The sequence below is a fragment of the Capra hircus genome, chromosome 18 (assembly GCF_001704415.2).
Source record: "Capra hircus breed San Clemente chromosome 18, ASM170441v1, whole genome shotgun sequence".
NCBI classification, from domain to species: Eukaryota; Metazoa; Chordata; class Mammalia; order Artiodactyla; family Bovidae; genus Capra; species Capra hircus.
The window spans coordinates 3,490,676-3,602,508 of NC_030825.1; the positions used below are offsets into that span (position 1 = coordinate 3,490,676).

At 44.5% G+C, this 111,833-nt stretch overlaps 1 protein-coding gene across 1 annotated transcript; it reads right to left on the reverse strand.

Annotated features, from left to right (window-relative positions):
• On the reverse strand, nt 7,167-90,691 carry WDR59 (WD repeat domain 59). Its single transcript, XM_018063144.1, has 28 exons — nt 90,528-90,691; nt 75,735-75,784; nt 70,212-70,347; nt 67,133-67,218; nt 65,998-66,078; nt 63,768-63,805; nt 59,243-59,331; nt 54,405-54,520; nt 51,298-51,394; nt 51,160-51,237; nt 48,575-48,731; nt 44,967-45,046; nt 43,916-44,048; nt 43,658-43,782; nt 41,602-41,766; nt 38,759-38,854; nt 38,447-38,603; nt 37,717-37,786; nt 31,112-31,265; nt 27,520-27,576; nt 22,142-22,275; nt 20,815-20,896; nt 17,573-17,685; nt 15,908-16,058; nt 15,740-15,812; nt 14,447-14,573; nt 13,921-14,063; nt 7,167-7,960 (listed from the first exon to the last, which is right to left on the reverse strand). Exons 1-28 carry the CDS (start codon nt 90,579-90,581, stop codon nt 7,725-7,727), a joined length of 3,078 nt encoding a protein of 1,025 aa, XP_017918633.1. The 5' UTR covers nt 90,582-90,691; the 3' UTR covers nt 7,167-7,724.

Below are 111,833 nucleotides of genomic sequence, written 5' to 3' on the forward strand. Positions count from 1 at the left end.
TTATGATTATACAGTGGAAGTGAGAAATAGATTTAAGGGACTAGTTCTAATAGACAGAGTGCCTGATGAACTATGGGCAGAGGTTCGTGACGTTGTACAGGAGACAGGGATCAAGACCATCCCCCCAAAAAAAGAGATGCAAAAAAGCAAAATGGCTGTCTGGGGAGGCCTTACAAGTAGCTGTGAAAAGAAGAGAAGCAAAAAGCAAAGGAGGAAAGGAAAGATATACCCATTTTTCCAGTGGTGGCATAACATTACACTGTATGAACACATCACAATTTAATCAGTCCCCTATTGATGAGTATTTAGGTTGTCTAATTCCTTTCCACTATAATAAAAAATGTGAAAATAAATATTCTCATATAAGCATTTTCGTGCATTTATGTAACTGTATCTGTGGAATAAATTTCTAAAAATGACATTGAGTCTAAGGGTTGGAGAGTGAACAGTTTGAAAGCTACTGACGAATTGTTTTCTAATAAGGTTGCACCAATTACCACTCCCATTCATGTTATATAATGCTTCATGCTCTCTCACATGCTAGCCAACATTGGTTTTTTTTCCAACTTTTTTATCTTTGCCAGTCTGATAGGTTGAAAAATATTGTGTGTGTGTGTGTATGCCAGTCCACCATGAGTGCGTGGTTCTGCCATTTCTGAACACAGTGACTCAATTAAATAAAATCGAGGTAGTAATAGGGATGGATGCTATTTCAAAAATTTATCCTTATTTCTAAGAGTGATTAATTGGCTTTGCAGCCTACCCTGGAAAGATTAATTATTAATATATACTGAGACTATACATTAAACAGTGCTTGGGAGTTCCTTCCGGACTACTCTTTTATTTTTCAATGTGTTTATTTTTTATTTTACTTTTTGGCCATGCCACATAGCTTGCAGGATATCAGTTCCCCAACCAGGGATTGAACCCGCCCCCTCAGCAAGGAGTCCTAACTACTGGGCCATTTATCTTCTGATGACTCTTTGATCTTAAAATGTCAAACTAAGAATTGAGGGAACTATCAAGGTTACTTAAGAAATTAATTCAATTACTTAGCAATGTCAGCACATGTCATTTGAAATCACGATAATGATGACAATGCGGATTGTATGTGCACGTAAAACAGGCAGTCTTAAGAGGCTGGTAGAAAACGGAGTACGGTACATCTTCCAACTGTGTCTTACGTCTTATGAGTAGTTTTGGAGGAAAGTTATTACTCCTGCTGAGAGAAATTTAAAGTTCCTTACTGAAATCATTTAAACAACTTTTATTTTAGATCATAATAATTTTTTTTTCTTTTTTGTGGCTGCAAAGCACATGGGATCTTACTTCCCTGACTAGGGATTGAACCCATATCTCCCGCACTGGAACTGTGGAGTCTTAACCAGTGGATGACCAGGGAAGTCCCTAATGACCTCTCTATTGTAGAGGAGACTTGGAGAAAACCTGCAGAGTCACTACGGATGGCTCCCATACAGCCCCACAGCTCCCCTGCTTGTTAGCGCCGCACAGTAACATGGTACTTTGTCACTTACGTATTGATTGACACATTAACTAAAACTCATACTTTACTCAGATCGTCATAGTTTTTCCCCAATGTCCTTTTTCTGTTTCAGGCTGATACCCAGAATCCCAAGGTACAGTTATATTTAGTCATCATACCTCCCCGGGCTTCTCTGGGCTGTGACAGGTTTTCAGTTTCCTTGTTTTTGATGACCTTGACAATTTTGAGGAGTCCAGGCCAGGTATTTCATAGGATGTTCCTGAGCTGGCATCTGTCCGACGTTTTTCTCATAAATAAGACCGGGGTTGTGGATTAGGGACAGGATGGCCATACAGGTAAAATTCCTCACATTATCATGTCACACTGTCAACATGACTCGTCACTGTCACTGTTGACCTTGATCATCTGAGTGAAAATACATTTATTACCTTTCTGTGTTGGCATAAACAAGGCTACAGAATATAACGAATTGAGTCCTGAGGGTTTCAAAGTAAAGTGTGGCGGGGAGGCTGATTATCAGGGAGCCAGGGATTCCCTGGTGGCTCAGACAGTAATGAATCCGCCTGCAACGTGAGAGACCTGGGTTCGATCCCTGGGTTGGAAGATCCCCTGGAGGAGGGAATGGCTACGCACTCCAGTATTCTCGCCTGTAGAATCCCCAAGGACAGAGAAGCCCGGTGGGTTCCCAACAGTCGGACACAACCGAGTGACTAGGCACACAGCACAGGAGACCCTGCCAGGGGAGCAGAAAGAGCTCTGTGCCAGAATGTGATGAATTCTGAAGCAATACTGGAAATTTAGAAACACGTTGTTCAAAGTAATCCCACTGCGCTAAGTACTGCTACTCATGCTTCACGAGGAAGAAGCCGAGGCACAGTGCGAAGGATACAGGCAAGCTGAGATGCAGTCCACGCAGTCTGGCCACAGCGCCCAGGCTGTTACCACTGTGTATCGTCTCACCAAATCCGTTTTGACTTGGATTTCCCAGATTACAAGTGAGACACTAAGGCATCTTTCCCTTGGTATATGGCTACTGGACCCCAGGACCTCACTGGGGACAGGTGATACAAAGAAGAAGCCATGAGGAACAGATTCCAGGTGAGACCTCAGAGTCAGAGCTGGTAGAGATCTGGAAGGATGGCATCCCAAGCCCAGAGCGGGGGGCCCGCTGGAGCCAGCACCTGGGATCATCTCAGGGTGTAATTTAAGCGTGACCCTAGGCAAGGATCACCAGCTTCAGCAAACAAAAATATAAGATCCCCACTTAAATTTGAACCTCAGATGAACAACCTGTATGTTCCAAGTGAAGTTCAAATTCACCTGGGCATCTGTATTTTAACACTCCCCCTGGCTGCACGGCCCCCAAGCCCAATTTCCAGCCCTCTTAGATTCACTGATCACTTCCAGTTGTGGTAGAGTCAGCTGTGACTGAATCAAAACCCTTTACACTGTGACTCTACTGACATAGCAAGATAAACGGAAGCTCTCGGAGGCGGAGGGGTTCAAGAAAACATAATTGAGAGAGGAGACGATTCTTTGTGTAAGGGAACAGCCCAATGTGCTTCATGTGCAAAATGTCTTTCTAGAGAATTTCACTGCAATTGTCTTCATAAAGCAAATCATAACACTCGTTTGCTTCACGTATTTCCGTTACGAGCCTCTTCTGTTAAGGAGCGGGTGGGATGAGTCGAGAGAGTAGCATTGAAACATGCGAAATTAGATAGCCAGTGGAAATGTGCTGTTTGACGCAGGGAGCTCAAATAAGGTGCTCTGTGACAGTCTAGAGGGGTGGGATGAGGTGGGAAGGAGGGAAGGGAAGGGAAGGGGCATGGGTATACTTATGGCTGATTCATGCTGATGTGTGGCAGAAACCAACATAATATTGTAAAGCAATTATTCTCCAATTAAAAATAAATAATTTTTTTTAAAGCTGCAGTGGGAACACAGGTCTTGAGAGTCACAGCTGCCATTCCCACCACTCCAAATTTCCAACCCAGGAAACCCTCATTACAATAAGCATAGTGCACACTACATGTTAAGATCATGAAGCAGAAGGAATCACGTCTCATGAACAAGCGTGCTTCTACAGAAAGTAGCACGGTGTCTGAAACCGAACAGATACTCGTGAAGTGGATGGATGGAAAAACAGAATCAGTCCTGCAAAAAAACTTGTCATTTAAATATTAACGTATTGAGACGTAGTAAACGTTTGCCAACCCAAAGTTGATCTTTGAGTGAAAGGACATAATGAGGCAGGTAGAGAGAGAGCCATGATGTGTGAGAAACGTTCATAGTCGAGGAGGTGATGGGCAGGACTTCAAATAGCTGTTCTTTTCCAAAGGCGTAAGTCTGTTCAGTTCCTGGGTCGATGAATCTAGATGAATGGAGCAGATCTTTCTTTCACAACTGGAGAAACGGCAGCTCAGAGGGTAAAGAAAGCGTCTGCCTGCAATGCAGGAGACCTGGGTTCGATCCCTGGGCCAGGAAGATCCCCTGGAGAAGGAAATGGCAATCTACTCCAGTACTCTTGCCTGGAAAATCCCATGGACAGAGAAGCCTAGCAGACTACAGTCCATGGGATCGCAAAGAGTCAGACCCGACTGAGCGACTTCACTTTACTTGGTTTAACCTTTATCCACAAACTCATGGAAGTCTTAGGAAGCTATCAGATTCACCAAATATGTGCCTCTGCTGCCACCTAGTGTTAATTTCTCAGCTTTTAAAAGGTAAAAACAGGAAGCTCTGTAACTCAAAAAATTTCAGGATTTCCAACTCTATCAAAGCCTTTTGTGGGTAAAAAAAGAGACAGTATATCCTCTATTTGTATTGCAAAAATATTTAAACTCTGTTGCAACTAATGTGTCCAAACTGTTTACAGAAGGAAAACCATTTGATAATGATACAGATTGGCCCAAGCCTCTTAAAGCCAGCAATCTTTTGCTGGGGACTGTTTTTTGGATACCAATGTTAGATCCCTTTTCTCCCTTTCTTTCATTTCTGAACTCTATTAGGAAAAGAAAAAGGAAAAAAAAAAAAACTGAGACAGTTTTGGGGTGCTCCCATCAACGATTCTCTCTAAATTAAGATAGCGGCAGAAGACAGTGACATCTGGCCCCAGGCCTTTAAACTGGGGTTCGTCTCAGTTTGGACACAGAAGTATTTAGCAGGGAGGGTGAGCTGGTGGCAGCCAAACTTTCAGTCTTCTGAAAGCACAGAGTGTGTGCGCTTTCCTGCGCGGGAATCCACAGCCAAGAGACCAAAGAGCTGCGCTCAGTGAGGGAAGAGACAGCATTTCTGTCTAGTTGTCTTCTCATCCTTTATACTGCATCTGGGCAGCCAAATAAGGGGAGCACCGAGAGGCTGTCACGTAGGACTCCTCTGGTGGTCCAGTGGCTAAGACCTCACGCTCCTGTGTAAGGGACTGGGATTTCATCTCCGGTCAGGGAACTAGATCCCACATGTTGCAACTAAGCCCCAGTACAGCCAAACAAATGAATACGTCTTTTTAAAAAATAATTAAAAAGGGAGAGATTGTTAAAAGTTATATTAAGTTAGTGTTAGAAGCTCAGTCGTGTCTGACTCTCTGCGACCCCGTGGACTATAGCCTGTCAGGTTCCTGGATCGACAGGAATACTGGAATGGGTTGCCATTTCCTTCTCCCAGGATGTTACTCTAAGAACACACCAGGCACAGCAGCACACCAGGCTTCGCTGCTGCCTATCACCAACTCCCGGAGCTCACTCAAACTCACGCTCAATGAGTCGGGGATGCCATCCGACCATCTCATCCTCTGTCGTCCCCTGCTCCTCCTGCCTTCAATCCTGTAGGATGGGCTGGCTGGATCTCCTTGCAGTCCAAGGGACTCTCAAGAATCTTCTCCAACACCACAGTTCAAAAGCATGAATTCTTCAGCGCTCAGCTTTCTTTATAGTCCAACTCACATCCATACATGACTACTGCAAAAACCATAGCCTTAAAGAGACGGACCCTTGTTGGCAAAGTAATGTCTCTGCTTTTTAATATGCTGTCTAGGTTGGTCATAACTTTCCTTCCAAAGAGCAAGTGTCTTTAGTTGTATTTCAAAGTGATGGTCGACTTCACATCCATCATCTATTCTTGAAAGTTTTAAGTGCTTTTCAATCACAAGTCTTATTGGAAAACACTGATAACCACCACAAGGGAAAGAGTCAAAGGACTAAAGCTGGAATGAGAACTATATTCTGACATTAGTTTGAGAAGAGGGGCGACAGGAAAAGACTGTTCTCTGCAAATGACATGATTCCATTGAGGAACATGATAGAACTTGATAAAACTTTTATCTTAATACAAATTAGCCAAATTACTGCAAATCCCATGGTACCATTACAGCAGCATTGATACAAACAAGTACCAGTGAACAGAAGAGAGTGAACAGGTTCGGATCTTCTCAGCCTCCTCATCAGCCTCCATGTACCTACTGCACCTAGTTATCCAGCCCACTCTGCAGAGTGGCTGACATCTTACCTCGACTCCGAGCCCAGGGTTAAACCTCTGCTTTCACTGCACAGGATCCAGGCTCTGCTTACGTCATGGTCTTTCATATCCAGTAACAGAGGAATGACCTTTACATAAGCCTCATCTAAAAGTGTTCTGAAAATGGTTTGAACAAAACCCTCAGTAAGAAATGAATTTATACTGTGATCATTTATACACATGTGCAAATGTGTATGTATACACTTGTAACCAAGTTACACAAAACAATGTTTACCCTAACTGGTACTTTCTGATGTCTCTTCTACTTTCATTTTTTTAAAACTGTGGTTTTTATCCACTACATTGATTTCACAATCTATTAATCTATTATTAATCTACAGTCCTGACCTGTAGTTACAGTGATGTACAAGACTGTCATATTTTGAGACATGGAGTTATATTTCTTAAGGTAATCATCTGGAACTGTAAAATGCTAAGAAATAAATATAAATTTCAGTAGCAGTATCGAAAAGCATTTCTCTTTCCTGAAGTGAAAGTCACTTAGTCGTGTCCGACTCTTTGCTACCCCATGGACTATACAGCTAATGGAATTCTCCAGGCCAGAAGGAGTGGGTAGCCTTTCCCTTCGCTAGGGGATCTTCCCAACCCAGGGATCGAACCCAGGTCTCCCACACTGCAGGAGGATTCTTTACCAGCTGAGACGCAAGGGAAGCCCAAGAATACCAGAGTGGGTAGCCTATCCCTTCTCCAGTGGATCTTCCCCACCCAGGAATCGAACCGGGGTCTCTTTCACTGCAGGCAGTTTCTTTACCAACTGAGCTATCAGCACTGAGAACGTTCTGAAGAACTGGTGGATGCAGATAAACACGGGTGGAAGCCTGTGAAGCAGCCCAAAAGGAGAATGAAGGCATTTATGGAAACTCGGCCAACCTGCACAATAGCAACAGGAACCTCTTACAGCAATGCTGCCATGTAATCTGAGGTTCCTCTTGCTAGAAGAAATGATTTTTAAAAACCAAACTCTTCAAGTTGGGAAGAACCTTAAATGTCAAGTTCTCTTTTCTCCTCCTGGACGACAAAAGCAAGTCAGCGTTCCTTTGAAAATCTGAGCATTGACTTTGGTCCTATCCCAAAGAGTTAATTTCAATTAGAAGTAGAATTAAAAAAAGATTCACTAAAATATCACCTCTTTTTTTTCCCCAGATGATTACTAGAATTTTATTAGCCAAGGGAAAGCAGCTGGAAGAGAAATAGCAAACAAAAAAAAATACATCTTAAGGATCCTTAAGTACATATTTATAATTTAAGTATCGTATTTTAAAAGGCCATAGTCCATCAGTTCATTAAATGCACCAACTTATGTAACAGGTCCATTTGTCAACTGAAGTAATGTCCACTGTCCGTTGGCTCAACAGACTGTCCTTTACATCCGACCTTGATCTCTGTGATAGTCATCAGAAAGGATGCTGTCGGTGGTTTGAGGTCAACATCTGAGAGGTAAACACAGCTCTGGAGGCAGGTGTTTCCACCTGCCCGAGTCCTCTTCCACCGACATCCATGCCAGCAACAAGCAGCCAAGAGCTAAGAAGGCAAAGGCTCAGGAACAGCCCACACCATGTCAGTCTTTGAGGGGAATGCACCGCAGTCCAGCTGGAGGTGGGCTCTGGAGCATCGCTTCTGGCAGACAGCCTATCAGCCAGCACTGATGGGCCCTCTAGGACTTCCCACAACGCCCGAGGGCTGTGAGTCAGAAAGTGCTTTCAAGCAGGCAGTGGCACCCACAGCCGGTGGGACACACCTCCTGGGTCCGAAACCACTCCATCATGTGGCTGGTATGCCCCCCGTGTCCACAGGCCAGGCAGAAGTTGGATGACCCTCGCACAGCCACGTGGCAGATGGCACACTGGAACGTGAAGCCTTTGCAGATGGCACACTGCGTGCCCCGGACCTCACTCCGGCAGTGGCTGCAGTACACGCCAAACTCTGGAGAAGGGTGGAGGTGGCCAAAAAAGAGACACGGTGAGTTTAGCTCTGCACACGAGAACTGGGCATTGTGAGCAATAAGATGTATTCATTTGGCGGGCTCTGTAGGATCTTATTAAGCCACTGCTGTTCAGTTTTTTTACATGGCAGAACCCCTGATGGCCTCTCTTATTTCCCTTCCCTAAGGAAATAGAAGCCTTTCACTGGGGCTCCTTTCATCTCAACACCCACAGATATTCGTATCTCCCTCTTCTTTCACCCCTTACAGTAGAGGAAGGGTCCTGGGTTCTTCCTTCTATCAGAACCAGCTCTTCTGCTTCAAAACAACAGGCAGTCATAAAAATGGACCAATAGATAGACACTACGTACACAGTAATTAAGGGAAATATCTCATGGTAGTTCCCAGTTGAGGTAAATCCTGAGATAAACCGGTTTGAAAATCTTGATTAAAAATAGCTATGTTTTCCTAAGCATAACTTAAAAAAAAATTTTATTGTAGTTGTTTTACATGTTGTTAGTTTCAGGTGTACAGCAAAGTGATTCAGTTACACATATATCCATACTTTTCCTGACTTTTCTCAGATGGGTTATCAGAATATTGAGTAGAGTTCCCTGTGCCATACAGTAGGTCATATTTGTTATCTACCTTATATATAGTAGTGTGTGTATATTAATCTCAAGCTCCTGATTTATCCCTCATCCCCATGCTTCCCCTTTGATAACCATAAGTTTGTTTCAATAACTGTAAGTTTGTTTCTGCTTGGTAAATAAGTTCATTTGCATCATTTTTAAAAAATCATGTTCTACATATGAGTGATCTTATATGACATTTGTCTTTCTCTTGTCTGACTTACTTCATTTAGTATGATAATCTCTAGGTCCATGCATGATGATACAAAGGTATTATTTCATTCTTTTTATGGCTGAGTAATATTCCCGTGCACACACACACACACACACACACACACACACACACACACAACCCATCTTCTTTACCCATTCATCTGTCGATGGACACTTAGGTTGCTTCCATGTCCTGGTTACTGTAAACAGCACTGCTAAGAACGCTGGGGTGTTTGTATCTTTTCAAATTAGGATTTTCTCCAGATATATGCCCAGGAATGGGACTGTTGAATCATATACTAGTTCTATTTTTAGTCTTTTAAGAAACCTCCATATTGTTCCCCACAGCAGCTGCATCAATTTACTTTCTCACCAGCCGTGTAAGAGGGTTCCCTTTTCTCTACACCCTCTCCAACATTTATCATTTTCATGATGGCCGTTCTGACTGATGCGAGGTGATACCTCATTGTGGTTTTGATTTGCATTTCTCTAATAATCAGCAATGTTGAGCATCTTTTCATGTGCTTTCTGGCAAATCTGTATGTCTCCTTTGGAGAAGTATCTATTCAGATCCTCTGTCCATTATTTGATTGGGTTATTAGTTTTTAAAATATTGAGCTACAGGAACTCTTTGTAGATTTTGGAGGTTAATCCTTTGTTGGTTGCTTTGTCTGCAAATATTTTCTCCCATTCTGTGGGCTACTTTTTCATTTTATTTACAGTTTCCTGCGCTGTACAAAAGCTTTTAAGTTTAATTAGGTCCTATTTGCTTATTTTTGTTTTCATTACTCTAGGATGTGGATCCAAAAAGATATTGCTACAGTCTATGTCCAGAGTGTTATGCCTATGTTTTCCTCTAAAGACTTTTATGGCATCCAGTCTCACATTTAGGTTAAAATCCACTTGAGTTTATTTTTGTGTATGCTGTTACAGAATGTTTTAACTTCGTTCTTTTACAGGTAGCTGTCCAGTTTACCCAGCACTACTTATTGAAGAGGCTGTCTTTTCTCCACTGTATATTCTTGCCTTCTTTGCCGTAGATTAATTGGCCATGGGCACATGGGTTTATTGCTGAGTTTTCTAATCTATTACATTGATCTATATTTCTATTTTTGCACCAGAATAAAATACCTAGGAATAAACCTACCCAAGAAGACAAAAGACCTGTTCTCTGAAAACTATAAGACACTCATGAAAGAAATCAAAGATCACACAGATGGAAAGATAGAGCGTATTCTTGGATTGGAAGAATCAATATTGTCAAAATGACAATACTACCCAAGGCAATCTACACTTTCAATGCAATCCCGATCAAATTACCAATGACATTTTTCACAGAACTAGAACAAAAAATTGTTTAATTTATATGCAAACACAAAAGACCCTAAATAGCCAAAGCAATCCTGAGAAAGAAAAAACAGAACTGGAGGGATCAGACACCCTGATTTGTAATCAAAGGAGTATGGATTAGAGACTTCCTGAACCACTTGAACCCCAAACCAGACTTTAAAGTCCTTCGTCCAGCCCAAGGAACCCAGCACAACCTTTCGAACAGGAGATGTCAAAAGGTCTAGCTGATTGATGGGCTGGCACATCAGCCACACATCCCTGTGATTTATTTATTTACCTGAAAACTAACTTAAAAGACAAATTGCAGGAGGCCATCACTGATCTTTCCCTGATATACCTGCATGCCTGTAGATGCTCTGAAAAATATTATAGATGACCCAAACAGCATTTTGTGTCTGTACTTCTTTATGTACATGTACCAAGATAATCCATATTAAAATAATCCTTTTATTCAACATTTAAATCTATGTATTATTTTGGTTTGCCTTTATTTAACTGAAACTATATTCACACAACTTAAAGAATCAAATTATTCTATACATTGTATTATCAAAACCAGCATTCCCTTCCACTCCCACACCCATCACTCCCTAGAGGAAATTCTTCCAACCCATGTAACTATTTCTTCGGTTTTTATCTCCCTATCTCTACACATGTTTATAAAATTATTTCTTTTTAAAAAAATTTATTTATTTTCAATTGAAGGATAATTGCTTTACAATATTGTGTTGGTTTCTGCCATACATCAACAGGAATCAGCCACAGGTATACATATGTCCCTTCCCCAGTTATTTCTTAATTGTCATATTTAAGCACTGTCTATTGACCTTCCCCCAGTGGAAGTTCTTTCACTCCCCAATTTCCCCAACCAGACTCACGGACACCTTGTTCCTCTTCTTCCCCACGCAGCTCTATTATGATTTGGTTGGATGAATATTGCTTTTACATTATTCCTCTAGGCAAGTATTCATCAAGCCAAGCCACATACCATGATGACTCCCTTTCTTTCCTGCACATCTTGGTTTTCCTAGAGTTAGTCTTGTTTTTTCATTTGCTTATTGACAATTTATCTGCAAACACTGGAGTCTTTTAGAAATACACTGACTACGGAAATACGCTAGGTGTTTTCCTCAGGGACAGCACTCTGAAGCTCCAGCCTGGACTGGCGCGTCTCCAGGTCTGTCAGGCACATCTCCCTTCATCACTGTCCTGACACCCTGGTTTCCTGGCTTCGCACCTATTCCTCCGCCTTAGACAGGCTGAAGGTTTGCTCTGACCCTTAAAGGGCGAGCTGGGTACAGAACTCTAGGTTAGGTGCTAAGGGATTCTACGAGGATCGTTTTTCGAGCCCAGGGAAGGCACTGCTGCAGTTGTTGTGCAGCCCCAGGATCTTCAGCGGCTTCACTGCTCCCAAGAAGTGTGATGCTATTCGTATCCCTATCCTTTGCAGGCGACTCATCTTCTCTCTCTGGAAACTTCTAGGATCTTCTCTAGATCCCCGGGTCCTTCTTCATTCATATACTAGCTACGTAGCAGCCCCTTTATCGGGAAATATGTCCACCTTTTCTAGACAGTGAACTTCCAGTTTTCTGCTGAGGGAGGGGAAGGGTGAAAACTGCTGTGCAAAATAGGAGTGGAGATCTGGGGACCCTATAAAGGCCATCATACAAGGCTCCTATTTCTGACCTCACCTTCCTGCTACTTGCAGAAGTTCTGGGTACTTGAATTCCTGAAACATCTGGGGGTTCTGCCATGTGTGTTGGGCTTCCCTGGTGGCTCAGACGGTAGGGAACCTGCCGGCAATGCAGGAGACCTGAATTTGATCCTTAGGTCAGGAAGATCCCCTGGAGAAGGAAATGGCAACCTATTCCAGTATTCTTGCCTGGAGAATTCCATGGACAGAGGAGCCTGACAAGCTACAGTCCATGGGATTAGTTACATGGGGTTATTGATGTGTGTTTCTGTTTTTCTGCCTGCCAGTTCAGCATTCAGCTCCCTCTCTGTAAAATCAGCTACCACTAACTATCTGTAACCCAGGTCCCAAATTTTATTGCCAATATTACTTTTCCTTGCACAGCTGTGTCTTTTCATAAAAGCTCTATGTAGACACTTCAGCAGGGTCTGGGGGCCAAAGGAAATCAAACTGTGTTCAGTCTATTCTTTATATCTCTCTTTTGTATCACTCTTTAGAAAATATCTCTTAACTTCTTTCATATCATAGTCTTGCTTTTCCTCAAAACACACTGGTATCTCATTCAAAGTCTGTTTCTGGTTCTTTCTCCAAGACTCAAGCTCCAACTACTGGTTTCTCTCAAGGCCCAGAATCAGTGGGCTCTCTTATTTGAGAGCCCATTCCACCCCACAGTTCCCAGGTAAATGCACTCAGTGCTCACAGCATGAATACCATCAACGTGCTAAATATTCCCACATTCCTAGTTTTAGCCCTAAACTCTCCTTTAAGTTCCAGACTCATATCCAACTGTCTACATGATTTCTACAGTTTGAACTTCACCATTTCCTACTATTTCAAACTGAGTTTTCAATTTTCTTCCAATCTTTTCTAATCTTAGAATATGGCATCGCCACTTCCAGTTCAAGCTGGAAACTTGGGATCATTTAAGCTTTGTCTCTTCCTCAAGCCCACATCCAACTTGTTAGTAAGACATACTGATATTGAGTCTACCCCTGAAATGCATTTTTACTTCATCCATCTCTCTCCACCTCCACTGATAACACCTGAGACCAGGCCGTCCTTCTTGCTCTGACCACCTGAACAGTCTTCAAATGCCCTGTCCGCCTCTACTTCCGCCCTCCTCCCATCCTTTCTTCCTATAATAGCCAAAGAAACCCTCTTGCAGTGGAAACTGGAGCTTACCACTTCTTCCAGCTGTCCGCTGCTGGGTGGAGCTATGCTCCCTCCCTGTTAGTCTGGCCTCACTTCTCCTTTTTTTTGGCCGCACCACACAGCTTGCAAGATTTTAGTTCCCTGACCAGGGATTGAACCCAGACCCACAACAGTGAAAGCAGAGTCCTGACCATGGGACTGTTAGAGAGTCGTATCACTTACTTCTTAATGTCCTTTGAAACTCATCACTGGGCTTATAATATAGTCCAAGTTCTTTACCATGACTTTCAAGCCCCTGACTCTCCTGTGGTCGTTTCACAGCACTCTCCTCACTCACTGTGCTCCAGCACACTGGTCTTCCTTCGCTTGTTCAAAATAACAGCTATTTCCACTGTGGGGCTGCTCCTGGGTGGGGTGCCCTTCGCGAGACTCTCCTGCTGCACAGGCGGCTCCGTCCTGTCCTGCAGACCTCGGCTCCTCAGAGAGCCTTCCCAAGGCAGCTCAAAATGTCTGCTAAAATTCTCCCTCCCTGCTCCCCTGACCCAACACCCTTTTTGCTTGCTCATAAATACTGATCACAGCTTGTAATTATTTTTCTCCCTTACTGGCCTAGGAGTTGCCACAAAGGACAAGTGTGCTAGCACCGCGACTGAGAGGAGTCTGATACACGTTAGCTGAATAACTGAATAAATGTCCCTACTGCCAATCTACATCTGAGGATTGGACAACTTCTTCCTTTACAGTGAAAATGTAATTGTCTCATGAAACGCCAGGGTTTTCAATAACTTAAAATAGACTCAAAGTACTTCAGAAATTTCCACTTATAAATGAGACACTGGAACTTCCAAGGATTATGTTATGGACATGTTAAATGACAGAACCTTTCAGAGAGTGATGAGAACAGAAAGAATTTCATATCTACCAATGCCTTTGTGAGGATCAGGAGGACAGGAGACAAACTTCAGCACTTCAGCTCGTTTCTCCCTCAGACCCCAACGGTAGAGGATTTCTCCATAGCATTTCTTAAAGTCATCGAATTGCTGGGTATTAGCGGGGTCCAGAAGCCTGGATCAAATTCAGAACACCTCTGTCAGTTCCTTTACGAGAAACAAGTTCGATGCCAAATGGCACTTAATATTCCTCTCTTAGGGTTTCCCTGGTGGCTCAGACGGTAAAGAATCCGCCTGCAGTGCGGGAGACCTGGGTTCGATCCCTGGGTTGGGATTATTCCCTGGAGAAGGGCATGGCAACCCACTCCAGTATTCTTGCCTTCCTGGAAAATCCCCACGGACAGAGCAGTCTGGTGGGCTACAGTCCGCGGGGTCGCAGAGCGTCGGGCACGACTGAGTGACTAAGCACAGCATAGACCTTTCCTAAAAGCAAGAGTCCCGGTGTGGGAAGAGTCTAAGCATCACAGAGCTACAGCTCCTGGCTGGGAAGGTCATTACCTTTTATTTTTATCATGCTGATCACGCTCTCGCTCACGAGGATCACTATAGGTCAGACTCCCAAAGCGGATTTCTTCTGGTGAGGACTCTCCCCAAGGTGAAGATATGTGTTCTGTTTCTCTTCCCACTGAAGAAAATCAAATGGGAAGGGAAGATGGAAATCAGAGAAGGCATGGGAAATAACCTGAAAACTCTCATGACGCACATGTGTCCCACTTACTTCCTGGAAGGAAAATAAGCTAAGCTGAAGATTCTCAGAAGTCCTAGAACTAAACAGAACGCTTTCCTATCCTTACCTTTCTGTCTAGGTATTTACTATTAACGTTAACTTGATAATTAGGCACACACACAATGATTAAGCAAATTATAAGAGTGATATAGATTATTAGGCAGGCATTACTTATTTTAAAAAACTCTTTAAATGGCATGAGAAAATGCTCATGAGAAAATAAAAAATAGAACATAAAATCACAAATATAGAAAGATCTGCCCCCCTCCCCCGCCCCCCCAACACACACACACACACACACACACATACAGACTGGAAGGAAATGTCCTGGAATGTTAACAGATCTTATTTATTTCTAGGTGGGGAAATCAACCATTAGTATTTTCTCCACCAACATCTGTTTTCTTCACTGGGCAAACAGTACTGTAATCAACAAAATTAAAATCATTTTTAAAAAGAAATTTTAAAAATCCAGAAAACACATATACATCTACTGGTTAAATAGACCTTTACGTCCAGGTGGGACTGGGCTCAGCGTCACTTCTCCATCCTGAAGGAGGTTCGTGGATAGGGCGGTAACAGGAAGTGGCAGGCGATGGGGAAGGGGCTTATGCAGCACAAAGGATAAGGGTTGGGGCTGGCGATGGACGATAGGAAGGCCCACTGCCAGTTTCTCAAGGTCATAGGATGGGAAGTAACCAAGCAAGGCAGAGAGACAGCAGAAAACAGCATGCTCAGACACAAAAGCCCATGTCTCAGCCCTTGCTGACTGTGGTATCTCCACCATACTCAATTTAAAGGTCAATGAGGGGCCTTCCCTGGCAGTCCAGGGGTTAGACTTGGCACTTTCACTGCTAGGGCCTGGGTTCAATCCCTGGTTGGGAGACTGAGACCCTGTAAGGTGCACAGTACAGCCAAAAATTAAAAAGTAAATAAATACATAAAGGCAATGAGAAACAAGGGAAAACATGAAGAATATTCATCAGCTAAAGATCACATATTAAATCACACACCACATTGAAAGTATAAAACCTCAGCATGGGCTAAGGCAGTTCCGTACTGACCTATGTTCCAGCCACCAGTGTTGAACCCCGGGTCGGACAAGCTCGAGCAGGATCCTGAGGATGTAAAGCTGGGCTGCAATGAAAGCGGGAGCAGCGTGAGAGCGCTGCTTCCCAAAACGGCTCACCTTTGCAAAAAGCCAGATTCAGACCAGGAAACCCCCAGCTTACGTAGCGACTGTGGGACACCACAAGGTTAGCTGAGCGGCTGGGAAAAGGTCCGAAAGGGTTTGGTATCCCCTGCGGTCGAGACTGGGCTTCGAACACGCTGCAGAGCATGGCCAACGTCTGCACGTCCCGGAGCCGGCAGTAATGAGCCAGTCTGGAGAGAAAGGGGCACAACAGAAGTCGTAAGAAGGCACGGGGGAATGATGCCTGTCGCAACTGCGGCAGGTTGTTCCCATCGGGGAAGGAAGGGAGAGCTGTTTTAAAAACTAACTTTATTGAAGTGTAGCTGATTTACGACATTGTGTTAATTTCTACTATACTGAAAAGTGCTTCAGTTATACATACATATACATTCTTTTTCATATGCTTTTCCATTATAGTTTATATAAATGGATAAACAACAAGGTCCTTACTGTATAGCACGGTGAACTATATTCAGTATCCTATGATAAACCATAAAAGAAGAGAGAATTCTTGATTCTGCCTCAAAAGCCCCATCAGGAACAAGAGTTTTCTACAGATTCAGCAGCTTGATCGACTTGTTTTGGAATAACACATATCAGAGTATCACACATGACCTAGATAACCCATCTGAAAGCACCTGGTAGGCATCCAGGCCTGGGCTCAGACTTGAATGAAGTTTCTCCAAGAATCAGGGAGACTCAATGCACATCTGAGTGAGGCCTCCCCAACTCCAAGGAGGCATCACACTGCTCTCTGGGGGTTTCCTAGTCTTCCATTCATATAACATAAGGCTACATGAAAGTGCTCAGAGAACTGGGGAGCAGGTCAGACTCCAGAGGTGGCATTATGAGTCTGAGCTATTAAATAAGAACAACAGGGAACAATTTAATTACCTCTTAGGTCCTCACTTCCCCTTTGCTCCTTTCAGGACCCAGAAGGTAAGACAGAGATCCCAGGAACTTGGCCTTTGCAATGGAATAGTACTGATACTTTCCTAACAAGCAAAGTCTAATAGTTTTAAGGTGTTTTCACACTTTCTCATGAGCCTCCTAGGAAGTGGGTAGAAAAACATCATTATCCTGTGTTACCACGAGGCACCTGAAGAGTGAGCAAGCATCCCAGATCTCGCCTCAAGTAGGTAAAGCGAACCTCCACCTGAAGGAAGGAGCGCTTCTCCATCTCTCTTCAGGACCTGGGCCTCCCTGTCGTGGAGGCTCCAGTGATTTTTCCTGGCTGTAAATAATTTTGCACGTTGTATTTCCTGTTAGTCATACGTTAGTGCAATAAATCAAACTCAGTATTTTCATAAACTGTCTAGTAAGGTGAACACATCGAGGCCTTTGGAAAACACAAAGCCGACAAGCAGTTCTCTAACCTGCTCTCAGGGGTGAGGTTCTGCAGCACCTCGACAAACTTTCTACCTCAGGAGCTCTGTGTTCAGACAGATACAACTTCTGGGACAAAGCATGACTCTCTCAAGGATATCTGAGTCTAAAATCCTCGTTATAAATGACAAATATTGTATAGTTCCTCCTGTTCTAAGAAATCAGTTCTGCACAGAAGTTACTGCAACTTTAAAAGGAAAGGTCTCGCTTCCTCTTCTCATGCCTCAGGGCTTTGTACTTTAGACCGTAACACTGAGAACGTTTACAGACCTAAAAGGGACACCATTCATTTTCCTCACTTTTAGCTCTCAAAACCTACAGGGACTCCAGCAGTTGTCGCCCAAATGGATGTCGAGCCCAGGGTGTTTCCAAATCTGGGTCAGACTTCGGGCCAAGGCAAAGATCCGTAGCTACTGCGGCCAGCGACCAAACCTGGACAGATCAAAGAGAAACAGCCACACTCAGACTGGGGCGCAGAGGGCCAGGAACCAGGAAAGAACCGCCCCCCTACCACCACCTCCATACACAGCCTAAAGCCTCGCTACTCTGGGGGCGGCCAAAGCTGGGAGCTTATTGAAATGCAGAGTTTGAGGCTATGCTCCAGACCTACTGAATCAGAATTTGCATTTCTGCAAGATTCTCAGGGGACTTGTATCCCCATTCGAAAAAGCTAGCCTTAAAAACTTTTATGAAGCAGACTTCAGAGAAAGACACTATACGGTAACTTCCATGGGTTGCCTGTTTAACCAATGACTCGTGTCTTTTTCTGCTGCTTCATTAGTGAATTGGCAGGGGAAAAAAAAATGCATTCAATATCACACTGAAGATCTGTCCTTTCTCCAAATAATGAAAAACTTTTCATTATGAAAGTTTCAGTATACTCTCTGAAGCTACAGAAAAATAGGCCAAGACCCAGCTTTCTTTTTGTTGACATCAAATGTGAGGAATATCTCCAAATTTGAAATCTCACAGGGCTTGGACTCATCAAGCAGAAACTAAAATCCATAAGGTGTCTATTAAATCTAAGCTTTAGCACACCCTAAATACAAATACATTACACCATCAACAGAGCCCCCATCCCCTCCATGCCTATAAAAATGGAATATATTTTTGGAAAAATTTTCTTAGTATTATATGCCCACTAACTGGAAAACACTATTAGACTCTGATAGAAACTTGAAAGGAAAAAGATACAGACTTTCAATCAGGAGTTTAAAACAGAAGAAAAAAAAATAAGCAAATAAAAACACTGAAAAACAGGAACAGAAACACATCAGATATGTAAAAAAAAAAAAAATCAACTAAATTGTGTGGCTCCAATAACACCCATGAGTACTGGTTCAAATGAAAAGCATTCATTTTTACGATCAATGGCCCAGCTGGATGGTTGCTGGAAGAAGTTCAGAGGTTTCTGGAATAAGAAAGGACTTTTACTATTCTGGCTGACAACTTGGGCCCATTATTTCCTCATTTATAATACATGTTTCCTAAGTGCCTTCAACGGATATAGTGGATACTCAGGGTTATTTCTGCAAATCTTTCTTGCAAAGCAGGTGACACACCATCTTCAACACGTGAATAAAGAATGAAAAAAGCTCTCCAAGCATCAGCACCGATGTCGTTCCCAGCCCATGAAGCAAGACCACACCACAGTGATGACTGAAACTGCAAGAGCAGCAGCAGTCATTTGCCGCTTATTGGACATTTGCATCTATGAGGTGCAGGTATGGAAACTGTACATGAATTACCTTATTGAGTTCTCATAAGGACCTCAGAAGCAGAAGTATTGTTCCTATTTTACAGTTGAGGAAATGAAGTTCAAAATGATTAGGCAGCTGCCTAGGATCACGCAACATGAAAGGGAAAGAGCCCAGATGTGAATCCAGGTGTGTCTGAGCCCCGGGAAAGAGTCTTTTCACTTCACTCCCCTTGGACTAGCCTGACCTTCCAAATCAACTCTGCCATAAAAGTACTGAAAATTTAAAAGAAAAAGAGAAAAAAAAACAAAACACTGTAGGAAGTAATTTCTCCTCAGAGAATGTCTTTCTAGAATGTAGACCAATCGTCTCATCAACCCTATGAGGTAATTATTCTTGTGGGTCTCATTTTACAAATACACACAGTGGCTTAGAGAATCTGAAATACTTTGCCCAGGGTTACACCCCGAGGGAGCAGAGCTGGGCTGACACTTCCTGTTAGAAATTCCCCGCTAGTTCCAGTACTTTGTTTTGCCTTCTCAATGTTTGTAGAATTTTAGGTGGCTCAGTTCTTAAAGAAAAACATTAAATTCATGACTGTAAGTTTTACTTAAAAGGGTCTGAAGCAGAGACTTGATGGTGTTTAGTAGGAGATAAGGAAATCTTAAGAGATTTTTCAATCAGATAAAAATCAAGGGAAAGGGTCTTCCATGGCAGTTTGGTGGTTAAGACTCTGCCTTTCAATGCAGGGGGTGCTGATTCCATCCTGGTTGTGGAGCTAAGACCCCACATGCCTTGGGGCCAAAAAGCAAAACATAAAACAGAAACAATATTGTAACAAATCCAATGAAGATTTTAAAAATGGTCCACATTGAAAAAAAAAGTACTGAAAGGAAAAAAAAACTTAAAAAAAAAATCAAGGGAAGGCCTTAGTCCTGGGTCATTTGGAAGGCTATAAGGGAAAAACTAAGCAGAGAGGACAACAGCTGGCAGTGTCCACTGCTCAATCTAGTCTGCACACTGGAGAATAAAGGGTGGAACAGAACGCGAACTAGTGGCTGGAAAGGGCTGGATGGAGGAGTGAGCCTTCACAGCGTAATGGAAACGTTCCGAAACTGCTCGTGGTGATGACTGCGAAAAGCTGTGAACAGACTGAGGCCACTGAATGGTGCATCTTAAATGAGGGAGCTGCAGGGTCTCTAGACTACAGTCTCAATAAAACTATTTAAAAAAATAACGACACTGAGAATTCCCTTGCGGTCCAGCGGTTAGGACTCCGTACTTTCTGTGCTGAGGGCCTGGGTTCGATCCCTGGCGGGAAACTAAGATCACAAGTTGTGCAACGTGGCCAAAAAAAGAAAGGAAAACCAACAACAACAAAAAAGCCCACCAACATAGATGCAACATGCTTAATGCACTAATGTGTTCCTGCAGAAATGAAGCAAATTTAAAGTTTATAATATAACCTCATATTTTGGGACTGAACATATCTCCATCTTAAGGACTGCCTTTGTAAACCTTGTATGAAATGATGCACTTTTAAAAGTAAAAACGAAACAGAACTGAGGGTGCAAATGGCAAAGATTAAGATATCCAAATTTATTAACTATCACTATGCACTAAAAAAGAGTTGTTATAAAAATACTTAGTAAATGCTTTAAAACTTTCTCAACTAAGCACTAGTAAGAGAAATATCCAAGGAATTTAGAAAGTTGCAATAGCCCTAGAGTTTGGCAAAGAAAATGGGAAAAAATTTACAAAATAAGAGGCACACCTTAAAATGTCACTAAACCACAACCATAAAGTGAATAGAAACTGCTCCAAAAGAAAAATCCAGAATTCCAACAAAAGGGATGGGAAATACCTGGACAAGATCCTTCCTTCCAACAAGCAAGGCAGAAGCAGCATTCTTCTGACACGTTTCTTGAATATCATTCACATTCAGTCTGAAATTTAAAAGGAATTAAAAAGCCGCTTTCTAACTGACTTCTAAATCAACTATTGCCGGCTTAACAAATAAACTAAAAACTGTCTCTTTAGGTTGTCACTCAAAATGTTTTATTTGTATTGGCCTTAAGCTCCTTTTCTACATAATATGCAGTAAAAGCTTACCTTACCCAACATCACAGCTGATTTTACACTGAGAGTTCAGGCCTGGAGAAGGTGAAATCGCTCACCTCTCTGAAGTCAGGGAAAGAGGCCAGACTCAAAGACCAATTTGCCAGCCAGCTTTCCTGGGGAGTTCCCTAGGCTTAAGGGTTGAATAAAACTTGATTTAAATGTGTGTAATAACAACTGTAGTTTATAACACAAGGGGTAATGTGCTCTGTACAAACAACAAAAGAAATATTTTTTGTTATGCATTCAAGTTCTGGAAGAAGGGGAACCACAGCCAGCAGCCTCTGTGTGCTTGTCACTCACCTCCCACCTCCCTTCAACCAAAGTGGCTCTGCTATTAAATGTTTTACATACTGAGTGCAGGAGGCAGAATTCTAAGACTGTACCCAAGATTGCTGTCTGTGCCTTGTATAAAGCAGATCTCTCATCTCTTTAAATAGGGGTGAGACCAGTAAATACTGATGGGATATCACTCCCATAACTGTTAAAAGGGAGATTCTCCTGGATGGGCCTGACCTAAACAATCGAGACCTTAGAAGGAAGCTGAAGCATCAGTGAGACACTCTTGCTAGTCTCTGAGAAGATGAAATTCCCTGAATTCTTTGGCTGCAAGGAACTGAATTCTGCTAACAACCTCCATGGGTTTGGAAGAGGACCCTGAGCACTGGCTAAAACTGCCACCCGGCAACTTTGTGACTTTAGTCTGGGGAGATCAGAGAAAAGACCGAGGTAAGCCAAGCCCAGACTCCTGGCCCAGGGGAACTGTGAGATAATGCATGTTACTTAAATACTAGGTCTGTGGTAATTTTGCTATCCAGCAGAAGAAAGCTAATGCACTGGACTTCTCCTAAAACTGCTCTTGAAGAAAAGATTCCAATACCTCAAAAAATTAATAGGGAGCTCCCTGGCAGCCTAAGGTTAGGATTCTGGGCTTTCACTGCAGTGGCCTAGGTTCAATCCCTGGTCAGAGAACGGAGATCCCACAAGCCACAGAGCAGCCAAAAACTAAAACGAACAACTCTGATACTCATGTCTAAGTGAGCAGTACTGCACAGTTGAAATTCTGAACTTACATGTACAGTTCTCCCAATGACTTGTGAACTGGAAGAAGGCAAGCAATATCCTGAATGATCACTTTCCCAGCAGCCTTGATTGGTCGGTTGCCAGAGTCCGATCCTTCACGCTTACTTTTCCATCTCCTTGATTTCTGGGGGAGATGACAAGATATAACTAATGGGGACTTTGATGAATGGAAATCTACACTTGCAGAGCACATCATTGCTGGGTCATTGGCAATTTGCAGAAACTTTGCATTACATCATGCCCACAATTAAATGAATCAGCATCTGTAGGAAATAAAAAGGATGACAAAGGGCATTGAGCTCATGGTCCAAAATCCTAACAGTAAAATAAGCACCTACTGCAATGCTATATACATTCTGCAGGTGCTCAAAAATAAATACCTTGAAGCCAAAATTTAAAAAAGAAAGAAAGAACAGCAGGTAAATACATTAGTATAAGACCACAAAAATGTGGGAGAAGAGCAACTTTTAAGGTTGGGTGCAGTCCTAGGTTCAAAATTCTTGCTTTAAATTAATCAAAGTGTATTTTTTTTCCCCTTTTCAGATAGCTTTAATCAAGCTTGTTGAAATTTTAATTCAGACACAGTAATGTAGGATTTGCAAACCTGCGTCTATGGGAGGTAGACACAGAAACTTAGCGGTTCAAGGAGAACTGCCCTGTTTTTCCTAGCAGATCTGAGTTATTTCTAAAAGCGATCATTTAGAATGTCAAAAATACCTGAGCAGAGGGACCTGGGTAATGAACATGGAAGATCAGGAGCAATTATCCTATTTCCCCAGAGCCTTCCCTACAAAGGCCTGCAGAGAAGTCTGTGTGTGGGAAACGAGAGACGTCTTAGAGAATGAGAATTATGAGAGTGTAGCCCCATCTGGTATCTTCAAAATGACGACCAGCCAAGGGAACAATATTCTATTTTCTTTTATTTCCAGAAGTTAGAAAGGGGGTCAACTAAGTGATTCAACTCAGGAGGGAAGTGACATATTTATTAACGAAGGAGGCAAAAGGAGCTCATGAAAGGGCCTGGTTATATCACCAGGGCAAGGCTTACTGGTCTTATTGCCACATGACCCCACGCGTTTCTGTTTTGCGGTAAATGCAGGCTCTGGTCACTCTCTCTTCGCTCACTTGGTAACTTTGGCCTCAGGACAAGCTCTGGGGTTCCAATCTCACAAGTTTAATCAACAGACAATGAAAAGGTGAGAGTGCAAAGTGTCACCTGGAAAGGTGCAATTTAAAAATCTCTAATTTTTCTAAATGTCCAAAAACTCTCAGGCACGTAGGTTAGATAATTACTTAGATGACTCACAGATAAATTCCTTTTCCACCAGTGACTTTGATACAATCACTCTCCCATAAATCAGTCATGGTCTATGCTCAGGCATTTCTAACCACTGATGTCCCATCTAACCCCTAAAGTTGCCCAATGCATGTAATTTTCTACAGGATCAGTAAGTGGCATGGAACCGGCTAAATCTAGGAAACCTGGAGTCAGTGCATGACAGGTAAAAGCAGACGTTTGGCTGAAGTATCTGAACTCCTCACAGTACTTTGTAAACATATATGCTATCAGTTTGGATACATATATATAAACATATATGCTATCAGCCTCAAACCATTTGGTTTTGGAGCAGTGCAGTTATTAATGCTACGTATCCATGCACAAGTCACTATTCTGCAATACAAGAAGCTACAACGATTATTAGCAGGTAGCCCTTCAATTCTTTGCTGGCCCAGCTTGTTTTCTAAAGAATCCTGATGTGGGTGCAAATCAGGGGCGACTGTGCTAATGACCAAAGAGCTTGTCAGGATGGGCTGGAGCCAGGGAGCATTCACTGACTCGAGAGCATGCAGCCGCGAGTGCCCTGAGCACTAGGGCTGGTTTTCGGGAGGGATGCTCGATGTCCACCAACCCAGCAGTGACAGGACAAAACAACACGGTTAACTAGAACGGGTAGGGCGTAAGTCCACAAACTCACGTCACTGTGACTTTTATCCAGGTTTCTGGGAGTTTAAAAATCCCAAGAAATGACACACTCGCAAGATCCCACATAATCAGTTATCTCCAGTGAGATTTAGGGTACTGGATTTTAAGGAAGAAAAAAAACAAAAAATATTTACACTCAACAGTTTCATCTGGAGCCAAATAGGATCCATCTACTTGGGTCTTCTGGGTTGGTCGAAAGGCTTCTAACACTGCTTTCCAAGCACTGACTCTGGCTCCTTATTACAAAGAGCAAACAAGAAGCCCTTCAACAACTGAGAATTCCATGCCAGCTCCATTTAACTGAATAGTGGAAGTCAATGGAGGATTCATGAGGGATGGGGTCTGCAGCGTTCAGACCACACTGAAACAGCCACAATTTCTTGACTTTTTAAGCAAACCTAATGAAAGCATAAAAATAATTAAGGTCCATGTGCCCAGAGTGATTCATTTGCAAATAGACTAGTTCATGTAAGAATGTTTTCTTGGCAAAAAATCAATTTCAGAATGTCAAAATATTTGAGCAGAGGGACCTGAGTCATGGACATGGAAGACCACAAGCAACTGTCCTGTTTCCCCAGAGCCTTCCCTACAACGGACACACAGGACCTGGTACCTGGGAAATGAGAGAGTCCCGGACTTGACCAATGAGGACCTGAGCTTACTCAAGGCTGCACTCCTAGAGCTGAGATTTGAACACAGGTGTCAGGCTGCTAAGCCCATACTTGTTAACTACTTCTAAAACTATGATTTTAAAATGGGGGGAATTAAGTCCTAAGCTACCTGTTAATACATACAGTTTTGGTCCATATAAAAATAGATCCATTTCTGCATATAAGGAGATCAATAACTGATTCTAGTGAGGCCTGTTCAACATACCGTCTTCTAATTATGCACGAGTAAAGACACTTCTCTGCCACGCACTGGGTTGAGCTCTGCAGAGTCAGAGCAGTTTGCTAGAGACGGGCAGAGGCAAACTGCTCCTGAGGCTATCAGGCTTCACACACCGGGCTCAGACAAAGTTGCTGTGTTCCAGGCTGGGCTCACAAGCCTGTACCTCAAACTGTTTAATTTCCTTTTGGGATTTGTTAGGATTGGACACATCCAGAGAGAAGAAAACTCAGAGATGCTTCAGGGCTCTTCTCCCCTTTGCAGTCTTGGATAAAATAGGTAGAAACAGGTCTATGTGAGTCATCAATTAGTCTTTGATGAAAATGCAGAGACAGTGGTCTGGGCAACTTTCTGCAACTACCCATAACTGAATTACAGAAATCACAGTCTGTATTTCCTGGGACTTCCTTACCAATTTCTTGAGAGGCTTCCAGGTGCTTCTCTGTTTGATCTATACTAATGCACAGGGAATGCTTTACATAAGGTGCCTTTGAGCCTATAATAGAAGGAGAGTCCCCAACACAGGATCACCCTAATGACAGCTGCCACCGAGAATCAAACTGCAGAGACAATAAAGGGACAGCTCTTTTTGTTCATTTAATCCAGCAAAAATAACCAGAAAACATTATTGAAAAATCTTTGAAGGGGAGGTGTCACAAACTTTTTTTGTTTTAATTTTGGGTGGGGTTGATGGTTTTTAGATATGAGCTATCTCCCATCAAGGCTATGAGGCCACTCAGTAATCCTGTCTTGGGCCAGTTATTCTAGGGATTCAAATCCAACAAGGCTGCTTAAATGAAGATGCAGCAGATCTCAACTCAGGTGTCAGGGCCTAGGTCCCTGTTGCTCCCTACCAAGCATGGACAGTGTTTCAGGGTGTTCCCTCCAGCGCTTTGGCAACAAAAGTGGTTCATATCTTATCCACGCCTCCCCATGACTTCTTTGCCCTAGTATCTTGCTGGTGAGTTTAGGATAATCTATCTGGTCTGAGACCCCATCAGGTGATGGCAACCACGATACACTGGGATGAGGTGTGGCTGACCTTTCCAGGTGAGATAAGGGTACTGGGCTCCAAAGCCCCCTAAACCTCCTGCATTGCTCCAGTCCCACTCTGATGGGCTTAAATGTACTTTTCTGTGCAGTAAAATCGGTACCTCTGGGAGGCAAAGGACTCTACACTTCTCTTCGGTCATCTCAATGCCCCATCAATAGAAAACACCCCTTCCCCACAGATTTCATGAGCAGGAATCAAGGGAGGAGAGACAAAGCAAGACAGACAAGTTATCACACAATGAGACCGGGACGCTCCTCTGAACAGACCAAGAAGGTGTTCATGGAATTGGAGGAAAGAGGACAGCGAGGACTGGGGCGGGGAGAGGGGCGAGGGGGGAGGCACTGGTGCAGGGAGCACTGAATGACAACCAATAGCCAGCTTGCGACTGAGCCACCAGTGTTACTGCTACAATCGGAGGCAACATTGACGCCAGTAAATGGGTTAGATGTGAAACAGCCCAAGAATAAGCCGCCAACTGCTTCGCAGCAACCCCATCAACAGCGCATAATAATCAGCAGAGTGGGAAGTGAGTCAAAACGAATTCCTATTTAAATAGCGGGAGCAGGGACTCCTGGAAAATCAGTGGAAACACAGCAGTTGGGATAGTAGGACAGGCTCTCTGAGGAAAGGTGGCCAGAGAGGCGGCTCCACCTCCAAGGTACTGGGCAGGGTACTGGGCACTTGCTAATCAGGGTTCCTGATTTCAACTGGCTTTTATATGAAAAGGCTACAATCCCCCTATAAGGAAATTTACACAAAAGCCTCAAGACTGCTGCCCTGCACAGCCTGAGGTCACTATGGCACAACTGAAACATGAAGCGGGTGGGAGAGGAAGACAGAAGAGGAGAGAGTCAGCGAGAGAAAAGGAAAAGAAGACGTCCATTGCAGAAGTGCTACTGTCAATGCAAAATGCTGATGGCAAGGAAAAAAATTTGTTCCAGGAAATTCCTGAAGGATTAAAATCTAGCTTCAGCGTCACGTCAAGGAAGCAGGTGGGCACTTCCCTCTTTGAACTCGATAAGCAAGATGATAAAAACAGAGACAGAATGGCAGAAGCCTCTCACATCTTCCTCTGCTGCCCCGCCATGCCAAACGTGGGCTTTTGAAAGCTCTATGGAATTATACAAATACTCCAAGTGAAATCAGGCGAACTAAAGGCTCATCATCAGGGTTCTTTCCAAGAAATCTAGCATTTAGCTTTATTTTCAAAGAAGTCTATTCACAATCTTTAGTGATATCAGTATTCAACTATTTGAAACTGATAGAACCAGGAGCAGTCCCTGGGGCCTGACTCCTAAGAGTGAGTAATTGATTGTGCTGGTCCTAAAGACCAGCCAGCCTGTCATTTCAGGTTCCTCAAAGCCAGGCAGGTGGCATTTTATTCTTGGGCCTTTGGGCAGAGACAAGATTAGTGAAGAAGAGCATTTGACAGCGCACAGTACCGGGAAGTCGTTAATTGCTTGTATGGACCAACGTCGCCGGGCAGAGCGAGGAGACATCTGTGCGTGAAAACGTTACACCCAGGAGGAGGGAAGAAAAACACCGAGAAGATTAAAAGGGAAAAAATATAGAGTAAAATGAAAGCTTCCCACACATCTGATGGATTCAAAGGTACCATAATATGCTGCAAATTCCGGCTGGGAACAACTGAAAAACCTGAACCTTAGCACAGCAGTACTTGAAGCCTTCAACCACCCCCCAACCCGTCACACTCCACACACAGCTTCAATGTCATTGTCCTTTAGTCCGAAACATGTTTCAAGATATCAGGAGGCTGATGTCCACACACCTCTGACAGAGGAACTACAATGGAGACCTGTGGTTCTCCTAAAAGAATTAAGATCGTAAGAAACAGGTGGAGAACTCTGCTTCCCCTTCAAGAGCACATGTATGCGCGAGAAGATTCTCATTCCTAAACAGGAAGAAGTTCCTCAACAGACTCAACACTGAACTGGTTTTGGTGTGGCTGGGGCCCGCCGGGGAGACTGGAGTTTCAGTCTTGGGACTCCAGGACCATCCTCAGAGGGGTGCCACGAGGAAGCGAGAGCCTGTGGGAAAGGAAGGCTCTTGCTAACAACTCAAGCATCAGGGAGAAACTGGGAGCACACAACACTGTTTCAGGAAATCAGAAATTATTCTATTAACCAGGACCTCCTCAGTTGTTTACCTTAAAGCTATTTTAGTGACATCAACTGAAGCAAATGAAGGAGGCTGCAAATTTTTTTGAATGTTTACAGGGCAATGCCTAATGTTTACCTTAGGTTCTGGCCCTTCTGATTTACTCTAAGAATAAACAGTAATTCATCAGCTATTAATAGATGGTCCAGTTACCAAATGAAAGGTAGTATCTCTCTGTGCTTTCTAACTTCTTATGAAATTTAATGTGTCCTTTTTTTTAAACTTCTCTCACATTTAAAAAAATTTTAAGAGTGAACACTGGAATTCCATCTGGAGAACCTTTGGGTGATAAAACAAGAGGACCTAAGTAGGGAAGGTTAAAAACACACAAAAATAAGTGAAATGAATACTAGTCCCCAACAGCTTTAAGAGATTTTTTTTTCCTTCAGTCTCCAAAATACTCTATAATTCCTTCAATGCTTTACTTTAATGCAGTTATATTCCTTTCCTTTATTCTTACTCATTTAAAGCTCTTGGGTGTAGAGATCTAAACAAGAATAAAAGTATGTATGAGATAAAATTTGGGCTAAAAATGAAGACAAGCACAGAAAAGTTTAGTAAACTGGGATAATTTCCAGGACGAAAGTAATAAAAGCGATATGATTTGACATTTGAAACTAGACACTGAGAATCATAAAATACTCCTTGAGGGACAAAACCATTATTGTTCTCTGTGAGGACGATAAGATGGTCTATGCATGATACTGTGGCATATTTAATACCTTTAATTCCTCCCCTATGCCCCATGTAAATAGGATGGATGTGAACAAGCTTCAAAGGAGAATTTATGAATTTATTTCAGATTCATCACAAAACAACTGCCTGACCAGTTATTACTAACTGATTTTAACTTACTAAGTGGAACCGCATGAAACCTTTTCTTAAGGTCAAAAATGTTTAAATATCAGCAATTTCCTAATAATTACTATATGTCATCCACTAAAATGTGCCTTCCTCCCCCAGGGCTTCTAGAGGTCCTAGAATAGTCTATTTCTTGGCCTGTATGATTGTTAATTCACTGAAATATATACCAATGATTTGCAAACTTTTCTGTACATGTTATACATCAATACAATAGTTTCATATGAAATTATAATAAAACTATTTCTCCCTATTTTATTTGGCCACTGTCTGAAATATAATTCAGAGACCACTTACTATGTCATCCTAGAGGACTACAACGGCCCATTTTCTGGGGAGAAGTAGCACACTGGGAATCACCCCAATCTGAAATGTCCCAATCCAGATCCTGTCTGATAAGAGGTGATTAGTTATCTACGGGCCTTTATTCCCTCTTCATGATTACAGCTTTTGTCGTAAAAGAGGCCAGACCATCAAAAACATATATGTAGGCTTTACAAATGCTTCTGCATTAGGGGAGGCCCCTTCTTGGAACTGGAGTTATCTTGATGAAACACCTTTACATACTATCTCGGGTCGAAAGTGCTGGTCCATCTGTGCTGCCCAGTTGGAACCTAAGCATGAGTAGTGCATGGTGTGATTTGAAAGGGAATTCAGAACTGCCTTTTTGACCAAAAGATCTCCTCAACCTGGCTCTGACGCTAAAGAAAATTCCCACACTTATCCAATTGTGAGTTTGGCTATTACATCAATGATAAAATGCCTTAGTTTCAATCCATTTATTAAAGCATCTCACCAGTTACCTGCTAGCTTGGAGAAAAAGAAAAAAAATTTCTTTGAATGTAAAGCACCTGGGAAGATAAACGTGTTCTAAGGAGGTCCGTGAACAGTTGTGGGGGTTGGGTTGTGGGGGGAGAGTTGAGAACTCCATCAGTGATGCAAAGAAAGGGGACTATGGAGTTGGCCAGAAAGGCAACAAAAAATCATTTTCCCTATTCGACTGAAGGTTTTGCCCAATTCTAGTAATGTCTCAAGACATCAGTTCCTGCCACTCATTTGTCACATACAACCCTAAGACCTGACCAAGTCAGAGACAGTCAACTATCTTGCAAACCAAGAAGGTGAGACACTACATTGCAATTGAAGTGAAGATACCTCTAACACTTGCTGGAAATTGGGGTTTTATTTTAAATAATTCAAAAAACATAAATTTTAATTATAGTCAATCTATCATTTCTCAATTAGCAGGAGAGAACAACAAAGTATTACTAAGGACTGAGTTTGTGAGTAACTCAGTGGTAACCAATTAATACATCACGTCACCTAAAAGCTGGTTTAAGCCAGACTCAACCTGACAACACAAAAGTCCTCAGAATCATTCCCACGCTCTGCTAACATTCTCTGCACTCTCGTCACCAAAGGTTTCTGACAGCTTAATAGCTACTTTAGGGACAATGAGTTCCTTAAGAAGTCAGGAACAGAAAGAGACAGTTTCAGGTGATTTTTGTATAAAGTGGTCCATTCAAATGGGTACTTCAGCGCAGACTTACTAGAAGTATAAAATCTCTTAGAGGTCAACTTTAAAACTTCCCACAACTATCAAGTTCCAAATATATTAGGATACCAAGCCTACTGAAGCATCCCAAAATTTGCTAACAAACATCAGAATACCCAGAAAGACCTGAAGCTACGTCATTCTGAGAGGATGGGAATCAACTTCATGAACGGGGATCACAAAGGCAAGGTTAAAGGGAGGGAAGAATATGGATTATAACAACCAGTCACCCAATTTCCCACACCCATACAATTTACAGTAGCTAAAACCAACTGAAAGGAAGAAAGCAATGGTCTTTCTCTAACACACTAAGTATGAAAGGGAAAGACTATAGGGGGATCACTAATTTATTAATAGGTGGTGCGCATGGTAGGAAGGGAGACCAAAAACAAGAGTCTAGGGAAGGGATAAGTCTCAAAGGCCATGGCTCAGCCACTTACCCGCTCCTTGTAGTAGAAGGAGCTGATGGAGACCTGCTCCTTCTCACTGCGCGTGGGGCTCCCACTGTACAGACGGAGGTTCCCAGGGGCCTCTGTGCGGATCTTCATGGGTGCAATCAAGCCAGTATGATAGGCAGACAAGGCCGAGAGAGATCTGCGGTTGAAAAGGCAAGGTTATCCGTACTGGTTTCTTCAATCTTGTCATGGTTCTAAGTGATGCCACTCTTAGCACTTGATGAAATCAGAAGGAAAAGATGGATATAACAGGGTGGGGATGATAGAAACTCCAAAAAGGAGCCAAATAGCAATTTTAGAACTGAAAAATGCTTTATCTGCAGAAGCAGAGAATGTTTCTATGACTATATACACAGAAAAGTCAAAAAAATCTGTAAATTACTTAAACTAGTAAGTGTATTTAAATACAAGGTCAATCTACAATAATCTATAGTATTTCTTTATATCAAACATTTGGAAAATAAACATTTTTAAAATTGTGATGCATTTACAATAGCATCAAAACACATTAAATGCCTAGGGACACACTTAAAGATGTAGATTGAAAATACAAGTATTGCTGAGAGAAATTAAATAAGACTGAAAACAATAGAGAAATACATTGTGTTAACAGACCACAAGATTTCATGTTGTTAAAATGTTGATTTTCTCCAAATTAATCTACAGAATTGATGCAATTTCAAGCAGAACATGAGCAGACTTTTTTTGTAGAAACCAGTAACCTGATTCCTATTTTTATAGAAATTATACAATCCTATACAAGAATAATAAAGTTAGGGGACCTAACTACCAGATTTGAAGACTTACTATACAAACCTACATTGACAGGGTAGTGTTGGCATAAGGAGAAACCAACAAATCAAAGAGAAAATACAGTCCAGAAATAGATTCAAAACATATGGTCAATTGATTTTCAACAAACGTATCAATGTAAATTTGACAAAAGCAAAATGTCTTCCATAAATGGTGCTATATATATGTATAAAACAACTATCTACCTCTACTGAAGACAAAAAAAAAACCCTTTGACTCCCTCCCACCTCACATCATACACAAAAATTAATTCGAGATTAACTACAGACCTTAAAGAAGGAATTTAAATCTATAAATTTTTAAGAGGGAACACACAATATCTCTACGACCTTGGGGTAGGCAGACATTTTTTTTTAGACAAGACACAGAAGCACCAACCCTAACACTTAAAGAGTGATAAACAACTGCAGTAAAATTAAACGCTGCTAATACATGAAAATCATTAAAGAGGGAGAAAGACAAGTCACAGATTAGGAGGAAATCAATATATATATACCCAGCAAAGGATTTGCAATCAGAATGGATAAAGAAGTACCACAAACAGATGATAAGAAACATAATCTAAAATAACTCGACAAAACACTAGAACAGGCACATCACAAAAGAAGACAATCAAGCGGTCAACTCGCACACGAAAGTTGTCCACCATCACTATCTTGGCTTCCCAGGTGGTTCGGTGGTGAACAATCTGCCTCCAATGCAGGAGATATGGGTTTGATTCCTGGGTTGGGAAGATCCCCTGGAGAAGGAAATGGCAACCCACTCTAGTATTTTTGCCTAGAAAATCTCATGGACAGAGGAGCCTGGTGGGCTACAGTCCATAGCATCGTAAAGCATCAGACACAACTTGGCAACTAAGCAACAACAACGAACCATTATGTTAGTGAAATGCAAGTCCATGTGCCCGATGCACAGGGAGGTCAAGCAATATCAAAATGTTGGGGTCTGGAACAGAGAAAGATTTGCTGAGGGTCCTGCAAGGAGATGGATGGCTGGTCTCTTAAAAGCCCCAAACTCCCCGAGAGTTCTCAGCAAAACCCTTTTACAGGAAAAGTGAGGGAGGGGAGGGGTCAGTTGCTGCAAACTTCTTGGTGTTAGATCCTGTGTTCTTGAGGTCAGGTAACAACATTCCTGTAAATCTCAACTGCTGCTGCTGCTGCTAAGTCGCTTTAGTCGTGTCCGATTCTGTGCAACCCCATAGACGGCAGCCCACCAGGCTCCCCCATCCCTGGGATTCTCCAGGCAAGAACACTGGAGTGGGTTGCCATTTCCTTCTCCAATGCATGAAAGTGAAAAGTGAAAGTGAAGTCGCTCAGTCGTGTCTGACTCTTAGGGACCTCATGGACTGCAGCCCACAAGGCTCCTCGGTCCACGGGATTCTCCAGGCAACAGTACTGGAGTGGGGTGCCATGTCTTCTCCTAGACAAACATTATTCTCTGTTCTGACAAGAAAGATCACAGTCTCTCGGCAAAACTTTCACTCTCTGAGGTCCAGGTCCTGGCCAAGAGGAGGTATATTCACTTGGTGGCTCCCTCAGGGCCAGGTCCCCAGCTGTCATTGCTGAGGGAGTCTGGTGCCCAGGACCCAACCGGCCCTCAGGCTCCTCAGGCCGCCCAAATGGTGGGGACCAGGTTACGCGGACTGTGGCTGACATTAGGTCCCAGAGGCAGGAATGGCAGAGAGGTTCACTGCCACCTCAAGGCCTGGGCCGGAGGCCAGTGGGTGAGCTGACGGGCTCTAGGGAGAAGACTGGGATCTGCCTCTTACGTCACTCAGCCTGATGACCACCACTCCGCTGACTGTAGGCTGAATGAACCAACTGATAGTCGCTCACTAACAGTTGGTCACTTTGGGGAGGGGCCCACTGCACACCAACCAATGGCTGAGCAGGACCACCAACGGTCACTCACTGACAGTTGGTCGCCTGGGGAAGGGGCCCACTGCAACGCCAACCAGTGGCTAAGCAGGACCACCAACAGTCACTCACAGACAGTTGGTCGCTTGGGGGAGGGGCCCACTGCACACCAACCAATGGCTGAGCAGGACCACCAACGGTCACTCACTGACAGTTGGTCACTTGGGGGAGCGGCCCAATATGGTACCAACCAATGGCTGAGCAGGACCACCAACAGTCGCTCACTAACAGTTGGTCACTAGGGGGAGGGGCCCACTGCGCACCAACCAATGGCTGAGCAGGACCATCAACGGTCACTCACTGACAGTTGGTCGCTTTGAGGGAAGGGCCCACTGCAACGCCAACCAATGGCTGAGCAGTACCATCAACGGTCACTCACTGACAGTTGGTCGCTTTGAGGGAAGGGCCCACTGCAACGCCAACCAATGGCTGAGCAGGACCACCAACGGTCACTCACGGACAGTTGGTCCCTTGGGGGAGGGGCCCAATATGGTACCAACCAATGGCTGAGCAGGACCACCAACAGTCACTCACGGACAGTTGGTCGCCTATAGGAGGGGCCCAATATGGTACCAACCAATGGCTGAGCAGGACCACCAACGGTCACTCACGGACAGTTGGTCGCCTGGGGGAGGGGCCCAATATGGTACCAACCAATGGCTGAGCAGGACCACCAACAGTCACTCACGGACAGTTGGTCGCCTACGGGAGGGGCCCAATATGGTACCAACCAATGGCTGAGCAGGACCACCAACGGTCACTCACTGACAGTTGGTCGCCTACGGGAGGGGCCCAATATGGTACCAACCAATGGCTGAGCAGGACCACCAACGGTCACTCACTGACAGTTGGTCGCCTACGGGAGGGGCCTAATATGGTACCAACCAATGGCTGAGCAGGACCACCAACAGTCACTCACGGACAGTTGGTCACTTGGGGGAGGGGCCCACTGCGCACCAATCAATGGCTGAGCAGGACCACCAATGGTCACTCACTGACAGTTGGTCGCCTGGGGGAGGGGCCCACTGCAATGCCAACCAATGGCTAAGCAGGACCACCAACAGTCACTCACAGACAGTTGGTCGCATGGGGGAGGGGCCCACTGCACACCAACCAATGGCTGAGCAGGACCACCAACGGTCACTCACTGACAGTTGGTCGCCTGGGGGAGGGGCCCACTGCAATGCCAACCAATGGCTAAGCAGGACCACCAACAGTCGCTCACAGACAGTTGGTCGCTTGGGGGAGGGGCCCACTGCACACCAACCAATGGCTGAGCAGGACCACCAACGGTCACTCACTGACAGTTGGTCGCCTGGGGGAGGGGCCCACTGCAACGCCAACCAATGGCTAAGCAGGACCACCAACAGTCACTCACAGACAGTTGGTCGCTTGGGGGAGGGGCCCACTGCACACCAACCAATGGCTGAGCAGGACCACCAACGGTCACTCACTGACAGTTGGTCGCCTACAGGAGGGGCCCAATAAGGTACCAACCAATGGCTGAGCAGGACGACTAAAGGGCCCACAGGAACCTTCACAAGGTAACCTAGGAGGAAGGTTACAGCTTGCACAAAGGCAGCATATTAAGAGCTGCCACTCTACTACAATGAGTCATTATCATGGAAACACAAGTTAAAGGTACAATGAGATACTACTGCACACCACCACAATGGCTAAGGTTGAAAAGGCTGAAAACACCAAGTTTGGGAGAGGATGTGATAGCCAGAATCCTGAAACACTGCTTGAAGAGTATAAAATGGCACAACACTAGGGACAGACTTTTTGGCAATTAAACAGGCACATATCCTACGACCTAGAGATCTACTTCTTGGATAGAGAAATTATTACACATGGACATTAAAAGACCTGTATGTGTAGGTCTACATACAATAAAAATAAAAACTGGAAATAATCCAAGTGTCCATCAACAGAAGTATAAATAAATTATATGACTGTCATACAATGGGACTGATACACACAATAATGTGGAAATCAATTTTAAAAACATTAAGTTGAGCAAAAGAAGCCAGACATAAAATATTATATGCTGCATGATTCTATATAGATGAAGTTCACGCACAGGCAAAACTAAACTTCACTGATGAAAGCAGAAGAGTCGCTTCCTTTGGGTAAAGGGACTAGGGAACTTTTGGGGAGAGGTGAGGGCAAAGCTGTATATTGATCTAGATGCTAGTCATCAAGGCACAGACTTCACATTTGTGTACCCTAAATTATACCTCAGCAAAAAACTGTCAGTAGGAACAAACATTCTAATTGGAACATTTTCCTGCTGACCCAAAGTTCAGATACAGATATTTGTGGTTTCCCTTTAAGAGTAGGTGATTGTTTTCTAGTCCAACCTTTGGAATAACGAACCTGGTGTCATGAAGGGGCTTCTCTGGCATTTAACTCCCAGTTCTTGTGGGGCCAATTTCTCATCTGCCTGAGTTACTGCAGAGACAGGCAAACTCCCAAGACAGCAGTAGCATCTGCTCATGAACTTTCTTTCTTGTTAGCTTAGCTATTCATTATTAAGTTTGCTAATTATATCATATACAATATAACCAGGTGTTTGTAGCAAGAGTGTTTCCAAGTTATTCTGGCCATCAGACTGCAGAACCAAAAGACTTAGGCATAATATTTAAGTTAAAAAACCACTAGTATGGGGGTGGTTGTAAATGTATGGGGTCAGGGGTATGTGTTCTCTACATTCAACTTTGCTATGAACCTAAAACTGCTCTAAAAGATAAAGTGTATTAATTAAGAAAAAAATTTACAATATGATACAGTCATTCAGCTCTGAAGTATATATGTAAGAAAAATGAAAAAATACATATCCACACAAATATCTGTACAGAATGTTCATAGCAGCATTATTTGTAATGGTCAAACAGTGGAAACAATGCCAATGTCTGCTGACTGGTCTGAATGAATAAAAAAAATATGGTATATACACATGTGATGGAATATTATTTGGCAATAAAAAGAAATAACTGATACAGGCTATAACATGTATGATCCTTAAAACTATACTAAGTGAAAAGAGTCAGTAAAAAAGGAACACATATATAATGCCATATACATGAACTGTCCAGAATTAGGCAAATTTATAGAGAGAAAGTAGATAAGTGTTTGCCCAGGGCTAAAGGAATGGGGGACTCAGGAACTAGGGTGACCCCCTAAGGAATTCAAAGTTTCTTTCTGGTATAATTACAAGGTTACAGATTGATTTTAGGGATGGCTGGCTGCACATCCACTACACATGTGTGGTAATGTTAAGAATGATCAATTGGTGTTGAAAGAAAAATGTGAGTGTTAGTTGCTCAGTCATGTACAATTCTTTGCGACCCAATGGACTATATCCACCAGGCTTCTCTGTCCACAGAATTCTCCAGGCAAGAATACTGGAGTGAGTAACCATTCACTCCCTTCTTCAGGGGATCTTCCCAACCCAGGGATTGACCCGGATCTCCTGCATTGCAGGCAGATTCTTTACCATCTGAGCCACCAGACGGTACACTTTACCCTATTAGTGTTATGGGACTATAAATAATCTCTTTTGCTGTTTTTCTAGTTTTATTTAATGTTCAGATAATACTTTAGCAATACGGGGACAGCACATTAAAACAGCACTTGCCTTGTTTTGACAAACACACTTTTATCAAGCAATTCCTCCCAGCAGTAACTTAATAGTAGAAATCTCAGCTTAGGTGCAGTTTAATGAACCTTAATCTTTTGGGAATAAATTTTACGATGAGCACTTGCTCATAACTAACACAAACTGTCCAAAAGCAAATTCCCACATGTCTGCTCACTTCTGGCCCATGAATGTAGCTTATGCCTGCATCTCCCACTCACCTCGGAGTAGGCTCAGTAGGAGAGACTGCTCGGTGCATCGTCATGGGCCTTGTGAAATACACCAGATACCCTGTCAAAGGAGACATCACACATGCACATCAAGGTCACTGAGCTGATCATGGGAAATCTTAAGACGGTACTGGTTAATCTTTTTTCTACTTCAACATACTTGAAGGATAAGACACAGTATTTTAAGTTGCAGGGGCTCATGACTGCAGCCGTACTTAAGACAAAGATCAGAATCTCCAGGATCGGGACTTTCCTAGTGGTCCAGTGGTTAGAATCTGCCTTCCAATGCAGGGGATGTGGGTGGTTGGGGAACTAAGATCCCACAGGCCTTGGGGCAACTAAGCCCAAGCACCACAGCCAGAGCACCAGCGCGCTGCAACGAAAACCCAGTGCAGCGCCCCCTAAAAGAATCTCTAGGATCCAGGAGAGACAAGGATGTATGTGGTTTGGAAAAGTTTTCACAGGTGTTTTATATTTCCTACATACATTCTCAATATTCAGAGTCAAGACTCAAATTCACACTCATCAGAATGAAAAAAGTTAAGACCATAATTCTGCTAAACATTCTTAGAATATGTCTGTAAATGCCAATCCAGCTCAGATAACACTATGACGGAAATCTTTTGAGTTCTCAGGAAATTAAGAAAAATTTTCTGATGGAAATTTTTATAGAGACATTCTTTGTCTCAAATCTAGACTCAGAGAACCAAAAAAAACCTACCTGCCCCACAGAACCTGGCCCCCGATGTTCTGGGAAAGGGAATATTGGCATCCTGGTAGGACCCGTAGGCGGTGGTCACCCGGGCGAATGTTGGTAGGGGCGGCGTGACGGAGTTCGGGAGTGCGAAGGGGTTGCTGGAAGCACTGTCTTCTTGGTTCTGAAAATTTAAAATCAAAGAGACTAAAACCCATAATCTGTCTTCAAGATGAATTACAAAATAGGATACATTATTACATGATCAGGGAGCCCAGGACTTTAGGAAGGAGAAAGGAAACAAAAGCCCCAGGCAGAGATAGGTAACAAGGATCCCACCACAAAAGACTCCAGGCAGGAGACGAGCTGGCGCAGGCAGGGCTCCAAACAGCTCTGGTTGCGTTTCACTTTTTGCAGGGAAGTGTCTTTCAGGATCTAGAAAAGGCACAAAACACAGTCAGAAGAGCAACAAACTTCCTCCTGATTTGCTTTTATTGTGAGAAGCACTGGAAGCAGTGACGATGCTCGGTGACCAGAGTGTGGCTGTGTCTGAGGCTGCCAACACAACATGCTGCTTTCCACCTGTCCAGGAGGCTCAGAGAGAAGACTCCTTTGTGAATGCTCTTCCAGAAGCCCTTTCCTTTGCCAGGGCACGCACACATGCTGGCTTTGAGATGGCACATTTCTTGTATTAGAATGACCATTCTTCCTTAACAGTGAATTCTACTCCTTGGTTCTCCCCCAGCCCCACCCTCCTCCATGAGAAATCTCAGTACCACTTGGAAGTAACATCCTCCAGTCTGAACTGAAAACGGCTCAAAGTGATACATACACGACAGAGGGAAGAGAGTCCATCTTCTTTGTTTCATTTCGGCTGCACTTGTAGCTGTGGAATTCAGTTCCCCAACCAGGGACTGAACCCAGGGCCTTGGCAGTGAGAGCATAGAGTCCTAATCGTTTGATTGCCAGCGAATTTCCAGATGTCACTTTAGTGAAAACTGGAAAGTAACTTTTTTTTGATCCTTTAAAAATATAAAATCTGACATTTTAAAGTACATGCTATAGGTATCAGAGAAGGCAATGGCAACCCACTCCAGTACTCTTGCCTGGAAAATCCCATGGACAGAGGATCCTGGTAGGCTGCAGTCCATGGGGTCTTGAAGAGTCAGATACGACTGAGTGACTTTGCTTTCACTTTTCACTTTCATGCACTGGAGAAGGCAATGGCAACCCACTCCAGTATTCTTGCCTGGAGAATCCCAGGGATGGGGGAGCCTGGTGGGCTGCCGTCTATGGGGTCGCACAGAAGTGGACACGACTAAAGCGACTTAGCAGCAGCAGCAGCTATGGGTATAAACCGACATACACATACTGAAGACAGGCATGTAAGTTGGACCCGGGCTGTCTAACACGGAAGTCATTACCCACATGGGGCTACTAACACTAAGCACATGAAGTGTGCTCGGCCAGTCTGGACCAAGATGTGCCGTGAACACAAAACTTACACCAAAAGCTGCAGGCTTAGGATAAGAAAGGGAAAAAAAGAGAAAGCTATCTCAATAATTTTTATATTGCTTACATGTTGATATGATAACACTTTGGATATTCTAGATTAAATAAAAATATTACTGAAATTAATCTACCTATTACTTTTTTTTAGGATAGCTACTAGAAAATTGAAAATTACATGCAGTCTACATTTCATTTCTATTGGATACCACTGAACTAGACCTTTAGAGCACTTCCTTATCCTATCATTTTTATACCAATAGAAAAATCTCTTTTTTATATGTTCAAATGAGGCAACAAAATGTTCAGATTACCAGGACAAGATGTCAAATACCACAAAACCTGAGTAATTAGCATTTCAGAGACTCTTACGAAGCTTAAAGTTTCCTGGTTACCTATCATACCCCAAGAAGATGGAACAGTCAAGTGAGTCTAATACAAACTAGGCAAAAATGAACAGCAATCAGGTCAAGCTGGTGCCATTAGGACATTTTCACTGATTTCCCACATGATGCCGCTCAGATGGAAGAAGGCATATCATCCTAGCTTGAGGGCCATTTTTACGAGAATTCCACCTGATCAGCTCTGTGTGAACTGACATCAAGTTTCCGAACCTATCCAGGTCAAGAGGAAACGCCAGGCTGTTAGAGGAAGCCCACCCTGGCCAGGCACCGTAGTAACCACTTGCATGAGCTGTTTTATGACAGGAGGCCCTGAGAAGGAACACAGAAGTAATAAGCCACCGGCAACCGGAAGAGTGCAGGAAAGGTCAAAAGGAGACACCAGGTGTCCGACCACCTCCCAGAATCCTTCTCGCTCCATCCGTCTTGGCTGAACAAGGCAGGCACCACCAGGAAGGCTCTGAGCCAGAATGGCTGGCTAAAGACAATCCAGAAACCCATTACCATAAAACCAAGACTGCAAGTCATGTAGCAGAGCAGTTCTCCTGGGTTCCCTTACCCTCCTGCTCTCCTCCCGGGTGCCCTTCCCAATAAAATCTCCTGCTTTGTCAGCGCGTGTCTCCTCAGACAATTCATTTCCAAGTGTTAGACAAGAGCCCAGTTTCAGGCCCTGGAAGGGGTGCCCCCTACTGCAACAAGGCTATTCCCCTTCATTCAGGCACCACAGTCATATCATACACCCCACCTAACTTGTCCCAACTTGTCCAGCAAGCCAGCCTCACTCTAAGTGACAACATCTCTTCTTATGGAACAGATTTTTTTAATGACCTTAAATATTTTTTTTTTCTGATTAGAAATTGTCTTGTAGCTTCAGAATATATTTTGCCTATAGTCTCCAAATAAATGAAGTTGTATTGTATTAAGCTGGGATCTCATAGCTTTAATGAGATCTGTGAGCAGATTATATGCAATTACAGAACTGCCTATTATTTACATGCACTATTTCTGAAGTTACATGCAACATCTGTGCCAGTTTTTCTGCAAAAGGGTCTATGATTTCCATTAGACTTTCAAAGAGGGGGTAGGTCCCTGACCCAAAGAGATTAAGAAACAACACTCGGGATTTTCTACACAAAAAGAATACAACTGTTAAAACTCACATGAGGAAGGACAGATGACGTCCAAATCTTAACAGAGGTGTTTTCATTCAGCTTTACTACTCAGCTCAGACCCTGAGGGCGTCAGGGAGAACTTGCACACACAGAGGCCCACCTTGAGCAGCTTCGCTTTCATGGTGGACGTGATGGTGGTGGGGTTGATGAACTGGAAGGAGGGGGCGGCGTGGTTTGGGTACTGCGCGGGGAACTTCACCAGCATCTTGACGCGGTGACTGCTGCAGTGCACCGACACTGTGCAGCTCCTGTCTGCCGCGTCCATCTGCGGGGGACCAAGCCAGAGCTGCTTTAGAGAGGAGCTGCAAAGCGTCTTCAGAGGCAAACAGGTGTGAATAAGGTAACAGAATGCGCCAGGTTGCTGGTAACAGAGTCAAGGGAGAGAGTCTCCCAAGACAAATAATAGCGCAGGTGTGGACAACTCTTATTCAAAATGGGTTTTCAGTTTTAGCACTGGTTTAATAAGCTCAAAGTGTTCTGACTTAGAAAAGCTTGATCTCGAAGCTGTGAGATAGGCTGAAACTTGTTATATTTATTTGGAGATGGGAAAACAAAGCAGGAAGATGTTAAAAACCTCACTCAAGTTAAAAGCACTCCTGGGAAAATCCATAGAGACTGAAAAAAGATGAGTGTCTATCAGCCAGGAGCTGGGGAGAAAGGAAACAGGAAGATGCTGCGAAGGGATGTAGGATTTCTTTGGCGATGATGAAAAACGCTTTGAAAGTAGCAGTGGTGATGATTTGTAAATCATGGGTTTGTAAATGTACTAAGAACCATTAAATTATACACTTTAAAAGGGTGAGTTGTGTGGTATGTGATTTTATTCTGTTTTATTTTATATTCTTTTATGGCTGTGCCTCACAGCACGTGGGATCTTACTCCCCTAATCGGGGATCGAACCTGTGCCCACCACAGCAGAAGCATGGAGTCTTAACCACTGGACCACCAGGGAAGTCCCTTCCGGTAATTTTTAAAAAGCAGTCCTGGGAAAGGAACCAAACTCTCCTTCTTGGACTAGATCACTGGGCAGCCCAGCTGTTCTCAGCTGGGATAGAGGGAACAAAACTGAGTTGACAGAGATAACCAGTCCACCAGAGAGGCCATTATCCCTTTCAATTTCTTGTAGTGCCAACTAGAGACGGCAGCTGGGGGACAGTGAAAAGAGCCACACGTGCAGGGAGCCTGGAGACTGGGATTCAAACACCTGCTCAGCTCGGACAAGTTACTCCATTTCTTAGTGTCTCTATTGCCTCGTCTGTAAAGTGGGGATAAGACCACTTAATTCAGAGCTGCTTTAAAGGCCAAAGGGGACAACTAAGTGTGCAGACCCAGGCCTACTGTTAATGGAATCTGGGCAAAAGCCAAACTCCTCAAGTTTAAAACTCCTTCACGGAGACTCAGTTAGTTCTCTGAAGCCAAGTGTTTCAATACCCGCCCTAAAGGAAAAATGTAAATAAGCGTCTCCAAGTTAAATGAACAAAGAGGCTGGGTCACCTTCTTACTATGAATCTAAACCACCAAGGAAATAACCAACTGCTAAGGCAAGCACAAAGAACCTTGGAGAATAAGGAGGTTGGCTTTCAAACTCAGCCCTGCCATTAACTTCACCAGCAGCCTCCGCCAAAACACTAAACCTTCCCAGATCTGAGCACCTTCACATAGGGTCAAATAAATGTTGGAGCATCTAAGGAGATTTTAAGACATACGAGCATCCGTTTACCCCTTAGTTCATCTTATGAGAGCACAATAGCGTAAAGGTGAAAAAAACTTGTATTTGTTAAAACATTTCTTTCTTTAAAATAGATGGGACTGGCTTCGCTGGTGGCACAAGTGGTAGAGACTCCACCTGCCAATGAAGCAGACGCAAGAAACAAGGGTTCGATCTCTGGGTTGGGAAGACCCACTGGACTAGGAAATGGCAACCCACTCCAGTATTCTTGCCTGGAAAATTCCATGGGGTTGCTAAGAGTCGGACACAACTGAACAACTAACAGTTGTTAGTTAACAGTTAATTATTTCTTTACAAAACCGGAACAAGAAAGCAAGGACACAGACTTCCCTGTTAAAGCAGAAAAGCCATTTGCTAGCCCAAATCATGGCTGAAACAGTCCCCTCAGCCACCAACCGCAAGCATGAGAGACAGAAAACCTGAGCACCTCCACGTTCACATTGCGAATCTGCACGTTGATCAGAGAGAACTCCTGCTGCAGAGTCTGAGGCAGGCCCGGCTGCTCTGATTTCTTCTCCTCCAAGAGACTGCTTGGGGGGTCTTCCTTTAAGACTAGCGGGAGAGACAGGGTCACTTGTTGGAAAACATTTCTGAAATGCATTCAGAGAGCAGTTCTGGGGTATCTACCACAACTCAGAGATGCAGAGAGGGGCACCATACCTAGAACATCAGTGTGACCAATTACCTTCTTCCTCCCCATGGCTGGAGTTGTGCTGGTGATCTGTGTCCTGGGTGTGAAGGATCTTCTCAGGTTCCGGGAGAAGGGCAATGCTCTCAATGAACTCATCAACACCATCTAAGATGTCATTTGCACAAAGCTGCGAAGGAGAGAAATGTTAGCCCCAAACCAATACAATCAAAATGGGTTTTGCCCATACCCTACTCTCCCTGGTTAAACACACGGGAAAACAGACTATTATTCTACCCCAGAAAATGTTTTATCAGGTTCATAGTTTTTGAAAATCTCAGAAAACCTTTTAAACTTCAAGCTTTGATGGAGTTATCAAGCCAGCCAAGAGCAAAAATATAACTTAAAAGCATTTGGAGCATATGGTACTTTCTGGAGGAAAAAAATTTAAACAGCAGTAAGATGATGATGTTTCACCAAAATGCTCAAGAGTGACTTGGTCCTAAGCAGTTTAGCAAATCTGTCTCGGCATTCTCTATCCACTGTGCACAGAGCGCTGTGTGGGATGGAATATAAGTGAGACATCATTCCCACCTTCAAGGAACTTTGCCACTGGAGGAGAAGACAGAACCCCGTAACGGGGCAGGGCAAAGTGAGGGTCAGGAAAGCAGTTTGCACCTGGGACCACGGTGCTTCACGTAAGCACAGATACAGTTCATGGGGCACAGACTGGAAAGGGCTTCACACAACAGGTGTTGCTGATGAACGTGCAGGACTCTGCCCTGGGCCAGGGTAGATTCCCTAGCCCATTGGTGACAGAAAGAAACGATGCCCCCAGGCCACCTTCTCAGTACTCTAACCCACACTATCTTAGACCAGGGCAGGAGGAAAAAAAGACATTCACAGGCTTTGCATCCTTGAAGTTCTGACACTGACGCTGGCTCCTGAAGACCTCAAAGCCTCAGTGTAGTAAACCCGAGCCACTCGGCCAACCAGCCAGTACGTATTAAACATCTATCGTGTATCCTCTAACTTCTGCAACTACCAAATCTTTTAAGTTTCTGGCATATCCCGTTAACATTCTTCCACAACAACACTGAATACATACCCTTTGCATCTGGGAATCCACCCGCCACATTCTCAAGGTCTGATCCCGTGACCACGTGACCAGTTGGTAGTCCTTGGACCCTGGAAATCACCAGATAAGAATCCTGACGTTTTCCTGGATTCAACATCACATTTGTTCCAGGTTGAGATGGAGGGAGAGTCATTCATTCATTCATTCGTCCATGTAACAAATATTTATGGAACACCTCCTATATGCCAGGCACTGTTCTAAGTACGAGGACTACAATATGAACCAAGAATCTGTCTTTACAGATCTCACATTCAAATGGTGGAAACAGACAAACACACAAAAAAGCATGCCCGGTGGTGATAGAGTTGTTAAAAAACACTGTGGATAACTGGATAGAGACTGACAGGGGAACCATTTTTAGACAGGACTTCTCATAGGAAGTCACATTTGAGCAGAACCTTAAACAAAGTGAAATAAAAGCCGGCAAATTAGCAGGTGAAGAGTGATGCTGGAATTTAAGGTCTCACTGAACTTTCACCTCCACAAATGTTCTATCCTTTCTGTTCCAGAGGAGCTGGGAATGAATAGGCTGTCTGTAAAACATACTGCTTTAAATGCATCACGACATCTTACTGTTTAAAAGAATTTTTTGGTAAATTGTTATTTACCAAATCTCTTGTATGTGTTAAAACATTTCTTTCTTTAGAATAGATGGGAATGGCTTCCCTGGTGGCGCAAGTGGTAAAGAATCCCCCTGCCAATGCAGTGGATACAAGAGACGGGGGTTCGATCCCTGGGTTGGGAAGATTTTACACATCTCGTAATAAAAGGAATAATCGATCTTTATTAGTCTTAACTGAATTTGTATTTCCACACAACAGAGCTAGTCAAAGGGAAATTACCCTAACAAGGTTCAAGGTGGTTTCTAAAAGAGCTTTATGGAAGATCAGGACATTTCAGGGTGATTCTGTAGTATCAAGAATCTTCTTTATGGTTATCTTCAGAGAGTAAACAACCTGGAAATAATTTCATCTGACGCCCTCATTTTATGCATGGGGAAACAGAGGCAACAGAAAACAGTAAGGGCCAAAATTTCCTTCTCTGGGATCGGGGGAAGGGATGGTTAGGGAGTTTGGGATGGACATGTACACACTGCTATATTTAAGACGAATGACCAACAAGGACCTGCTGTATAGCACAGGGAATTCTGCTCAAATCCAGCCTGGATGGGAGAGGGGTTTAATGGAGAATAGATACTTGCATATGTATGGTTGAGTCCCTTTGCTGTCCACCTGACACTGTCACACTTAGTCAGGTACACTTCAATACAAAGATAAAAGTTTACCAAAGAAAGTTCCTTCTCTTTGTCACTGCCTTCAGCCAAGCCTTCACTCAATGTTTTAATACACTCCTGTGCACAACAAGCAAGACAGCAAGTATTCTGAGCTACTGCCTGTCCGAAGTCCCACCATCCAGCCCATTCCATAGCAACAATTTTCTGACTCTACAGCCAGCCTCTTTTCTCTTTCGGGGGGCAAGCCACAGGGCACGCGGGATCTTAGTTCCCTGACCAGGGATTGAACTCGCACCGCCTGCTTTGGAAGCACAGTCTTCTATGGTCTGGAGCACCAGGGAAGTCCCCTCCAGCCTCTTTTCATGTCTCTGATAGTGAAGAAAAGTTACGCCTAATTCCTTTCTAAACCCAATTCCTCTACTTGGGCCTTTGGCCCTATTCCCTCCCATTTTCAAAAGACCTTTGCTTTCCTAGATACTCCCTTTTTTCATCTTCTCCTTGCCTTCAAATCAAGAGGGAAGCAGCCTCTGCCCCTGCCTCTGAAGGCAACCTCATTCACAAACCCAGTTCCCGCTGCCTCTGTTTCTGCTGTCTCATAATCAGGCTTCCCTCCTCAATGCGCTTTCGGAACTGTTCTCCTAACGATCATATGGCTTCCTATTTATACCTACTTACACAACTAAGCGCTTCTCTTATGCTGCATGGAGATCCTTCAGCAAAACCTGAAACCAATGACCTCCGCTTCCTTCACGAAGCATCCTTCTCCGTGGACCACAACATCCTGATTCTCTTCCTACCTCTGAGAGGGCCTTCACCACAGTGAAAACCAACATCAAAGTCTGAGGTGGGCCAATAAGAAATGACTAAGAGGACACGGCAGCAAAAATGAAATGGAACATCATTAGGCTGAGAAAGAAAGAAAATATAAGGATGCATGAAGGATGATTATATTTATAAAAGGTTCAAAAACAAATAAACCTAAACTATTTTTAGGGATGCAGGAATGGGTAGTAAAACTATAAACAAGATAACAGAAGTCATATTGTAAATGTTAGGACAGTGTTTACCTCTAGGGAAGGGAAAGAACTGTGATCAGGAAGCTTCTGATTTCTAGCAATGTTCTCTCTCTTGACCTTGGTGGTAGTTACTCAGATTTTCACTTTATAAACTGTACATATTTTATGTAATTTTGTACATGATGTATCTCACAATATAAGAAGTTTAGAAAAAAAAAAAAAAACACCTATAACTTGTACTCAGAATTTTACTACTGGCTAGAACAGCCCTAATTTATACAATTCACCCTGCCAGCTCACAGATGACATAGACAACTGAAAATGGGCTGTTAAAATACTTTTGACTGCAATCCAAAACTACAGGCCAACCTCTCCCTGTCAGATCATGGGGAAACTCTGTCGTCTCTTTTCTACGGCAAAGTGCAAGAGGATGTGTTGAAAGCTGAAGTCAAGCATGGAAACTGAGGGGATAGAGACCAAGCAGCCTCACGTTTCTAGAAGCAGGAGAGACTATAGAAATGAATCAAGAGGATCATCGAAAGCGTCCTTTCAAAATCAATCCTGGAAGAGGCTCGTGAGGGTCACAAACCTGGGATAAGATGTCTGGTCTAATCCCAGGCCCACTAAAGACCTCTCCTGGACTCTGGACAAGTCACACCACTCCACCGCCTGGGGCTTTCCTTCTGTGATACAGAAAGTCCACGAAATTTACTTGTGGTCTGGAGAACATTTAGAGAGCGTGGCAGTAAGATCTCAAGACAAGGGAGGCTGCAGCTGAACTCACCAAGTGCCTCGGCAAAGGCAGACGAGAGTAACTGCTCACTGGCCGTTACTGCTTCTACCCAGAAGAGATTGCATCACTTCTGTCCATGTCTCAGGAGCCAAGTGGGTTACATGGCCAAACCTGTCTCCAAGGGGATGGGAGGTGAAACAGCCCTCTGTGTTTGTGAAGAGAACTGGGAATACGTGGTGGGTGGTACTGATGACGACTCTGCATCACCCTCATCAACACAGCGGGAAGGTGCAAGAGCCAGGGTTTTCAGAGTGTCGTGACCCTGGAGTTTTTCAGCTCTGGAAGTGACCCAACAGCAAAGCTACCAACCTCTTAGAAGCCCCTTCCAGGCAGGAGAGAGACTGCACAGAACGCAAGAGAAGAAGATGGGCCTGGGGTGGAACCGCAGCCGCACACCCTATCACCCATCTACAGTTAGGGGCAGGGGAACCCTGACTCCCGCTCGAAGCCAGCCCTGTTTCCACATCCTCCCCTTCGATCATGCAGCCCACCCTGACGGGAGCTGGAGGAAACTGGCCAGCGGTCCCCCACCCACCTTCCTTCTGTTTCCTCCACTGGAACTCCAGCACCACGTCATCGTGGCCCACGAAGGTATGGATTGGGGTGTTCAAGTCAAAGACATTCCACAAGAGCAGGCTGTTCTCCCTGCGCAGCTGGGGAACCATCACCGTCACCAACCCGTTGCTGAAAGGCTGCGGCGAGAAAGGGAAGAGCAGGCATCATTCCAGGGGGCATCCACTGAGTCCTGAGTTACCCAGCTTGGAGTTCTCACCTAACTTAAACAAATTAGACCTGGGGAACATTTTTCCAAATACTGTAAGCTAATGTCTACTTTTCGTTTGCTTTTCTTCTCTTTTCTTTCTTTACTGAAGGAAAGGACCACAGCAAGTAAAAGATAAAGTTAAGCCAAATAACTGGAGAAGAATGTTTTTTAATGTAAAATAAGCAAATGGCTCTGGAGGCTGCACCCTGGAACATACTGTCTCATACCCTAGCTCCTCTCACAAGACCCCCTGAGAGTTACTGAGTGCTTTCCTGGAATGAGGGTACAAGGCACACGGCAGGTGACTCGGGACAGCAAACAGCCCTGCCCTGTGGAAATGTACCAGAAGCACTCCGTCCATGTGAAGCAGCACCTTCCCATGGCCCCCGAGACCACAGCCTTTCAAAAGAATTGAGTGTCCATGGCGCGGTCGTGTCCAGCTCTTTGCAACCCCATGGACTGTAGCCCACCAGGCTCCTCTGTCCACGGAATCCTCCAGGCAAGAATACTGGAGTGGGTTGCCATTCCCTTCTCCTTCTCCAGGGGATCTTCCTGACCCAGGAATCGAACCCTGGTCTCTTGCATTGCAGATGGATTCTTTGCCATCAGAGCCACCAGGGAAACCCATTTCAAAGGCAAACCTTTCCATTTCAGGACTAACACATCCCACTTATCAACACCAATCTGTGCAGTAGCTAAGAAGCCCACTTGGTTGATATGCAGACTCTGTTCTCTAAGGAATAAACCACAGCCACCTAAAAGAGCATATTTATCTTCGCCTGCTCTCCTGGCAGCACTCTGAACTTTTCTGTTTATTTTTTAAAGCAAACGTATTAATCCAGAGAAGTATTTCAATTCACAAGAACGTCTGACTTCTTCCCAAGTGCTCCCAGATGTGAAGGCCAGTTAATACCCCAATTACCTTCTGCACTCCACGACGCCCCAGGGAACAGCCTGATGCATAAAGGAACCTTTACTCACCCTTGGGCTCCCTTTCAAGTTGACACTGAAGGAAATATATCATCTCTGATCAGCAGCAGTCAATGTGGCAAAAAAGACGGAAGTGTGATAAGAGCCCGCCCACTATATCTGCACCATTTTATGGTTGACACTTTTTCATACGGGGCTGTTTTTCAAAGAGAGAGCACACGGCACTGGCAGTAATACCACCGGACTGGACACTAAAGAATAGTGAAATTTACCACGATTTAAAAAAAGAGCAAGGAATATTAAAAACTATTCATATTTGACACAGGAGGAAGTTATTACTCAAAAAACATCAAGCGGCTTGTCCAAGGCCACACAAATATTAAACGGCTCACTGCAGCACTATTCACAAAAGCCAAGATAGAGAAACAACCTACTGTCCATCAACAGATAAAAACACAGAACCTACACAATGGAATATCACCCAGCCGTGAAAAAGAAGGAGATCCTGCCGTCTGTCATGGCACAGGTAGACCCTGAGGGCATTATGCTAAGTTAGATGAGTCAGAAAGAGAAGGACAGATACTCCATGGTGTTATTTATGTGCAGAATCTAAAAAGCAGAACTCAGAGAGACGGAGAGTAGAATGGTGGCTACCAGGGGCTGGGAAGTGGAAGAAATGGGGAGATGCTGGTCAAAAGGTACAAGCTTCTGGTTGTAAGATGAATGAGCTCTGGGGATCTAATGTACAGTGTGATGATTATGGTCAGTAATATCACATGGTATACTTAAGAGGTGCAAGAGAATATGACCTTAAATGTTCTTATCACAAAAACGAAGGGGTAACTATGCTAAGTGATGGAAGTGTTAATAAATGCTATAATGGTACAGCATTTATAGGAGTATAAATGCTATACTGCAGTATATTATACATAGTGGCATTATAGTGATAACTGTCTGGCAATACACAAATGTAACATGTCAACACGTTGCATAACTTGAACTTTCATCATGTGATATGTCAATTATATCTCAATAAAGCTGGAAAAAAATTAAATGGGATTGCTGGGCCCTAAACCCAGATCTTCTGGATCGAAAGCCAGAGTTCCTTCCAGGACAATTCACTGACCTCCAGCCTCTCAGCCCTCCAGCTCACCCTCCTCTTCGCCCTTACTGACCACCTTTACTCTGCCCAGCACCCAGCCCAGCTAGTCCATCGACGCTAGTACAGAGTCTCACCCAACATTCCAAGGCAAAGTTTTAAACAGATAACAGCTTTTATGCCGTCATTACCACCTTTGTCCCACCCCTAAACCAAGTCAGAAGGAGAAAACCACCTCACAAAGAAAATAAAAGAAAACGTGGCTGGCCCCTCACGTGCGGAACACCGAGATAATATTTCCAAGCGAGAGGAAGGGCAGCTCACTCACAGTGTATCTGGCCTTCCAGACAGGCACCTGGCAAGGAAGAATGTTGAGGTATTTCCGAGGCTGGCGGTAATCCCAGAACTGGAAGAAAGAAGCAGGATAATTTGTGAAATAAATGCCATTACAAAAACAAAAACAAACCTCAACTATTGAAAAAGCATAGCCTTTGAATTCCTTGCTTTCTGGCCTCTTAGACAGATTCAGCAGTGCCTCTGAGTCAGCCCCCAGGGCCATGCTCCTATGACAGAGATGCAAAGAAAACGCCCCTTTCACACTTAGAAACATTACAGGTGAAACAGAGACGTCATGAGGATCAGTCCTCAAGGCACCAGTGTGCCTTTTAAACCCCCTTCCCAGCTGGAAAGTAAAAGCGACTTTTTCATCCTGCATCACTATATACCACTTAGAGGAATTTAACTAACTATTGGGTTGGCAAAAAAAAAGTTTATTCAACTTTTTCTATGACATCTTATGGAAAAACCTGAACAAACTTTTAGGCCACCCCAATACTAATGGGCTTCCCTGGTGGCTCAGACGGTAAAGATTCTGCCTGCCATGCAGGAGACCCAGATTCAATCCTTGGGTTGGGAAGATTCCCTGGAGAAGGGAATGGCAACCCACTCCAGTCTCCTTGCCTGGAGAATCCCACGGACAGAGGAGCCTGGCAGGCTGCAGTCTACGGGGTCGCAAAGAGGTGGACACGACTGAGTGACTAGCACCACACTAACAGGAGCTGAAATGTAGTGGCCGCTGACTGCTTATCAGTTGAGGGAGCAAGAATAGCTGCCCCGTAGCCATGAGAGAATGACTTCTGAACAATATTATTTTGAATATGGGACTTAATTTTGGCAAAAAGTGTTGTCAGAAGAAACAAGGATTACCTCCTACCATCCCGTTCTAATCCCATCCTCTCCAACCCCCTTTTTTCCTTTTTGGCCTAGCTCTAACCCTCAATTCAACAGTTGTACTGTTTACAATCAACAAAGTGAAGTGAAATTCATTCAATGGTATCTTGTTCCAGTAGACTCCTTAGAATGCACAACAAAAAAAAAACAATAAAAATTCATATAAATTAGAAACTAATAAACTGTCACATAAACTAAGTAAATGATTATGAAGGAAAAAAATGGTATGCATTCAGCCTTAACAACTAAATACTAAAAACAGTGATTATTATTACAAGCATTTCTAAACTGCTTCACTTTTTTATAATTATGTTATTTATACACATTCAGTAAAAACTGTCTTTCTACCAGGATATATGGAAAAAATAAAATAACTATGCCAAAAATCTCATTTAATTCCTAAGCTAAAGGCAAATAGAAGGGGGAAGCATTGAAACAGTGACAGATTATTTCCGTGAGAAATCACTGCGACAGTGACTGCAGTCATGAAATTAAAATATGCTTGCTCCTTGGAAGGAAAGCTACGATAAACCTAAGACAGTGTATTAAAAAGCAGAAACATCACAAAAGTCTCTATAATCAAAGCTATGGTTTTTCTAGTAGTTATGTGTTGATGTGAGAGTAGGACTATAAAGAAAGCTGAGCACCAAAGAATTGATGCTTTCGAATTGTGATGCTGGAGAAGACTCTTGAGAATCCCTTGTACTGCACAGAGATCCAACCAGTCCATCCTAAAGGAAATCAACCCTGAATATTCACTGGAAGGACTGATGCTGAAGCTGAAGCTCCAATATTTTGGCTATCTGATGCAAAGAGTCGACTCATTGGTAAAGACCCTGATGCTGGGATGAGATTGAGGGCAGGAGGAGAAGCGGGTGACAGAGGATGAGATGGCTGGATACCATCGCTGACTCAACGGACTTGAGTTTGAGCAAACTCCAGGAGATAGTGAAGGACAGGGAAGCCTGGTGTCCTGTAGTCCATGGGTCCCAAAGAGTCAGTCGGACACAACTGAGTGACTGAACAACAAGCCAACTAGTAAGGAACAAGGACTGTGTTTCACATGTGGAAAGTGGCCTGTTATCTGCTTTATTACCCCTGGTATCCCAACCTCAGGGGTAATAAAGCTGTCAGTGAATACTGACAAATTTGGAGACCTCAAAGAAAGAGGAGGATGGTTTCTGGCTCCTGAACTTGGGAAACAAGCCGATCAGGTTATGGGGACAAAAACTTAAGGCCAGAACAAACAAAGAGAAAAACTACCCTGGGCACATAAATGTAAATTACAAGTCTAGGGGATTTAGAAACCTCCAGACGGAAGTTAACTTTTAAGGCTGAGTGTATGATTCTAGCTTTGCTAACCATACCAAAAAGCTGTACATGCCTGTCTAAAGTGAAGAATTACATTGGTGAAGCCAATCACAAAATTGCTAAGCAAACATCTGCGGTCAAATCTTTGTCCTTCCAGGCAGAGACCTGACCACAAGGAGAAACTCCATGCCCTGCATCCTTTCAAACAAGGGTGCAGATCACATTCCAAAGCCAGAGAACAAACAAGAAACACTGCACTCTGAGAGAAACTGAGAATAACAAGCTTATTGACATACATAAATCCTTGAGCATTTCCTGCAAGTTAGAGTAGCGTCCCCAACCTTTTCGGCAACAGGGACCAGTTTCGTAGAAGACAACTTTTCCATGGACCTGGGGGTAGTGGTTTTGGAATGATTCGAGTGCATTACATTTGTTGTGCACTTTATTATTATTACATCGGCTCCACCTCAAATCATCAGGCATTAGATCCCAGAGGCTGGGGACCCCTGAGTTAGAGAATCTCTAATAAAATAACTCCGTCCCTGACTTGTGCAAGGTGGATGACCAAAAACATCCTAACTTTTGCAGATATGATAATCATGTGTGAAAACTGCTGTTTTTCCACCCAGACTAATAGTCAACTTGGTAACTTTAATGACTGTGTGGGTTTTTCTCCTTTACTTGGGTATCTGTTGTGTTATTTTGATGAGCCAGTCCTTCAGAAATGGGACTTCCTGGCCGCATCTTGCAGAGTAAACTTCTAGTCCTTTCTAAATGTTTTTGTCTCTGACTTCCTTTCACAAACAGAAAGAAGACCCACCAAACAAACACAGGCGCCAAGTCAGACACGTGCTACTTCACCGCTCCCCTGGTCCACATCACCAGTGAACCTGCCCGGCTCCCCAGGAAGCACACAACCCCCTGAAACACACGCCAGGCTAACCAGCGGCAGCTTTCCTTCCAAAGGAAATGCTCGCAGTCCCCTGATGCCCCCAGACACGCTCCCCACCCTGCTCCAGCGGCGCCGCTCACCTTGACGAGTTGTCTTGACTGGAGGTAGCAAGGATGTGCTCGCTGTCCGGGTGCCAGTCCAGGCCGTGGATCTTAGAGAGGTGGGCCGCGAGATACTCCACTGCTGTGCTGGGTTTCTGCAACAGGACCATCAGCCAGAGGCGGCACTTTACAAAGAGCTCAGCGCGTCCACCTGAGCTGGACACAGCCTATCCCAGTCTGCTGGGTGGGGATACAAATACACCCCCAGAGGAACTCCCTGCTGGCCCAGGGTTAGGGCTCCATGCCTCCGCGGCAGGGAGGAGGGGTTCAAACCCTGGTCAGGGAACTAAGATCTCACATGCAGCGCAGCACAGCCAAAAGAAACAATTCTCAGAGGCCGTCTCTGCTCTTAAGAAACTCCATTTTGTTTTGTCTAAAACAAACAAAACAAGACTTCGCCAGCTCTCCCTCACGCATGCTCAGAACACCAGCCTGTGAGTCTAACCATCTTCTGCTCCCAGCACAGGCACACCTTAAAGAAGGCAGTGGGTGTGTCTCCTCTTTGGGACCATGGTCTGTGATTCCGGCTCCCCTTCTCACAATCACCCACAGAGTGGGACTGTGACATCCAAACAGATCCACCCCAATCCTGCGGTAAAACCATCAACCTTTTTTGTTTAATTGAAGTATAGTTGATGTACAATATTATACAATAACCTCAGATATGCAGATGACACCACCCTTATGGCAGAAAGTGAAGAGGAGCTAAAAAGCCTCCTGATGAAAGTGAAAGAGGAGAGCGAAAAAGTTGGCTTAAAGCTCAACATTCAGAAAACGAAGATCATGGCATCTGGTCCCATCACTTCATGGGAAATAGATGGGGAAACAGTGGAAACAGTGTCAGACTTTATTTTTTTGGGCTCCAAAATCACTGCAGATGGTGACTGCAGCCATGAAATTAAAAGACGCTTACTCCCTGGAAGGAAAGTTAGGACCAACCTAGATAGCATACTGAAAAGCAGAGACATTACTTTGCCAACAAAGGTCCATGTAGTCAAGGCTATGGTTTTTCCAGTGGTCATGTATGGATGTGAGAGTTGGACTGTGAAGAAGGCTGAGCGACGAAGAATTGATGCTTTTGAACTGTGGTGTTGGAGAAAACTCCTGAGAATCCCTTGGACTGCAAGGAGATCCAACCAGTCCATTCTGAAGGAGATTAGCCTTGGGTTTTCTTTGGAGGGAATGATGCTAAAGCTGAAGCTCAATACTTTGGCCACCTCATGCAAAGAGTTGACTCATTGGAAAAGACTCTGATGCTGGGAGGGATTGGGGGCAGGAGGAGAAGGGGATGACAGAGGATGAGATGGCTGGATGGCATCACCGACTCGATGGACGTGAGTTTGAGTGAACTCCGGGAGTTGGTGATGCACAGGGAGGCCTGGCGTGCTGCGATTCATGGGGTCGCAAAGAGTCGGACACGACTGAGCGACTGAACTGACTGACTTACACAAGTTACAGGTTTACAATATAGTGATGCACAATTTTTAAAGATTATAGTCCATTTTCAGCTATTATAAAATATTGACTATATTTCCCATGTTGTAATAACACAGTATTATAGCTTATTTTATACGTAACAGTTTGCATCTCTTAATTCCTGCCCCTAAATTGCCCCTCCCCTCCTTCCCTCTCTCAGTGGTAACCACTAGCTTGTCATAGAGAATAAACTCTATCTGAAAACCACCAAGCTTAAAGTGATCAAGCCCTAAGACTCCCAAAGAGAATGCGTACACATCACAAAAGAAAACAATACATGCTTACCAAGTACATACACAACAAATTCAGAAGGAAACTTCAGAAATATACATTAAAACATTAAAAATTTTTTTAAGCAATCAAATTAGGAGATACTTGGAGATAATACTCAACATAGTGAGGCAGCATTTGTCACTGCTGGTATACATATGAAATAGTATAATCTTTTCTAGGGAAAAAAAATTTGACAATTTTCATCAAAATGCTTAAAATTTTTCCTTTCTTAAGGGACTATTCTAAATTCACAAAAAGTTTTAGGTACAAAAGATGTTCATCTTGTGCTATGTGGAACACCTAGGAAACCAGGAACATAATGAATGATAAGGGGGGAATTAATTAAATGTTAGAATCAATTATTGTACAGCTATCTGATATAATATCATGCAGCCACTAAAGTTATACTTAGAAAAAGCTTATTATAACAGAGAAAATGAATTTATTTTAATGTTAAATGAAAAAAGTATGCATAACTATGTGCAAGATATGATAAACCGTGTTTTTAAAAGAGCACAAGAAAAGAAAATACCAAAACGTTAGCATGTGACTCTAGGCAATAGGACACAGATGGTTTTTATGTGCTCTTTTGTGTTATTTCCTGTCATCAGCTATAGTCTATAAGGTTAAGAGTACAATCTCCAGAACCAGCCTCCCTGAGTTTAAATCTTGGCAACAAACTGTGCCTTAATTTACTCAGCTGCAGAATGGGGGTAATAATTGTAACCATTTTAAAGGCTATTTATAAAGAAAAATGAATCAATACACATAAAGTTCTTAGAACAATGCCTGCGCACAATAAACACTAAGAAATAGCAGTGTTACCAAGCATTCATGAGTCTGAGTGAAAACCCAACATCACCACTGATATTGCACTTTTTAAAGCCTGTGATGCTTGCTGCCAACAGTCCTGCTTTGATACTAGAAAAGTGCCAGAGAAGTGAAATTACAACGAACAAGTTTTACAATCCATATGAACAGAAATCCTGAGTATTAATAGACGAAAAAAAAAAGCTAAATCTCTTAAAACAAAATAGGTAACAGACTCGCTGAGGGAAGTCAGGCTTATGAGTGGACCAGAGAGAAGCCTATAAAGGAACAGCTCAGCAGTATCTTACAAGATAAGGAACATAGCCACTGTTTTGGAAAACCAGTCCTGGATTCATGGCTAAATACCACATTGTTTATTTTGCCTATGGTTCTGAAAACAGTCTAAGGCAAATAAATATGCATGTACTACAAATTAATTAAACATTTTATTTAAACTAGTTTTTATATTCAAATATTAGTTTTGTTGTTGTTCAGTCGCTAAGTCGTATCTGACTCTTTGTGACCCCATGGACTGTAGCCAGGCTCCTCTGTCCAGGGGATTTCCCAGGCAAAAATCCTGCAGTGGGTTGCCATTTCCTCCTCCAGGGGATCTTCCTGACCCAGGGATCGAACCTGCATCTCCAGCATTACAGGCAGATTCTTTACCACTGAGCCACCGGGGAACCCCTTAAATGTTATACCAGCAATAGACATGAATAAAGCTAATTGTCAATTGAAGAAATGAAGAGGGGTGAAGCATGGCTGTTAGCAGACTGAAGTAGAGAGACAGATATAAAAGTGACATAAAGAAGACGCACCATCCTTCTCCTTCTAAAACCACCTCGTCACTGAAGAGCCGTCCAAGGCGAGGGCTTTGACTAGCACACCACCTCCCCAGCAAGTCCTAGCGCCCAACCCCGCAGCCTCCCCGTCTCTGCTTCACTCCCCTCTCCTCTCCCACGATCTGACTTTATTCCCTGCTGGCAGGGGAAGGGAGCAGAGCAGCAGAAAGCAGCGCTGAGACAGGACGCCCAGCATCCCAGCTGGGACAGCCGCAGAACAAGTTTCGGGAAAACTGACAGTTGATCCTCCCCACAAAGGCAGGAGCTCTAGCCTCCCGTTTCACAGAGCAGGAAACTGAACCTCCATCCCCGATCGTGTGCAAGTCGACTGCCTTCTGCATCCTTACCCCACCATCTGGGAGTTACACAGGCAAAAGGCCCTCTCCCTGACGCCAGCATGACAGGCTTGCCAGGACAGCAGATGCCCAGGGCGCTTCACCCCTTTCCTGCCTCTCAGGGCTGTGGGCTGCTGCAGGGAGATTACACGGCCTGCAGGCCCTCTTTTGAGGCTGACAGGACTGGGAGACTTCTTTTCTAATTTTTGGCCACACCACTGTAGCCTGTGGGATCTTAGTTCCCTGACCAGGGACTGAACCTGTGTCCCCTGCAGTGGGAGCACAGAGTCTTAACCACTGGACTGCCAGGGAAGTCCCAACAGCTAAAAAAAAAGCTAAATCTCTTAAAACAAAATAGATAACAAGGGAAGTCAGGGTTATGAGCGGACCAGAGAGAAGCCTATAAAGGAACAGCTCAGCAGTGCGTGTTTACGAGATAAGGACATAGCCACTGTTCCGGAAAACCGGTCCTGGATTCATGGCTAAATACCACATTGTCTATTTTGCCTATGGTTCTGAAAACACTCTAAGGCAAATAAATATGCATGTACTACAAATTATTCAAAAATTCTATTTAAACCATTTTTTATATTCAAATATTACTTTGGGAATATTTGGGCATACTGAGTACCCGGCCCAGTGATTCAGATTCTGGATGGTGTATGTTCTAAAACAATGGATTTTCCCTCTGCAATCTGGGGCAGGGATAAGAAGCCCGATGACCATTCTAGAATGGTGTCTGGTTCCCCAGGCTTGACCTCCTCAGTGATACAACCACTATTACCACCTTTATTCCAAAGACAAGGAAACTGAGGCTTGGAAAAGTTTGTGGTTCACCTGATATAATCAGGAAGTAGCAAAATGGGACTGTAGCTTAGGTCAGGCCAAGCTCATTTTCTTAACCTGTGGTCATAATGCCTCACTCCCCTATGTTCTTCAGCACCAGTTTGGTCAGGAAGCAAAGGTCATTTGGTACTAGGTTCTTAACACGGCAATTAACTATGCTGCCCAAGCTACCCTGGACAAGTCCTGCTGCTCACATCCTCTGGATACCCTCCTGGGGGAAAAAGAGATCACTTACCCGCTTGTCCCATATCCGTACATCCCCGTCATGACTGGTGGCAAGGCAATTAGCGTTTTTCTTATTCCATTTGACCTGTGAGGCACCCGCTGCAAAGCAAAATCAGGGGAAGAAAGCTGTTGCCCTCAACGCCTTCGGAACAGAGTGGAGCTTATCCAGGGGAGCTGGATAATGAGTTCCGGATGAATAAGAACAGAACTCTTCAAGCTTCTCTGACTGCATCAGCTCCACAGTGAGAGAGAAAATGAAGCCAAAAAAATAAATGAACTGACACATGGGAACAGGATCAGAGTCACCTAATTGAGGAAATAATCTCATGAGGGGGAAAAAAAAAAAAACTTCAGGCTACCTCTGAGTAGAATCAATAGGGAAACGTAGTTCCTTTTTTTCCACTTACTTATATATATTCACTTTAAATTTTTATTTTTATTTTTTTGGCTATGCTGGGGCCTTCCCAGGTGTCGCTAGTGGTAAAGAACCCACCTCCCAATGCAGGAGACCTCAGAGACGTGGATTCAATCCCTGGGTCAGGAAGATCCCCTGGAGGAGGAAATGGCAAGCCATTCCAATTTTCTTGCCTGGAGAATCCCACGGACAGAAGAGCCTGGAGGTTTATGGTCCATAGGGTCGGAGAGAGTCAGACACAACTGAAGCGACTTAGCACAAGCTTCGGACAAGGCAATAGTGCCCCACTCCAGTACTCTTGCCTGGAAAATCCCATGGACGGAGAAGCCTGGTGGGCTGCAGTCCATGGGGTCGCTGAGTCGGACACGACTGAGCGACTTCACTTTCACTTTTGACTTTCATGCACTGGAGAAGGAAATGGCCACCCACTCCAGTGTTCTTGCCTGGAGGATCCCAGGGAGCCTGGTGGGCTGCCGTCTATGGGGTCACGCAGAGTCGGGCACGACTGAAGCGACGCAGCAGCAGCAGCAGCACAAGCTTGGGTCTCCACTGCCACGTGGGCGTCTCCCGGCAGCGGCTTCCCTTACTGCGGAGTACAGGCGCTGGGACGCCCAGGCTCCAGGAGCTGTAGTACAGGGGCTACAGGGGCCTGGAAGTTGTGGCTCCTGGGCCCGAGCGCACAGGCTCAATAGTTGCAGTGCAAAGGCTTACTTGCTCCATGACATACAGGATCTTCCCAGACCAGGGATCAAACTTGTGTCTCCTGGGTTGGCAGGCAGATTCCTTACCACTGAGCCACCAGGGAAGCCCAGGAAATGTAGCTGCTTAAGCAGTTCAGCCCAGCTCTGCTGGACGGTAACTGACTCATCACACAACCCACCTTCATCCTCTCCAACGCCAAGCTTGCGATCACAAGAGCCTCAGATCAAAGCCTGCACCTTCCCACTCTGCTTTTGTTTGGGGAGGAGGGGCAGTCTTGGAAAACTACAGCCTCTAGCTGAAGCTCAGCTGAAGAATGAGCCAGTGTTACCCAATTCTGCCCTCAGGAAAGTTAGGTGCTCCCCACCAGTTCTCCTGTCTCCCCATCAGCAATTTCACGTGGCCCTGCGTGGGGACAGAACTCAGTCCCCTGCCAATGCACGCAGGGAGCAATAATGGCAAAAGAGCTCCTTAAGTGAGGGGCTGGTCCTGGAAGATGCCAGAAGGGGCTGAGACAGGTGGAAAACTGGGGCACAGCAGCACTGCTGGCTGGCTCTTCAAGAGTCACGGTAATTACGCTAGACCAGAATGTGATGGCTCTCCACCTCTTCTTGCTGTTGCTCAGGCAACACATGACATTTCTGCTTTGACACCCTCTCTCCTCGGATGGGTGTTTATTACTTGATACCACAGTGGATCCAGGGCTTTAGAGGGCAACCTGACCCAAGAATCTGGAAAGGATGAGAGAGAAAGCAAGGGCTTGGTACCCAACAGGAAACAGAGCAAGGCCCAGACTTTAGCCTTACTTGGCTTTGGTGAGAGTATTTGCTGGTTTGCTTCTCTGCTTGTTGTGTTTTTCCCCCGAGACACAGGGCACCTTATGTCACCTAAGAATGAATGGTGGACACCCCTGAAGTTGGAGGAAGGTAGTATATTACTCAAGAGACCCAGTTTCTTTGCAAGAAAGCTAGAGGAGGAAGTGTAAGAAAAGACGGCTCCATCTCTATGTGAGAGTTACTGAAGAGTTCGAAGACACAAGGAAAAAAAATTTTTTTCTATTCTTTTAATGTTGCGCCTATATGAGACAATGGATGTTCATTAAATTTACTGTGATCATTATTTGGTAAGTCAAATCATTATGCTGGACATCTTAAACTTATACACTTCTGTGCGTCAACTATATCTCAATAAAATTGGAAGAAAAGAAAGTAAGAAAAATTTTTAAAAAGAAGAAAAAAAAAAAAAACAAGTTTCAAGAAAATATACCTTTCCCAGTAGGTGGTCTATCAGAACATGAAGCCTCCCAAAGGATTCTGGGAACCTCCCAATTCAACCTGTAGGATCATGACATCAAGATCAAATGAAAGCCCCAGAGTTCTCAGAATCAGAGACGGCTCCGGAGGACACACAGACGTGCTCTGACTGACTTCCTGCCCTGTGGTAGAAACAATTCACTCACAGAGAGATCAGGACCACAGACTCTGGGGAACAGCAGCCTCCGGACCCACCTCTCAGGGAATGTTAGCCAGAGTGCCTTTAGTAAAGGTCCACAAGCTTCGCGTTCACTTCTTTCTCCCCAGGGCAGCTCTGCCACCACTGAGAAGCCTCACTGAGGTACAAAAAGGAGAGACATCTCCTACCTCTGCTTCTTAAGAAGCACTTAGAAAAGAAAGCAGTTGGAATAACCTTCCTTTTCGGAGATCCTCTACAATCCAATTAAGCTAGGAACCCGTCAGGAGAACTAGCAAATTCAGGGATGAGTGACTGAACATTCACAGACCCCTGGTACTCTCTCTCAGCTGGATGTCCTCTGCGACCACATCTGTGGGTCATTGTATGCCGCAGATCAGACGTATGTGCGTGGGGGCAGGGGCCAGATCAATTAAACTGTTAAGCACAGAGGCACAGGCGCTTGAGTCCTACATCTATGGAACAAACCCTCACAGAGCATCTCCTCAGAGCAGGCACTTAGGTTGACCCTGGTCTGCAGCCCTGAACAACATGGTCCCTAACCTCACAGAGCAAACCAACCAACTGCATAATCCATTTGTGATGTTTAATGCCTTCAAATGATGAGGAGGGGGGATGCAGGGGAAAAAAAGAATCATGCAATCATTTTGGAGTAAACATCAAACGTAAATTGAAATGACCCAAGAAGATTCAAAATAAGGAGGATTTAAGAGACAGATAACACGATCTGTTTTGATCAAGGACATCAAATTAGAATCCTGATAACTGGGCTTCATCGTAGGGGGAAAGGTAAAACATTTCTATGCCCAAGTTCAGCCCTCAGGAAGTGGTGAGAATCTTCTGTAACACGCCCAGTGCAGAAATGCAAGAGCAGTCAACTCCAAAAAGGTGATGGAAACAGGCAGATGAGAAGGCAACTTCCAAGTTTCAGTGTGTCCATATTAAATGATCCTGTCGGGACACAATCAGCACTGTGCGGAAACCGCAGGACAAACTACCTGTTTTCCTCAATAAAGAAACTGCAGGAAAGGAAAACCAACCAAACAAAGGGAAGGGAGAAGAAACCTACCAACTGAAAGAGATGAGAAATATATCAACCACTTTACCAACACCAGCTTTATTTGGATTCTGATTCAAAAATTTTGTAAAAGGAGAACAAAAAAACAAATAACATCTACTGAAACTACTGAGAAAATTTGCATATGCTTAAATATTTGAGGATATTAAAGAACTACTGTTAATATTTTTAGGTGTGCTAATGGTATTGTGGTTATGAGTTTTTTTAAAGGGGCCCCCTGTTGTTGGCTTCCCCGGTGGGTCAGAGGGTAAAGCGTCTGCCTACAATGTAGGAGACCCGGGTTCAATCCCTGGGTCGGGAAGATCCCCTGGAGAAAGAAATGGCAACGCACTCCAGGATTCTTGCCTGGAGAATCCCATGGACAGAGGAGCCTGGTGGGCTACAGTCCACGGGGTTGCAAAGAGTCGGACACGACTGAGCGACTTCACTTTCACTTTCCTGTTGTAAAAAACACTTACTGAAATATTTGTTGATGACATGACATGACACCTGGGATTGGCTTCAAAAGTAATCCCAAAGGGGGGGGGGGGGGTGGAGGTGAAAGACAACCGAAGGCTGTCTGTGCACTGACAGCTGTTCCAGCTGGATGACGAACACAAGCAATTCACTCTCTTCTTGCTTCACACAGTTTGGAAAGCTCCCACAATAAAAAGTTTGAAAAGCAATGTGGCGCCTGCCCTTGAACTCTGACATAAGTTCCTGACCACATTCTACAGTCCTGACTCTAGTAGAGAGCAGCAGGGTCAAGGTCCAGGCAGCTTGGACAGAGCATGGGATGCAGGGCACGGGGAGGAGGGAGACAGGTCGGTGCAAGCGGGGCGGTGGGAGGAGGGGAATGAAGGCCGCCGGGGAGGGAGGTGGGCAGTCACTCACCTACAGCAGACAGCGCGACAGTGGGCTTCCGTGTGTCTCTGAAACGGAGAGCCAGAAGTCAAACGCCCATCCGCCCGCCACCACCCACCTGGGGCCTCTCTCCCTCTGCCAGCGTTTCTTCAGTTTCCCTTCAGGGGGTGCTGGGGCTTCCCTGGGAACCTTAATAAGTGGTGTAAAGAAAATCCGGTCCCCCTTCTCAACCTCTTCAACTGAGGCAGAATCTGAACTTCAAATCATATAGCTGTCTCCACAGAGCACAAATTATAGCATTCAATAGCGCGGCCTAAGTGACTGACGTGAACATGCAGAGAGCCAAAAGGCCCCTTCCTGGGTCATTTCTCCAAAGGAACAAGGGGACAGTTGTAGAGACGCAACTGTGCGAGAACCTTCCAACAGCACAGCCAGGATGGCGTGAAAAACTACTCTGGATGTCCCCAACAGTCCAGAGGTGGAAGCCACTCAAGGGTCCACTGCTGAACACATAAGCCAATGACGGTCTATAGAGACAATGGATTGTCACCAGGCCTTAAAAAGGAAGGAAAGGGGGGCTTCTCCAACGGTCCGGTGGTTGAGACTCTTGCCTTCCAATGCAGGGGGCGTGGGTTTGATCCCTGGTCAGGGAACTAAGATCCCACGTGCTACACCAAAGGGATGAAGGAAAACCAAGGAAGATCCTGCCACATGCTACCACATGCTGCACCTTGAGAACACTGTATTAAGCGAAATGAGTCAGTCACAAAAGGATGGAGACTGTGTGGTTCCACTTACACAGGGTACCTGGAATAGGCAAATTCACAGCAAGTACAGCTGCCAGGGGCTGAAAGGAGTAGGAACTGGGGGGGCGGAGGGGCAGTGTTTAATGGGTACAGAGTTTCAGCTTTGCAGGATGAAAAACTTCTGGAGCAACTTCATTGCACAACAATGTGAATATACTTGACACAACCAATCTGCACAGTTAAAAACGATTAAGATAGTAAATTTGGTTTTGTGGTTTTTTACCACAGTTAAAAAAAAAAAAAAAAACTATTCCTGGATACAGCGGAAGACTCAAATGGTCAACGGTTCACTGCAAATGGTCAGTGGGCACACAGGGCTAGGAGGACCAGACAAGGCACAGCTGCAGCCCTGGCTTATTGAGAAGGCAAATCAGTTCAGTGTCTTTCCATTTTTAAATTATGAAAACAACCATTTCATATAAACGAGGGATCCCTGCCCCAGAGCTCCCGGGGGACTGCTTGTTTGCTAAGAGCCCCTCTTGGCCCGCTTCCCCTGGATTTTCTGCTCCCTCTCCCTCCTCTGGCGCTGCCTTCAGACCCATCACCTCAGAGGTGCGGACCTGCACGGGACACTGGTGAAGTCACCTGTGCACAGCTTTACTCCCTGCGAATCCCTTCTGCTGGACTGTCTGCTCTAGCAAACCTCCACACCTGGCCTGTCCTCTGCCTACAGTTCACCTCTCAGTGTAAAGTGTCACAAAATCACTGTCATTTGGGACAGTGGTGGGGGAGAGGGTGTCCTGTCCCGGGAACCCCCCAGGCCACGCAGCCCCTAGCTAGGGGTTACAGGGACGGGAACCTACTCTGCAAAGAGAAAGGGGAACAGCCGTGTACTAAGAACTCAGGATGCACAGACTCCGAGACTGGGCACTCGTCCACGCTTAGCTCCATGGGGAGCTGGCCTACACACTGGCTCTCGGCCCCCTTTCCGGGGGCGGTGGAGCGGCACCAAGAGCTGAGCAGCTGTCTGAGGGCACTGCCCACTGAAGACCCATGTGTGTGCCCAGCGAAATGCCCCCACCGTCACCTGCATTCCCATTGCCAGAACCTGGGTTTCTTTGCCAACCGGACTTTCCCGGGCTGCTGGAGCCCGTTTTGCAAACCTCTGTGAAGGGCCTGAACTGCCAGGGAACCAGGGCCCTGTGGACAGCCTTCATCCAGGGACCGAGAGCAGACGGCAGCCCGCTTCCTCGGCCCCAGGTGGGTCACCTCCGGGGAGAGAGTGGGGCGCTGGAACCCAGTGTCCCCCGGAGGCTCCACCGGTTCACTGCAGTGCCCAGGAGGATGACGCGCCCTCTCGCTCACCTTCCTGAGCCAGTCTCCCTCCGCCCCCCACTAGCAGTTCTGTCCCCTCCTAAATAAGGCTTCTGCAGGGCCTCCCTGTCTCAGGGTCTGCAGCGAGGGGGCCAAGGTCCCGTAGCAGCTGAGCGCTTATGCCCTTTCACTGTTCTTACTTGATATCCCAAATGTAGATGTAGGTGTCCACCGAGCTGGTAACCAGGAGGTCAGGCTCAAACACGGCCCAGTCCAAGTCACTGGAAACACAAGGAGGAAAGAAGACAGCAGTGACGAGAAAGCGCTGAGTGACTGAGCGGCGCTCCAGAGCACGACCAGATTTCACCTCTGGTGGCCCCTGAACATGGTTTAGGCTGGGTATCTCCCAAGTCCCTTGGGAAAGAAGACTTCACTGAGCTCTGAAGGGAACCTTCAGGTCCTTCCCTGGTTCCCCCCTGCTCCCCCAAGAGAAACGGAGCACTTCAACTTAAAACACGCACACACACAAATGCACACAGACACACGTGTGTGCCCGAAAGACAAAACAAAGGGGGGGAAAAAGCAGAGAATTTCTGACTTACTGCCTTTTAAGTCAGACTTAACCACAGAGACCCTGAGAAAACCCCACATCTTCAAAGCAGTGGCAAAGTACCATGTCGCCACGCAGCTTCCACGGAGGGCAAGAAGCCTCTGGCGCTCCCCACCAACGTCGTCCCTCCTCAAAAGGCACTTACTACACACAGAGTTAACACAGCCTGGCGTCCGGCCTTCCCCACCACCTCCCTCACGACCTTCACCGCTTCCTGCTGCTGCTTCCCACAACGAAATGTCCCCACCCAGAGACAGTGACCCAAGGGACGTCCCAGGAGCCAGCTGGAAGGCCCCCAGGGAGAAGAGACTGCACATCCGGGTAACGGGCTGTGAGGCAGCAGCCCCCCGAGGTGCCCACGCGGCTGGACACAGAGCTAAGAGCTGGGCCCCGAGGTCTCACGCGCCCGGGCACCGCTGACCGTGAGCCCCGGGGAGTTCCTCAGGCATAGCTGCATCTCCTCCTGCGGCAAAGGAGCACTGCCCTTCACTCTGGAGCAGGCTGTGCCCATCTAGGTATCTCCTGGGATCGGGGTTAACAACTACAGGGATGCGGGTTCCCACATTCCAGCTGTTCCTCGCCATGAAAGCCATCACTTCAGGACTGCTAAGGACCCAGCAGACACCCAGGAGGGTCAAGCCCGGAGGGGGATGGTGTCTTTGCTTCATTTCCCCCAAGATGGGACCAAACGACAGAGGCCCGGAGCGGCGGAGGGCGGTGCCTACCTGATGACGCGCGTGTGGCCTTGTAAGGTCGTGCCAACCTCCCCACTGCCATCTTTCCACTTATAAAGGTCGACCCTTTGGTTGCTCTGGAAAGAAACAAGGGGAACGCCATCTTAAACGTCACTGCTGAACTGAAGCTACAGATACGCTCCTGAGCACGAGAGCTATCGGTCATGGAGCCCTCCTCCACTGTCAGAGGAACCACCCCCTGCTCTGAAGATCACACACCCATCTCCCCAGTCGCTGTCAAACTCCGGGTTCTCAGCTCATCCTTCCCGTCGTCAAACGCCGGGAGGCCACCTATCACACTCTGAAAAAACGCCTGCATAAGAAAGAAAACAGAACCACCACCGAAAAGGGTGTCCCGGAAGGCAAAACCATACAAGACTCCTTGACACGTGAACTTCTTTAAGGTTAAGCAGAAAGACACAGGGCAAATGGGCCAGAAGGAACCTTCCATCAAACTATATTTCACTTAAAAAACAACAGGCCAGCAAATGCTCCCCAAATATCATGAGTTCATGAAACATACTGAGAGTGGATCAAGATTACTAATACACTAACTACTATTGGTAATCTAATCATTTCTGAAGACTGGTTTTCATTTTAGCTCAGAGACACTTGTACAGAGCTCTGAGGTTTTTACCCAGAAATGCCAGTTTCCAATTCTAAACAGGTAATGTTCTTGTCAAAAGGTTAGAATTCAGAATGCTTCCAGTAGGAACAGGAGTGAAAAGAAAGGTCTTCCTGATCTTATAATAACATTCCCTGCCATTTCCAGGGTCTACTAGGGCCAGTTTATGGAACAGGAACTTTAAGAAACCTACCCTCTGCTTTTTCTTATCACGCTGCACACTAGATGTCATCACCCACATCACAGATGAGGCAACTAAGACTCCAAAAGTTGGGTGGGTGCTCAAGAAAAAACAGTGAGCATTAAAACTGGGACCTGACCTCAGATTTCCTAACTCCAAAGTGCTTTCTCCTGTAACTGCCTTCCAACCAAGACCAATGAAGGGAAGAAAAAAAAAAAAAAAAGAGTGAAACTGAACTTCATCAAAATGAAATGTCACAAACAACATTATCAAGGAATTAAAAAGATAGTCTACAGAACTGGAAAATATACCTGCAGATCTGATCACTGATAAAGGTCTACAGTCTTACAATTAAATAGCAAAGAAAGACAAATAACCCAATTCAAAAACAGGCAAAGGACTTGAACAGACAAATCTCCAAAACATGATATGAAAATGGCCAACCAACACACAAAAACATGTTCAACGTCATTAGTCATGAGGGAAATTGCAAATTAAAACCACGACACCTACTCAAAGGACTAGAATTTTTAAATTACAAAAACAAAAACAGGAAATAACAAATTTTGGTGAGGCTCTGGAGAAGCTGGAATCCTTGTGCAGTGCTGACGGGACTGCCAAACGATCCAGCCATCGTAACAGATGGATGGTTCCACAAAAAGTAAACACAGACGTACCGAGTGGCCCTCCCACCACCCCTGGGAATATACCCAAGAGAAGAGAAGATGGGTACTCAAAAGAGTACACGCACACACATGTGCTTATCAGCACTACTCCTTACAGCCAGACCAAATGTCCACTGGTGGACAAACAGACAACACGTGATGTATCCATACGAAGGAATACTATTCAGCCATTAAAAAGGCAGAGAAGTATTGATACATGCTACAACATGGACAAAGAAGCCAGACACATAAGGTCATGGATCGTTTGACTGCATTTATATAAAATGTCCAGAAGAGCTCAATCCAGAGACAGAACACAGAGAGGTCACCAGGGACTGTGGGTGGAGGGAGGAACTGCTTAATCGAGCAATGGAAATGTTTGGGAATGAGGCAGAGGTGGTGATTACATAACACAGTGAATGTGGTAAAGGACACTGAACTGTTCACTTTAAATGACTGAAAAAAATCAACAAGGCTCTGTCTTGCCCCTAAACACAAGAGTGTTAGTCCACTTGGGTCGAGCACTAAGGGCTCAGCCTAAACCTGTGGTTCCCAATCAGGAGAGATTTTGCTTCCCAGGGGACACCTGACAATGCCCAGAGACATTTGTGGTTGTCGCAATGGGGGTGAGGGGATGCTGCCGAGATCTAGCCGGGGAAGGGCTGGGGTGCTGCTGGTTTCCTGTAAAGCCCAGGACAGACCCCGCCACGAAGAAGGGCCCAGCCTGACCCTTCAACAGTCCCGGGAACCAGTGCCAATCTAGTCGCCGTCCCTTGTTAAAGGCAGACAGTCAGATTCTATTTTGGAAGCGACAGGGAAGAGCCGCTTTTTGCTCCTTCTAAAGCTGACAACACTGCTCTTCTTTCTTTTGTAAGATGCTTTCCTCTCACAGACTGTCATTCCTGATAAGAACAGACCCAGACGGCACAGCGAATGGTCACATTCCCTGGAGGATGAGGACTCCTTCAAACACTGCCCTCCCTGCCCAGTGCAAAAGGAGCCAGAGGTTTAGATCTCTAATCGACCTAGGAGAACAAATCCTGATAAAAATTCTGGCCAGGGATACTAGAAATGATCTAAGCCCAGGTCTTTTTTGAGTCTGGAATCCCTTGGAAAATCTAATAATTTGTATGTATCTTTTCCCTGGAAGAATTCATATATAAATAGGTACATAAAATGTCAGGGGGTTAAACAAATCTAACGAATCCTAGTCAAGAAAAGGATCCCTTCCTTTGAGTGGAAAGGTGCCTGGAATCTTCTGATCACTCTGAAAGCAACAACAATCCCCCCCAGACCAGCTCACCAGGTCCCTCCTTAGAAGGTCTTTCTGAGTCCCTGGCTAGTTATACTCCTGAAATGAAAGTGGGTTCTTATCATAAACAGACTGGATTCAATCCTTAGAAATACTGATGGGCCCCCGGATTCTTTTCATATATAACTTAAGTCTGTAATTTGCTTCCATCTTCCTTCAAGAAGCATGCACACCTCTTTCCCATTTGAGAAAGGTGAATTACATTCTCTTCTCTACACAGAACACAGACCTACCAGCACAGATCTCACATTTAAAAGACTTTTCCAGTACTCATTACATGAGCTCACCGAGGCCGCAAAATAGTGCGCGAAGCTGTCATGAGGATTCCACTGCACAGCTCCAATGTCCCACTTGCTCTGGCGTGAGATCTTCCGGTGACCTTCAAAGGGGGCATCTAGACTGACGATGTATAGGAATCGGCGGCTAGGAAAACAACATCAACACTTTAACAACAGAACAGCATTGGCATGAAGATAGAAAAGCACATTTGGAATGACATACAGTACGCAAGAAAAACATCCCCAGATGCACATGACGTTTACTGACTCTGAAAGGCATACAAGTGACCAGAGCAACTCGCGGCTGCTGTACCCCTGCAAGGTCTGCCTCTAGAGATGGCCCTCCCTCCTGTGTCCCCCGAATCCTGACCCCTCCACCAGATTCAGCGCCTCAGGCTTTCCTATTGCCCCAGCTAGGATCGCAGCTGATTCCACAAGACCCCCACTACGCAGTCTGCATTTCGACTACAGCACCTATCTCCACAGCAGAGCTGCTCTTGTAAAGGCTCCTGTCCCAAAGCAGCTGAACGTTTCGGGGTATGGACCACGTCTTGAGTATTTCTGTATTCCCTTGTCGGTAGGCAGTGCTTTGCATTCAGTAAGTGTGGGTAAAACCAAACACATCACTTATCACTTAGCCAAACATTCTGTAGAAAACCTCAGATTCCCATGCAAGTTGATGACCTGGTGACAGGAACCAAATCCACACTATTGGAAGGGGGAGGAGGAACCAAAACATAATAATGATGGAAACAATAACCATATTAAGTGCCAATAATGTTCACAGTGCCAATCAAAAAGAAGGATCTGAAAATGGGGAGGTCCTTTGTCCACCTATTTTTCTTCTAAGGGAAAAAATCCTTGGTGGGTGGATCAGCCTCTCAGCAGCCATCAGCAGCTCTTTGCTGGGGAGTGCTCTGAGTGCCCAGGGTATCAGCGACGACAGGTGAGTGAGACAACGAAGACAAAGATGAACTGTCCCTGCTCAGAAGAGACAGGAATTGAAAAATAAAAGTGGCAGATTGGACTCTAGCAGAAGCCCTAGGAGGGATAGGTTAAGAGACAAGGAAAGCACAGGTTACAACACAAATTCAGAGAGTCTGTGGGGCTTCTGAGAAAGCTGGTGCAGAACAAAGGCCTAGAACCTCTGACCTCTTCCTAAGGAATCAGTTGATCGTATGGCCAGCATCTTCTCATTAGAATGAAAACAGGGCAAAGGCCCGACACTATACAAATGACGCGGGTATCAACAGGAGAGCCCAGAGACAGCATGGGGAAAATGCAGACCAGGAGAAGGTGGGCACCTCCGGATAAACAGGCCTGACTGAACACACTGACTGCCTTCATCCCCCCACTGAAGATCCACTAGGACGAAGGTGAAAATATAAAAGAGAGAAATCCACAAAGACACAGGAAATGAGAGGGGAAAGATGGAAGGCAGGCAGAAAAACGGAGCTGATCTAGAGGAAAGGCAGCCAGCACCCAAGGGCCTGCAGGGGGAGGTGATTCACACCGTGGAATCCAGGCTGGCAGGGGCTGGAGGGGGAGCGAAACTACTTCAGAGGAGCCGGGGCTGGGGTGGGAGGGGTGGGCGGGAGGTGCTGCGCCCAGAACAGGGCAGGAAGCGGGGGGTGGGACCCTCGGGCCTCCTCCCCAGTACAGCACTCACCACGTGTGGCTTTCAGTCTCCAGTGATGGTGTCAGCAGGATTCTTCTCAGGGGAAATGACCAGCTCAGGAAAGAACAAAAGCAAACAAACAAAAAACGAAACCAAAGCCCTGAAGATGATGTCCAGCTGAGCTATTTAAGATCCTGAAAGATGATGCTGTGAAAGTGCTGCACTCAATATGCCAGCAAATTTAGAAAACTCAGCAGTGGCCAAAGGACTGGAAAAGGTCAGTTTTCATTCCAATCCCAAAGAAGGGCAATGTCAAAGAATGCCCAAACTATCGCACAACTGTGCTCTTCTCACATGCTAGCAAGGTAATGCTCAAAGCCCTTCAAGCTAGGCTTCAACAGTATGTGAACCGAGAACTTCTAGACACCTTGGAACACTCCAACAAAAGGGCCAGGTTTCCAACTGCTTTCTCACTACAGTGAGCTCCACCATCACACACGTAACCAGAGACTGCACTTACTCTCTAGTATTAACACAGAGCCCATGAGCATCGGTCACGGCAGGAAACTGGAAAGACAGAGACCAAAACAACCAAAAGGGTAAAGAAAGGAAGCGGGCAGCACAGAGGAAAGAAGGAAGCCGACACTCATCAGCCTCAGAGACACAGAAGAAGACAAGCCAAAGAACAGAGAACAGGAGCTCTGAGAAATTAAAATAACTGTTGAAATTTTTAAATCTGACAGAAGGGTTGGAAGTTAAAGTTGACAAAAACTCCAAGAATGCAGGACTTTGCTTGTGGTCCAGTGGTTAAGACTCTGCACTTCCCACGCAAGGGACAGGGGTTCAAATCCCTGGTTGGGGAACTAAGATCTCACATGCTGTACGGTGTGGCCAAAAAAATAAACAAATACACTCTCAAAATGCAAAATAAAAAGGCCAAAAGATCAGAAGAGAATCCATTCAGGATATCCAACAAGCCCTAAGAGGAGCTCCAAAAAGAATGGGGAAAATTATCAAAGACAGAATGCAGGAAATTTCCTCCAAACTAAAAGACACAGATTTCCAGACTGAAAGGGCCCTCCATGTTACTAAAAATTATTCTGTATTTTACTCTGGTGATCACATGAGTGCATATATTTGTAAATTTATTCGAGCTGTACACTTAAGGCTATCCCTTACTACACATATTTCAAAGCTCAATATAAGAAAATGAAATGGTGAACTTTAAGATCATGTTGAAAACCAGTATGGACGTATACATGTCTAAGAACACACCAAAACAGAAACATCTGCGTGATGTCCCGTTACATGATCCCGTTTTCTCCTAGAATGCTACGAAGGACAATACCCACAGCAGTCAATACTGAGAAGCCTAACGTTTAAGACACAGTTATTCCAGGGCACCTGCAAGTATCTTATGGGCTGTTAACATGGCTGCTGTGCTGTGTTCAGTTGTCAGTCATGTCCAACTCCTTGCTACCCTTTGAACTGTAACCCACAAGGCTCCTCTGTCCATGGGGTTTTCCAGGTAAGAACACTGGAGTGGGTTTCCATTTCCCTCTCCAGTTAAAATGGCTACATAATGCCAAGTATATATTATTTTTCGTTTTGTTTAGATAAAGCAGGTAACAATGTCAGAAAGGGCAGGTGGGTCCCTCTAAGTGCCCAGCAGAATGAATGAAAAAAGACATACCCAATCAGTCATGGTGAAAACTTCACACACATAAGAGGTAAAGGTAACACTAGGGATAAAGATAAGATTTCTCCAAAGATAAAAAACAGGTCACATACAGAGTCCAGAATGAAAATAACACAGGACCTCTTGCCAATAACACTGAGAAAAAGAACCCCGAATATGATTCAACACAATGGTTATATGACTATATTGGCAGGAGGCGGAAAGCCAGGTGTTTCTATAAGGGACTCACAGACCAAATAAAGATGCTCAATACTCATCTCCTATTGTAGGAAGTCAGCTTGAATATTTATGATAGATAAACCAAGATGCAGCAGGATATGTAATGTGTGCATATTAGTCACTTAATTAAGTCCAACTCTTTGCGATCCCACGGACTGTAACTCGCCAGGCTCCTCTGCCCATGGAATTCTCCAGGCAAGAATACTGGAGTGGGTTGCCATCTCCTTCTCCAATATGTAGTATACCACTTGGAAAACTGGAGGCAATCCAAGAAAAACAATAGCTAAAAAGTCTCAAGTGGACAGAGGACATTATACAGTGGTAAAGGGACCAGCCCAACAAGGTGTAACAACTGCTAAGTATATATGCACTGAATACAGGAGCGCCTAAATAAAGGAAATATTAACAGACATAAAAGGAGAGATACACAGTAAACAATCATAGTAGGGGGCATTAACACTCCACCTTCATCAACGGGCTTGCCAGCATTTAACGCTTTCAGACTTTCAAATCTCAGACATTCCACTGGATGTACAGTGGTATCTCATTACTCCCAGTGACCAGAGACATTCACCATCTTTTATGTTGGCCACTGATACATTTTCTTTCATGAAATGTCTATTCGAATCTTTGGCTATTTTAAAAATTAGGTTGAAACAGACATTCATATATTATCAATGCAGTGTCAAATAAATTATTTTTCAAATAAAAAAAAGTCTCAAGTGGTTGCCTCTGGGAGAGAGATTAGGGTGGGGAAAGGGTGAGGCGGAATTCTGCTGACAATACAAGCTTTATAATGCTACTTGACCTTTTAAACATGTATAGGCATTTCCTTCATTAAAAAAAAAAAAAAAAAGGTTTAAAAAACTGATTAGGAGCAACTTCTCTGGTCCAGTGGTTAAGACTCTGTGCTTCCAAAGCTGAGGGTGCAGGTTCAATCCCTGGTCAGGAAACTAAGATCCCACATGCTCCATGGCACAGCCAAAAAATAAAAAATTAATTTATTTATAAAAAATAAAATAAAATATAAAAATAAAAATTTTAAATAACTGATTCAGAAATTAATAATATACACCAAAACCACTAAATTGTACATTGAAATGGGTGAACTGTATAGCTCAATAAAGTTCCTTTTTTTTTAAAGTGAGGGAGGGAGGGGAGAAAAGGACGTAGCAAATTTTATTCATCTATGCATCCAGTGTGGTACACGAAAGTGGTATCTGGAGAGAGGGGGTCAGAAGGAAAAGGGAAACTTACTTTCCATGATATGTCCTTTTGAGTCACTTAGTTTGCAATGGTCTTATTTAAAAGTAAATTAAAACATGACTTCAAAATTAATGAATAGAAAACAACTTCATTTTATAAATGGGTCCACAAACCACAAAGTTAATGAAAATACAGCTGAATTTGAGAGGCAGCAATCTAGAGCAACATGAAAGGGAGAGGGGGACCCTGACCATTAAATGCTATCATACCGGTACAATGTTAGGGTGATTAGCAGAGGCAGGGATGGACTTCACTTGCCAAAATCTTAATTTTGAGCCAGAAGAGACTACAGAGATTACGTAATTCAATTTCTTCATGAGAAAATCCAATCTCTTTTTGAGCAAACTGAAGTCCAAGGAGGCCAACTGAATAAACATCGGGGGCTCATAATCAATGGAACCCAGATCCTCTCAAACCTAGGAACCAACTACCTGTTAGATTGTACCAGACAGCATCCTTCCAAAGAGTCCGCGCATTAAAAAGAAAATGGCGATTTCAAGACCACACTGCCAGTAACGAACTAACATCTCAGAGCAATTTTATCGCTCACCTGTTAGGGCAGACATGCAAATAATCCCAGTGAGGACCGCTGAGGTCACCAGGAGAGTGGAACTAAACCCAGTGGCTGTAATCCTTGCATTAAAGAAGCGCCCTCCAATTTCCCAGAAGCCCCTGGATTTGCAACTCACTCCCGGAAACCACGGCAGGCGAACTCCGCCAGCTCACTTACCCGGAAAGCACTGCATGCTGCCCCACGCAGTCCACGGACATGGCGGTCGCCTGGGAGAGAGAAGAGGCGTTCAGTCCTGCCAGCGAGACCAGCCCAGGCGGCACCTGCGGGGCTTCCTCTTCCCGTGGCCCAGGCAGTTCCCTACAGTGGCCTCTTTAACCCCCTTCTAGGTCTCATCCGAATCTCACGTTCATCTTCCACAACAGGGCAGCTGCGATCTATTCCGCCAGGGGTACACACAACCAAGCGGGTAGAGTCTAAATTGAGGAATCAAGTCCTGGAATCGTCGGAAAATCCAACTAGTTCACAGCAAACTGAGCTACTAAGAGCTCCTTCCGAACACACACACACATACTCCATGCCTTTCCAAAGCCACATACACTCACACACACACACACACACACACACACTCCACCCCTTTCCAAAGGACATGGACTTCTCCAAGCTAAATGGCAGTTGAATATTTTCAAACACCACTGCTGCTGACTCTACAGTCATATTCTTGAGATGCTCAGTTCCTATTTAATCTGAGATTTCCAGCACATTTTACTGGTTTCCATTTCCCAGGTCTCCCAACTTCTAGGGAGCACCAGCTTTTCAGGAGCCGATGTCCAGTTTGCAAAAGACCACACTGAATCAAGGAGATTTGCATACAGGCCGGAACATGAGAGTAATTTTAATCATGGCAGCTACAGCCCTAAATTCTCTTACTTGGACAAATTCAAGTCCTGTTGCATTCCCAGGGCATTATCTGAAACAGTCTGTGCTGTTGTTTGCTTATTAAGTGCTCTAAGCTCTTTCCAAGAGATAGTCCAGAAAGAATGCATTTTGTACATCCTGCTACACTCACAAATCACAAATGGTAAACAGAAATTCTCTTCCTCACTTTCATTGGTCTTCTTAATAGGTTTCTCACTCATATACCCCCAAGAAACTTGTAATATTAGGGACAAGATGTCAGAGTGTTTTCATGGAGGCTGAGAAGGGGGTTATTACGCATTCTTCATTTCACTGGAGTCGTGAGCAGAGAAATGCCAAGCTGCAAAGACAGGCTCTGAAATGAAATGCCATTTCCAGAACTCTTCTGGACAATTTATACACTAAGGACATGAAAGAGGGCAAGATGGTACCTGCAACCAGGAGCAGTGCCATCTTTCTAGAGGGTGTGTGGTAGCAAGAATCCTAGGGTGGCTCCAAGATTCTGGGCCCTTGCTATTCACACACACTCTCCCTGTTAGTCTAGGTACTAATCTAGTACAAGCACTTTGAGGTGTATTAAGGACCCACATCAGTTCACCCTAAGATAAAAGAGACCTGAAACAACCCCAATAACCCAAATGCCCATCAGCTGATGAATGGACAAACGGAGCATGGGATACACACACAGTGGCACGCACGCTACAGTGTGAGCGAACCTTGGAAACATTGCACTAAGTGAAATGAATCAGAAAGAAAAAGGGTAAATACTGCATAAGTCCACTTATATGAGGTGTCCCGAGAGTACAACAGAGGCAGCCAGGGACTAGGGGGCTGGGAGTGAGGGGATTCGGCTTAGCGAGTACATAGTTTCCATCTGGGATGATGAAACAGTTATTGGAGGAGCAGACAGAGCTAGAGAGACCTCCACATCAGCCCTTTAAAGGCAGGTCCAGAGGTCAGAGCCAGAGGAAGTCAGAGATTTGGAGGGTGAGGGATTTAACACGGAGAAGACTCTGCTGCCGGCTACGAAGATGGGCAGACCACATGGCAGAAGCCGAGAGTGATCCCTAAATAACAATTGGCAAAAAACAGGGACCTCAGCCCCATAACCCCCAGGAACTGAATTCTTCCAACCACCTGAATGAGCTTGTTAGCAGATTCTTCCCTAAGTCATCTGGGGAGCTCCCAGATGAGGACACAGTAAAGTGATGGCTGGCTTTCAGCCTATGAGACACCAAACAGAGAAAGCAGCCTGGACTTCTGACCTACAGAGTATGTGTGTGTGCACGCCTGCACACACACGTGAGCTCAGTCATGTCCAACTCTTTGTGACTTACAGTACTGTAAGCTAATAAATGGATGCCACTTCAAACTGCTAAATTTGTGGTACAGAGACAATAAAGGATAATTCAGTAATAATACCAAAAAAAAAAAAAAGTCATGTCCTCTGACTCACTAATTTCACCTCCAGAATTTATTCAAAATACAGCAAAACTTTTATACCCAAAGTTGTTGGATTCATGTTATCTATAAGTAAATTATAGATATCTACACAATGGAATATTCCAGAAGCATTAAGGGCTGCCACAGAAAAATGCAAGCACCTAGCCTACAATTAGAATATCATAACTCACCATATCTCCTCGTCAGAGTAAGTTATTTTTTAAGAAGTAAAACAAAAAAAAAAACCCACACCCTACCCCTACCCACCCCCACAAAAAAGAGGCCAACGTTATGTTTGCAGGAGCACATGAAGGAGGGTTATGCTAGGCTGCTCCAAAGGGGGAAACGGAGGCAGAGAAGTGCTTTAAGACAGGATGTGAAATAAACTGATCAGTAAAAGGTGGTGTTTATCCAGGACAGGAGCCCCCCGGAAGGCCTCAGCACCCTCAGTTTTCTCGATGGGGAACGGCTAAGAGATGCTAAGTCCGGATGTTAGAGGGTGAGGAGCCTGGGGCTCTTGCGCAATACCACTGCAAGAGAGGAAGGGAGCCCCACAACGAGGAGAGAGGACTCCAACCAGCCTGTGAACAGGGCTTGCTGTAAAGTAAGCCGCGCGAGTAAAGGCTTGCACTTTACTTACAGAGGGAAAGTGATATTTCATTCCCTACTATGAACTAAAATTTAAATCGGCTATTTAGCCTGAATAACACTGAAAAAAAGTATATGAAAATGTTTCGATGGTAGAGATTTTTATGAGATTTTTATTCCTCTAAATGAGCCTACACAGCATGCTTGGGGCTGGTGCATGGGGATGACCCAGAGAGATGTTATGGGGAGGGAGGTGGGAGGGGGGTTCATGTTTGGGAACGCATGTAAGAATTAAAGATTTTAAAATTTAAAAAATAAAAAAAATAAAAAATAAAAAAAAACAATAAATGAGCCTACATTCTTACATTATTTATGTGCAGTATTTTACAATAAAAAGCCCTACTATCTTTTCAAGGCCCCCTTCCAAGCCTCTTCTCTTTCCACTCTGCTCACAGCCTGGGGATGACATTAAAGGTCACTTGAGACCGCTCTTCTGCTCCTCCTTCTGCCCATCTCACGCCTCTCCCTCCCAACTCCATCCCAACACTCCAGCCATTCGCTCCAGGAATTCTTCAGAATTCCTTCCAGGTCCTCACACTCAGGCAAGCACTCTCTCCTCTTCTGGCCTCACACCAGCTGCTTCCTCTGCCTTGAAGACCCTTCTCTCCAGTCTTCACCTGGCCCATCCCTTCCTGTTCTGGCTCTTTTAATTTATTCCAATCCGCCTGCACACAGCCAGTGCCCCACCTATGCTATCACAGTACCCAAGGCTCACCTTTATAAGGCACTTTGTTTTTGCTTTGGGCTGTCACCTATCATGCGGGATCTTAGCTCCCTGACCAGGGATCGAACCCGCGCCCCCTGCAGTGGAAGCACGGAGTCCTAACCACTGGACTGCCGGAAAGTCCCTACACAGCACTTACCATACTTTACAGTAAGGATCTACTTACTGATAGGTCTCCACCATCACACTGCAATTTCTTGAAGGTAAAAATCAATCTGCTAGCACAATGCCTGGTTCATGGTATATACTCCATAAATGCTAGCTACTATAGACAACACAGGTCTTATAAAAGCTTTTGCTATACAAAAACTTGTACATAAGTGTCCATGGCAGCATTATTCATAATAGCCAAAAAGTGGAAACAACCCCAACGTCCAACAACTGATGAGTGGATAAATAAAATCTGGTACATCTATACAATGGCATGTCACAAAGGCCATATATTGTATAATTCCATTCGTATGAAATCCTCACAATAGGCAAATCTATACAAACAGAAACTAGATTAGCCGCTGCTGCCTAGAGCTGGGGTATCAGGGTACTGGGGGGCTGATGGCTAAAGGGTACAGGGTTTCTTCTTGGGGTGACAAAGATGTTCTAAAACTTACTGTGGTCAAAAAAAAAAAATTGCTGTGGTCAGAGTTACACACTTTGTGAATATACTAGAACCGACTGAATTGTATACATTTTAAACAGGTAAATCGTATGATATGTGAAAAATATTTCAATAAAACTGTTACCCAAAAAATGCTATGGTAAAACACTTTCATCTTTTAAAAAATAACAGGTGTGAGACTTTATAATAGTCAAATGACACTGAATTTGGAAATGAATTGCATTACACATCCACTTTGGGTTTACAGTTAAATTTAGGTACAAACACAAGGTTGTGTTAGAAAGTTGATCTCTGGGAAGAATCTGCAATAAAGATTCATAGGATTATCTGTCTTGATTGGATACGAAGGAAAGCCTCCCTAGAGGCCTCTGCTACCTGCAGAACAAAAGCTAGGGTTGGTTTCTTTGAAGGGACTAGGAAAGAAAGCAGCTCTTCCTCCTTAGATCCCAGCTGAATTAGAAAGAGCTGTCCAAAAAACAGAAATGTTTTGCTTGCCATCCTTCTAAATGATGCAAAGTGGAAACATTCAGTCAATGCAAATCAGAGCTAGGTCAGTTCCCCTAAGATCAGGATGTCAGGTGCCTGAGCACAGACTGTGATGTATGCATTACCAGACTCCATAGAATAATCCCACAAACTGAAACCCACTGATAGAAAAGGATCAGAGCATTTAACATGACAAGATCCCATCGCTTTAAATTAGAGCTGTTACTCTGTTGCCAAGCCTCCTTTCAAACCACCCTGCCTAAGGCTCACGAGAGGTTATCTATCAGAGGTCTGCTTACACACTGAGCACAATGAGCCTTTCTTGGAAGTCTCCCTCTTTATCTATTATTTCTTACTGGTGTATAATCGCTTCACAATGTTGTGTTGTGATAGCCACCACTGCACAACAAAGTGAATCAGCTATTATGTATCTGCCTGTGGGCTAGGTCGCCTCAGTCGTGTCCGACTCTGCAACTTTATGGACGGTAGCCCGCCAGGCTCGTCTGTCCATGGGAATCTCCAGGCAAGAATATTGGAGTGGGCTGCCAGGCCCTCCTGCAGGGGATCTTCTCAACCCACGGATGGAACAGGAGTCTCCTGCACTGCAGGCAGATTCTTTACCCAATGAGACACCTGGGAAGCCCCGGCTATATGTACACATATAGACATATATATGGGAGAAAGAAATGGCAACCCACTCCAGTATTCTCGCCTGAAGAATTCTGTGGACAGAGGAGCCTGGTGGGCTGCTGTCCATGGGGTCGCACAGAGTCGGACACGACTGAAGCGATTTAGCAGCAGCAGCATACATATATATCTTCTCCCTCTTGGACTCCCTCCCACCACCACCCCCATCCCACCCATCTAAGTCATCACAAAGCACTAAGCTGAGCTCCTGGTGCCTTACAGCAGTTCCCACTAGCTATCTATTTTACCCATTAGTGTACACAAGTTAATTTCTAATCTCCCAATTCATCTCACCCTCCTCTTCCGTGTCCCCATGTCCACTTGACATCTGTGTCTCTATTCCTGCCCTCAACGTAGATGTATCTGTACCACTTTTCAAGATTTCACATATATGCATTAATTACAATGTTTGTTTTTCTCTGCCTTACTTCACTCTGTATGAGACTCTAGATCCATCCAAGTCTCTACACATGACCCAACTGCATTCCCTTTTATGGCTGAGTAATATTTTGTTGTATAGATGTACCATGAATTCTCTACCCCTTCATCTGTTGTTGGACACTTAGGCTGTTGAAGTGAAGTCTCTCCCTTTAAAATGAGAACATCCTCACTTCCCCACAAACTCAAATGGTACAAACTGGTTTCACAAGGAAAGTCACCTAAACTTTCTGAGTCTCAGGGTCCTCATTTGTAAAATAAGAGGAGAGATGAGATGACTCCCAAAGGTCCTCTTAGTTCCATGAGTCTGGCCAAGATTGCTGCTTCCTCAGGCAACTTTTCTAATATCAACATTGTAATGAACATGCATCAAGCATTTAATGGACACTGACCCCTGCTAAGGGCTCTGCGCAATTATCTCATTTTCAGTTCAGTTCAGTTCAGTTGCTCAGTCGTGTCCGACTCTTTGCAACCCCATGAATTGCAGCACGCCAGGCCTCCCTGTCCATCACCACCTCCCGGAGTTCATTCCGACTCACGTCCATCGAGTCTGTGATGCCATCCAGCCATCCCATCCTCTGTCGTCCCCTTCTCCTCTTGCCCCCAATCTCTCCCAGCATCAGAGTCTTTTCCAATGAGTCAACTCTTCGCATGAGGTGGCCAAAGTACTGGAGCTTCAGCTTTAGCATCATTCCTTCCAAGGAAATCCCAGGGTTGATCTCCTTCAGAATGGACTGGTTGGATCTCCTTGCTGTCCAAGGGACTCTCAAGAGTCTTCTCCAACACCACAGTTCAAAAGCATCAATTCTTTGGCACTCAGCTTTCTTCACAGTCCAACTCTCACATCCATACATGACCACAGGAAAAAACATAGCCTTGACTAGACGGACCTTAGTAAAGTAATGTCTCTGCTTTTGAATATACTATCTAGGTTGGTCATAACTTTTCTTCCAAGGAGTAAGCGTCTTTTAATTTCATGGCTGCAGTCACCATCTGCAGTGATTTTGGAGCCCCCAAAAATAAAGTCTGACACTGTTTCCACTGTTTCCCCATCTATTTGCCATGAAGTGATGGCACCGGATGCCATGATCTTCGTTTTCTGAATGTTGAGCTTTAAGCCAACTTTTTCACTCTCCTCTTTCACTTTCATCAAGAGGCTTTTTAGCTCCTCTTCACTTTCTGCCATAAGGGTGGTGTCATCTGCATATCTGAGGTTATTGCTATTTCTCCCGGCAATCTTGATTCCAGCTTGTGTTTCTTCCAGTCCAGCTTTTCTCATGATGTACTCTGTATAGAAGTTAAATAAGCAGGGTGACAATATACAGCCTTGACAGACTCCTTTTTCTATTTGGAACCAGTCTGTTGTTCCATGTCCAGTTCTAACTGTTGCTTCCTGACCTGCATACAGAATTCTCAAGAGGCAGGTTAGGTGGTCTGGTATTCCCATCTCTTTCAGAATTTTCCACAGTTTCTTGTGATCCACACAGTCAAAGGCTTTGGCACAGTCAATAAAGCAGAAATAGATGATTTTCTGGAACTCTCTTGCTTTTTCCATGATCCAGTGGATGTTGGCAATTTGATCTCTGGTTCCTCTGCCTTTTCTAAAACCAGCTTGAACATCAGGGAGTTCACAGTTCACGTATTGCTGAAGCCTAGCTTGGAGAATTTTGAGCATTACTTTGCTAGCGTGAGATGAGTGCAATTGTGCAGTAGTTTGAGCATTCTTTGGCATTGCCTTTCTTTGGGATTGGAATGAAAACTGACCTTTTCCAGTCCTGTGGCCACTGCTGAGTTTTCCAAATTTGCTGGCATATTGAGTGCAGCACTTTCACAGCATCATCTTTCAGGATTTGAAATAGCTCAACTGGAATTCCATCACCTCCACTAGCTTTGTTCATAGTGATGCTTTCTAAGGTCCACTTGACTTCACATCCCAAGATGTCTGACTCTAGATTAGTGATCACATCATCATGATTATCTGGGTTGTGAAGATCTTTTTTGTACAGTTCTTCTGTGTATTCTTGCCACCTCTTCTTAATATCTTCTGCTTCTGTTAGGTCCATACCATTTCTGTCCTTTATCAAGCCCATCTTTGCATGAAATGTTCCCTTGGTATCTCTAATTTTCTTGAAGAGATCTCTAGTCTTTCCCATTCTGTCCTTTTCCTCTATTTCTTTGCATTGATCACTGAAGAAGGCTTTCTTATCTCTTCTTGACAGAATGTGGTCCACTGGAGAAGGGAATGGCAAGCCACTTCAGTATTCTTGCCTAGAGAACCCCATGAACAGTATGAAAAGGCAAAATGATAGGATACCAAAAGAGGAACTCCCCAGGTCAGTAGGTGCCCAATACACTACTGGAGATCAGTGGAGAAATAACTCCAGAAAGAATGAAGGGATGGAGCCAAAGCAAAAACAATACCCAGTTGTGGATGTGACTGGTGACAGAAGTAAGATCCGATGCTGTAAAGAGCAATATTGCATAGGAACCTGGAATGTCAGGTCCATGAATCAAGGCAAATTGGAAGTGGTCAAACAAGAGATGGCAAGGGTGAACGTCGACATTAAATGGACTGGCATGGGTGAATTTAACTCAGATGACCATTATATCTACTACTGCGGGCAGGAATCCCTCAGAGGAAATGGAGTAGCCATCATGGTCAACAAAAGAGTCCGAAATGCAGTACTTGGAGGCAATCTCAAAAATGACAGAATGGTCTCTGTTTGTCTCCAAGGCAAACCATTCAATATCATAGTTATCCAAGTCTATACCCCAACCAGTAACGCTGAAGAAACTGAAGCTGAATGGTTCTATGAAGACCTACAAGACCTTTTAGAACTAACACCCAAATAAGATGTCCTTTTCATTATAGGGGACTGGAATGCAAAAGTAGGAAGTCAAGAAACACTTGGAGTAACAGGCAAATTTGGCCTTGGAATGTGGAATGAAGCAGGGCAAAGACTAATAGAGTGTTGCCAAGAAAATGCACTGGTCATAGCAAACACCCTCTTCCAACAACACAAGAGAAGATTCTACACATGGACATCACCAGATGGTCAACACCGAAATCAGATTAATTATATTCTTTGCAGCCAAAGATGGAGAAGCTCTATATAGTCAACAAAAACAAGACCGGGAGCTGACTGTGGCTCAAATCATGAACTCCTTATTACCAAATTCAGACTGAAATTGAAGAAAGTAGGGAAAACCGCTAGACCATTCAGGTATGACCTAAATCAAATCCCTTATGATTATACAGTGGAAGTGAGAAATAGATTTAAGGGACTAGTTCTAATAGACAGAGTGCCTGATGAACTATGGAATGAGGTTCGTGACATTGTACAGGAGACAGGGATCAAGACCATCCCCATGGAAAAGAAATGCAAAAAAGCAAAATGGCTGTCTGGGGAGGCCTTATAAATAGCTGTGAAAAGAAGAGAGGCGAAAAGCAAAGGAGAAAAGGAAAGATATAAGCATCTGAATTATCTCATTTAATCCACAGGGAACTGGGTAGTTGGAGAAAAGAGTTACCAGCAGGCATGAGAGTGCTAACCTTACAAAGGCTGGCTTACAAGGCTGACTCCTGACTGATATCTCGGACCTGAGGCGGTGGTGTTGGGGTGGGGGTGGGGGGGGTCTCATATTCGCTAATTGATAAGAAGAGCTTGCTGTGTCTAAACTGTACATACAAACAACATGGTTTAGGCAGAGCCACTGTTGTGCTTCAGAGAATGCAGAATTTTGGTCTGTGCTAGCCAGAAGGTTCCTACATGACCAGCTCCAAAGAAAAACCTTGGCCACTGTGTCCCAAGGGAGCTTCCCTGGTAGACATCATTACATGGGTGTCAAAATTCGATGCTGGAGGAATTGTGCATGTCCTGAGTGACCCCATGGGGAGATGACTCAAAAGCTCATGCCCTGTTTCCTCCAGGCTTCACGCTTCTTCCCTGAGATGTTGCTTTGCATCTTTTGCTCCGATAAATCATAACTGCAAATACAAGTGTGAATCCTCCCAGTAAAACTTGGGACTGGTCTGGGGAATCCTGGACACAGGTAGGTACTGTTAACTGCAGTTTAGTGAATGAAGAAAGTGAAGCCTAGAAAGGGAGTAAGTTGCCTAAGATCACACAGCAAATAAGTGGCCTAACCTGGATCCTAACGCCGAGCCTCTAGCTCCAAACCCTCTCTGCTCTACTATGCTCTTCCCTCTTCCCTCACAGCATTTTAAACTATTTATTTACTTATTTTTGGCCGGGCTAGGCCTTCACTGCGGGCTTTCTCTAGTTGCGGTGGGCAGGGACTCCTCTCAGCCGCGGCGCTCAGTCTTCTCATCATGGTAGCTCCTCTTGCTGCAGAGCACAGCCTCTAGGGCAGGCTTCAGTAGTCACAGCGCACAGGCTCAGCAGTTGTGACTTGCAGGCTCTGGAGCACAGGCTCAGTAGCTGTTGCACACAGGCTTAGCTGCTCCACAGCATGTGGAATCTTCCCAGACCACAGATAGAATCCATGTCCCCTGCACTGGCCGGCAGACTCCTATCCACTGCATTTTTATATCAAGTTTTCTAGAAAACAACCTGCAGCATTCACATCATAATAGTCACTTCCACCAAAACTAGTCCTACCATTTCCCTCCATCCCTGTAGTTATCAAAAAGGAAATCTAAAAAGGGAAAGTGAAGTTGCTCAGTCGTGTCCGACTCTTTGCGACCCCACAGACTGAGACTGCAGTCTACCAAGCTCCTCCGTCCATGGGATTTTCCAGGCAAGAATACTGGAGTGGGTTGTCATTTCCTTCTCCAGGGGATCTTCCTGACCCAGGGATTTAACCTGGGTCTCCCACACTATAGGCAGCAGCTTTACCGCCTTGAGCCACGAGGGAAGTCCCCTAGAATCTCGAAAAGCAGGGATCAAAGCTGGATTGCTCGACATAAATGTATTGTCTATAAATTATTCATAATTTTCTCCTTAGCTAAAGAATTTGCTGAATTCTTTTTTGTTTTGTTTTTTTTTTAGAGCAAAAACCAGTCGTCAAGTCTTCATCTGTCTAGAACAGTTTTAGTAATACTGAGACTAATAAGTCATCAACCACCAGGGGCAGCAGAGAGCATGCTTTCTCCTGAGATGCCTCCTAAATTTTAAAGTAGCAAGAAAAGAAAAAAAATGAAAAATTATGAAGAAAATCTGTATGAACCTAGGATATGGATTTTTCTTAAGACTGAAAATGTACAATCCATAAATTCAATTGCACTAAGCTTAAACTTCTGTCCATCTAAAAATATCATTAGAACAATGAAAAGGCAAGCCACAACCTGGAAGAACATATTTACAACTTACATAACTAAATACAGGATTAAAATTCAGAAACATGTTTACAATCTATGGAAAGAGACAACTCAGTTTTAAAAAAGGGGTATAAGACATAAACAAGCATTTGACAGGGAAAAAAAATGTGAAAAGATATTCATCTTCACTGTAATCAGGGAAATATAAACTCCCAAATAATGGGCCATTTCATATGCACTAGATAAGTGAAAATCAGATGTAGAGATGAAAGCATGATGTGGGTGGGGATTTTTTTGCTTGTTTTGTTCTCTGATTATCAGTCCATTCAAGCTGCTATAACAAAATCGAAGAAGGCAATGGCACCCCACTGCAGTACTCTTGCCTGGAAAATCCCATGGATGGAGGAGCCTGGTGGGCTGCAGTCCATGGAGTCGCTGAGTCGGACACGACTGAGCGACTTCACTTTCACTTTTCACTTTCATGAAGGAAATGGCAACCCACTCCAGTGTTCTTGCCTGCAGAATCCCAGGGACGGGGAGCCTGGTGGGCTGCCGTCTCTGGGGTCGCACAGAGTCGGACACGACTGAAGCGTCTTAGCGTAGCATAGCACAGCATAACAAAACACCACAGACAGCAAATTTTTTTTTTAAATGCTGCTGGGTCTTCGTTGTTTTGCACGGGATTCTCACTGCAATGGCTTCTCTTGTAGCCAAGCGCAGGCCCTAGGGCACGCTGGCTTCAGCGGTTGTGGTGCACAGGCTTAGTTGCTCCAAGGCACCTGGAATCTTCAGGGACCAGCGATTGAATCACATCCCCTGCATTGGCAGGCAGATTCTCATCCACTACACCACCCGGAAAGTTCAAAAGGGTGAATTTTTATTGAACATTAAGTGTACCTTAATAAATCTGTACTTCTTTTAAATCACTTTGTGTGGAGAGTGGACTGGAAGGGGGCAAGAAGCTGGGGTGCAGGGAAAGTCTGAGCATTTTGCAAATGCCCAAGTGGAGACATTAAGGAGACAGCTGCTATGAGTCTGCCCTTCTTACCTTCGTCACAAAAGTCATGCTCTTTGGTATTTTTGTACTTAACTGTTGAATTAAGAGATCCTTACCTTCACAGTCCACCAACTCCCCATCTTTGAGAGTAGAAACTAATCTCCATCTTCCTAGTTCCCTGAACTGCACCTTCCCATACCAGAGCCACTAGCCACAAGTGGCTATTTAATGGCAATTAATTAAAATCTAATTAAATGTTAAAATATGACATTTCCGTCACACTAGACCCATTTAAATTGTTCAAGAGCCATATGTCCGTCATCTCAGAAAGTTCTAGTGGATAGTGTTCCTCTAGAAAACTATCACTAAGTTTTCTTAGTGTTACACTCATTGATCTCATTGATTCTAGCGACTACTTCAGAGTGGATGCCAAGCAGCACAGGTTCCTCCCTAGTAATCGGTGAAAGTAACATCTGTTTTATAAAGTAAACAACACATATAAAATGTAAAAAGAGTTTCACCTTTCAGACTAGGGTTTTTCTCTGAAAAATCTACAAACTTGGCTGCATCCAGTCTCAGCTGCTGCATGCTGGCTCTCCACTGGCTTTGGGTTGTGGCACGCAGCTCTAGTCACCCCATGACATGTGGGATCCCAGTTCCCAGACCAGGGACTGAACCCATGTCCCCCGAATTATAAGGCAGATTCTTAACCAGTGGACCACCAGTAAAGTCCTTAAGAGCTTTAGATCTTTTTTATGATTTTTTAAAGTGTGGAATGTTTGGAAAGGTTTATTGTTCTGCTCTTCAGAAAAGCAATATTAAGAGTTTTAACTTTTTCTTTTCTACATTAATGAAATAGTTAATCAAATGGGTCCCAGTAGGTCCCTATCCCTCCCAAAGACCACCAAATCAATCACAAAACCATGCTAATTCACAAGAAGACACACCCTTCCAGATAACAGAAAAATCAAATAGAAAAACAGAAACTCCCTAAAGGCAGTTAGATTACTCAATTCTTTGTTCTCTGACTATGACAACTGCTGTTTAGGTTTAATTATTCAATACAACTTCATAGCATCCTAATATCTGTGTCAGCACCCTCTCTGCAGGTCTTTCCAATTACATCTCTGCAGAGAAGTAGGGGTGAGACTACCTGGGTTTCTGTGAAAATTAAAGGGTTTGCAGATTAGTAGCTTCCAAATTAGCAGGCTCAGAGGTAGGACACATGACTTTGTTCTTAGTTCCCAGAGAAAGCAATTAACAAGAAGGGTAACAGGAATACAGTTCTTTTTCCCTGGGAGTCTGGCACCTTCCTTCCTTCCAGAGACATCATGCTGACAGTGCAAAGTGCTTTTAGGATACCTTAATCCAAATTGGTTGCTCAAATTCCCCACGGTTGCTGTGTATCAAGGGCACCACAGAGCAAACTGGTGGGAGGTTCTCCACTCCTTCATCGTCAGGGCAAAAGAAGGAGGGGGTTTTAGAAAGAAGGAACCACATCATCCCCTTATCATAAATCCAGATTCCCCTTCAGTAAAGATCACCTTGGCACCAAGACAGTGCCTGGCACAGCATGCACCTAGCAAAAGTTCAGTGAACCTTTACTGAAGAAGTGAGTGCATGAAAGCCAGGCACAGAGAAGGTATTCAATAAATATGCATGCGATGAATGAAGAGAAACACCAAGACAGTGTCCTAGGTGCTGGGTCGGGGGGGCATGATATTTCTCGTGGAATGACTGTATAATAAACTCATACAGTATGAAGCAGGGCGGTGTAATGAGCCCAACAAGGCCCTGGGGCCAGATGCCTGCACTCAAATCCCAGTGGGATCACATAATGAGAAGCTGTAGCCAAGTCATTTGGAATCAGCCAAATGGGGAACAGCTTTCCCAGTGGGGGAAAAAAAGGAGTAATATCTACTTACCTTGATTTTTCACACATTATTAAAACCAAATGTAGATAAATCACCTAGCACAAGGCTCGACATATGGAAGAAATGAAATAGAAAGCTGGTAAAAATTTCTAGTAAGTTGGAGCTTTCCTTTAGGTTCACCATGTGTCCAGCGCTGTGCCACACATTTAAAATGTATGACCTCATAAAATTCTCAAACCAACCCTACCAGGTAGGCACGATTCATACCTCTTACAGGTAAGAAAACATGAGCAGAGGGTGAGGACAGGCTAAGAGCTGAGGCGGGATTCGAACCGGGGTTAATACATGCAGTGCATACTCCTATTCGCTGTAGGATGTTTTCCACTACTCTAGAATCAGGGAACACTTAGAAGCTTAGACGCTGAAACAGACACTTTGCATGCAGTTTTGCTGTTGCTGTTTTTGATCGAATCCACTCCAAAGTCCCGTGAGGCTGGGAAATCCATGCATCTGAGGCTCAGAGAAGTTCTGTGACAAGCCCAAAGTCACCAGCGGCAGGGACTGCAAACACCCCCTCGCTCACCACCCTGGTCCTGGGAAGCCTCCGCTCAGCGCCCACAAACTCGCAATCTCTGCACTTAGATGTCCCCAGGCAGACCCCACTCCCTGTATCCACGAGGGGAACCCCGAAACTTCGCCAATGGCAGCCCCAACCACCCCCAACGGTCATCCAAGCTCCCCTCGCCCGCTGGGGTCTGACAGCACCTGGCCACCCTCTTGCCCACCACCCCAGCCGGGCCGGGGGTCGCCCCGACGCCCCCGAGACAGGCTCGGCCGCGTGGGGGAGGGGAACCAGGAAGGGCGCATGCTCGGAAGGCCCCACTTCGCCCCCCAGCTCACCTGGGAATCGCGGAATTCCACCACCACGTTCTCGCTGCTCCATCGCGCCGCCATCGCCCGCGCCCAGCCGCGGGGGCCGCAGGACTACCCGCTCCCACCCCACTGTACTCGCGTTCCCGGGCTCAGTAAGCCGCACGCAGCCCACAGGTCCGCCCTGCCACGCCCCGCCCGCCTGGCCACACGCCATTGGCTCACACACCACTGGGTACGCCCCCTCTCCTCGGTTCCTCCAATTGCGGTACCGTGTCGGCACCGAGACGGGCACGCCCCCTCTTCCGTCACTCGGCTCCAGCCACCCTAGCTTCTCGGGCGGTGAAGACATGCCCCCTGCCGCAACCTCTGCCGGGAGTTGTAGTCCAAGGTTGAGCCGCGACTGGACCAGAGCTTGCAGATTAGGGTTCGGCGCAGGGGAGGGAGATATTCTCCTCTGGCCGGGGTCCTTGGCAAGGCCCAGGCCATGGATAACCAAAGCTGGAAATTCACTTCAGTTCAGTTCAGTCGCTCAGTCGTGTCCGACTCTTTGCAACCCCATGAATCGCAGCACGCCAGGCCTCCCTGTCCATCACAAACTCCCGGAATTTACCCAAACTCATGTCCCTCCAGTCGGTGATGCTATCCAGCCATTTCATCCTCTGTCGTTCGTCCCCTTCTCCTCCTGCCCCCAATCCCTCCCAGCATCAGGGTCTTTTCCAATGAGACAACTCTTCGCATGAGGTGGCCAAAGTATTGGAGTTTCAGCTTCAGCATCACTCCTTCCAATGAACACCCAGGACTGATCTCCCTTAGGCTTGACTGGTTGGATCTCCTTGCAGTCCAAGGGACTCTCAAGAGTCTTCTCCAACACACAGTTCAAAAGCATCAATTCTTCAGCGCTCAGCCTTCTTCACAGTCCAACTCTCACATCCATACATGACTACTGGAAAAACCATAGCCTTGACTAGACGGACCTTTCTTGGCAAAGTAAGTCTCTGCTTTTGAATATGCTATCTAGGTTGGCCATAACTTTCCTTCCAAGGAGTAAGTGTCTTTTAATTTCATGGCTGCAGTCACCATCTGCAGTGATTTTGGAGCCCAAAAAAATAAAGTCTGACACTGTTACCACTGTTTCCCTATCTATTTCCCCTGAAGTGATGGGGCCAGATCCCCTGATCTTCGTTTTCTGAATGTTGAGCTTTAAGCCAACTTTTTCACTCTCCACTTTCACTTTCATCAAGAGTCTTTTTAGTTCCTCTTCACTTTCTGCCATAAGGGTGGTGTCATCTGCATATCTGATGTTATTGATATTTCTCCCGGCAATCATTAGTGCAGACCAATGGTTACCAGACCCAGCTGCAGAGAAAGACTGAGGGAGCAGGGGAAGGGGGCGACGAAGGATGAGATGGTTGGGAGGCATCATCAACACAAAGGACATGAGTTTGAGGAAACAGAGATAATGAAATACAGGGGAGCCTGGCGTGCTGCCATCCATGGGGTCGCAAAGAGTCCAAAGAGAGACATACAACTTAGCCACTGAATAACGACAATGGTTACTTCTTCCCCAGAGGCCTGCCACAAAGGCATTGAAAAGTGCCAACACACAAGTCGTTTCTGGAGTGGGTAGCTGTTGCCTTCTCCAGGGAATCTTCCCAACCCGGGGACTGAACCAGTTCTCCCGCACTGCAGGCAGATTCTTTACCCTTTGAGCCACCAGGGAAGCCCATACCGTACAGCAGTGCCTGCCGAAGTATCCAAGGACGGAGGGGGAGTGTGCTTCCGAAGGCAAACCAGTTTTCATAGTGATCCTAAGAGGTTATTTGTCTTTTCTACTGTGTTTCACCAGTGTTCGGTGGAGTTTTCCAGAGGGTACATGACACATATTTGTAACACACTGAACGAAGCAGATGTGAAAATACAGAGGTTTTCTATTAAGCCAGCTATTAAGAAGATCTCCCACTCTTCTCACTAAAGCTTTTTTTAGAAAATAAAGTTATTTTTCACTTATAAAATGTGTTAGTAATGTTAATATTTTATATTAACTGAGCGATTAACAACAGCAATGTTAATATGCATTGATGTTTAAATGAAATAATTTTTTTAAGTCTTCAGTTTTAATTTCTGATGTACTAAATAGAGCCCACATAAAAGTTTTGGGGGATCACTAGTAATTTTTAGGAGTCTAAAAGGGTCTTGAGATCCAAAAGTTGGACAACTGCTGTGCTAGCATGGGGAATGGTTATTAAGTTCTCTTTTTCAGCCTCAGTCTTTCAAATCCTGGTCTTAACTGGCTTAGCCTCAATTTCCCCATCAGTTCAATTCAGTTTAGTTTAGTCACTCAGTCATGTCCGAGTCTTTGTGACCCCCACGGACTGCAGCATGCCAGGCCTCCCTGTCCATCACCAACTCCCAGAGTTGACTCAAACTCATGTCCAGTGAGTCGGTGATGCCATCCAACCATCTCACCTCTGTTGCCCTCTTCTCCTCCTGCCTTCAATCTTTCCCAGCATCAGAGTCTTTCAAATGAGTCAGCTCTTTGAATCAGGTGGCCAAAGTATTGGAGTTTCAGCTTCAACATCAGTCCTTCCAATGAACACCCAGGACTGATCTCCTTTAGGATGGACTGGTTGGATCTTCTTGCAGTCCAAGGGACTGTCAAGAGTCTTCTCCAACACCACAGTTCAAAAGCATCAATTCTGCAGCACTCAGCTTTCTTTATAGTTCAACTCTCACATCCATGCATGACTACTGGAAAAACCATAGCCTTGACCAGACAGACCTTTGTTGACAAATAATGTCTCTGCTTTTTAATATGCTGTCTAGGTTGGTCATAACTTTCTTTCCAAGGAGTAAGCGCCTTTAAATTTCATGGCTGCAGTCACCATCTGCAGTGATTTTGGAGCCAAAAAAATAAAGACTGTCACTGTTTCCATTGTTTCCCCATCTATTTGCCATGAAGTGATGGCACCGGATGCCATGATCTTAACTTTCTGAATGTTGAGCTTTAAGCCAGCTTTTTCACTCTCCTCTTTCACTTTCATCAAGAGGCTCTTTAGTTCTTCTTCACTTTCTGCCATAAGGGTGGTGTCATCTGCATATATGAGGTTATTGATATTTCTCCCAGCAATCTTGATTCCAGCTTGTGCTTCCTCCAGCCCAGCATGTCTCATGATGTGTTTTAAATATAAGTTAAATAAGCACAGTGACAATATATAGCCCTGATGTATTCCTTTTCCTATTTGGAACCAGTCTGTTGTTCCATGTCCAGTTCTAACTGTTGCTTCCTGACCTGCATACAGATTTCTCAAGAGGCAGGTCAGGTGGTCTGGTATTCCCATCTCTTTCAGAATTTTCCACAGTTTATTGTGATCCACACAGTCAAAGGCTTTGGCATAGTCAATAAAGCAGAAATAGATGATTTTCTGGAACTCTCTTGCTTTTTTGATGATCCAGCAGATGTTGGCAATTTGATCTCTGGTTCCTCTGCCTTTTCTAAAACCAGCTTGAACATCAGGAAGTTCGTGGTTCACATATTGTTGAAGCCTGGCTTGGAGAATTTTGAGCATTACTTTGCTAGTGTGAGATGAGTGCAATTGTGTGATAGTTTGAGCATTATTTGTCATTGCCTTTCTTTGGGACAATTTCTCTATAGAAGGAAGAAATTCATTTGGTTGTGGTAAGGAGTTAAGCAAGCACAGGGCCTGGAATAAAGTGAATACTCAAGGGTAAGCTATCCTTATTGTTGTTAAAATTATAGCTATTTCTACATGCAAGTTGTGACATGAATAGAGATGAGAAGGCTTCCTTTCCCTCTTGGAGTGTGGATTTAATGGGAAGATGGACTTGTCAGTGGGTTAGGAAGACCAACTCATGCCTGGAAACTGCTCGATGTGGGCAAACAGGGACACAACAGTATACACTTAGCAGAACTGTGTTTTATGAAAGCAATGTGCCAGAAGAAAGCAGCTAAATGGGAGACCTGACATAACATCCTGAAGACAGTAACATTTGAGCTTTACAGTATAATTTTAGGATTTTTGATAGAGTCTTCTATTTTAAAATGTATTTCAGCATTATAAAGTGTGAAAGCAGGATGTGTTCCAAAGACATAAAACAGTTCCGCAATTAACACACACGACACTGTGCCTTCTTCCTTTCCTTTAATATACACATCAATTTGGAACTCAATATTTATTTGTTTATTGAATATTTTCAAGCTTTCGAAGGACAGGGACCAGGTCTGTTTTGTTCAGCCTTGCATGGTGACAGCAAGTACCTGGCACTCCATGAAAACTGGTCCGATGAATAAAGGCAAAAAGTGTATGTCATTCCCCCCAGTGCTGTCTACATCAAAAGGATGTCTTCTATGAAAGCAAAAACAGTTCCTAAAACAATTAAAGGTCCTTACTTGTAATTCATTACATCCAGAACATAACACGGAATCACCAATAGTGGTCCCTAAAATCCCTTGCTTTCTTTCTCGTTCACCTATCAGACATACTCACCCAGCCTTAAACATCTCCTCCAGCCCTGGCCTCCAAACTCCTGCACTGGACTTTCTTTCTACTCTCACGCGAGTGTATGTTCCCCGGTTCTTCGTCTCGTCACAACAAAGATTTGGAGCGAAGGACATTAAAGCCCTCGGCACGTCACAGCTCTCGGGTCTTGGACAAACCGTGTTGTAGCTCTTAGGCAAATCAGTGTCACAGCTCTATTTTATTTAGAAGATAGCAGGACAATCCATCCTCGAAGCATGAAGGCATGCCACCCCAAAGACTCGAAGAGAGTGGAGGAGCACGCGGGGGAGGGGGAGAGAGAGAGTGAGAGAGGGAGAGAGAGAAAGAGCACATTCACGTGGGAGAGAAAGAGAGGGAGAAAGCACTTCGTCTCCTCCTTTCATATGTTTCTCCTCCCCCTGGGCCTGCCCTATGCAAATTGGGCTTAGCAGGAGTGCTGTTTGTTTTACCTGAAGTCTTCACTCTGGTCCTCAGACCTTCATTTGACCTTCCTTGTCTTTTAGCCACCACCATTTTGGACTCCTTTTCCCTATTCTACCTACCTAACTTCACTTTCACTTTCATGCATTGGAGATGAAATGGCAACCCACTCCAGTGTTCTTGCCTGGAGAATACCAGGGACGGGGGAGCCTGGTAGGCTGCCATCTATGGGGTCGCACAGAGTCGGACACGACTGAAGCAACTTAGCAGCAACAGCAGCAACACTACCTTACAGTTTGTTCCCAATTTTCCATCAGAAAAGCTAAAGACTGCTTTGGAGAGAAGGGTATCAGCTCAAAGAGCCAGGAAGGGGGAAAACTGCAAGCCAGAGTCAAGAGCAGGAGATTGAAAGATAACCCAGGAATGGGTTCCCATTCTCCAGGGAATCTTCCCAACCAGGGATCAAACCTGTATCTCCTGCTTGGCAGGCGGGTTCTTTACCACTGAGCCGCCGTCTGAGAAGCCCTAGGATGTAGCTGTTCAGTCACTCAGTCATGTCCCACTCTTTGTGACCCCACGGACTGCAGCATGCCAGGCCTGTCTTTCACCATCTCCTGGAAGCTGCTCAAACTAATGTGCATTGAGTCAGTGATGCCATCCAACTGAAACCATTTACCAGGGTTTGGGACTCAAACCCACGTGGCCAGGGCTCAAAGCCAGCCGAAACCCAGTTTGGGACTTAAACCCACATGGCTGGGACTCAAATCCAGCCAAAACCGAAAGTACCTGGTTTCAGGACCTAATGAAGCTCAGGTTCTTGATGTCTCATCACAGAAAGAATTCAGTGGAAGATTTACAAAGTAATAGCTAAGAAGTGGATTTATTCAGATACAGAGAGAAGCACACTCCACAGGGTGTGGGCCATCACAGGCAGAGGGTGAGTGCCATGAAATGTGACATGGTTAGTTTTTATAGGCTGGGTAATTTCATATGCTAATGAGTGGGAGGATTATTTCAACTATTTTGGAGAAGGGGTGGGGATTTCCAGGATTCGGGCCACAGCCCACTCTGGTCTTTTAACAGTGGCATGGAACTCTCCTGACACCTCTGGGTGTGTCATTTCACTTGCTGATTCAGGATTAAGGTCTAGTCTTGTTTGTCATCTTGGTCCCATTTGATTCTAATTGGCTTATGCTGTGTCCTTGGGCTATGTCATTCTTTCAAAAGTTGTGCCCTGTCCCTTTCCCTCCTGTTACATTCACCTCTCAGAGATTTTACACCCATAATCTTATGGGAAAAAGAAGGGCAAAGGTCCATCTTCTGTAATTGCCCAGAGGCTGAGTAGGGGCTTTGACCCTGCCTATCAGGGAGTGTAATTCTCTGGATACCTGATCTAGGGGCCCCAGGGGCAGGGCAGCTCCTTGTTTTAGTCCACACGGGCTGAAATCCCCACATAGCCAGCATCTGGATGTAGAACTGTTGTAACTGGTTCCTTAGTCTTCCTGTGTATCTTTTTGATGATGAACCATTTTTGTATCAGCACCAGAGTAAAGAAATATCTATAAAAGACAAAAAACTCAAAAGACATGGTCAAACATCTGATTACAGTGTACAATAAACTTTGGTTACAATAACCAGAATTAGAAATGATCACATTTAACATAACATACCAAATAACCCTAGTTAAATACTTCTCTTTGAGATACCTCAGGAGCCCAAAGTTAGTTTTTAGTCAGATAAGATCATAAGTCACTGGAAGACAATACTTATCCCCTAACCTAAAGATTTTTTCCCTAAAGATCTCAAAAGCAAATATAAATCACTTACAGGCTAAGAAACTCATCTCAATTTGTTTGTCAAAAGTAGCATTTCACTTCAGAGAAACAAACCAAATTCAGTCTTGTCTTAGCCTATTCCTAACAAAATCCATTTACCCAATTAAATTTAATCCAATCTTAGAAAATCATGATCACATGTAACTCTTTGCCTATATTAATCACACCGAAATGCTTAAACCATTTTCAATACCAGATATCAGTTTTGTCTTGAACATTTTTCCGATAACATGAGCCTGAAACTCATTCTGGCCAGATTATTTTGTATTTTTGAGTATTTATATGAGTATTTAATTTTCTTTACGTCAATTAAATAGAGCTCTTTACGAATTTTTGGAAGTATCACACATCTATAACACATACAGGCACATATGAACACGCAAACACAGAGACCTCATAGTACCTGTTCCAGAATTTCAGCCGAGATCTTGAGAACCCAAACAATTTTTCCAGAATAACTCCTAAATCCAGGAGAGGTTCAGTATCATTTTGTATATATTGATGTAATTTTAAAGATGGGATTATCTTCTTAATCAAGTTCATTGTTACTTCTTTTCTGTCCACGTGGGAAAAGTCTCTACCCATCCAATGAATGTGTCTACCTTTAGCAATAAATATTTGTATCCTCTGGACCTGGGCATCTGAGTAAAATCTGTTTGCCAGTTTTCCACGTTTCCTTGGTGTTGAATGGGTCTAAATAATGGAGGAAGATGTGGCATTGTTCTAGGATTATTTTGTAAACAAGTGCCACATGATTTGGTAATCTAGGCCACCACCATTTTCATTCCTTTTCGCACAAACTGGCTCAGAGGTTAAAGCGTCTGCCTCCAATGTGGGAGACCCGGGTTTGATCCCTGGGTCAGGAAGATCCGCTGGAGAAGGAAATGGCAACCCACTCCAGGATTCTTGCCTGGAGAATCCTATGGACGGAGAAGCCTAGTAGGTTACAGTCCACGGGGTCACAAAGAGTCAGACACGACTGAGCAACTTCACCTTAATCTTTATAGTAAATTCTAAAGAGCTTTCCAAAGAGCTTCACATCCATAGCAGGTAGTTTCATATAAAGCCTTGATTACTTTCCATTGCTGAGCTTCTGAAATCATCATCTTTTGATCCAACATATACCATCTCTCTAGACTTATTAACCCCCTATTTTTAGCCCAGTTTTCTTCCTTGATGCTCAGACAGTTAAGTGTCCACCTGCAATGCAGGAGACCCAGGTTCTATCCCTGGGTTGGGAAGATCCCCTAGAGAAGGAAATGGCAACCCGTTCTAGCACTCTTGCCTGGATGGAGGAGCCTGGTGGGCTACAGTCCATGGGGTCGAAAAGAGTCAGACATGACCGAGCAACTTCACTTGCACTTTTCTCCCTTGGTTTAGCAAGGCTGTGGCATTTCCTCTATCAAGCCCAGGACTTTTAAAACTGCCTGTGTTTTTATCTGTTGGTATATAAGCTGCTTTGTTTGCTTCTTGGTCAGCTCGGTGATTTCCTTTTCCAATTTCAGACCTGGGAATCTGAGACTGATGTCCTCTCCAGTGAACAGACATTTCTTGAGGCTCCTGTGTAGTAACCACTGGCTGGACGTCTTTGGCCAGATCTGGAACCTCGATATTCTGCATTCCAGGGCCTATTAAGGCTTCTATCTCAACTTCAGATTCAATCTGTCCCTTTCTGTTTTTTGTTAAAATCATTTGGCAATGAGGGTGGTCCCTTTGCCCCTCCAGAAACAGAGTGGCCCCTAACTCAGTTAATAAATCTCTTCCCATTAAAGGGATGGGACAGTCAGGCACAAACAGAAACAAAGGTAAGAACAACTGACCATTAGCATTTCCCAGAATGAGTTCTAGGAAACTGTGCCCGTTTCTTCCCTAACAATTACATATTGCTTACGATTGCTAAGGTTTCCAATCCTGTGGGTTAAGACTGAGAAGGCTGCACAAGTGTCTATAAGAAATTCTACCAAGCGGCCAGCCACATCAGTGATCACCCGAGGCTGGACACTGGCTATGTCGACAGCATCTCTAGGCAGAGCCACTTCTGGCCTTGGGCCCCATTGGGTCTTCTGATTGCAAAACCATCCATGGCTGAGGGGCCCTGTCACTCTCTGGCATCAGTGAAATTCCCTCTGCCAACGGTCTGGCTGTTTACAAAAGACACCTTGACCACAGGCCTTCCTCCAGTGCCTTTTGTCCACACAGGGTACACTGGCCTTGTAGGGGTACCCATGCGGCTTGTGGTTTGCCAGAACCAGATTGGCCCAGAAAGGGCAGCCTCCCAGTTGGTCATCTCTGAGCAGACAAAGCCATTGCAATCATCTGGGTCTCTTGCATGTTTCTCTGGGTGTGTTCAGCCTTTTGGGCCATATCGCTATTGTTGAAAACTAAATAAGCCAATTGGAGCGAATCGTTCACGGGAGTCTGAGGGCCAACACTTGCTGTCTGCATTTTGTGCCCATGTCTGGGGCAGACTGGACTATGAAATGTGTAGCCAAGAGGGCCTGTCCCTCAGAGGAGGAGGATTCTACATTTGTATACTTCCTAAAAGCCTCCACCAATCTCCTTTGGAAGACTGCAGGATTTCATCGTGTCCCTGTTGGAGCTCTTGCACCTTGTCATAATTAACAGGTTTTACTGTAACTTCCTTCATACCCTCTATTAAACAGTTAATCATATGACCCTGTCTATTTCTATCAATAGAGTTCAGCTGGTGGTTCCATTGCGGCTTTGCCTCAGGGACAGTATCATTCCCCCTGAGGTGCGGGCTGCCAGTATTACACACTGCTTTTCCTTGATGCAGCAGTGGGATAGTAAAATCTGTAAGTCCTCCCGGATGAGATCAAAAGATCTCACTAGTCAGGTAAAGTGTTTTGTAAAACCTTCAGGATTCTCAGGAAAAACTTCTGGACTTGTTTTCTGCCAAACTTAGATCAGACTTTGAGAAAGGTACAGAGACTCTTATTGTTCCTCAGTTTCCACCAGGAACTTCTCTCAGAGGCAAAACTGTAGGGGCAAACCTGTATCATTGACTGTGCTAGCTGAGCTAAGGATGGGCCCCTTGGGTGACTCAAGGTACAAAGAAGGGGTTCCTGAATATGAGTGAGGTCTCTTTTCATTCCTAGATGTGTCTTCCCCTGAGTCAACGGTTCCTCCCAGTAGGCCAGGAGGAGCTATGGCTCCTCCTTGCAGAAGATTTAACCTTTGGATGGCCCCATAAGGTAGATCAGTGAAAATGTCTTTTGTGTCCTTATTGGAATTATCCCTCTGAGCTCCTCACACCTTAGGTCCTTTGTGAGGTCTCATTGTCTAAATACAAGACCATGAAGATTTGAACATATGGAAGCTCACTCCACTTTAATTTCCTTCTACAATATAAATCTAGCTGCAATATAGTATCATAATACTGGGACTCACTTAGTGGCCAATTTTCTTGGCTTCCTACCTCATATTGCGGCCAATCATGATTACAAAGCCTAATAGGTTTCTTTGGTTTTAATCCCAGTGTCCAAATCTTTCCCAATCCTGGAGGATAAGACCCAGGGGGAGTATTGGTTGGGACTGATGCCTCGGGACCCATTTCAGACCCAAACCAGAGATGATGTCTCTAGCTCCTGTTCTATTCAAAATTTTACCCTTAAGTCAGAATCCACCACACAATTTGGTCAAGATTTGCACTTAGGATTTTAGATGCTATTCCTTCCAAGGGAGTCTCCCAACCGGTTGTTAATGCCCAAAAGTTACCACAAAGAAATGGCACAAAGACTTCCCCAAAGGTGTTGACGATGAGCTGGAGGTTGTTGCTAAGTTGGGAATAAAGGGTCAACACTTGTAAGGGTTAGAGGGAGGGAATAAAAGCAATCTTCTGGGGTTAACAGAAGAAACAGAACAGAAATCAGCAAGAAGAAAAAAATGTAGGAGAAAAACCTCAAAGAAAGCAAGTCTGTCTTGGACCTGCTATTGGACATGTATAAGCATACAGGATTGACCTGCCAGTCACAAATAAGCAGACAGCATAGCATGTTCCTCAGTATACCTGGCTCAGTGTCCCAGGGACCTCTTTGGACCAAGACCTGACTCTAAATCTTTTCTTACCTTATCACTGGCCCATCTGGGTCATGAGCTGAAACCCTTTACCTCAGATTGGTACTCAATCCACATGGCTGGGACTTGAACCCAGCCCAAACCCAGTTTGAGACTTAAACCCATGTGGCTGGGACTCAAACACAACCAAAACCCACAGTACCTGGTCCTGGTTTCAGGACCTAATGAAGCTCAAGTTCTTGATGTCTCATCACGGAAAGAATTCAGTGAATGACAAAGTGATAGGTGGATTTATTCAGATACAGAGAGAAGCACACTCCACAGACAGAATGTGGGCCATCACAGAGGGTGAGTGTGGCCACGAAATTTGGTGTGGTTAGCTTTCATAGGCTGGGTAATTCCATATGCTAAAGAGTGAGAGGCTTATTCCAACTGTTCTGGGGAAGGGGTGGAGACTTCCAAAGAAAGGCAATACCAAAGGATGTTCAAACTACCAGCAGATGACACCACCCTTATGGCAGAAAGTGAAAAAGAACTAAAGAGCCTCTTAATGAAAGTGAAAGAGGAGAGCAGAAAATGTTGGCTTAAAACTCAACATTCAGAAAACGAAGATCATGGCATCTGGTCCCAGCACTTCATGGCAAATAGATGGGGAAACAGTGGAAACAATGACAGACTTTATTTTGGGGGGCTCCCAAATCACTGCAGATGGTGATTGCAGCCATGAAATTAAAAGATGCTTGCTCCTTGGAAGAAAAGCTATGACCAACCTAGACAGCATATTAAAAAGCAGAGACATTACTTTGACAACAAAAGTCCATCTAGTCAAAGCTATGGTTTTTCTAGTAGTCATGTATGGATGTGAGAGTTGGAGTATAAAGAAAGCTGAATGGTGAAGAATTGATGCTTTTGAACTGTGATGTTGGAGAAGACTCTTGAGAGTCCCTTGGACTGCAAGGAGATCCAACCAGTCCATCCTCAGTTCAGTTCAGTCCAGTCGCTCAGTCGTGTCGGACTCTTTGCGACCCCATGAATCGCAGCACGCCAGGCCTCCCTGTCCATCACCATCTCCCGGAGTTCACTCAGACTCACGTCCATCGAGTCCATGATGCCATCCAGCCATCTCGTCCTTGGTCGTCCCCTTCTCCTCCTGCCCCCAATCCCTCCCAGCATCAGACTCTTCCAATGAGACAACTCTTCGCATGAGGTGGCCAAAGTACTGGAGTTTCAGCTTTAGCATCATTCCTTCCAAAGAAATCGCAAGGTTGATCTCCTTCAGAATGCACTGGTTGGATCTCCTTGCAGTCCAAGGGACTCTCAAGAGTCTTCTCCAACACCACATTTCAAAAGCATCAATTCTTCAGCACTCAGCCTTCTTCACAGTCCAACTCTCACATCCATACATGACCACAGGAAAAACCACAGCCTTGACTAGACAGACCTTAGTCGGCAAAGTAATGTCTCTGCTTTTGAATATACTATCTAGGTTGCTCATAACTTTTCTTCCAAGGAGTAAGCGTCTTTTAATTTCATGGCTGCAGTCACCATCTGCAGTGATTTCGGAGCCCCAAAAAATAAAGTCTGACACTGTTTCCACTCTTTCCCCATCTATTTGCCATGAAGTGATGGGACCAGATGCCATGATCTTCGTTTTCTGAATGTTGAGCTATAAGCCAACTTTTTCTGCTCTCCTCTTTCACTTTCATCAGGAGGCTTTTTAGCTCCTCTTCACTTTCTGCCATAAGGGTGGTGTCATCTGCATATCTGAGGTTATTGATATTTCTCCCGGCAATCTTGATTCCAGCTTGTGTTTCTTCCAGTCCAGCGTTTCTCATGATGTACTCTGCATAGAAGTTAAATAAGCAGGGTGACAATATACAGCCTTGACAGACTCCTTTTCCTATTTGGAACCAGTCTGTTGTTCCATGTCCAGTTCTAACTGTTGCTTCCTGACCTGCATACAGATTTCTCAAGAGGCAGGTCAGGTGGTCTGGTATTCCCATCTCTTTCAGAATTTTCCACAGTTTCTTGTGATCCACACAGTCAAAGGCTTTGGCATAGTCAATAAAGCAGAAATAGATGATTTTCTGGAACTCTCTTGCTTTTTCCATGATCCAGTGGATGTTGGCAATTTGATCTCTGGTTCCTCTGCCTTTTCTAAAACCAGCTTGAACATCAGGAAGTTCACGGTTCATGTATTGCTGAAGCCTGGCTTGGAGAATTTTGAGCATTACTTTACTAGCAGGTGAGATGAGTGCAATTGTACGGTAGTTTGAGCATTCTTGGCATTGCCTTTCTTTGGGATTGGGTTGAAAACTGACCTTTTCCAGTCCTGTGGCCACTGCTGAGTTTTCCAAATTTGCTGACATATTGAGTGCAACACTTTCACAGCATCATCTTTCAGGATTTGAAATAGTCCAACTGGAATTCCATCACCTCCACTAGCTTTGTTCATAGTGATGCTTTCTAAGGTCCACTTGACTTCACATTCCAAGACGTCTGGCTCTAGATTAGTGATCACATCATCATGATTATCTGGGTCGTGAAGATCTTTTTTGTACAGTTCTTCCGTGTATTCTTGCCACCTCTTCTTAATATCTTCTGCTTCTGTTAGGTCCATACCATTTCTGTCCTTTATCGAGCCCATCTTTGCATGAAATGTTCCCTTGGTATCTCTAATTTTCTTGAAGAGATCTCTAGTCTTTCCCATTCTGTTCTTTTCCTCTATTTCTTTGCATTGATGGCTGAAGAAGGCTTTCTTATCTCTCCTTGCTATTCTTTGGAACTCTGCAATTCAGATCCTTATATCTTTCCTTTTCTCCTTTGCTTTTCACCTCTCTTCTTTTCACAGCTATTTGTAAGGCCTCCCCAGACAGCCATTTTGCTTTTTTGCATTTCTTTTCCATGGGGATGGTCTTGATCCCTTGTCTCCTGTACAATGTCATGAACCTCATTCCATAGTTCATCAGGCACTCTATCTACCAGATCTAGGCCCTTAAATCTATTTCTCACTTCCACTGTATAATCATAAGGGATTTGATTTAGGTCATACCTGAATGGTCTAGCGGTTTTCCCTACTTTCTTCAATTTCAGTCTGAATTTGGTAATAAGGAGTTCATGATCTGAGCTGCAGTCAGCTCCTGGTCTTGTTTTTGTTGACTGTATAGAGCTTCTCCATCTTTGGCTGCAAAGAATATAATCAATCTGATTTCGGTGTTGACCATCTGGTGATGTCCATGTGTAGAGTCTTCTCTTGTGTTGTTGGAAGAGGGTGTTTGCTATGACCAGTGCATTTTCTTGGCAAAACTCTATTAGTCTTTGCCCTGCTTCATTTTCGAGGTCAAATTTGCCTGTTACTCCAGGTGTTTCTTGACTTCCTACTTTTGCATTCCAGTCCCCTATAATGAAAAGGACATCTTTTTGGGGTGTTAGTTCTAAAAGGTCTTGTAGGTCTTCATAAAACCGTTCAACTTCAGTTTCTTCAGCATCAATCCTGAAGGAAATCAATCCTGAATATTCATTGGAAGGACTGATGCTGAAGCTGAAACTCCAATACTTTTGCTACCTGATGAACTGACTCATTTGAAAAGACCCTGATGCTGGGAAAGATTGAAGGCGGGAGGAGAAGACAGAGGATGAGATGGTTGGGCAGCATCACTGACGGATGGACATGACTTTGAGTAGGCTCTGGGAGTTGGTGATGGACAGAGAAGCCTGGCATGGTCCATGGGGTTGCAAAGAGTTGGACATGACAGCGACTAAACTGACTGAAATGGAGATCTCCAGGATATGGGCCACTACCCACTCTTTGGTCTTTTAACTGTGCCAGGGAACTGTCATGACACCTCAGGGTGTGTCATTTCACTTGTTTATTGAGGATTAAAGTCTTGTCTTGTCTGCCATCTTGGTCCCACTGGATTCTAATCAGTTTATGTTGTGTCTTTAGTCTATGTCATACTTTCAGAAGTTCTGCCCTGCCCCTTTCCCTCCTGTTACACAACCATCTCACCCTTTGTTGTCTCCTGCCTTCAGTCTTTCCCAGCATCAGTGTCTTTTCTAATGGTCAGCTCTTCCCATCAGATGGCCAAAGAACTGAAGCTTCAGTTTCAGCATCAATACTTCCAATGAATATTCAGGGTTCATTTCCTTTAGGATTGACTGGTTTGATCTCCTTACTGTCCAAGGGACTCTCAAGAGTCTTCTCCAACACCACAGTTCGAAAGCATCAATTCTTCCGTGCTCAGCATTTTTTTAGGATCCAACTTTCACACTCATAACATGACTGCTGGCAAAACCAAAGCTTTGACTATACAGACCTTTTTGGCAGTTATGTCTCTAATTTTTAATATACTGTCTAGGTTTGTCATAGCTTTTCTTCCAAGGAGCATGTGTCTTTTAATTTCATGGCTGCAGTCACCATCTGCTGTGATTTTGAAGCCCAAGAAAATAAAATCTGTCACTGCTTCCATTTTTTCCACTTCTATTTGCCATGAATTGATGCTATGATCTTTGTTTTTTGAATGTTGAGTTTTAAGCTAGCGTTATCACTCTCCTCTTTCGCTTTCATCAAGAAGCTCTTTAGTTCCTCTTCGCTTTCTGCCATAAGGGCGGTGTCATCTTACTGATATTTCTCCTAGCAATCTTGATTCCAGCTTGTGCTTCATCTAGCCGGGCATTTCACGTGATGTACTGGGCATATAAGTTAAGCAAGCAGGGTGACAATATGCAGCTTTGACGTATGTCTTTCCCGATTTGGAACTTGTCCATTGTTCCCTGTCTGGTTATAACTGTTGTTTCTTGATCTGCATACAGGTTTCTCAGTAGGCTGGTAAGGTGGTCTGGTATTCCAGCCTCTTTTAGAATTTTCAACAGTTTGTTGTGATCCACAGAGTCAAAAGCTTTAGCATAGTCAATGAAGCAGAAGTAGATGTCCACTGAACGAGTGATTAGCAAATAGTCTGGTGTAGCTATAACTTAGGGAAGATGGCAGGATGTAACAAAAAGTACAGGTAGAAAAGCTGAAAAGGGCTCGTTAGGAAGGGCCCTGCTTAGACTTTGAAGTTTTATTTTGGATAGAAAAAGTGATTCCGAGCCTCTCTGTCTGTCGACATGTAGCTTGGTAATTCCTTTCCTACTAAAACCAGTAGGACTGCCCCTACCCAAGCATTTCTGAAACCCTCCCCAACTCCCACCTCTTTAGTTTATTTTTGTCTAGTTCTCAAAATCTGCTTGTTATAGGTATTAAGTACAGAAAGTACTTTGGGTTTCAAGTCCTCGGTGCTCTCTGTTTTCCCAATGTTTTCTTTCCTGAACGTGAAAAAGGCCAGGGAGAATTTTTAGAAAGGGACCATGAGCCCCTTTCTAGCTACCTCCCCAAGCCTTCTTTCCACCTCCCACCCACGGTGTCACCAGGAAAGAGTAGGGACTCTCTGCTTGCTTCTTCACTACTGTGGTCCCTGAGATCTGCACTTGAAGGTCCAGTCTGTGTTAGAGACCGAACAGCATTGGGGGTCCCTTGTCAGGCAGATTCCAACTTGCTGACCAGGCTTCAGGGCTCTTATCACCAAACAATGTCTTTTCAGAAAGTCACTTGCTAGCCACGCCACAGGAAGGCAGGGTATGATGTAGCCAACCCTGAAATCCAGGACTCTGGCTGGGTCTTATCAGCAACTTCCTTGCAAGTTTGAGCACAATCCTTTATCTTTCCGGTCCCCTGCTTCCTCTTCTGCAGAATGTGGAGTTAGCTGACCCCTTAGTCTCTCTATATCTGGGAAGCTTGGGACCCTGCCCTGAAGTCTACCAGTAATTTTCCTCTCCATCAATCAACAAATATTTGTGGATGTGCCCACATGCTCTGGCTGCTTGCTACATACATTTGGTTGATCATTAGCCTGGTTTTCTCTCTTTATGTTTGCTCTTTTCAAGTAAAATGATTCAAAAACTAAAGAACTATGCTGCTTCTGCTGCTGTTACTAAGTCGCTTCAGTTGTGTCCGACTCTGTGTGACCCCATAGTTGGCAGCCCACCAGGCTCCCCCTTCCCTGGGATTCTCCAGGCAAGAACACTGGAGTGGGTTGCCATTTCCTTCTCCAATGCATGAAAGTGAAAAGTGAAAGTGAAGTTGCTCAGTCGTGTCCGACTCTTAGTGATCCCATGGACTGCAGCCTACCAGGCTCCTCAGTCCATGGGATTTTCCAGGCAAGAGTACTGGAATGGGTTGCCATTGCCTTCTCCAAAGAGCTATGAGAGGGGACTTAACTGGCAGTCCAGTGGTTAGGTCTCCAGGCTTCCACTGCAAGGGATGTGGGTTTCATCCCTGGTTGGGGCACTAAGATCCTGCATGCTGCGGGGTGTGGCCAAAAGAAACCCCAACAAAATAAAACAAACAATGCCAATAACAAACAAACAAACAAAACCAAGAGCTATGAGAGGGCTGAGAGGACATTTCTTACTTGGAAATATTTGTTAGCTCCTAGAAGCTGCAGTCCATGGGGTCGCGAAGAGCTGGACACTACTGAGCGACTTCACTTTCACATTTCACTTTCATGCATTGGAGAAGGAAATGGCAACCCACTCCAGTGTTCTTGCCTGGAGAATCCCAGGGATGGCAGAACCTGGTGGGCTGCCGTCTATGGGGTCGCACAGAGTCGGACACGACTGAAGCGACTCAGCAGCAGCAGCAGCAGCAGAAGCCGTGGGAGGTCATGCCCAGCCTGGCTACTTCCCAGGAGTAGGCCTTAACAAGCCTTTTCCTTCATTTTCTGAACCCTTCAGGTCCGAGACTTACATTCTTCCAGGTGATGTTCCAAACTGGGGTTTTGTATCACTGTCACACACTCACACTGCAAAGGCAGATGGCTTTGGCAATGCTGATTTGTGAAAAAAAAAAAAAATTTTTTTGAGATATTGTTGATTTACAATATTATAAAAGTTTTAGGTGTACAGCATAGTGATTCACAATGTTTAAAGATTATACTCCATTTATAGTTATTATAAAATATTGATTACAGGCAATGCTGATTTTGTCAGCTCTTTCTCCTGACTATTCCGGTAGGTGGGTCAGTGATTTATTAATCCTGGTTCACAGCTGGCAGAGAACCAGGAAACAGTTCTTCCAGGGTCAGTGAGAGCGTGAAGATAAAAAATAAAATAGAGGGTTCTCGTCTAGCTGGAGCCATTTTTGCATATGATACCCTTGCATCACGTGTGTCCAGAATGACTTGCCACCTCTCCCCAGATCTGTTAACTTTAAACCAAGAACCCACAGGAGAGACTTGGAGCAAAACACATACTGGATTCTTGATGCAACAAAAGACAAACTGAAGCTAATCTGAGGCTGAAGGTTTCAGTGGATGCCTGTTGCTATGGCATGAGTCACTCTGTCTAAGATGTAAAGGACAGAATCAAGCTGCTGAATGAAGAACTTTCCTTGCTCTATATCTTAACATTTTTATTTCAGGGGGAGATTTGTCATCTGAATAACTGCGCAAGGAGATAACAAGGACATTGCCTGAGAAAGACTGTTGTTCAAGGTCCCACAGGCCACTTAAGCTCAGTGTCATCACACGGCAGAAAGCAGGGGCTTCACCTTTGCACGTTAAACTCTCGGCCATTCAGTGGCGCCAGATGTGAGAGAGACAGGACAACCAGCAGACTGGAATATATTCCTCAAGGGCAAATTGTTAATATACAAAAAGAAATACAGTTATTAGGCAGATCTAGTCTTTTTCACCCCATTGGGAAGCATAGAGAAAAAATGAAATTGTCATCCAAAGAGGCCTTAATGAGCATGTTCACTGTAAAGCGTAGAAGTCCAGTTTTGCTTCTTCCAGTGGTTTACACTTTCCATATGCTCCCCTCTCTCTTTATCTAGGCTCTCTGTTCAAACACTAAAATACAAAAAAGTACATAATGAAATGAAGCATTTCCCATCCATCATCCCAGCTCTCTAGTTCCTACTTCCCACCCCCCAGAGGATTACATTATGTTGTTTCATGTTCCCATCCAGTCTTCCATTCATATCTTTATTCTTGTCTGTATATATATCCCATGGACAGAGGAGCCTGGCAGGCTACAGTCCATGGGGTTGCAAAGAGTCAGACATGACTTAAGGACTAAAGAGCGGCAGGAGCATCTTCATGGCTCATTAATCATTTGGCCTTATTAATCGTTACTATTTTTAAGGATAATGATGTTGATAAAACTTTCCAGAGCCCCCCCATCCCCTCAGGATACAGTTCACGGCTACCCTGGGCCCTTTTGTCAGCTCTGAGGACCAGCTTCATCTCTGGTTCCCACTCCTCTTCGCAGCTCTACTGCGTCTTCCAGCTCCTTTGAACATGCTGTTCCTTTTGTCTGGAACATTCTTCTCTTCCTGAAACACAGCTAATTCCCCACCCCCACCCTGCTTTCCCTGGCTAATCTCCAACTCATCTTTTAGGTCTTGGCTTGGAATCACTATGTCTGTGCCTGTCTCCTTCCATCAGCACACGGTCTTGAATTACTCATTCATTCATTTCATAAACATACACTGAGTGTTACTTACTTGCCAGGCACTGCTTTAGGCTGATCTACCACACTGGAGTGTCACTGCCTGCGTTGATACCTCGTATATATGCGTGTGTGTTATTGCACTGTAATTCACATATCATCAAATTTACCCTCTTAAGTGTATAATTCAGTGCTTTTTTTTGGTATATGCACCAGGTTGTACAACCATCACCACTGTCTAATCCCAGAACATTTTCATCACTCCAAAAATAAACCCAGTAGCAGTCATCCTCCATTCTCCCCTCCCTTCCTTCCCCCAGCCCCCACCTTTCTTTCTGTCAATAAATCCGCCTATTCTGGACATTTCATACTTCTTTTACTTAGTGTTTTCAAGATTTATTCATGTGGTAGCATGTAGCAGCACTTTGTTTTTTTTTTTAGCATTTCGTTCTTTTAATGACTGTCCATTGTATGAATATATCACATTTGCTTTACCCATCCACCAGTTGATGAACATTTAGGTTAGTGTTTCTTCTGAAGCCCTGTGAGAACAAGACTCCATTTGTTTTGCTCACTATCATATCCCAGAACCTAGTGCAATACCTGGCACTTATTAGAAATTCCTATTTTGGGAATTACCTGGCTGTCCAGTGGTTAGGACTCTGCTTTCACCACTGGGGGCCCAGGTTGGATTCCTGGTCAAGGAACTAAGGTTCCACAAGCCTCCCAGTACAGCAAAAAAAAAAAAAAAAAGGTTTCTATTTTGTTCAACTTTTAAAAAAAAGTGTTGAATGAATAGGTAAATCAAAACCTAGTTAGATGGTTACAATACTTATGGATTATATATTTATCTCCTCAGTAGAGATCTGTGGAAGGTATCCTCTTCTCTGCACAGTACTGAACTACCTGTCTTCTTTTTTCAGGGAGGAAATTGGGTTAAATTTAACCTTTCTTGTTTTTCTTCAAATCACTCATTTGGATCTTAGCTGTATACAAATTCCCCATTTGGAAACTTACAGATAATGTTTTGGGTATTAAAACATTCTGTTTTTTCCTTCATCATTTCTCATACAGAAATCTCAACTTCCTTCTGCAAGGGCTTTTTGCTGCTTGCAAAGTTCTCCTATTCCTTCCAAGCTGGTCACACTGAGACAATCAATACCTATGACAGATCAACCTTTCTTTTTTCAGTTTTAATATTTCTTTGCACCCTGTTTTGGCTCCTTGATTTGGAAGCATCTGACATTTAGAACAAGGAAGTCAGTTAGACCAGGGACTGAGTGACAGTCCTAGGCAGCACTCAGCACTTAAAAAAATAGCTGTTAAACAAATGAATGAACGAAAGAATGGAATGAGTGAGTGAATGTGAATATGTGAGCGAGACATTGCAAAACGCAGACACGGTGAGCAAATATTGGGTACCTGCTGTGTCCCAGGCCCTGCGATGCATACCTGGATAAACGGTAAACAAAACAGGAGTCCTTCCTTGAACCAGGGAGTTTCTAAAAGCACTAGTTCTAGCTGCATTATTAGATTTCCACGTCTGTTATTTTTTTAATCGTACACCTGATGATTTTCAGAATCGCATTTTATCTTAAGGATCTACCCATTTGCTTAAGTCCAAAATAGGAAGTTCTGATCTATTGGCAGCAAAATCTGAAATCACAAGCAACCCGCCCCCCCCCACTCCCCCCAGCCCTGTTTAATCCCGGAAAAACTATCGAGTCCCAAAACGCTAAACTTCCTGGTGTTGGGGATTCCAAGACATTGAACCTCAGATAGAACGGACAGCAAGTCCACCAGAGGGTGCTGCGGGGGCAAATTCGTGCCGGGAGGGGAGCTTGACCAGTGACCCTCGGGGCTAGGTAGGCGTCTGGAGTCCTTTTTCTTCTTCCCCGGGTTTCTTTCCCACCCCTTGGACCACCGCCGCCCCTCCGCCCACGGGGGGATTCCCCCTGAATGACCAGCTGCTCTTGGGGTCTTAAAGGTGCCGCGTCGCCTCTGGTCCTGAGCTCCAGCGGCTCGGACCACTC

Bases quoted from the DNA above. Each gene is read 5' to 3' on its own strand.
- WDR59 (XM_018063144.1), bottom strand. From the start codon at position 90,581: ATGGCGGCGCGATGGAGCAGCGAGAACGTGGTGGTGGAATTCCGCGAT. The intron at 63,806-65,997 runs GTAAGAACAGTG...TCTCCGTTTCAG, and splicing joins ATCTACATTTGGGATATCAA to AGACACACGGAAGCCCACTG. The intron at 59,332-63,767 runs GTGAGTGACTGC...TTTGCTTTGCAG, and splicing joins TGTCGCGCTGTCTGCTGTAG to CGGGTGCCTCACAGGTCAAA.